We start from the raw sequence: 130,699 nt of genomic DNA, 5'->3' as shown, positions 1-130,699 counted from the left end.
ACACACACACACACACACACACACACGCACGCGCGCGCGCGCACACACCCACGTGCGCACCCATATATGGGCATAAAAACAGGTGACATCACAGTGCTGTCAGACACTCAGAGCAGGGATCTCCATATATGGGCATAAAAGGGATTTTGTGATGTCAGATACTCAGAGCAGGGGTCATCAATATTAAGCCCATATCAAACAGGACTTCAGATGGGAATGCCCTTATATGGAGGCCACATCGGCCACATACCACACTAACAGAATCCATATAAGGCCAAGACAGATGGCCAAGACAGTCCATATCTGTGTGGCTGGTTCTTTATTAACCTAAACCTCTTTTGCTAATTAATTAACCTCTCACAAATTCATGAACCATGGGCAGGCATTTAGACTTGTAATTACCTTAGCAGTCTGACTCTCTGGCTGACAGAGAGGCAACACAGGCCAATATGTTGCTATAATTGAAGTTAGACCAAAGCCCTTGTGTATAAGAAGAAACATGATTATACTGCCCGATGAAGTTGTAAACATCTTCATGGACAACAATGGAAACAAGCTTCAGCTTTTTTGTGACTTGATGTTAGCATTCTTAAGGTGCATTGTTTGCTTTTGTTCATTATTAGATTGATAAAATGCCTGTTGACTGAAAGAGGAGCAGAGAGTCTAATTCATTATGCATACACGCCACATGACAAGCATTATAGAAATGAGGGTCTCTTGATATCATTTATTATATGAACCTTACTATAAAGTGTGATTTTGTGTGTGTTTAGAATAAGCTGCAAAGTAACAACAAATGATTATTTTTTTCATGCATGCATTTATTAACCTATTTCTAGACTTTTTAATATTCATAAAATATTTACAAGAAAGTTCTGACATAGGCCAACAAATATGCCAGCCCCACAATGACATAAAAATACAGATTCATTTTCAGTCACATCTGAAGTGCATCCATTCATCACATACATCTAAACAACAAAAAAGGACGTTGTCTTTCTTTTTTAGATTTTACATAATTTAACATGCTTGATCTTGATCCTGAGAATTCCCTACATTGTCTCTAGTAACATTTTCAAAGCGTATTGTTTAAATGGTGGATTACATTACTGTAGTTTGGATCTGAGTGTTAGCATACACTTTCACTTCTTCCGATATACATTATTATTTGATCCCACAGCAAATGTGTAGCTTCATCTGTTGATCTCTTTCATGTGTGTGAATAACTATGTCCTATTCATTAGAGGTCAGGTATATGTATATATATTTCTCCTTTTTTTCCCAAATTGAAGTTTCTTTCAATCCATGAAGATGATCATCCAAAATCAAGTAGATAGTGTAAAAGGAAAATGTCCATAACATCCATCTTAAGATGTGGTGGACACTTCTGTCTTGCTGGCAGACACTGAGGGATCATCATCAACCATGCCACCCATTCCAATGGTCTGAAGCATGCAACTACGGAACTGGAAAGGAGAGCAAATGGGGCAAGTCAGATGTGAAACGAGGTGGTTTATAGTAGTTTGCTTAAAAACTGATGCATTTAATATTTGCAACAATACAACAACTACAACATTAAGGAGGACTCCTATTAGCTTTAGGTCTGTAAAATAACTGACCTGTTTGTTCATCAGAATGTAGATGATTGGGTTGAACAAGGCATCAGAGCTTTTAGCAAAGAAGGCAGGGATAGCCATGCACACACACACACACACACACACACACACACACACACACACACACACACACACACACACACACACACACACACACACACACACACACACACACACACACACACACCACTATTCTTTTGCGAATCTGCACTGATCTCATACATAGCCCCTAGGGAATCATCAAGACGAAATCCGTCCCCAGTACGGAGAACTTTAACCCCTGCGACCGTCAGGTCGCATACACAAACTTTAGAAGGCAATGGTAGCCAATCAGGAGAGAATATGGGAAATGGGACAGATCCATGTTGATGGCAAAACATTAGAGATACAAGTGTACTGCTTTGCGTGATTTTAGGCCCTAAAATCACTACAGATTTTGCCCTAAAATTTAGGGCAAAATCTGTAGGAGCAGTGTCCAAAAATGTGTTTGGCAAGAATCTGCGCTAGAATTGCTTGCAGTGAATGCAGTAATCTGTTCTGTAAAATGTGTTGCCTGTTTGTTCATCATTACATAGATGACTGGGTTGATCACTGCAGAGCTTTTTGCAGAGAAGGCAGGGATATTCATGGATACAGCAGTGAGAGCATGTTCCCTTAATTGTTCAAGAACATAATATAGCCAACAAAAAAGGTATAGGGAGAGGTACACATTTTTCAAGTTTCAAGTTTTCAAACCTAAAGGTTTTACAGTAGAACAGTACAGTACGGTACTTAAATCAGATCAGATCAGATCGGATGATTGAAAAAGCCAATGGGAAACTTAAAGGGGGGTGGCATTGCTGTTTATATCAACAAGGATTGGTGCATGGAAGGGAACGCTACAGTGAAAAAACAGATCTGTAACTCAGATATTGAACTCCTGGTGCTTGTACTGAGGCCTTTCTAGTACCTCCCACGGGAATTCACATCTGTTGTCCTACTGACTGTGTACTGTCCGCCAAACGGCAGTACAGCGTCGGCACGAGACACTATTGTTTCCACTGTGGCTAACTTCCAGACACATTATCCTAGTGCTCTCATTCTGGTGAACGTTGATTGCGACCGTCAGGGAGCAGTTTACTATGAAAACCTCCACCGGCCGTCCGTCCGTCCGTCCGTCCGTCCGTCCGTCCGTCCGTCCGTCCGTCCGTCACACGTCACACGTCACACCTTTGTTTGTGTACGGTGTGATGTCATATATCTTCAGTATGACATCACACCACATGTGTACACAAACCTTTGTGTACGTTGCTGTGGCAACAGTCTGTTGTTGCTGGTCTGTTAGTGTACGTTAGCAACCACCTTAGCAACCATGGTTTTACCCTAGCAACCAACTGTTTACCCTAGCAACCAACTGTTTACCATAGCAACCATGTTTTTTTACCCTAGCAACCAACTGGGCATAAAAGGGATTCTGTTAGGGATCTCCATATATGGGCATAAAAGGGATTCTGTTAGGGATCTCCATATATGGGCATAAAAGGGATTCTGTTAGGGATCTCCATATATGGGCATAAAAGGTATTCTGTTAGGGATCTCCATATATGGGCATAAAAGGGATTCTGTTAGCTGTTAGTGATCTCCATATATGGGCATAAAAGGGATGCTGTTAGGGATCTCCATATATGGGCATAAAAGGGATTCTGTTAGGGATCTCCATATATGGGCATGAAAGGGATTATGTTAGGGATCTCCATATATGGGCATAAAAGGGATTGTATCCCAGATGATGCCCTGTTAGGAGATCCATATATGAGTGGGCGCGCTTCCAGAGGATCAACAACAACAAAAAGCAGCAAGAACACAAAGCCATTGACAAGGCCCTGCAGAAAATGCATGACACGCTGCTGCGCCACACTCAGCACCCCTAAAAACCAGTACTTGGGATTTGTTGATGTAAATGTTCACATAGAGTGTAATAATTGGTAAAACAAACTTTTGGCCTATTTGTGGAGATAAGCGACCAATGGTCGCTTATCTCCCGATTAGGGAGTCTTACTGGTTTTAACCAGGTGAAAGTCTCCAGTGTTCTCCCTGATTTCTCCTAATATGTCACTTGCAAAACTAGAGGTGAAAACACACTTGATCTACTGTATGCTAATGTCAGGAATGCATACAGCTGTGTATACTAGGGATGTGCAGTGCTGGTCGGAGGAGGTGGAGGAGAGACTCAGATTTGAATTTGAGATGACAGATTGGGACTCATTTTTCAGTGAGCATGGAGAGGATGTTGATAGCCTTTGTCAGGTCATCACTGATTACATCGTTTTTTTTTTGTGAGAATGCATGTGTTCCTAATAAGAAGGTCCGCTGTTTCTCTAACAACAAACCGTGGATGACAAAGGAAATCATTGACCTCCTTAAGAGGAAAAGGGATTTGTTCATGGCTGGTGATCTAGAGGGGGTGAGGGTGGTGGTGGGCGAGCTGAAAGTAGTCACAGCTCAGGCTAAGGTGTGCTACAAAGCTAAGCTGGAGAACTGTCTGCAGGAGAACAACACTAGACAGGTTTGGGGGGGGTTCAGAAAGATCACAGGGTCTCCTCCTCCCTCTCCTCTGACCCTCACCATTGAACAGGTGAGGTGCCTACTCGCCCAGACCAACACCAGGAAAGCTGCGGGACCTGACAAGATCAACTCTCGGGTGCTTAAGGCCTGTGCAGAGCACCCCCTAGGCACATGCTAGGCAACCCCGGTGCCTAGCATCATAAACGGAGAGGTGGTGGAGTTTGTGGACAACTACAAATTCCTTGGAATGAACCTGAACAGCTCTTTGGACTGGTCTGACAACGCCGAGGCGATCCTCAGCAAGGGGAAGAGCAGGCTGTTCCTCCTGAGAAGACTGAGATCGTTTGGCGTGTGCAACAAGATGCTTCAGATGTTCTACCAGTCAGTTATGGCTAGTGTTCTCTTTTTTTTTTTGGAATCCTGAGACCCTGAGATCTTTGGTTACTGGAATATGAGAGGAAACAACCTCTTCCGCTACCCAGGACGGAGGTGCAAAAGACTTGGGAAGTCCTTTGTGCCGGTCGCTCTCAAGCAATACAACGAGTCTCATGATGGTCGCTTGCCAAGGCCTAATAGGATTACCTAGGACTACTGTTACCTTGCACTACTGGAACAAAAGTTGTACTGACTCTGACCAAAAGTTGTACTGACTCTGACCTCTAACATACTTTTACCTGAGAGGGTTGCTGTGGCGTCTTGCTGTGGCTCCCATTATTGCTTAAAAAAGGAAGAAAAAATAAATATAAATATATATATATATATATATATATATATATATATATATATATCCTTGACTTATTTGCATGGCCCTGCACTATTGGGTTGTGTTGGTTGTACTGTGTACTATTGCTGTGTTGATATTGGCGGTGTGATACTTGTGTTGCATGACTGCATTGACTAGCATTGACTGTTATGTGCACTTTTTTCGTTTGGCACTGTTTGTTAAGTTATGCTTTGAGTATAGCTTTTGTGTGTGTGTGACGTGTCACTTATGAGCATTGAATGTTTCGTGGTCACTTTATGTATATATTCTTCTTTTTTGCAATAGCCTTTCGACACTTTTTTTTAATTTTTATTTTGTTTGTGCTTGCTCTTTGGACTGTACACTACAGTACTCTTTTTCTTTCTTCTTTATAACTTGTAACCTTAAACTGCTGTGCTATCTATCTATCTATCTATCTATCTATCTATCTATCTATCTATCTATATCTATCTATCTATCTATCTATCTATCTATCTATCTATCTATCTATCTATCTATCTATCTATCTATCTATCTATCTATCTATCTATCTATCTATCTATCTTAAATAAATGTACTCAGTTTCTTTACACCACTGCTTACATTGTTACAGTATATTTGCGACCGTATGTGAACGGTCACAGATTGACCGTATCTCTGTCACGCCTGACACTGTGGTTCCCCTGACACATCACTGTGACATCACCGGTGACATCACAGTGATGTCAGATACTCAGAGCAGGGATCTCCATATATGGGCATAAAACAGGTGACATCACAGTGCTGTCAGATACTCAGAGCAGGGATCTCCATATATGGGCATAAAAGGGATTTTGTGATGTCAGATGTCACAGACATCATAGGACTTTCACATAATGAATAACTGAGTAAGCAGGTTTGGGCTTTCACAGCATATCTCCATATACTGTACAGTACATGGATCTCCATAAATGGGTACCAGGTGTCTCCTCATATGGGTAACTGGTCCGATATACATCACTGGCAAGAAGGCTTGTCTTTTTTGTTGATTGACTCTCATTCTCTGACACCACGCTCTGTAATCACTGTGATGTCATGGGAACCAAATCCCTTGTATTATGGAGATCCCTGTGATGCCAGGGGAACCAAATCCCCTTTATGCCCATATGATATGGAGATCCCTGTGGTGCTAGGGGAACCAAATCCCTTTTATGCCCATATATGGAGATCCATGATGTCATCAATATTAATCCCATATCTTGAATGCCAATATATAATCACTGTGACGTCAGGGGAACCAAATCCCTTTTATTGCCATATATGGAGATCCCTGTGATGCCAGGGGAAACAAATCCCTTCGGCCAGATGACCAAGACATGGCACGACCTCGCTTTTCGCTCTTAGGCTACCAGTACTTACTGGTACTATGTGGACGAGAAGATTAGATTAGAAAGCCATGGCCTCAAGGTGTTCGGCTGGCGCACTGGGTGAAGTCCCTGCCCACCATCACACAGGTTGTGAGTTTGAATTCACCATGGTGCATCCGACCTTTTTTCGGGCGTCTATGTGAACATAAATGACCCCTGTGATATTTGGGAGGGTGATATTTATCACAGTAAGTATTGCTACAGTCTGGGGCAGCACCTGTCAGCAGGGAGTGTTGGGCGGAAGGAGTAGGACAAGGAAGGCCCTACGTCCTCCCGGCGGGGGCTCCTCACTGGCAGGTGAGTCAGTAGGATACAACAGCGGGGGACAATTGGCTACTCTAAATTAAAGAGAAAAAAAGAAAGACATGGCCCCTGCTGTTTTTTCTTGGTGAAATGCCTATCCATGCCTGCTGTATCTTTTTTTTTTTTTTTTTCAACAACAAAATAACGGTAAGAAGCTAAATGGTGCATTTATATAGCGCCTTTATCCAAGGCTGCTTTACAGGGATTGTGCATTACATTCACCCATTCATACACCGATGGTGGAGGAAACCATGCAAGACACCAACCTGCTCACTGGGAGCAACTAGGGGTTGAGAGTCATCTTGCTCAAGGACTCCTCGCCACTAACTCTGGGGGAGCCAGGGATCGAACTGGAAACACTTGGAGAACCCTCCGTGTTCTAAGACGGCAACTCTACCGCTGAGCCACTGCCACACTGCCGGGTACAAATGTACCCACACTTGGAGAGAAAGTGTCAGATAAGCCATTTATTAAAATCATGACATGGAAAGGAAATGGCCTGGATTGTATAGGACCAGGAAACCATCTGTCACAGTTCTTCACACTGTAAGTGTGTCAATACCTCCTCCTCCGAGAGGGATTTCCACAACAAGTAGCTTGTGTTTATCCGCTTTGCGTCCAAAACTGTCAGTAACAAGCCGTTGACACCGGAGGCGTTTGTCCCTTTCTAATCTTCAATCCTCACAAATTGGATTCACACCGTCTACGCAAACGCAGACGCAGGAGGCATTGAGTATTTAAACTAAAGAGTCAAGACTGTGCTGGAGGTGACACCTGTTTCCCTCAAATACAGTGAAGAGAGTAGTCTCTTTTTGTTTAAATTAAGTTAAAGTATCAATACCTCAATGTAGAAATACTCTGGTACAAATAAAAGTCCACTTTCTCTATGAATTGAGTACAATGTAAACAAGCCATAGCGCTTTCTTGGGTTTAAATCCTATTAGTAGACCTATCTGAACTGTACTGTCCTGTGCTTTTCCTATGCACACTGCTATTAAAGTATTCAATCAATTTAACGTTTACTTGAGTAAACATGCAAAAATTTCCCATTGCACAAGTTTTCAAAATGTTGCTTTGTAATCTTTTGAAAATAGCCAAGTAGGCTGAAGTGGTCAAAATATTATGTAGCTAGCTACAAAGTAGCTAGTAATTAAAGTTTTCAAATAATTGTAAAATAGTGAAAAGGTGTTGAACAGAAATAAACTCAATGAAACTCAAGTAAAGTAGCCTAAAACACCTCAGAATTGTACAAGCACAGCACTTGAATATAAACATGCTTTATTATAGAAAAAGACAGGCTGCCTTTATGTATTATGTTAATAATATGTTCGTGTTAGATGCACAATAATGAAACATAAAGGCCCATTCCCACTGGGCCAGATAACAGATAAAATATTCCATATTCTACCATTAAACATTTAGCTTGAATCATAGCTTTTTTTGTGCCTATACCGTAATTGAGCTGCATTTGTAATCTGCTGTTGTCTTTACAACAAGCCAATACACGCAACTTTGGATAAAGCAGAGATTCTATGGGTCGGTCAGGACCCCAAGAGGGGTCACAGCAAGGTGAGAATGGGCAGGTGGGTCATGTGGGTCGTCAGGGCAACTGCTATTCCCTATAGTGTTCACATTTAACCTTAAATTCAGTTATTTTATGCACTTGTCCCCAACTCTGAGTTGTTTTAACAGATTAATCTGATGCCTGTCCATCTATATGTGACATGTGTTATAATTTAGATAAGCCTTTTTATTGTATAATGAAACCATTAATGTATTAACCACTTTAAACGTGGCATTCCTAGTTTGGGAATGTTCATTATACGCGAACGTTTTCTCTTTTCACCCCCCCAAACAAATAGTGAAAATAGTTGATCTACAAGCTCTCAGAATTGAATTAATAAATGAATGGTTGCATTAAACAATAAAAGGTTTGTCTACATTTTAACACGTATGCACGGCCATCGATTGGGATGACCTACATACCATTGAGTGACCTCTATACCTACTGCACATAAACAGAGCTGCTACCTTTACACACATTTTAAATCGGAGGCTTTTTTGCATAATCGTTTTGAGGGAAAATGCTGCTATTTGTCCAAAAGGCGACTGTAAAAGATTGCTGCTATTTGTTCATTCAAAAAGCTTTAGACCCTGTATACGTATATAACATCTATATAATGACGAAATGTGACGTATAGCTCTGTGACATTGCTGTATCCCCTTCAACTGTATATACAGTAGCCTATGTTCCCCCTTTTCAACCATTTTATTATATTTTGACACTTGCTTTGGCAATGTAAACGTATGTCTTCTCATGCCCATGAAGCTCCTTTGAATTGAATTGAAACTGAAATCCGATTAATCTGCAAAAAAACGTTGGGGAGAGTTGGGGACAATTGTGCATAAATCAAATGAATTCTAGGTTAAATATGAACACTAGGGGGTGACAGTTGCCATCCGCCTGATGACCCAAATGAGGACCCTGACTGTTAGCTGAGCTCCAAATGGGATTGATAGGGCAGATTTGAGGCCTACGTTGTCCAGGGGGAAGGGAAGGATCAGATCAGTAGGATGTGTGACGTGTGCCCGCACTCACACGTCACCCACAGGTTAATAGGGATTAGAAGCCTTGATTTACAGCAACACGAGGGCTTAACGCCGTCCTGTGAAGGTCTACGTGTGGTCGCCGGCGAAACTGTGACAGCCCACAGGAACTGAAGTTAATCTGTTAGTAGGTCAGCAGGAGACACATTAAGACGCGGTTGGGCCAGAACGCGTTGTGCTGCATGTATTATTACATATAGGTCAAGCTCATGAGCTTTATACTGGCCATGATATTATGTTTGCATTATGTGTGAGAACCTTTCCTCTTCTGAATTTATACTATTAGAATTAGGAGGATAAACGGCCCTCTGTAGCACCCAGCTGGCATGCTGTTATTTTATCATAGCTAACTCCCAGTCACAGTGCATGCATTATCCCTTATTTCAGTGTTTCTTAACCCTTTTGGGAGGCGGCAGTGTTTCAGGGGTAGAGTGGCCGGCAGAGCGGCCGAATGGGATACCGCAAGGTTCCCAGTTCGATCCCAGGCTCCCCTTAGTGTCGATGTGTCCTTGAGCAAGACGCTGAACCCCTAATTGCTCCCGATGTGCAGGTTGGTGCCTTGCATGGTTTCCTCCGCCATAAAGTGTGTGTGAATATAATGCACAATGGAAAGCGATTTGGATAAAAATCGCTGTATAAATTGCGCCATATACCATTTTTCATGTCAAGGACACCCAAATTAATATTTATTTTAGAGAGGGAGAGAGGGATCCCCATGTTCTGTTGTTAAAATATTTCAAAAATATTCAATGTTTCTAATATTTTCATTCCTTTTGACGCTACGTTGCCTATTTTGCTATATGGACCCCGGCCTCCAGGAAGCTTAATTAACAGCCTGTGCCCATTGCTATGGTGGAGAAGTATAGTATGAGCAGCTGGAGGCCCTATAGGCCATAACTTTGTCCACTGTCCTTCATACAGCCATTGTTATCAATCTCACTGATGAGTTAACTTGTACTGTAAGTGAGCCCAGTATAGTTACAATTAGATGACTCGTGTAGCTACTCGTGTAGTACAAAATGACGTGCATGTACAAAATGCTGAACAAAAACAATAAAAGTAAGAAAAAGAAAATAATAAGGTTGTTGAAACAGCAACGGTGAGACAAGGTTGACCTTTTACCTTTGCTCTGCTTTCTATGAGTCCTATTTATCCCATCAGGTGTTAATCTCTGTCTCTCTGTCTGCACCCAGTTCATGGTAGACACTCTCGTGCACAAGGGGATTAGGCTCTGACAGGTCTCTCTCTCTCTCTCTCTCTCTCTCTCTCTCTCTCTCTCTCTCTCTCTCTCTCTCTCTCTCTCTCTCACCTCTCGCGAGAAAAGCTTCTGGCAGTGCCTGACTGCCTGTTCAAGCTCAGGACAGACACAATAAAGGCACACATTGATCCTGATCGTGGGCTGGGTTGTCTCTTCTGTTCACAGTCAGAAACCCTTTTTTTCCACTTATTCGCTCTGTGTCCCAGGTAGTTGAGGGTGTTTCACTTTCTGAGGGGCTGGTTCATGGGGTTGGGGGGGGGGGGGGGGGGGGGGTCTTCATTTACAGGCCTAAGTAGGCCTACTCAGTGGCAAAAAAAAGGTGTGCACACATTGATAAATGTCATGTCTGCAAATGCAAAGCTGGCCATCTGACTGAGCTGTAGGAATGGGGCTCAGGAGGGGGGCTGTGTGGACCCTGCTCATAATGACTGGACTGTTAAAGGCACGGCTCAGGGTATAGAGCATTCCTATTATAAAATATTGAGGTTTTCTTTTCTGTGTAAAGTGGGTATTAGGGGGAGTATTGTGTATAGTGGGGATGATGACGGATTGATCTTCTCTTTTTGATTTGGTTTTGAAGGCTGGTTGTGTTTCTGTGTTTTTATTTTTTAATTTTTAATTATAAGTAAGGCATGGTTGAGGTCCTGTTATTGTCTTTATTTTCCAGCAGTGCTTAATAAATTACTTTTAAAATCAAAATATTTTTCTCTGTCTCTGTCTCTGTCTCTGTCTCTGTCTCTGGCTTGGCAGTGGCTCAGGAGGTAGAGCGACCGCTCGGGAGCCAAAAGGTTCCCAGTTCGATCCCGGGCTCCCCAGGCCAGAGTTAGTGTCCAAGTGTCCTTGAGCAAAACGCCGAACCACTGTTTGCTCCCGATGAGCAGGTTGAAACATGGTTTCCTACGCCATCTGTGTGTGTGATTGGGTGAATGTAATGCACAATCGTTGTAAAGCGCCTCGGGTGTATAACAAGCACTATTTGTGGGGAGCGTGTCGCTGTTACTACATGTCATCTTTTCGACACCCGACTGTAACCCTCACCTCACCCTAACCCTAACCTCCGTGGAATGAGTCGCTAACCCTCCGGTCGAAATGATGGTCGTTCGAAAGAGCGCGATTTCCCCCTATTTGTGTGCATGTGTAGGCTATCACACAAACACTATACATCCCCCGAAAAGATGAGTGAACATGTCACTTAATGTCACTTCTTATTAAATGCAGACCAACAGAACATGCAGTAAACAGAGCAGCAGGTCTCACTTTGTACTAAGTAACTCAAGTAAAAAATTATTGTAATGGAGTAATAGTACAATATGATATATTTACATATTTACTTGAGTAAATGCACTTAGTTACTTTATACCACTGATTTATTTATTGTAGTAACTGGTTAGATACATGTGCAAAATACCAAATCCACTGAAGAAAACTCCCCTACTACCATTGATGAATCTGGATGAAAGAACAGGCGCTCTCTTCTATCTGAGATATCTGTATAGCTTACCCTTGCTTGAAGTGCTATGTGTTATCTTGGCCACTAGATGGGAGTGAAAGATTGGATCAGTTATATTGATGGCAGTAGTCTAAAGAGCTGTAATTAACTCTTCTTGGAATGAACAAGCAAAGCTTATTTCTGCTAAACTCTGGCTGAAAAGTACTTGCATTATGCATTGCTAACAAGCATACTTTGTCAGACAGACAGACAGACAGACAGACAGACAGACAGACAGACAGACAGACAGACAGACAGACAGATAGACAATCAGACAGACAGACAGACAGACAGACAGACAGACAGACAGACAGACAGACAGACAGACAGATGTATTTTCATTCAATAACCTCCAAATCAAAGCTAAATAATTGTCTGTTTGCAGCTGCCGTTTTAATCATTTCTTCTACACTATTGAAGTAATAATAAAATATTAATAATAATAATAATGTTTTACTTTCTATTTGTATTGGACCCTCTTAATGCTCTGTGTCTTAATGTCTTAATGCTTCATGTTTTCATTACAAACGAACTTGTCTATCCTTGCCTCTGCCTTGGCCACATGGCAGGTAGGCTACTTTAGGGGGTGTTTGCACTGCCCTCTTGTGTGCAGCCATATTACTACACTTAACCACCAGCACTTAAAACATATCAATGACAAAAACACATTTTAATTTACAGCCTCGAAGCAGTTATGTCAATTTGAGCTGCATTTTAATTTTTATTCTGAGAAACAAGCAGCACTTTATATTACATACTATAGGCTACTTAAGTAGTATAGGCTAAGTATAGTAACAATAATAATGATTATCTAACAAGTAAATTTCAAATACATGACTTTTCCTTGAGAATATTTCTACCTTGTGGGAATGGTACTTTTACTTAAATAAAAATGTGAGTACTTTTTCGACCATTGGACAAATAGCAGCTTACAACAATAATACAGAACCATGTGAATATCTTTCTTTAATTTCAAAATAATGTTACATTGATCGCACATACTTTAAAAAATGGAAAATGTTCAAATAAATTATCACAAAATTATAAAAAAAACTTGTAAACTTGCATAAAAGTCAATTCAACCATTCAAAACATTCAACTCGTTATATTTAAATAACAAAATAAATCCCCTTGGGGGAATTGGGTGAGGAGGTTAGCTTTATATCATAAAAGTGTAGACATGATCATGTAAAGCTTAAAAATGTATTGTAATTCCCAGACACATAAAAAAAAGCACACTTCTAAAAACAACAACATAATAAATAACTTGAATTCAGATGATTATATAAAAATAATGCCACTTTTTTCAGATACATTTCCCATACATGAAAGCACTTCAGCGGTAAGTGCCTTACATCCTGCTTTTCACTGTACTGTCACATTGACATATAATGCATGTCATATACTTTACTTGTGTTGCTATACATTTCAGTATTATTGTGTCGATTTTTGACAGGACATTTTGGTTTAGTTTTAGTCTTTTAAATACAAATGTGTTTATTTTTAGTCACATTTTAGTCATCTGAAAAGTTTTAGTTTAAGTCTATAGTTTTAGTCGACTAAATCTACAACTGATTTTGGCAGGCTTTGATGGCGTTGTGATGCCTGATTTTACTCTAAGTTGCGTGCTGAAAACAGCCGATCTACAATCTCACAATGAGTCGCAGCACAAGGAGTTCTGAGCTTGTAGATCTATTATTTTCAGAGCGCAACACCGGAGCACAACCAAACACAAAATGACTTGTCTTTTAGTTCTACTGGATCTCTTCTCCACTAGTCCCTCCCTAACATTTTAGTCTAGTTTTTATTTGTTGATGAAATTGGCAGTATATTTATTCATAGTTTTAGTCATCATACAGTAGTTTAGTTTTTATTTTCGTTTTCATCTAGTTTTTGTTAGTGAAAAGGGTAGTCAATGAACATTTTTCGCCATAGTTTTAGTCGACGAAATCAACACTGCAGTAATATTAGTTCTGTTTGAACAATTCTACGGGGTAAGCTCATGATAATTTTTTCTCGCTATGCTCATTAATATGAAATTATTTCCATTTGCTTTCATGCTAAATTATCTCTTACAGTTTTCATATGACATACCGTACAACAGATCTAAACGTTCAGCTATGGGGAATGATGCAAATTATTACTTTTCTAAGCAATATAGTCTCAGCGTTATCAGTGGAATCTCCATTTCTGTCAGAACATAAATGGTAAATGGTGCATTTATATAGCGCTTTTATCCAAATAGCTTTACATAGATTGTGCATAACATTCACCCATTCTAGGGGTCATCGACATGCTGGCTTGTGGTGGAAATCTTTTGTGAAATAACATTTTTGCCATGGACAAACAAATTGAGAAGACAATACTATTACCAGAAACACATAAAGAGATAGCCTTGAATGACCATGTTGTAGTACTCAAAGGACTACAATTTGCCGGAAAGATCAAACCGGATTCAGTTTTAACCCAAAATATTCCCCTGCACTCAGGGGTTCAGCGTCTTGCTCAAGGACACTTCGACACTAACTCTGGGGGAGCCCGGGATCGCACTGGGATTGGGAACCTCACGGTTCCCATCCGGCTGCAGATTTAGATAGCATATTGTTTTCAGACAGGTGCTAGGTTTCTTGTAGCACTACACTGCTCTGTTTACCTTGCTTATTGTAAGTCACTCTGTATAAGAATGTCTGCTTTAAATTATTATGATCTTTTTCTTATACCTTAATTTGAGCTTTATACATTTCATTTACACATTCTTTTATACTGTATAATTTCCTTTTGGCAAGCACACACATTTTTCTCCATTAAATACTGTCGGCTATATGTAACTTGTTCTATATACTGTATGTTCACATACAGGCATTCTCCCTGCATTTGTGACTGTAATTCAGTGTCAATTCAAAGTTGTCAATATATATATATTTCTTTTTTTTGCATGACTGAAATTCAGTACCGTCTCAGTTTATAGCATCTCAGTTGTTCGTTGCATTCTGTTTCCTATTGCAGTTTGGGGCATGCGCAGCGTGCACATCTCTGTAAAAGAGTGGAACGCCTCAGGATTGAGTGCCTTGTTTGTAGACGGATCAGGGAGGTCCTTTGCTGGAGTGCACAGAGCTTTTACTCGCTGTCAAAGGAGAGGAAGATATTTTTGCATTAATTATTAAAATAATAATAACTAAACTTTCATTTTCTTTCTTTCAAAATATTTCAGAAATAGTGAAAGTAGCAGATCTACACATGCTTGTGGATCGGCTACAGTCAAAGTAGGCCTATACCGTATAGGGCTTAATTAGTCATTTAAGGACAATTGTAATGCAGTTATATTTTACTTATTGTAGCATATTAGTAGGTGTAACATCCTCATACTATAAAGTAAGTATTCAGTATTCAGGGTGTCAATAGGATCCTTTGATCCTTAAAAGTGTTTTATTTTTATTTTTTCTGGTCAGCACTTGATCTCTACTCTGTGTTGCCATAGTCATTTTCTAGTTTTCTTACTGTTAAAATACAGATCAAACATGTCAACATAATAGTAACAATAATAATAGTACTAACAACCATTTTTATAGTGCTTTTCTAAATACTCAAAGCCACTTTACAAAACAGATACTTTTTTTTCTTTTCTTTTCATGATGACACAGAACAGGGACATCTACAGGCAATGTAGAATGTTATACCGGTATATGCACAAGCTAACAGGCTTTAGGTTCAGCCTCTGTGAATGCCGGCGTTATTTCATATTTATCTGTGGTGTTGTTGGTGTTACTTCCATGATGTTTTCAAATGTTTTCTTAAACAATACACGCATAACAATAATATGACGCTCGAATGACTCTGACTGTGCTAGTGTGCTTCTGTTATGTTTCCAATGGGACTACAGTTCCGTGCAGCAGTGACTACTTCCGTTACTCGCCTTTCGGGAGCTGTAGTACGCAAGACTATATATACTAAACTATACAGTATATCGTCTTTGTCGAGCGGAAACCTTGTATCTCCAAGTTTCAAATTTGTACGTTCTTTCGTAAAGTAAAGCCCTGCTTCATCATACAAGGAGGTCGCACAAAAGTAGTGAAAACAGCAGATCTACAAGCACACAACGCCTCGTGGTGCGAGGCGTTGTGTGCTTGTAGATCGGCTGTCTTCACTCGTTTAAATCATTTTTAAAATGATAAATGCAAAACGAACGGTTTTGGACATACAGGGTCTTCACCCGACAACGACGATATGCATTTATGATTTTATGTGGACTATGTCCGCCTTCGTTATTTCTTATGTTGCTATGGACCATGTTGATTGATTGATTGATTGATTGATTGATTGATTGATTGATTACCTGTCTCAGGGTCCCAGGGGTGACACTCATAGTGTACAGCATCCAGAGAGGAACCATCAGTGTTGAAGAGAGAGTGAAGAAGCCACCGATGGCGTAGCCCCACCAGGGGTACTCATAGACGTTGTTGAATTTCAGAGGGGTGTATTTGACCACGGAAAACAGAAACGTGCACTGGAGAAATAACGAGACAGGGATTCAGACAGTGGTGGATTGCGTTCCCATTGAAATGCTTTGTATTGGCAGAATCCGCTCTCATATTGGTAGAATAAAAGAGTATTGGTATCAACCCCCCCCCCCCCCCCTTCTGTGTTGCCTATCTGGAGGATTGATTGTGGGGTCATGTGATCAGTGACATCATGAAGATGTACTCTGCAAGCCAAAGAGTACATCTTCATGATGTCACTGATCACATGACATGAAGTTCTGTTGAGTATCCAAGCTTAAATAAAATACAATGAGAAAATGCTTACTATGCAGATAGCTGGCGTGAAGTACTTCCAGCAGTACTTCATGTAAGGCCATGGCCGATAGCCAATCATGTCCTTTATGTTGTCATAGTGACGATCCCCACCTTGAGGAGAGAATTAAAGTAAGTTGTCAGTCTCATGCACTCGTTACAATTACCATTCTTTCTCATTTACCTTTACCACAGTGTTATGTAATTGACTTTGGATTTCATATATCATAAAACATCTTGCTTCTCACCATATACCCATCCCACGCAGGCAGACTGTAAAATGGCAAAAACCAGCAGTGTCATCCCACTGCAGGCGTAGTAGTCGAACAGCTGGAACACATAAAGTCCACCCTGTAGAGAGAGAAATGCAGAGACTTCTCAATCAGACAGGATTGGTCATGATTCACTTGACATCACAATATCCTACTAATAAACAAATAGAATGTCTGTTTGTCCGATGTCTGTCTGATATACACGCATGCTGACATCACTGATACTAAACAGTGCCCAAATTTGGAGATGACTGACATCACTGATACGTCTGGGTTCTCCAACATTACTTCTGAGACTCCTACATTCAATCTCTCATATACCGGTACTGTGCACACCCCATAACCCAAACTACACATAATTCGGAGCACATAAGTTCGAACGGGCAAGGAATAATATAAATGGTAAGATGGAATTAATTTCCAAGTGGATTCCTTGCGACTCTCGTCAGTGCAACTGCACCTGCGATTTCCCAGAATTGCACCTTTCTAGTTTATACTATACTATAGAGCAAGGGTCTTCAACAGGGGGTCCGGGACCCCTAGGGGGTCCTCAGAGTTACTACAGGGGGTCCTCCAAATCTTGATAGATCTGTGATAGAAGCTTTTCTTCTCCTTTATTAACCACTTCTTGAACCCTAGCGTCCATATTCTGAGAACTTAAGCCAAAAATAGCAGATCTACAAGCTCACAACGCCTCGCAGCGCGAGGCGTTGTGAGCTTGTAGATCGGCTATTTTCGGCAAAGAGCTTTGGTGTAGAGGAGAAAAAGAGCAGACTAAGTACGAGTGAAAGGTCAAGTTTATTAAGTATTGACGGTTCAAGTGGTTAAATATCTGAAAACACAAATTGACATGAAACCAAAATACACTGATGATTGTGCCGTCAAACGATGAAACTATATGGAATCTATGGGTTGTGGGGGTCCCTGCTTCATCTCTCTCTCAACTAAGGGGTCCTTGGCCTGAAAACGTTGAAGACCCCTGCTATAAATAAAGCTATAATAGAGGAACAATGTTAAATCCCTGCCCATTCATTTCAAGGCCGCTCAACAGCGCCACTTGAAGGCAGGTCACCCAACGGTATTGCAGCTGTTGAGGCTGTACTCATACAGACATATGGACATACAAACATACACACTCGGTCAAATGTTGGAGCGGCTGGCACTGCCAACGCTCACCGTGGTTACCGGGGGAGTATACACCGGCTGAGAGGCGTTGGGAAACACAAGGCGCATTGGGAAACACGTGATTCTTTAGCTCTCACCTCGGTCACCATCAGAAGTCCAATAAGGAAACTCGCTATGCTGATGGCGAGTAGGAGAAGCTTACGCCGATAGCCGGGTTTAAAGAAGGACGGATACATGTCGGAGATGGCTGTGACCAAAGCCTCGTGATACACAAACTGTAAGAATGAAAGTAAGAGGTTATTTTGCTTTACAAATCAATTTCATCTGAACTTGCTCTCGCAGGTTCTCCAAGATAGCGCCGCCCATGGCTGCTGTGGTGACTATGTGTGTTGCGTTCTGTCGGATTTGAATGCAAAAATGTAGTATGCCAAAGCAAATTCCTGTGTGTATTACACAATGGTTAATAAAGTAATCTGAATCTGAATCTGAATCATGACAGTTTCATAACAGATGAACATCATTGTCTGTCCAGTCACATTACTGGAGTGCAGCACAACCTCAAGAGTGATATTGTGTTAACTTATTATACTAGGCTAACAACAGTTCTACTACAGTATTTATCTTGTAATGGGTTGACAACATTTTTATGTTTTTTTATTGTTTTATTTACTGACTAATTTAATTACTCAACCTACTCTCCATCAACATCACTGAGCAACATACAGTATATGTTCAGCTTCAGCACCCGCGAGGTGGTTAAATTACAGGTAATGTAAGCTACACTAGAACAGTGGTTCTCAACCTTTTCAGGATGCGATCCCCCAAAATGACCCCCCAATGTACTATATAGCAAATCAGCCATTTTCAACATTTTTGCATCTTTCTTATATTATTTGACAGTTTTGCCAATGTTTAACCAGTTTTTATAGTGTAGTTTGTTAAACAAACTACACCAGGTCTTGGTCTTAAAAAGGTCTTAAAAGTCCTTAAATTGTCATTTCACTGTAAAAACCCACAGGTTGAGAATCACTGCTCTAGAATACATTACAGTAAACAAATCCTGTGCTGCTTTACTGTATACTCTGGTCAGCACTCATGGAATGACTTTTGTCCAATCAAGAACTGTATAACATTCAATTTCAAACAACTGGATGTCTAGTCTTACCTCACTGTCTAATCCTAGGAAGATGATCATGATGAAAAAGAAGATCGCCCACAGCTGAGGAACTGGCATCATCGCCACGGCACGAGGGTAGGCAATGAATGCCAGGCCAGGTCCTGCAAAAGGGTCATTTTACACACTCAAGAGTTAAAGATCTGTAAGGCTCCATCATTTAGCTGGGGACCACCTGGAATCCCCTCAAGGACCACTGGTGGTCCCCGGACCACTGGTTGAGAACCACTAATATGGTGTCTATAGAGTCAAATCATACCTGATTCAGCAACCATTGAGATATCCAGACCCTGCTCATATGCCATGAAGCCAAGGACAGAGAATATGGCAAACCCAGCGATGAAACTCGTTAAACTGTTTAACAGGCACAAGTAAACGCAGTCTCTGTAATGGATAAGCAAGACAATCAGTAAATCACCACGTCAAGGTCCACCAAGTGGAAGGTAATTACATTGCACTTAAGCAAAGTTTATATGAATTATTTAGACAGTCATTTAATTCATGACAATAACACCAAAAGGGAAATACCTGTAGCAGTTGTTGCTGTACTTGTTGTAGCTACCTAATGCTGTCAAAACCCCTGTGCAAACTCCATAGGAGTAGAAAATCTGGCTGCCAGCATCCATCCACACCTGAAAATATTAGAAGAAGTTAGTTTAGTAACAATGGTATAAGAGATAACTGCACGCACGCACGCACATGCGCGCGCGCACACACACACACACACACACACACACACACACACACACACACACACACACACACACACACCAAATAAAAACAAAATAAAAACTACGCTGCAATGACTAAAAACTAATTCTAAATATTGTCAATTTCATACAAATAAATGAAAGACAAAAATGGAGGGCCTAGTGGAGAAGAGATCAAGTAAAGTCATTTTATGTTTAGTTGCTCACTGGTGTTGCGCTCTGAAAATAGCAGATCTACAAGCTTGCAACGCGTCGCACTGCGATGCATTGTGAGCTTGTAGATTGTAGATCGTTCATTTTCAGTATGCAACCAATTGTAAAATCAGGCATTACGACGCCATCAAGGACCGCCAAAATATATTTTCGTTATCAACTGTAGATTTAGCAGACTATAAATCTTGATGATATTTAGTCGACTAAAACTACACTAAAACTAAAACATTTCACATGACAAAAAATGTACCGAAAGTAAATAACATTTTATTCAAAAGACTATGACTAAAACAAAATCAACACTGGCATGTTTAACTGTATCACCTCTGGATCGGCGAGGCGGGATGGATCAGGGTACAGGTAGTAGATGATCCCTTCTTTGGCTCCTGGCAACGTGAGCCCACGGATCAGCAACACAATCAGCATCAGGTATGGGAAGGTTGCAGTGAAGTAAACCACCTGATCAGAACCACAATCTCATTGAATGTCTGTGTCGCATAATAGAGGTTCATTGTTTTGTATTTTTAGCTCATTGCTTAAATTATTATTATCATTTCATTATATTTTAAAGCAAGAATTCCATTGTTCTGTACATTTGTGTTCCACTTTATGTGAGAATAAACTAAAAGCTTACATTACATGATAAATCTGTTGTAAACAGGCCTGGAATTTCGTCATTTTAGGGGCAAGGACACTTGGCCTTTGGTGCTGTCCATTGTTTGAGGGCACAAAGGCCAAATGCCAGGGCAGGAAGGCCATCAAATAAAACATGATTTTAGTCCATTTGAAATAATTAATTGAATTTAAGGGTTAGGACTTTACATTTAGACTATCTGCTGTGAAATAAATACATTTGTATTAACAATGTGACGACTGCCATGGCCTTCATGCCCTCCCTGAAATTGCGGCCCTGGTTGTAAAACAAAAATCACACCCAGTGTGAAGTGAGCAGTACTATTTATGAGTTAATTTCATTAAGCGTCCCACAAAGCTTGGCCAATGTGTGATGGGGCGGGACTTGCGTACAAACAGGCAAAGCCAGATGTAGGAGCGGTTAGCACCGCTCAAAAATCACCCTCAAGGTGAAGTGAAGGAGGGCTGTTATATACTCAATAATACAAAATAAAACATTAGCCTATATAAACAATGTAAGGATTCTGCCTTACCTTTCCTGTAGACTTCACTCCTTTCCAGACACAAAAGTAACAGATCACCCAGGCTAGCAGCAGACAAAGTGCTAAGTCCCATCGAACACTGCCAATTTCTTCAATCCCACCAGACAAGCCCAATATTCTCCTCCTGCAATAAAAGACTGTTAGGATTTCAACCTAAACAGCTGAAGTGTGCAAGAACCGTCCTCTAAAGTATACAGCATAATATTATTATTATTTTAACTTACTCCCAAAATTCTATGACTGAAGATGTTCTGGCTGAAGACGCTGTACTGCTATCGAGGTGCTCATTAGTTGATTGATTCTTGCCGGTCTCAAAACAGCCGTCTAACATGGAAGAAAGGATAAGATTTGATCAAGTTAAGCTGAATTGGTGATGGACAAAAACAAGCTAGAATGGTGGTTCTCAACCGTTTCACGACGTGATCCACCCAAATGATCACATTTGAACTGATAAGCATGCTTGTAATTTAGAAGTTGAGGCATTACATTTTGTTTGATTCGGTTCCACAGATAAATATTGTGAAAATAGCTGATCTACAAGCTCACAACGCCTCGCCTTGGAGATCTGCTATTTTCAAAAATGTTGCTATTTCCTCATATTTTTGGACCAGTTTGTATAGTATATTTTGGTGATTACTTTACAGTTTACAGTTTAGGCATTTAGCAGATGCTTTTATTCCAAACCGAATTACAATAAGCAGGTAATACATCAATATAATAAGCAAGATAATATGTCAGTACATCAACAACAATACTACAAATGCATAGGAATATCAATCTAGAAGAAAATGCAGCAATTGTCTTGAGGTATTAAAAAGTCTTAAAAGTCCTTAAATTGTCACTTCATGGTGACCCCACGTAATGTGGGACCCTCCTGGGGGTCCAGACCCAGAGTTTGAGAACCACACCGAGCTAGAAAACAAAAAGTTAATCGTTTCTTTTTGTGATTACCTGTGTTCCAACTGTTCTGGCAGTTTGCCCAAGGCAGCTCTGCGCTGAATGAGAAGAATAGGAAGAGGAAGGCCCAGGCCAGGATGATGATGTAATACACTCCTGTGTATAAAACCACCACTTGGCTTCCATATCCCAGGCCTGTTGAGAAGTACAGACACCATATCAACATGTGTATAAAACCACCACTTGGCTTCCATATCCTGTTTGGGAAGCACTGACATCATATCAACATGTGCATAAAACCACCATTTCATGGCTTCCATATCCCAAGCATGTTAACGGTACCGACATCATATCAACATGGGCCAGTGGTTATAGCCTGGCTCCAGTCCCTGAATCCCTGAAGATAACGTAGGCCTAAGTGTAACTAAATGCATTTGAAGTTAAATCAAAATGTTACCTTTTAGGATTCCAATTAAAAAAATAGCAAAGAATTATTCAGGATTCCGATTAAAAAATAGCAGATCTACCAGCTCAAAACAGGTCCCACTGTGACGCGTTTTGAGCTTGTAGATCAGCTATTTTTGTGACTTTTGTGTGACATAGAATGACGGAGTAGGGCATTCATATTTGCGAGAAAAAAGGTATATGCAATGTGGCCCTGCAAGTGAGTGTGGAAATATAGTGGCCCTCCCTGCACTACAATATAGTGTGCCCTCAAGAAGCACCTGTCTCTATTGAGACCAATCTAACCAGTTTCAGCGAGTCCTGAAGTTTATCCCATTTGTGTGGAGCATAATACATGAAGGCAGTCTTTCCTTAATTAGTCTAGAGTAACGCGAACAGTCTATGCAGGCAGATGGGCGGGGATACACAACCCGGCAAATCTCACCGGGAGTCTCCGGCCAATAGCATGTGTTCTCCTCCCCCTACCCCTCTCTGCTCAGCGCAGAGGGCTCAGAGAACGCTGCTGCGTCACAAAGTCAACAAATTCGGTGTGACGCCCCTCATGCACTCTGATTGGTTAGGGAAATTCTACACTTCCTGCATCAGTGATTTTAACGCGATAGCCCAGGCTTTATTTTTCTACCGATCGCCAAATAAAGGCTGGGTTTCTGACCGAGGCTATTCCTTAATTGCTCACTGTTCATACTGTACGTGGACAGGTACATCTAATGTGTGCCTGTGAACGTGTTGAATGTCCACCGACTTTTGGATCTAAAAACGAGGATAGGTAAAAAGGAAGATTGTTTTTTTTTTAGTTTTTAGGGCCCACTGAGCATTTTGAGGTATATTAGTTGCCTAATAGTGGTGTTTTTATCTTCAACACCACGCGTTGAAAATCAGTGTTGTAAAGGTCTAGATTTGATATTTTTTGCTAGTTGTTTAGTCGGCTATATTTACACGGGTTGCTACACTAGACCACTATTAGTCGGTTACAAAAAGTCTACATTTCGCCGTTAGCGGCCGTCGAAAGTAGTGAAAAGAAGGGCGACGGTGGGATTCGATCCAGCGATCTCTGACACACAAGTCGGCGATGCTATCCACTCGGCCATCAATGCTGATATGATAGTAATGACTTTCTGGCCGTATTAAAAGGTGACATTGCCCACCTGTGTTCATTTTAGGGTAGTATGCATTGTTGAGGAAACTACATGTATTGGGCGCCTAATAATTATTTTGTTTAATCAATACGTATTGAATGATTTGGCGGAGGCGGCGCCGCGGCTGTGTTTGACTGTGTGTGTTGCTGTCAGAAATGTAATTCAGAGTAGCACGCTGTCTGGACGTTTCCACTTTACAGTGAGTGACCACACACAATCACGGTAATTAATTAACACTCTACCGGCTTACCGCGCCTTAGTACCAAGGACAACTTTTACATGGTCTAAAGATAGTCGTTGAAAAGCTGTATTTAAAACGACTACACCCAGACCGTCCAGACGTATACCTTATAGTGATGAATGGCTATTAAAATAATTTTACACCAATATTTGGCTATCAGTTCTGCAACGTGAAGTTGTTTTTTTAAAGAATGTTTATTGAAATATGGATTAAATCTAATTGTCTAAATTCGGTGTAAATATAAACGTTGATAAGGCGACTATAATTAGTTGGCTAAATCTCGGCTAGATCTAAACTATACTTAATAATGATCAACGGATATTATAATTATGTTAGTCCAATATTAGGAGATCAGTTAAGCACCTTACTGTTGTTTTTTTTAATAAATTGTTATCGAATCATGGAATAAATTGCAAAGTATATTTTCGGTGTGAATATAACCGGAATCTAGTCGGGTGAAATTAAGGCTAAAAAAAAACTAGTCGTGTAAAAAACGACTATTGCTCAGTGGGGGTTTTTTTACCTTCAAAGAGTGGGCATATCTTCCTCCAACATGTTATCCCACCCTGGCTGGTGTACTGACCCAGTGACGTCTCCAAGAAAAACAGAGGAATGCCACAGGTGAACAGGAACAGAACATATGGTATGAAGAAAACACCTGCGAAACAACATTAAAAAGAAAAGATATATAGTTGAAATGCTGATCGTGTTCAGTACTGTACATCATCTCAACCTTTTCAGCCCGCGACCCCCAAAATAATCATATTTTAACCCTGATGAGCACTAAGAGTTGAGGCATTACATTTTGTATAACACAGTTTTATTGTGAAAATAGCAGATCTACAACACCTCGCAACGTGAGGCGTTGTGAGCGTATGTAGATCGGCTGTTTTGGATCAATTGGAAAGGCTTAAGTGCACATGCTGGGAGGCCAGTGAGGAGAGAGTTACAGTAGTTGAGTTTTGATATGTCTGCATGAGGAGCTGGGCTGACTCCTGGGTGAGGAAGGGTCTGATCCTATGGATGTTATAGAGTGTGAGCCCAGGATCGTGTGACTGATGCAACGTGTGCCTTGAATGAGAGCTGGCTGTCCAGGACCACACCAAGGTGAAATCCTGTGGGGGGCTGGACTTGGGAAGAAGAGAGGCGCCGTCTTGTCTGGGTTCAGTTGAGGTGAAATCAGGGACAAGCGTCCCTGCCCTAAATGGCAAGGTCGTGCCATGTCTATTTGGGAGGTCTATTTGGTGATTTGGTGATTTGGTGATTGACATCACAAAAGTATACTCTTGTGAAATGGGACATTGTGCAATGAGTACTTTCGGTACTTTAAGTAGACTACATTTTTATGCTGATATTTTGGACTTCAGACTTTTACAGTACCGGTACTTGTTAACAGACAGAGTATTTCTTCATTGCAGTATTGATACTTTTACTTAGTAAGTAAAACATGCAAGTGCTTTCCCCTCCACTGGTCATGTCATGTAGGTAAACTACATTTAAAAAATAAAGAAAAAGCTACAGTATTTTAGCCACTATTTTTGCTAAAGAAGTGTAGAGCTTTGTGGTTCAAATGGGGCTCACTGAATTAGGGGCGGCATAGCTGAATGGTTAGGGAGCCCGCCTAGGGGAACCAGAGCCCCTGGTTGTGTCCCATGGTTCGATTCCAGGCCAGGGTAGCAATGTCTGTCCCATGGTTCGATTCCAGGCCAGGGTAGCAATGTCGATGTGTGTCCCTGAGCAAGACTCTTAAACTGCTCACGCGCTCCTTGTGGGCTGGGTTGGGCTGAAAATACTGAATTTCCCCCTCGGACGGAACAGTACAGTAAGTGAGGAGTTTTATGACGCTTATCATCTAGAGCAGTGGGTCATACACGAACACGATGACTCATGATGAGCCAAAAATAGGTTGTGAGAAGTTCTTGAAAGGTTGTGAAACTGAGATAAGTGAACAATCCTGTCTGATCTAAGTACACTGGTTTATCACTTCATATTGGTCCTGACCCCCCGGGCTGGGACAAACCTTTTGAGAATCTCTAGACCGGTGGTTTTCAACCTTTTTCGTGTCAAGGTCCATTATAATTGGCATTTGAGCCACAGATTTGATAGAGATTTAGCCTCTCAGAGCCAACACTTAGAATGTTGTTGTCGTCGGATAGGATGTTTTACCCCAACCTTTTTTTCTCCCCTATTTTCTGCTTTTGTAATTGATGTTATCCTATGCAAAATACTCTGTTCTATCCGTCTGTCTTGCAATGTTATATGAGATACATAAAGTGGTTCCTGTGTAAATAAGCCATAAAGCTTACTAGGATCTCCTTTTAGTTGACCTTGTACCAGTGATTTGTGCTGTTATGAAACTGTACTTTTTCCTATTGCAAACTTCTAATAGATTATTCAATCAATCAATCAATCAATCAATCAATCAATCAATCAATCAATCAAAAAATAACAATCTGATTTATCTTTTGGGTCTTTCTTGAGCTAAAGGCGGTTTGGGAACCATTGATATACAGGACCCTATGCCTGTATAATTCTCCTCAACATGTTGTGACAATCATTTAATGACTTACCTCCTCCATTTTTGTAGCAAAGATATGGAAACCTCCAGACATTTCCCAAACCGACGATGTGTCCAGCTACTGCCAGGAAGAATTCCATTTTGTTGGCCCACTGGTCTCTCTCCTGAGGTTTGGGCTGCGGGTGGCCCACCACTATGCCACTGCCAAGGTTCTTTAGCTTCACGTTCTCCTGAGGGTTGGGCTGTAGAGGATGGCCCACCATGCCACTGCCAAGCTTCATCTGCTTCATGTTCACCTGGGAGCTCTGCTCCATGTTAGCCTATAGGGGAGGATTGAGTTAGGATTTACAAAATGTGCTATTGGTTTGTTTTTGTGTACAGTATGTATTTATTTATTGCAATATTTTTTTCATTTCCAGAGTTCCCCAGATATAGGACAGGACAACAGGGGAAAATATACACTATAGCATACCGGTATATATTCTCTACGTTTGTAATAAAACATGATTAGAACTTGACCTTGTCATCTCGTGGTCCAAGCTCACCACTCAACTCATCATTATCATCGTTATCATCTCGACAAATCTAATCTGGGGTCATCTCTTTGTCCAAGCTCACAACGCAATCACCAGTCAACTCTACCATCACTCTCCACCCTTTGGTTTCATAACCAGCATTCACATGGGTTTTCCTGACCCAGACAGATAGCCCATTATCATCTTGACAAATACTGTATAGTCTGGTGTGATCTTGTTGTCCAAGATCACCAGTCACAACTCAACTCTACCATCACCCAACGTCCTTTAGTTTCACAACCTAGGGTTCACGTCACGTGGGTTTTCCTGACCCAGACAGATAGCTCATTATCATCTCGACAAATCTAAACTGGTGTGATCTTTTTGTCCAAGCTCACCAGTTCACAACTCAACTCAACTCTACCATCACTCACCATCCTTTTCACAACCTAGGGTTCACGTCACATGGGTTTTTCCTGACCTATACCCCATTATCATCTCGACCAATCTAGTCGGTATCTCTTTAGAGCAGTGTTGTGTTACAAAGTGGTACAGTACAGTAATACAATAAAATATGATTATTCCCTGTGTAATTCTTACCAATGTCCTGTCGGCTTTCCAATTTGAATCCACAATGCTGAAATTCTTGGATATTTAGGGCTTGTGTATCCTCAATGTCGTATCTGTGTCTGCAGTTTGAGAGTTGAAGACGAGATTAGTCTTGAAGTAAATTTTCTTCTCAAATGTCTCAAACAAATTATGCTTATATTGTATACATTTGGTGTTTGAGTAATCAGTAGAATAAATATATATATACATCGAATTAGTATTATGTTTTCTGGGGTCAAACTGCCTGTTTGCACTCTGTGTGCACTACTTTAATAGCACTAATAAACAATTTGTTTGCATTCAAAGGGATTTTTTGAAATCCCTCTCCCGTTTTTCCATGTAATAAGTAGCCCACAGTTTGCAGTCATGATGATGACATGTGAAGGTTGTTCTAAAATGTATTGGCAAACTACTTACATCTAACCAACATTAATAACAGTATGACTTAAGGACTATTGTGGTATATTATGAGCTTTATTTTCTCTATGAATGATGAATCTCGAGGCATGTTTTAAAAATGTGTTAATTCTTACTCTGCCCACACGTTGTAGCTATTTTATGACATTCTAACTTTGCATATCCTGAATTTGCAATTTTCATCCCCAGGCTTTTCTCGGTTTATTCGCTCCATTTTCAACATGCATGTGCATGTGCACAGGCCCTGTGCACAAGTTGCAAGCTCCCTGTGCCACAGGGAGCTTGCAACTTCTAATTTAGCATGTAAACTCCTATACTCCAGGGCAGGAATTTCAACTGAGGCCACGGTGGCTTTAATGTCCCAGCTGACAGTACCACTTTCTCCTCTGTCTCTGTCTTGTCAATATGTGGACACCAGTGTCTTTTGTTGAGTCCCCATTTCTCTTTCATTTGTGCAGGGCTGAACATGGATCAGATCGTAAATACCAATTTATTTCACTGCAGATAGTCTACATATTACATTTAAAATCATCCTGGACCAAAATGGACGAGAATTGTGTTTTATTTGATGGCCTTCCTGCCCTGGCATTTGGTATTTGTGTCCGCAACAAAGGCCAAGTGGCCTTGCCCCTAAAATGATGAAATTCCAGGCCAGATAGATTAATATTTCCTCGTCTAACATTGAAAAATAGAAATACTTTGTACATACATTGTAAAAGAAACACTTTACACATGCAAGCAACTTTTTTTTAACTTTATAATTCGCTTAATCATTGCTCAAACGGACATACTGTACATTACTTTACTTTACCTCATGTAACTGGAGTGTGTCCTCTTCAGAAATGGTGTGCAAGATACAGCTACTCCAAGCAGATGAAACTGAGTGCAACTGTGAGTGAGGGCTGGCCGGGTCCTCTCTCTCTCTCTCTCTCTCTCTCTCTCTCTCTCTCTCTCTCTCTCTCTCTCTCTCTCTACTGTGAGGTGTGGCTATTGAGGCCTCCCAGGTCTGTCTTCTCTTGAACCCAAGATTAGGACAAAAGCACACACACACACACACACACACACACACACACACACACACACACACACACACACACACACACACACACACACACACACACACACACACACACACACACTGTCTGTCTCTGTCTGTTTCTCTGTCTGTCTGTGAGCGTGTATCTCTCTCTCTCTCTCTCTCTCTCTCTCTCTCTCTCTCTCTCTCTCTCTCTCTCTCTCTCTCTCTCTCTCTCATGTGCCTCAGTGTATTTTTGTTAGCTGAGATAAAGATAAAGGAGATAACCAGGGGTTAACGGCTTCTATTCTACACAACATGCAGGGCTCTAGTATTGTTAAGGCTAAAAGACAAGTTGCCTGAAACATAATATGGTATTATATCACCCAGTAATGTTATATAGAGTTAGGAATGGGAAGTTTCAATACATAAAACAGATCAGATTGTACACAATTGTTTTGAAGAAATGGTTTGGTTATAGAATAAATGCCAATTATTTAATAATCATTGCTTTGTTGCTTATTCTGTAATTATTTGCAGATCCATGACATACTGTAATTTACAGTACAGTATCTACCACAGTATATGGCTTGGACGTCTTGGTCTAAAGTTATTATCAAAGATATATGGAACCATATTTTAGAGTGGCATTTCTAACATCCTGCTAGTAAGGAGTAGTATAAGTGCTTTTTTAAGTAGAATATCTCTCTATCTATGCGTTTGTTCAAGAACATTATCCCCATCTCTCCAACTCTTTAGTAAACAGAAAATAACATTTCAGGTCGGGTACCAATAATTGTATTCAACCAGGAGAGAGAACTCATGCAGTATACTAGATAAATAAGTGAAATTTAAAGTGATGACACAAGGAAGTGAGCAAACGGAATTGACATTGTAAAACAATAACATTTAAGCTGATAAATGGGGGCAGGGTACCCTCTCCCGATTGACTGAACCCACCAGAACATTTCCTGTGTATTAGAGACAGCAAACCCCCTGTTAATGAACAATCACTCTATCAATGATTACTATCAGAATAGAGCTTTAACCTCTTCAACTAAACATTTGTTTTTGTTTTAACAAAAGTTCTGGGAAAGCTTTCACAGAAAATAGCAGATCAACAAGCTCACAATGTATGTAGATGTAGAACGAAATCAGAATTGATTGATTCATTTGGTTGATTGATTGATTGATTGATTGAGTGTATTCTTTATTAGCAGGACAGTACATGTTCAGATAGAAGGACTACAAATGGGATTTAAACACAAGAAAGCACTATATGCCTTGTTTACATTGGGGTCCTTTTGTACTCATTTCATTGAGACATTAACACACAGAACAGAAAGGGTACTTGCATAGAGCCCTGAGGGACTCCGGGGTGTAAGTGGTTAAAGATGTGGAAGTGGATGCACAACAAACAGGTTTTCCTCTCTAGTTGAAGACGCCCCCATGGCATTACGTTTCATGATGGACAAAAGCACGCAAACACTGGATTAGATTTCACACTGCGTTGTATAGTCGTCTAGAGTAGACCAGTGGTTCTCAATCTGTGGGTTGAGAACCACTGATGGGTTCTCAACTTGTGTCGGGACCCCTGCATGATTAGTTTTTATTTTTGTTTATTTTCTTATTTTTTTTAGGGGGGGGGGGGTCCCATGACAATGAAGTGACAATTTAAGGACTTTTAAGACTATTTTAATACCACACAAAAAGAAAATAAATAAGACCATTACTGCTTAAAAATTAATCAACACACTCGATTTGCAAGCTCACAACGCCTCGCAACGTCATTTTATTTAACAGTAGCTTTGCACCTTCAACTTGCACGTTTTGAATGTTTATTATTATTTTTACTACTACGACGACGACGACTACTACTACTACTACTACTACTACTACTACTACTACTACTACTACAACTACTACTACTACTACTATTGTACTTCTACTAATAGTAATAATAATAATAAAAATAATAAGTGAAACTCTTCCCTTAGAGTTGTTAGACCATGTGATTCTTACTAAAATGCCCCATTGAAACCATCACATGGTATTCTTTTGAAAGGATAGGGTGGGGTGGTACACCTTAAAGGAGGCGGTTCCACCACGCACACGTAAAACTGGTAAAACCATGCAGGGTAAAACACCTACCGAAGAATGGGTACATCATTCCCCCTGAAACTGATATATTGTGAGCTTCATAGCATGATTGCCCATTTTTAAGGGTTTCTGTAAAGAAGAAATACAAAATGTAAACCTACCTAAGTCATCTAGGTCATGGTTCCCAAACCTTTTAGGTCGAGACCAGGGACGTGCTGGGCCCCTGATTCAGCCCGGGAAAAAGAGTTGGAGAGGCCCTCATTGCGCGCTATACAGAGAGATCTCTCTCTATAGCGCTGCTGCTACTCAAAGATTTGTCATTTCAGATCATGACAAGTGACAAGCCAGTGGGCCAATTACATGAGTTATATTTCGTTGTTGTCGGATGGAAACCTTGTATGTCCAAAACCGTTTGTTTTGTATTTATCATTTTAGATCTAGATCTAGATCTGCTGTTTTCACTACTTTTGTGCAACGGCCTTGTATGATGAAGCAGGGCTTTGCTTTGCGAAAAAATCTACAAGTTTGAAACTTGGAGATACAAGGTTTCTGCCCGACAGTGACGATTTACTGTGTTGGCCGCCCAGCCCCCAAAATGGAACGAAGGCAGACATGTTATTTTAATTTTTTTCCAAATGGCCAGCCGGGAATGAACCGGCCGTTCGGGAGTTGTCCCGCGTTTCCCAATGGCCAGCACGTCCCTGGTCGAGACCCAAAAAAGAAATTTGCCCGGAATCCAAACTAGTGAAAACAGCAGATCTACAAGCTCACAATGCGTTGCTTTGCACCCTGTTATGATCTTGAAGTTGCTATTTTCACTACTTCTTAAAATGTTTTTCTTCCTCTAATTAATGGATGTATTTTAGTTGTTGTTTTGTGGAAAACACCTATTGAAGAATAGATACTTCATTTTCCCTGAAACTGATATCGTTAGTAGCCTCATAGAATAATTGCCTACATCATATTTTTCAGGTTTTCAGGAAAGAAGAAATTAAAATCTGTCATTTAGGTGACTTCAATCAATGGCAAAAAACACATTTTGCCCAATGTTTATGTGCCTTTATTATGTACCTAACGCTACTCTCCTAACACTGCTGATTCATCCTGCCTTATTGCCAATGTTCTCAGCCTATCAGAATGCTTGGTACAGTAGATTCAAAAATAATTTCTGCCCAAGTCAAAGAGTTGACATAAAATCATTTCTGCGTAATTCATTTTGGAATGTACAGTAGCTGATTGGCTTAGGACACAGGCAATAAGGCATAATGAAGCAGCAGTGTTAGAGAGTAGAGTTGGCCTGGGCACTTAGGCTCTAATGTAGTCTGAGTCTGAAATCACAGGTTCGAGTCCTGCATCCACATCTCTCTCCCTCTCTCCCTCTCTCCCTGTTTCCTGTCTCCACTGTACACTTTCAATTAAAAGCAGAAAAGCCTAAAAAATAAGTGCAGTCAGGCAAAAATGTCAATTTGCCCAAAATATAATGTATTACATGTATATGAGAAATTATAATGTACTAAGATGATCATCACTAAAATAAGCCACTAATTATGAGGTATTATGATACTTGACCTTATGAATCATTATAAGAGGTTAAATGTGTTATGATTGCATTCTTATGGATCGCTTGAGCTTCTCCTGTATAACTTATAATTACATTAATTATACAGTTTTATTATAAGCAGATCACACTTAAAATTAATTGACCTCATACTGTAAGTTAATTATAGAATGCTTTGTCTCTGCGGAAAATCAAATACATATCAATTTGGAGGTCATTGACATGAAAAAAATAAAGAGTTTGAAACCCACTGGCTTAAGTAGTTAACCTGATAAGTGAAGGTCCAGATAGCAGAGCAGGAATCCATAAAGGGGCTTGTTTTGCTTATGGTCTATACTGTAGCTTCATTCTCTTATCAAGCTGTCCACTGTCTAATGTCAAGTGTCAAGGAGAGCTGTCCTTTTTTTCTCACTTGTAACTGGGAAATTAACCCATGTGCTTCCATGAAGACGTGTCCTCTTTTGTAGTCAATAATTGATGGAGAAAGAACTAGTTCTTTCTCTATCAATCAAAAGTGGATCGATAGCTGAATTATGTTGAAGGATTGATAACCTGTTATCACTGTTATCAGGAGGGAAACACCATGGGGAAAATATGTTTATATTTTTCAGTGGAGAGCTGACCCGAGACAGGCATTCACCCCGGTTCATAAAAATAATGATGATATGCTGAAATTAGACAAGATTTATAAAAATATAATATGTTAGTAACTTCTATATAAACAATAAACATCATGATCATGATCAATTAATAATCATCGTACTTTTTAAAACGTACATTCTTACATTTAGTGACAAAGCTCTCAATATAATAAGACTAGCTATACTATAATGTGTGTAGCACTTTTCAAAACAAAGTTTCACAATGTCTCCCTCAGTCTCAGCTAGGGAGACCGTAGGACAGACTGAGACAGACAGTAGGATAGCTGAGAGACAGACAGTGTAAGACAGACAGACAGTAGGACAGCTTGCCTTTGAGACAGTATAGGAGAGACAGACAGTAGGACAGCTGTCTCCTGGTTTGTGTGCTGAACAACAACATCTATCAAGCAGGGTTATGTCCCCCAGGACTTCAAATTAGCTAAGGTAACCCCCCTGCACAAAAAAGGCAGTAAACTTGACCCTGGCAACTACAGGCCAATCTCAATCCTTAGTTCCATCTCTAAGGTAATGGAAAAAATTGTCTATGAACAGGTGGCTAAATATCTTGAAGAGAATAAACTGATCTACAAGTTCCAGTCTGGCTTCAGAGAGTCCCATTCCACAGATACATGCCTCATCTATTTGAATGATTACATCAAACGTGAAATTCACGATGGCAAATATTGCGGCATGGTCATGCTGGACCTCCAGAAGGCATTTGACACCGTCGATCATTCTATTCTGATTGAAAAACTCAAAGCTATTGGTCTTGATAGCACAGCAGTGAGATGGATGCACTCTTACTTGGTGGGGAGGGAACAGATGGTGGAAGTCAACGGAACCCTGTCCCCCCCCCTCCCAGTAAACTGTGGAGTACCTCAAGGGAGTATACTAGGACCACTGTTGTTCTTAATATACGTAAACGACATGTCATCTGCTTGTGACTGCAATCTGTTTCTGTTCGCGGATGACTCGGCTCTCCTAGTCTCCGGCAGAGACTTATTGCAGGTTGAAAAGGCCCTTAACTGTGAACTTAACAAGATCTGCACCTGGCTCAATGACAACAGACTCTCAATTCACCTAGGCAAAACTGAATGTATCCTCTTTGGATCTAGTCAGAAACTTAGCCTAGTTGAGAACTTCACAATTAAAGTAGGTGACACTGTGATAGAAAGAAAAAAACACATCTGCTACCTGGGTTGCATCCTGGAGGCTAACCTATCCAGTGAAAAAATGACCACCAAGGTAATCAATAAAGTCAACCAACGAATTTGCTTCTTGCAAAGGGTTGCCCCGCTGATCAATACTAAATCCCGAAAGACACTAGGAGGAGCTCTTATTGGGCCCCTCATTGATTACGGAGTCCTTGTCTGGTATCGCGACGCCCCAGCCGCCTTAAAGTTAAAGCTTCAAACAGCCCAAAACAAACTAATTAGGGTTGTGCTTGGTCTCCCTCCTCTGACCCACCTTACCGATCATCACCACGAAAGCGTGGGATGGCTCAAAGTAGCTGACAGAGTACAGCATCTTGCAATGGGCCTGGTGTACAAGATACACTACACCTCCAAGATTCCCATGTACCTGACAAACTACTTCTTAAAGGTCAAGGATGTTCACGACCACAACACCAGAGGCAGCTCCACTAATCATCATCAACGTAGATTTAACACTAAACAAGGCTCTAACTCGTTCTCCTGCTACACCATCAACATGTGGAACGCCCTTCCTCAAGCCCTAAAGGAGAGCAAATCCCTAGCCTCCTTCAAAATTGGTATGAAAAGTCACCTTCAGACAGCTGCTACCCGTGACTTGTAAATAGACTAAGCCCCCATGCCCCCCCCCCCCCTTTTTATTATTATTTTTCTGCCTTTGAATTTGATGTTATGCTTTTGAAACTGATATTATCCTAGATAAAGTACTATGTTCTATCCGTCTGTCTTTCAATGTTAGGTCTATATGAGATACTTAAAGTGTGGTTCCTGTGGAAATAAGCCTCGGCTTTCTAGGATCTCCTTTTAGTTGACCTTGTACCAGTGATTTGTACTGTCATGAAACTGTACTTTTTTCTATTGCAAACTTCTAATAAATTCTTCTTCAATCAATGGAGAAACAGGTACAGATGCTGGTGTTTTTCTGTCCTCTGTCCACACTCTGAAATGGACCAATGTACCTGTGGCTGTCGAACTGGTTACGCTACGCCAATCAGAACACCTGTGTTGGTCCTCAACGTGGCAGGTGTAGGACTACCTTTAAAACCCTTGCAGCACCAACGCCATCTAGTGGTTTTTGTGGGAACATTGTTTCCACATTTGACCTACAACACAAGCTCTGAAGCTCACCACAGATTATGCAACATGTGAGCTTGTAGATCTGCAATATTTTGTTGCTGGACGGAATTTAAGCATATATAAACCCATACTAACAAAACACAAAACAGTAAAAGGATTAAACACACCCATAGAGTTATAATAAGATCTTGATCACATGACCACGAACATTAGTTCTAATCAGACACATTGAAACACCTGTGTTCTGTTGTTGGCCCGGTGTGCATGTCTACACTTTTCTACACCTGCCTGTTTTGTCGAAGTTTTGCAGAACTCCCTACTGCAAGTTGTGTGGTGTTCAAGATACTGTAGGTAAATATACTTATCTCCCTTTTCTGTACAAAATGATCAACAAATTAAGCAGCAAGATTGCATAGAAAGAAGGTAAAGAATACATGGTTAATTGTTACGGATGGTCATTTTTTTTGGATGATTAGGCCTACATTACAGCGTAGTCAAATACTGGAGCAGTGGAAAAGTACCTAAACGTATCAATACTGCAATGTAGAAGTAAAGCTACTGTTAATTATAACGTCCAGAATTAAAAATGTACTGAGTACATTTTTAATTCTGGACTTTTTACTTAACAGTAGGGCCTATTTCTCCATTGCAGTATTGATACGTTTAAATAAAACGTTGGAGTAGCTTTCCACCATTGCTCCAGGCAATGTCTTCTAGTGTAGCCTACAATATTTTAGTTTGTCTTTAGTCACTGGATTTATAGCAATCTTTAGCATTCTCCTTTTTGTTATCAAGATATTCATCCTTAAAGGACCTACACCATGAAATTTCACTTTTTCTATTTTAAAACCTTTTTTTGGGGTCCCACTGGCACCTTCTATCCTCACAAAGTCCTATTTCTGACCATTGTGTCTGTCTCTGTTTTTGGGAAGGCAGAGTTGAAAAGCTTTCCACGGGTTCTCAGAACAGTGCTGTTCTGAGAGTTGATCCGTGTGACGTCACAGCCCATAAACCAGGCTATATTCTTTTCTTCACTGCATACTACGTATCTCTCAAGGTAGAACAATGTTTTTTGGCGATAATGAACCATCTGCGCTGCAGATGAAAACGCTCCAACCAGGAGGAAGAGGAGCGGGTCGAGCGACCAGACCGAGCGTAGTTGCCCGACGTAGGTGCACCGTCTCGGGCTGCGCTCGCGGGCCGCTCGCGGGGCGCCCCGCGATCCCCGGAGCTCGCGTGGCAAGCGAGCCGGGCTCACGGTGCACCTACGTCGGGCAACTACGCTCGGTCTGGTCGCTCGACCCGCTCCTCTTCCTCCTGGTTGGAGCGTTTTCATCTGCAGCGCAGATGGTTCATTATCGCCAAAATAAATAAATAAATGGGCCGTTATATTTCATACATTTTTATACATTATACATAAATACAATGCGGGTGGGGTTGATTGTCTAATGTAGATTAACGTTCTCTAATGTCTGGTCTAGCAACGGTCGCCCTGTGTCATTTGACAGTAGGCTTATATCATACAACATAGGCCTACAGTAGGCTATAATCAGAGCTGCAACATTATCCTATTTTTAATTGGCCCAATATATTTGTTGTCAACGTTGGAGAGGAGAGGAAAAAACCCCACTAGATGCGCCCCTGAGCAAACAAAGGCCGTTTTGGTATTGCAGCTTGAGAGCCTAATTATAGGACAGCTAGTAGAAACAAAAGGAATGGTCAGAGTGTGTGTTTGAGGGTTAAGACCTGTCTAAGACTCAATTTTGAGCATATATTTATACAAAAAATATAGTTTTAAAAGCATGGTGTAGGCCCTTTAAACAGTTTTTTCAGAATCAAGCCAATATTTGCAATGGCTCTTTGAGAAATAGAAACTTATAGTTTAATGAGTTCATACTTGCATAGAATAGACATTAGAATACTGTCAATTTGGTTCACTTTTGCAAGTACCATATTATACATGTACTTTAGATATGGAATGTATACATTTTTATGTTTGAAAATTGAAATGTATGAACATGGCAATTATACCAATAGTTCTGTATGCTGTGTGCTGTTTGCTGTCGTGCGAACACAGGAGGACAACATTTAGTACTTCCTCCAATTTGTTTATTCTCAACTATTTAATATCCCAACCCAAGCCCAAGGGTGTGTACTGTCACATCACGATGACAAAGACAAGAAAGTAATGGCTATAATTATTTTATAATTATTAATTAAACTATTTTTATTCCAAAGACTTTGTTTGCTTGTGCAAAATAATGTCACACGATGCCCCGAGCACAACATTTAGTACTTCCTCCAATTTGTTTATTCTCAACTATTTAATATCCCAACCCAAGCCCAAGGGTGTGTACTGTCACATCACGATGACAAAGACAAGAAAGTAATGGCTATAATTATTTTATAATTATTAATTAAACTATTTGTATTCCAAAGACTTTGTTTGCTTGTGGAAAATAATGTCACACGATGCCCCGAGCCAGGGTGTTGTTAGTTTTATTCATTCAATAGACAGAGCTGTCACAACCATGTCATTTAACATTTTGAATAAAGGACTTTTACTTGCAAAAGAGTATTTATACATTATGGTATTGGTAATCAATTGTTTTGTCTTATATTGCTAAAAGTACCAAACGACAACATTTTTATCCAAGTAATATTTTAGTAAAACCATATCAACGTATACTTACCAAAAGCAAAAGTATTCATTATGCATGGTTTCCTCACTTTCCTGAAGAAAAAAGGCTTGGCCAGGTGGTAGGCTTACAGGGGGACTCAAAATATGTATGTAAGTAAGTAATTAATTTGATAAAATTAATTCCCTTCATTTTGATACATTTTTATTTTTGCCCTCAACATAGGAGAAGTTGCTTAAACAAACAGATGAACGTACTCATGATGACGCAAAACACAACTACATGCTATCACCATCCACATTTATTCAACATCTATCTATAAATGCGAGAAGTCTCTGCGTGTGTGTGTGTCTGTCTGTCTGTCTGTGTGTGTGTCTGTAATCCGCGTATCTCGAGAACCGTTCGTCCCACCGGCTTCAGATTCGGCACGCGCGTTCCCCGCCGCGGCACGGAGTGCAGTGCCGGGTCTCGACTCGACCCGACGCGCGGTTTTCCCGAACCGGCGCGAAACGTTCGGAATCTCCTTATGCGGGGTTGATTGTTGACATCAGGCTGTTCCGGAGGAAATCGGCGCAAGCGCTGACTCATTGTGACATCACTTCATAAAAGGCTCTGACATCACGTACGCCACATGAGTCAACAAAAAAACTCTGAATATCTCCATATATAGCATATATGGGCATAAAATGGACGCAGAATCACAAAGATCAACCATATACGGGCATAAAGGGACACAGACAGACGGATACAGAGATCTCCATAAATGGGCATAAAATGGACGCAAATGGCATATATGGGCATAAAATTTACGCAGAATCACAAAGATCTCCATATACGGGCATAAAGGGACACAGACAGACAGATACAGAGATCTCCATATATGGGCATGAAATGGACGCAAATAGACAGATATCTCCATATATGGGCATATATGGGCATAAAATGGACCCAGAACTATATCTGCAGTGATCTCCATATATGGACATAAAATGGACGCTGACAGACAGACAGATAACAGATATCTCCATATATGGGCATAAATGGACACAGGCAAACAGATGGTCAAAACGGGTCCTATGACAACAGGTATAATGGGGTTTGCATTAAAGGGCGGGGCATTCATTCCCTATTTACATCGTTCCCGAGTTGGCCAGGTCGCCGACTATGTAATCCGCGTATCTCGAGAACCGTTCGTCCCACGGGCACGCGCGTTCTCCATATATGGGCATAAAATGAATGCCCCCATATATGGGCATAAAATGGATTGCAGACAGACAGATACAGATATCTCCATATATGGACATAAATGGACAGAGGCAAACAGATGGTCAAAGATCTCCATATATGGGCATAAAATGGACGCAGACAGACAGATACAGATATCTCCATATATGGGCATAAATGGACACAGGCAAACAGATGTTCAAAACGGGTCCTATGACAACAGGTATAATGAGGTTTGCATTAAAGGGGGAACCGGCACTGTGTCTGCAACACAGTTGGAGGCACAGACAGATACTCCATATATGGGCATAAAATGGACGCAGATAGACAGATATCTCCATATATGGGCATAAAATGGACCCAGAACTATAACTGCAGTGATCTCCATATATGGACATAAAATGGACGCCGACAGACAGACAGACAGATACAAATATCTCCATATATGGGCATAAATGGACACAGGCAGACAGATGGTCAAAACGGGTCCTATGAAAACAGGTATAATGGGGTTTGCATTAAAGGGCGGGGCATTCATTCCCTATTTACATTGTTCCGAGTTGGCCAGGTCGCCGACTAGACAGCTTCTAGTTGAATAAATAGGTTGCGTGCCTGCACGTTTAGGAGGAATTTTGCATAATTTTCACCAGACTCTTGGCCGGGTGCTACAGATTTTGTGCCGCGTGGCCCAACTGGCCAATAAAGCGCTGCTCAGATTCACCGCTCCACTTCGAACCGAGATTTGATTTTTTTTTATATTTGTTTGGCCTTTATTGTACCGTATCATATATGTTCTCATTATGACCACAGCTATGCTCTAAAAGTGTGATTTCATTGAGATTGGCCACATTAGATCACCTTGGTTACCAAGTTGGTTCTTCTTGGTTACTCCATATCATATTCTTGCATAATGGTTATCAGTCGGTCATCTCCATATTTGGGAAATGTTTAAGTCAATGGAGAAATTAATTCACAAATTAATTAAACTATATATATATATATTAGCAAAATGCACCCCTACGTGTCCTGATGAAGCCAGACAATTTAAAGGTGATACACCATGCATTTAAAAAGTATTTATGTCATATTGTTTATGTCCCAAAAACGTTTTTCAAAAGGTTTGAGGCTAAATTACCACTCCTGAATAGAGAGCCTCTCTCATTTTTGAATGGCTCTCAGAGCATTTCAGCTGCAGTACCACTTTTGGCCTGAACTGCGCCACCCCCCCAAAAATATTTTTGGAAAAAAATATTTTTTGAAAAAATAAATATATATATTTTGGATTTTTTCTTTTTTTTATGATGACGTCACAATCGGCAGATGACGTCACAATCGGCAGCAAATCTGGACAGCCTGTTTTGAGAACCCGTGGGATACTTTTAACCTTCGCCTTCTCAAAACCAGAGAAAGACACAACGGTCAGAAATGGGACTTTGTGAGGATAGAAGGTGCTAGTGGGACCCCAAAAAAAGGTTTTAAAATAGGAAAAGTGAAATTTCATGGTGTATCACCTTTATAACATATGGCCCACGTGCGTGCCACCAAAACTGGGAGGAGTAGCCTGGCAAAAAAAGGTTTATCTTGAAGGATGGAAAGGTGGATGATGGATGGAAGGAATAGTCGGTATAAGTTAGGGATGTTAATCGACGCATTATTGGCGAATCGACGCGTCGCGGCCGAAAATCGACGCGTCGATCGACTTTTTTCACTTTTTTTTTTCCGCTAAGCAGCAGCTGAGAGGAGAGCAGCACAACGGCGCATTACTTTAAACAACACAACGTATGCTGCACCCATCAGAACTTGCATCAAAGCCCTAATAATAATGATAATACATAATTGCTCTTCCTTGTTAGCATGGAGTCTGTTCTCTAGAGACTAGAAGCGGAGTGACAATAAGTCCATGGAACGTGCGGGAGCGCTGACCGCTCGCTCTCATATATCCCCGGTGTGTCGCATTAACGTTAACGACGAGTAGTGTGGTTTGTGATCATCGCACACAACGGCGACGCTGCCATTAACAAGCGAGCTTTCGTGTCAAGCGTGCATGCAGAGGCAGGAGGTAAACAAAAGCATCCAGTCCATAGAGTTGATACAGGTCAGGCAAGTCAGCGCGCACTGCTATGACGCGCACATCAGCCCGGTGCCCCGGTCCAGCAGTGTTTCTCAACCAGTAGTCCGCGGACCTGACTAGCGCCGCATGCATGCGAATGCACAACACATGCAGGCATGCCATGCACTCGTCTCCGACACACACACACACACACACACACACACACACACACACACACACACACACACACACACACACACACACACACACACGGTCCTCTCACATATGGAAAACATTAACGCTTATAACGTTTTTGAACGATTAAAACCTTTTTTGGGGGAAAAACTTTTGAAAAATAAAAAAATATATATATTTTTCGACTTTTCGACTCGTACTTTTTGAGTCGCGGTGAGCGTGAGTCGATCGACGCGTCGATTTCCGATTTTTTTTCACATCCCTAGTATAAGTATTATAATGTGATTTGAGAGGTGCGATATGCAAATTCTGTTAAAAAGTTGTTGCAGTCTTGAATGGCATTGTGCATCCTGGTTGAGAGACAGAGGGGTCATGCATGTTACCTCAGCCTTATGGTACCTTAGTGCAGTGGTTCTCAACCTTTTCAGGCCGCAACCCCCAAAATAATAATATTTTAACTGAGGACCCCCCACCCTGATGAGCATTAGAGTTGAGGCATTACATTTTGTAGGCCTATAACATGGTTCTATTGTGAAAATAGCAGATCTACATGCTCACCTGCAGGGGCAGCACGCTAATTAATAATTTAATCTGTTTTTCCACAGCTACAAGATACAATACTGGCCCAGAAAACTTGAACCTGCTGCTGTCAACTGAGTGACACCAAACAAGAACCAGGATTGAAAGTGAAAGTAAACTTCAGGGCTGATTTCCTGTCTTGAGCAGAGTGTTGTTATATTCACTCAGATTAAATGGCTTCAACGTCTTTTTCAGAGGAGGATTTTTCCTGTCCTGTTTGTCATTATACGTTTAAAGATCCTGTTCTCCTGCCATGTAGTCACAGTTTCTGTAGAGCCTGTCTGCAGGAGTGGTGGAGGCAGAGATCAACAAGGCAATGTCCATCTTGTAATAAAAGGTCTTCAATGGATGATCCACCCTGTAACCTGGCTCTGAAGAAACTGTGTGAGACCTTCTTACAGGAGAATCGTCAGGGAGTTTCAACAGGGTCTGAGGTTCTCTGCAGCCTGCATGCTGAGAAATTGAGACTCTTCTGTCTGGAAGATCAACAGCCAGTGTGTGTTGTGTGTGTCATTTCAGACAAACACAAGAACCACAGTTTGAGACCCATCGATAAAGCTGAGGTTCTCTGCAGCCAGCATGCTGAAAAATTGAAAATCTTCTGTCTGGAAGATCAACAGCCAGTGTGTGTTGTCTGTCTTCATTCAGAAAAACACGCCAAACACAGTTTCAGACCCATCGATGAAGTCATCCTGGGACGCAAGGAGGAAGTCGAGAAATCACTGAAGCGCTTACTGGCAAAACTTAAAGTGTTAAATGAAGTTAAAACAAACTGTAACGGAGCAGCAGCTCACATAAAGTTCCAGACCCAGAACACCGAGCTGCAGATTAAGGAACAGTTTAAGAAGCTTCATCAGTTTTGAGGGTCTGAACAGAGACATATCAACTCTTTCAAATACAATCAGTGTCGTGGAGGAGGAGCTGAGAGCCGAACACGTCTTGTTCCTTCAGAACTACAAGACCACAGTGGAAATAGTCAAGTTCACACAGCAGGACCCACAGCTGGACCCAGGAGCACTGATAGATGTGGCCAAACACCTGGGCAACCTGACCTACAGAGTCTGGGACAAGATGAGGGAGATTGTCGACTACACTCCTGTGATTCTGGACCCCAACACCGCCCATCCAGTGTACAGCCTGTCAGATGATCTGACCGGTGTGAGACAGGGACACATTGGACAGAGACGGGAGCTTCCTGACAACCCTGAGAGGTTCGACTGCTTGTACCACGTCCTGGGTTCTGAGGGCTTTAACTCCGGAACTCACAGCTGGGATGTTGCGGTTGGAGAAAATGGATACTGGACATTAGGAGTGTTAGCCGAGTCCTACCAGAGGAAGAAGGCAGACACACAGGGTAAATGCTGGAGAATAATGTTAAGAAATACTGAATACAGAGCACACTGCACACCTGGGTTAACCACCGTTCTCTCAGTGAAGCAGAAACCCTGGAGGATCAGAGTCAAACTGGACTGGAACAGAGGAAAGCTGTCCTTCTCAGATCCTGATACTAACACACACCTCCACACTTTCACACACTCTTTCACTGAGACGCTCTTTCCATTCATTCTTAATCCTAGTCTGCTTGGGTCTATGAAGGTTTTGCCAAGGAAGGTCGGTGTAACTCTGGAAGAGAACAGTTAGACATGATGAAGAGTGTAATTGGCGTACTGCTGCAGTTGTGTATAGAAATGTACTTTTTGTTGTTGACCCGTGCTAGCCAGGGTTATGATCCGGTCGGGAGCGGAAACAACCTACGTCATGTAGTCAAAGGGACTACTCTTTGGTCAGAACTATCAAAACGGAAACAAATGTTTTAAATTGGTATAATTGTTTCGTTTCTTTTGGTATAATCGTTTGGTACAGTATGTTCTTTTATTTCAACTCATGCCGCGACTAGCAAGAATAAACTAATTGATTTGCATCGTTATTACATCAGTCATGGGGTGGCCGGTCCGGTGACACAAGGTTAGACCCGTGCTTTTGGTTGTTAACTATACTATTGTTTTGTCTTCTATTATCATTTCTAATAATGCTTCCACAATGTCACAGAAGCCGAGCAAAAATTATTTGTACTAATATGTACCTGTATGCAGACAATAAAGATCACCTTGAACGGTTTGTATATTGATCATTATTTTAGTAGTTGTGTAGCTAGAGTATATAGACTATAGTATATTTACAGTGGTTTTCTCTTTCATATCAAGGTAAACAAAGTTATTCAGCATTCAAGCCACGGACCAAACTGTAGAATATTTTGTTATTGTTGGATAATATTTTGTAATGCAGATGTTTAATAATAATTTAACTCTTGAGATTGTAAAATGAAACCAAATGGACCTGTAAGACAGAGACAACAAACAAAAAAATAACGAATTCACACAAAACTGATGATGGTGCTGTCAAACAAGTCTGTGAAGCCATCTATGAAATCTATGAAAAGGTTTATTCTGCAATAGAGGGTATGCGCATGCATAAAGTGAATGGCAGATCGAGTGGCAAAGTGAGTGGCAAAGTGAGTTTAACGTCGTTTAATGCAATCAGAAAGGACTTTTCTGTTTTGGTGTATGGACTGTCAAGGCAAAAAAGTATTTTTTTGCCACTCAGTAGGCGTTCCCGCATAACTTTCGGGTATGATGATGATGTCACACGCATACCCTCTATACAATTTTATAAGTAGCATGTGTCTCAGCTAAGGTAGGGGTCCTGACCTTGGCCTGAAGATCCCAGCTTTAGAATTTAGATTAGGATCCTCCTGAAAAGTCAGTGCCCAGTCGGGACAGAATCCCCTGCTGGAATAGGGTGAAATCTTGGAACTTAAATGTATGACGGTATACATATGTGGTGGTCTGTGTAACGAACTGGAACAACCTATGCTTTTTTATATACCTTGTTTTAAAGTATTTCATTGTATTACTGATGATGAACTAAAAATAGAGGACTTGAAAAATGAAGGAACCCCCCTAGGCTATAGCCTACTCTGACCAGGTGTGGTAGGCTACTGCTTTTTTTGTTGTGTTCCTTTACAGTTATTAGATTTTCGTATTATTTGAAGTAAAATAATAAATATCTAACATTTTCAGAATAATTATTTGAATTTCATGAATTTTATCTTGTGGGTGTCAAGCTAAAAGATTTTGGGACCACTGCTAATGTTCTGTCCATCTTAGGAATCACGAGGGAATGAAAGAATTGAAGGATTTGCTGCCACCTTGTGGTGGGTGGTGAAAACCGCCTGGGAACTGCAACAACGATGAAAAGCCCAGCTGCAGAATTTTGCTTGATTTGGATTTGCAGCCTCAGCATGTGAATAAAAGGGACAGTTCCCCGCTCACTGACTTTAATACTGTTGTTTGTAGTGTACCGAATCGATTCCACATGCTGTACAGTAGCAGGAACCAGGATTGATTCAAAACCATACTTTTTCCAATCCTCCATTGTGCCACTGCATGGAGCTAAACGACGATAAAACAGAGAAATGACACAAACAGCGTGAGTAAAAACAACAATGAGGGGGGGGGGGGGGGGGACAATGAACGAAACCGCAGTGTGAGCACCTCAACAACACAGGCAGTGGTTCTCAACATGTGGGTCGGGACACAGACGCCAAATTATTTTGGGGGGTCCCCAGATTAACTTAAGGTGCAATATTGTTTTCTCACTCAACAGTAAATAAATCAACATACAATGTAATTGTATTCTATGGGTGAATGTATGCACATTTCTAAAGTGACAATTTAAGGACTTTTTTAATGCCTCTAAAATGACAACTTAAACATTGGCCAAAATGTCAAATATTAGAGGCAGTAATTGTGCCTCGCAACATGAGGCGTTGTGAGCAGGTAGATCTGCTATTTTCACAATAGAACCATGTTATAGGCCTACAAAATGTAATGCCTCAACTCTAATGCTCATCAGGGTGGGGGGTCCTCAGTTAAAATATGATTATTTTGGGGGTCGCGGCCTGAAAAGGTTGAGAACAATGCTCATCAGGGTGGGGGGTCCTCAGTTAAGATTATTTTGGGGGTCGCGGCCTGAAAAGGTTGAGAACCTTTTTTTTTTTGAATGGCTCAGAAATGATGACATGCATTCCATTGCATTATGATAATCTCGTTTCAGGACAACATACAACATACATATAAAAAGTTAAATGTTATATACAGTGTGGGTTAATAATGAATAAATATTTAATCAGTTACTTCAACTTTATGCAACTACTGTATTAAGATGGTAAAATGTAGGCCCCTATGTAGGCCTATGTAGTCTACATCAATTAATTGAATTGTTTTTCATTCAGCTCAGTAACATTTTGGACGGAGAAGATGGAGATGGATTGCCAGGATCGGGCACACACTGCACAAACCAGTGTCAAACACCACCAGACAGGCTCTGACTTGGAACCCTCTAGGGAAGAGAAACAGAGGCCGTCCCAAAACACCTGGTGGTGGGATCTCCAGGCAGACACCAAGAGACTGGGATAAATGGTAAATGGTGCATTCATATAGTGCCTTTATCCAAGGCGCTTTTCAGAGATTGTGCAGTACATTCACACATTCATACACTGATGGCGGAGGAAACCACGCAAGGCACCAACCTGCTCACCGGGAGCAACTAGGGGTTCAGAGTCTTGCTCAAGGACTCTTCGACACTAACTCTGGGGAGCCTGAGATCGAACTGGGAACCCTTCGGGAACCGTCTGTGTTCTAATGAGCCCGGGTCGCAGATAGGAAAGACACCAACAGACCTGGTCTCACATAGGCATAGAAAAGAACACTAGTGACCATGAACTCTGGAGGCCCCTTGTTGACGGTCTATACCCCAGAAGGGGTGCGGGTAAGGCATAACTTAAAGAGGTGGTGCCATTATTCCCCCCCCCCCCCCCCCCCCCCCCCCCTCTCTAAAACATGATTATCAGGTATTATGATTATACTAGGAGGAAGATTTTTTCCAAAAAATTATACAGAAAGAGTTAAAATTGGGTTTTTATGTGGCCACACCCCCAGTTCATTAAGTATGCATGGATGGCATGGTGGGTGGTGACCCAGCTGATATAGCCACACCCCACAGTGTTGGGTGAATGGCAATTGGGGAGGAGTTGATACTAAGGGTGTCACAGTATCTGTGTTTTTTAACTGACACTTTTGGCCACAAGGTGGCAACCTCCAAGAGAAAACAAACAAATACTAAGAGAATACATCATTTTTCAAAAAAAACACATCAGGGGGTCTAATGAAGTACTTTCAACCTCCTAGACACATGAAAAACAGAAAAAGTACAAAACTATGGCACCACCTCTTTAAGTAAGTCAGACAGACACTCAGTAACATTACTGTCATTAACACATTACTGTTTAATGTTTTTTTACAAGGTTCTGTAAATGCATTGAGAAAACAATACAGTAGTGTATTTATACTAAAAAAATAAAAAGTACTTTTTTTAAGCATGTCCTTTTTAATACTTATATTATGTATTTTAAAAGTAATTGCTCTAGTACTATACCTTGAGTAAAAGTCTGACTACAATACTGGACCGGCTAGGAGTATGTATAGGTAGCCTATACTTGTTAACTTTAAGTCCTCCATAAAGGTTCCTTTTACAGTACCCTTGTTGTGTTTTGGTTTATTACATACCTGTGATGAATAACCCCAAATTTGGCCACGGTTTCAGCCTGAATAAAGCCCCTTTGACTTCCATAAGTTCCATTAATGAAAAATGAAGTTCAATATTTCAAAACGTGAAGGAATATTATAGGTAATTCTGTGAAGTTTATGAATGGCTTAGCCTATACAGAATTTTGCACATTCTGTAAAGGCAAAGCCCAGTATAGCATAGTACATGTTACAAGTGAGTTATTATACATTACTAGACCGGCCTATTCGGGGCCATGCATGTCAGGAACGATGCAAGTCGGGAATACATGTGCAATAGATCTTATCCGTTGTCAACTCATTGAAAATTAAAACAAAATAATAGTTCTCCCCTGTTAGAGTATATCCTAGGCTGTGCTGAATTGAGTACAAAGGGACTCACATTTAAACAAGCCATTTCTTGTGGTATTTATCCTTTTAGTTGATTGATTAAATCAATGAATCAATCAGTCAAAGCTCTTCTACTCCCACCTCCCTTAGCTCATTTAACATGCTCTCCCTTTCCCTTTCCAGTGACCACAGAACTCACTGATCTTCTGATGCGTCCTCTGCAGAATCGGTGCATCCTCCTCTGACTCGCGGTCAGTTACAGGTATTCGTGGTTTTCGATTAGTGGAAATCGTCGTTACTTCTCGTTTAGGACACACATGCAATGCAGGTTTGAGACTACTTGGTCGGACAATTGGGCATTTTCCGAGTTACATTATATACAGATTGCTGGCATGGCAGAGGACAGTGTTATCTTTTTGGAAAGGACAACAAGTTTTACGAACTGAACTTTCTTTTTTTTGCAAGGTATCATCAATCAGCACTCTAACTGGGACAGGATGTACATGTCTTTTAGATGTTTATCAGCTTTCTCTCACAACATGATTTGAAGGAATGCAGTGTCACAACTACAACAGTTTTGATGCTGTTACACTATCATTAGCCTACATTCACTTTTCTCCCTTTTAAAGTAAACAAGACACCCAGAATAGTGCAGCAGTAGTACTTGCTTGAAGTCTAGTTCATAATTGTAACCACAAAAAGATTAGCTTATTGCAGAGCCACGGCATAAAAAAACATTTACAAAAAAAAGCAGGATAACTGATTGACAGACATATAATGATTTGCCTCTAACAGTCTCTGCCTCAACGTGTCTTTCAGCTCACCTGTCAGAAGCTGCAACTGAACTAAAGAGAGGAGCTCTGTAAGATGGAAAAAGTCGAAACAAAATCTGTGAGAAACCCTCCAAGTTCTCCATGTCCAACTTCAGAAGAGGAGCAATGGTAAGACTATTTCATTCACTGCCACATCAAAGCTCGACTTTGACAGATACTTTTGACCTTGTTTCGCTCGCATTAACCATCTATAGCATGATTGTGACCTTTAAGTGTTAAAATACAAGTTACATTCAAATTGTAGTCAGGATATTGACCTGGGTAAAATATATTCACTTGGGCAGACAAACGTTGCCATAAGTGAACAATCATCATTGCTAATTTATTTCCTGCTCTTTAGTAGACTAAATCTAGTTAACTATCCATCCATCTTCAACTGCTTATCCGGAATTGGGTCGTGGGGGTAACAGTTCCAACTGGGATTTCCAGAGTTCCCTATCCTGAGTAAATTCCTCCACTCCTTCCGGGAGTATACCAAGGGTCCGAGGCGTTCCCAGGCCAGTGTGGAGGTATAATCCTTCCATCTGGTCTTTGGTCTGCCACGGGGTCTCCTCCCAGTGGGACGTGCATCGAGGACCTTCCTAGGAAGGCGCTCGGGAGGCATCCGTACTAGATGCCCGAACCACCTAAGCTGGCTCCTTTCATAGTGAAGGAGCAGCGGTTCTACTCCAAGTCTCTCTCGGGTGATTGAACTTCTCACCCTATCTCTAAGGGAGATACCAGCCACCATTCTGAGAAAACTCTTTTTGTACCCGAGACCTTATACTTTCGGTCGGTCATGATGACTCACACTACATGACCATAGGTGAGAGTATAGGACTAAATTGTACTTAAATAAAAGTAGCAATACTAAAAAGTAAAATTGCAAAAGTATTGACATCAAAATATACTTAAAGTACCAAAAGTAAAAGTGTGCAAAATGTCCCCTTACCAAGATGTATAAAAATGTTTAGGCTAATAAAGTGCCAAGCAGCAAGAAGTCATTGGGTTCCGTTTTTGAAGTCTTTGGTATGACCCGGCCCGGGATCGTACCACAACCTCCCAATCTCAGGGCGGACACTCTAACCTCACGGCCACTGAATCAATCCTGCTGCCCCGAAATAAAGCCATGGGTCTAAAAGCCCCTCAAAAGCAGCCCCTAGTCTAGTGTCTGCTGCTCGATAAACCCAACTAGAAAGTGGCCAACGGGTGGTGCTATAAAAGCCATAGGGTCCACCCTGGAATCCTTCTATGAAATGATGGTCCCCCAAATTCCCCCGAGTTCTCTTAAGAGTGCGAGGTTAATATTTGGGCCAGAGGGCGACCATGTGACTCAAATAGTACTTCCACAGAGAAGTTCAGAAAGAGAAGTTTGCTCAGAAATGTTATATGGCTGCCTGCCCTGAAACCAGTGGTCGGATCCTCAAATGCTTTACTTAGGTAAAAGTATCAATACTGCGATGCAGAAATACTCTGTTACAAGTAAAAGTCCCATATTCAAAATGTACTTGATTAAAAGCACAAAAGTATCCGCATCAAAATATATTTAAAGAACCAAGAGTAAAAGTACTCATTGTAAGGAATGTCCCATTTCACAAGTTCAAAATGTATATAAAATCTTTTGAAAATAGCCGATCTACAAGCTCACAATGTGTCGCATTGAGAGCTTGTAGATCTGCTATTTTCAAATGCCTGAAATATGTAGGGCTGAAGTGAGTAATGTGTAACTGTGTAATAATAATCAAAATCTACAAAGTAATTATTAACTAGTAAGTAAAAGTCTTAATATAATTGTAATGAAAATAATAGTTAAATGTTTTACTTAAGTACAGTATTTGAGTAAATGTACTTAGTTACTTTACACCACTGCATGAAACGTTCTGAGATAACTTGTATGCAAATAAAATGTAAGGGTGGCAACAAGAGGAATGGCCACCATGGCATCACTAGCCTTGATACGTCATATCATTATGACCGATGATGGCCGTCTTGCTCCAAGGCTATGGCATTACCAGAAATCAGTGGAGTCTCGAGTGCATGTCTTATGGCAATCTGCCCATTAGACTTTTAGATATTGTGAGTGCATTTGGACATGTTGGCCTATGGGTAGCGCTAGAGGAAAGGCCATTGGGTCACTAAAATCAACAGGTTGCCATATAGACACCAAAGTGGAATAATAATATAAATAAAAACATGGAAACTAAATGCTAGTTACTTAGAGTACTGGTACTTGGCTCCTGATTAAGGGGTCACCAGTGAGGTAAGAAATCTGCTAGCCTATATAGGTAATTAATAATAAAAAAGTAACACCAATGAATAACTGTTTTTACGCTGCTATGTACAGTACATCTTAATGCAGTTGTTAATTAAACATTCATAAAATAGGGTGACAACACTTTGTGGTACAGTAACCAATACTTTGTAGAATTAACAACAATCTAAGTCAAAAGTAAGTATAATTTGAATGAATAACACTTATTAATTTAACATAGCTGACTGAAAACAAGATGGTTCATCTCAAGGGCTTATTCACAACAAAGCATGTCAACACATAACCAATTATGTAACCTATTATGTAGGCTGTTATGGTACTACAGTACCTGTACTAACTTGGTCATGTTAAACACAAGCAGGCAAGTATTATTCCTCTATACCCCCACCCCCTCTGTTCCCATTCCACAAATGCAAGCACGCTGTTCTTTTTAATAACCATTCCTGCAGTTAGTAATATTCACTGAACAAACCCCCTCCTCACTGTCCCCTCACCATGGCACCATTCTGTGTTTAATAAGCTCCGCCTTAAGCCGCTCACTCACAGACACATGCTGCTCTTTCACTCACTCTCTCCCTTTCACTCTCTCTCTTTCACACACACTCTCTCTCTTTTGCACACACACACACACACACACACACACACACACACACACACACACACACACACACACACACACACACACACACACATACACACACACTCTCACTCTCTCTCTCTCTCTAGCTCTCTCTCTCTCTTCCTCTCTCATTCACACGCACACAAGGCTCTCTCAAAATCTCTCCACATGGGCTCACTCGTGGCCAGAGCAGTAGAGGACGTTTGGCTAGTAGTAAGAGGAGATACTTGGGGGTCCAGTATAGGCTTGCTATTCACCCCAAAAAAGGACCAGACAGAGTCTTCCACATAGAGCTCTAAATGGAAAAATAAAGCGACCACACAGACGTCTGACCACCTGCAACTTCCTCCTCCCTCTCAGGTAGACACTTTATCCATCCCAAACTCTCCCTTTTAGTTCAAACATCTCTTAGAATATTGTTTACAGTGTGTGATTGTAGGTGTAGATTACAGAGTGGCTGTAATCTGTGTAACGGCATAAGGGCATCCCCATAGTTACTGTACATGCTTCAGTGCTCACACTGCTGTTTAGCACTTGTGGCTGCTGAATGTGGGACAAAGGTTACTGTCTGAGAGCAGGGCGCTCAAATGGGCGTGGCTGTGTTTCTTCTGGTTCACACACAAACCATGCAAGCGGCTCTGAAGCATGCGTGCCGGTATAGCCACATTACATGGGAGTTATTATAGCTGAATAACGTTTATGAGCATAATAAGCTGTCCCTTTTTTTTGCACTATTATGTTTCAACTAGGGCTGGGACTTTAACTGATTAATTGCGATTAATTAATTACAGAAAATTAACGCGATTAAAAGAATTTACGCATTTTAATCGTACTTAGTTTTTGCACCACAGAACCTTCAGTTTCGGGCATATCGATTATAGCGATGCACCAACCAAGAAGAGACAACAAACACAAAGGGAGAAGTAGGCCGATCAGAGCGCTTTGCTTGGCCCAGTGGATGCGAAATTTAGATTTAAAAAACTCACTTGTTGATTCACTCGTACAACAAAATGTGTTTTACTTGAAAAAAATGCTTCTCAGGTCAAATATCGATGTGCGATTAAAATGCGATTAATTGCGATTAATTAATCACAGAGCCTGTAATTAATTAGATTAAAAATTGTAATCGCATCCCAGCCCTAGTTTGAACTGCACCTACTGTACATAGAATATACTGTGAAGTTGAATACTAGTCAGGTTAGGCAGCTACTGGGAAAAATGCTGTTGGTGTCTTCAATATACCACATTTGATGATGCTCTTTTTATTTTCTCTTTGCTCTTTTTTGCACTCTCTTTGTTTTCTTTAAATATTATTACGTTTGTTATTATCTATGCTGCTGCATTGTCTGAAGGCGGCCAAACCAAAATAAGTTTACTTTTATGCACCTGTACACAAGATCTAACAATAAAGTACAATCTTGAACCTTGAATCTTATACCGAAACATTTTAGACCAGTGATTGATTAAGAGACAAAGATGATTTTAAAAGCTTAAAACTATATATTACACAAGTAATATTCAAAGATTGAAAGGGGGTTATTTGCCATTCATACAAGAACAACCAGCAAAATGTTGGCGTGACTTGCCAACAATATACAACAAGATTATTAATATTACCCGTAATTGCTGGACTAATAAGCCGCACCTGAATATAAGCCGCACAAGCTAAATTTAGAACAAAAAACAAATGTTTACATATATAAGCCGCACCTGACTATAAGCCGCAGGTGTCCTTCCTGCTAGAGCGCCCCTGGTGGCCGTTAGCTGTAAAAATCTATATATATAAATCCTCGTTAAAGACCATTGTAAAACTAACTAACTGGCCGTTAGCTGTAAAAATCTCTATATAAGCCTCACCGTTTTATATGCCGCAGGGTTCAAAACATGGGAAAAAGCCGCAGCTTATACTGTAGTCCGGCAATTACGGTATATAATACACAACATGTGCTTGGGGTTTTGACCTAAAGGAGAATAAAGACTAAAGAGTAAAGTGTAGCCTATGTGACTCTCATGAGTCAAACAATTAAGCCAAATAAACAAAAACTTGAACATCTAATCAAGGCATTTAATTGCCTTGATTCACTCGAGCGCCCTAAAAAAGACCATGAAAATAGTCATATATCATATCAAATATCATTTGAGGTAAACAAGCCTTAGGCATTGTTTCTCTCGTAGCAGTGTACTTTCATTTTCATTTCATAACTCTAAACTTGAGAGAACAGCTTCCTTTAATGCCATTGTTTGTTATCACACATGAATGAAAAGTGTCTGCTCAGGGTACTGTCCGTTGTAGAGGAGGAAAGTTACATTGTGCAGCTTTTACTGATCTAGTAAATTTACGTTGTTTTATTCCATTTTAATCAAGGCCATGGTGTATCATGGTAGGCCATGATCTGCCATTACATACAAACTTATTTTTAAAGTAAATAAAAGTCATGTAGGATGGTGGTGATGTGCTTATAGGCTAATATCTGATAAACATTTTTTAAAGTGGCCAAATGTGATTCCAAATGCATAGGAGTGCAAGATTGGTAGCATAATAGCAGAGTAAGCATGAACTCTAGTCAATAAATGTACACTAGAAAAAAGCACCCAGTCCCTGCTGGCTTCAAACCTGGCCACAGTAGTGAGAGCTCTCTTGAGAGTTTATAATGATTTGCTTGTGACCCTGGATCTTTCATTTGATACTGCAGATCATTACATTTTGATATCACGACAAGAACATCATGTTCTAGTGGTGATGTTGGCATCTCTGGCCCTGGTCTGGTTTCAGTCATACCTTGCGGACAGAGCTTAATAAGTAGACACATACTGTGTAATGACGTTTCGTAGCTGTAGGCAGGGACGTGCAGAGAATCTTGGGCATTTGCATTTCTTTCCACATAGTAAAAACTGCATTCATGGTCTGGAGAGGGCACTTTTTACTGACGTATAAAAGGACAGATGCTCAAGCCCCCTTTGATGTCTATGTGTGCACGCCTGGCTGTAGGCCCGGGTGCCCAAAAGGTAGATCGTGATCTACCAGTAGATCACAAAGGCTGTGCAGGTAGACCATATAACATGCCCCTAATATAAAGGGAAATAATAATAAACAAAAAACACAAAACCCCTCATTTTGGCATCTGTCACTTGAATTAAGGTGACTTGACTTGCCTGTCAGCTCCCTTCACTGCTTCTACACTGCTTCTAAAGTAGGCAAACCCCCCCCCAATGCAATGCTTTGGTTTCAAGTCAGTAGCATTACAAAGAACCCAAAAACCTATCACTTCCATTTCCCATTTCAAGCGTGTATGTATCACTTCCATTTCCCATTTCAAGCGTGTATGTATCACTTCCATTTCCCATTTCAAGTGTGTTTGTCCAAAGCTCAACATTGTCAAAAGCTCAACATACCCACCCCAAAAATGTTTTGGGGGTGGGTAGATCATGTTGAGCTGGTCATTTTAAAAGTAGCTCTCCAGTCAAAAAATCACACTCGTGTGAACTGAGCGGTGGAGGCTGTGTGTGTGTGTGTGTGTGTGTGTGTGTGTGTGTGTGTGTGTGTGTGTGTGTGTGTGTGTGTGTGTGTGTGTGTGTGTGTGTGTGTGTGTGTGTGTGTGTGTGTGTGTGTGTGTGTGTGTGTGTGTGTGTGTGGCGTGCGTGCGTGCGTGCGTGCGTGCGTGCGTGCGGGCACCCCTGCTGTAGGCCAAACAGTTCATGAGATATGCCTGCTCTAAGTTTGCATTTTTTCATTTGAGTGCTATAGCACCACCCTTTGACCAATGATTGTGAGTCTCATTTCTTGTCCATTTGGCATAGACCTCTACCATATTGCAGAGTTTTGTGAAAACCGACTGAAAGCCTGAACTGCAAAAAGAAAAAAAATGAAACAAAAGGGTGGTAATATGTTTTGGCCCATCCACCAATACCCTGGTGGGTTCCCTCAGCTCAAACATCTGCTCCTCCATCAAAAAACATGGCGTGATCTTGACTTTGACGGTTCCTTCACCTATAATAAGCATAATAAGTATAGTTTCTTTCAACTACGACTGTTAGCAAAGGTAAAAGCCTTTCTCCCACTTAAACAGCTGGAGATGGCAATCCATGCCTTTATATCTCCAAGACTGGATTATTGCAACTCCCCCTATTCACCGGTATTGACCAGTCAGGCGCCTGCTGCTGGTGCAAAAGGTGGCTGCTGGCCTCCTTACATGGCACAAAAAAAGCACAAAAAAAGCACATAACTCCAGTTGTAGTTGCACTGCACTGGCTCCCTGTCAATTTTAGAATACATTTTATTGTTTATTATTTGTGTATAAATCTTTGCACAGGCTTGACCCTTTATAGCCTACTTATCTGAACTTGTGGAGCCTTACACCCCAGACAGAGCACTGCCAACAAGTTGCTCCTGGAGGTTCCCAAAACCAGACTAAAGAGTAGTGGTGACGGTACTGCCAGTCCGCCGCTCCTAGGCTTCGGAAAACAAAACGTATAAGTCACTGGTTAAAGTAAAGTACAGTTGATAATTAGCCAAGCTGGAGACACTTTTACATAAATGTTTATTAATGTGCACTGTGTCTCTGTATTCATTTTTGTGGCTTTTATGCCTTTATTGATAGGACAGTAGACTGACAGGAAATGGGGAGAGAGATGGGGAGTGACACGCAGTGAAGGTTGTCAGGATTGGGATTCGAACCTGCAACACGCTGTCAGGCATCAGAGCCTATGTGGTATGCGCCTGGACCGCAAGGCCAGTGGGCGCCCCGTCCCTGTATGTTTAAACTGTATTGATAAATAAAGTAGTGTTGCCCCACTACTGACTTTGTTTGCAGTTTAAACAACAGCAGACCTTAACAAAAATAGATGGCAATAGACATGGATGTTTTGTCACGTTGGTGTAATGCGTGAAATCCTCCAATAGTGACCAGCAGTCATCTACTCTTGCTTTTGTCTATGTAGTTTTGTTGGTCACTGACTGGATCTCTTAAGTTACTGTACCTACACACTTTTAATTTCATGGTACTCCCCATGGTCACTTGCCCTCTTGTGATGTGACAAATATTCATGGTAACAACTTTGTTTTATGTATGTATTTGACTAAGTAATATTAAATTTGTACTTAAAAGGCATTTCTACAGGCAGAGCTACTGCACAACCAACCCTTTAGTATTTGCATGAACTTTAGTGTGAATGTTTAGAAACTATAAAGGTCATGTGATGTTCACTGACATCCATGGTGCTTTTCATGCTAGCCTTCATTTGAAGTACCATTAATAATATCAATCAATCAATCAATCAACCAGTAAGATGCCGTAAAGAGTGAGGCTGCACTGACACATCAGAGCTTCTTAATACGGCACAGTTAAGAAGCAGGAGTTAAACTATTAATCTGGCTGGTCGAGTCATCATTGGGATGTCAGAACAGGTCAGCGATATCTGGAATCCGTGAGGTCAGCCAGCTCCATATGGAGATGTCTTGGCCATATATGGAGCGTAACGCACGTACGGACGGACATGATTTGCAGGTTTTCTTATTAAATCAACAATCAATCAATAAATCAACTTTATTTGTGTAGACTCAACTTAATTTTTTTGGACTCAAATAAAGTTCGTCCATTAAAAACAAACAACATGAAAAAATGGTTACATTTAGGCATTGATAAATTTACGTTTATTTATTGAATATGTTTTCTGCTTCATACCAGACAGTTGGTCTTCTCTTTTCACTCTTTCATATGAATACTTAGTGGCAAACATATTTTCCAGTCTGTTTAACTCCCACGGTAAATACCATGCACCGACACAAAGGCAACATTGATGACCAAATTAGTCCTCTGCCAAACCAGTGCTGAGCAGTGCCCTCCTAGTATATATACCCTAATGCAACAAGGCCTCCGGCATAGTGGAACTGGAGTACTGGAGTATCGTTCTGAAGTGTGGCCTACATCTGGCCTACATCTTTGTACAGAGCGCTCAAGGTTTGTTGTACGCCCACTAAATGCCCGGGCTCTGAAGTGTGGCCTACTGGCCTACATCTTGGCACAAAGCACTCAAAGATTTGTTGTGAGTCCAGGGTCCCATTGGCCAAGCTTCGCAGGATGCTTAATGAAATTAACTCATAAATAGCACCATTCACTTCACACTAAGACTTTTTAACAGTATGCTTTATTTACAGTCAGTCATCAATGTGTGTTCGTACACAGACAAATACTGTATGTCCGTGGCAAAGACTTGTCCACCATTATAATGTTCTTATTTTCATCATAATACCCAATTACTGAATGTCAGTCTCCAGGTTTTCTTCAGAATATGAGTCCACTGGTAACAGTGGTTCTCAAACGTTTTATGTGCAAGGACCCCCATAAGTCTGAGAGTACAAATGGAACCAAATGTACCCATAAGGGTCCATTTGTCTAGTCACAGACCTGTTATGGCTAGCTCTTTATGTGTTTCTGGTAATGTTATTGTCCGGTGAGTTTATATGTCCATGGCAAAAATGTTATTTGGACAAAAATGTCCACCACAAGCCATCATGGCGATGACCCCTGTGTACAGCAGATAGGAGAGTTTAGAGAGACAGAAAACCTAGGACACAGAGAGTGGGAGACATGCTAGACATGACGAGAAAGTGGTATAGAACTTGGGTCCTCGTTCCTTACAAGGACCACATGGTCAGTGCATGCATAGCATAGGGATGGGATTGATACGATTTGATCATTAATGATTCCTTTATCAATTATACTTAGCGATCCGATTCAGGTGTATACAGTACAGTCATACACAGATCAGAAAAGATAGGCCACATATCGGTATCAGCCGACACTTGTCGTTATCGATCAATAGCGGTATCGGGCCCGGCAAATGAAGTTGACATTCACTGATGGCAATATATAGTGGCAGTAGTTGCCGATATTTTTCTGTTGTTGATATGCATCATTTTTTCGCTGGCTATGTTGGTGTATTCATTATCTGCAACCTACCAAGCTGTAGATTCTGAATAGTTATTTCTCATAATGAATATGTATTTGTTTTTTTTTTGGCACAAAAGGGGTAAATAAAATAAATAAATAAACAAATATCGGATATCTGCAAAATTGTTATTCTGAACATTGGTTTTGGTATGGGGCTATCGGACAAGAATTTCCATATTGGTGCGATCCCTTGTAAAAGTACATAGTTTAAAGGGGCAGACCACCCATTTTCAATATTGAACTATGTCATTAATATACCTTAGAGGTGTTGTGTGGAAATACAAAATAGAACTGGAAGATTGGTTTTGGGGGTTTGTATTGTAAATCACACCAGTGTGATGTCATCACGGTGTACTTTGCAATACAAACCCCAAAATCAATCCTCCAGTTCTAAGCAACAGTTATATTAATGGCATTAACCCCCTGACCAAAGTGGTCTTCCCCTTTAAGCACTGTGATAAACAAGCTCCAATAACAAAGCACACAATAATTCTCAGTCCAAGGTTGAATTTACAAGAATTGTGGGCATTTAAGTGGGACGAGGGCTCTGTCTGTCTCTGTGTATTGTAGGCACTGATGGGCATTGCCAAGCTGCTTGATTAACCCCTACACTGCCCTCCCCTTGCAGTATGATGGACAAACACTATGACCCAGCTGTCAAGTACAAGCTGGAAATGGGACTGCTCCATTGTCCACCCACCACTGTGACCAGAGACCAATGGTCAAGCAAGTTGGAGTTCCTCCTTGCCGTTGCAGGACAAATCATAGGCCTTGGAAATGTGTGGAGATTCCCATACCTGTGCTACAAAAATGGAGGAGGTGAGTCAATTCTACTAATAGACAATTTAGAGACTGTATGACGAAATACGTATGAGACTGAGAAAACTAACAATGAAACACACCAAAAACAACTTGTAGTTGAGTTTTTATCCACGTTGGGTATACAATGTTTTGCAACAATATTGTATTGTTCTCATTCATAAAATATCTGAGATGTAATTATTCCATTAAATCTATATCAGTGGTTCTCCAAGTGGGGTCCAGGTACCCTCTGGAGGGGGGTTCAAATGGACCCTTACATGTCTCAGTGTCATGAGGGTCCTTGAATGAAAAGGTTTGAATACCACTCTGCCCTACAGAGCCAAAGTGCAGTAACTATGTTTTTGGGCACACCGACTTATTTGTGTATCCCACAGTTCAAATTAGCCTTCGTGATTTGGGGGTTTAAATAATCACCTCAAGAACAGATACAATTAATGTAATGTCAATATGCTTATATCTCATTTGGCTGACCAGTTGAAACACTTTTAAACCCATTTTTCAGTCAAACATTTGTTCTTAGTTTACTGCACTTTGGCTTTGAAACTACAGTTTACAGTTTACAGTTTAGGCATTTAGCAGACGCTTTTAATCCAAAGCGACTTACAATAAGCAGATACAAAAACATCACAAGATAATATGTCGGTACATCAACAGCAATATAACATGTGCAAATGGATATCTATCTAGAAAAAAAAAACACAATATAATCAAAGTTCTAAAAACCTAAAAACAAATGCTAACTAGCTTCATGTATGGGCATTGATTTTCTGTAGTGCTAAGGGTTTAGGTGGAGTCTGAAGAGGTGAGTCTTCAGTCCACGGCGAAAGCTAGCGGGTGAGTCCGTTGTTCAAAGTGCGACAGGGAGTTTATTCCACAACTTGGGGGCCAGGAGGGCAAACTGTCTCGGACGAGTGGATTTTTGCCCTGGAGTTTTTAGCGAGGGTTCTGTCAGCATCCCTGTGTTGGCTGATCTAAGTGAACGGGTGGGGGTGTAGGGGTTGATCAGGTCTTGGAGGTATGGAGGAGCCATACCTTTGGCTGCTTTGAAGGTCGGCATCAGTGTTTTGTATTCAGTGCGGGCCGCAAACTACAGTACATATGCTTGATTCAATAAGATTCCTGTACTGTCTGTTGAACGTGTTCATGAGAAATAACTTGTGTTGTTTCTAAGGGGTGTTCTTCATCCCTTATGTGGTCTTCCTCTTCACCTGTGGCATCCCCTTGTTTCTGCTGGAGACGTCTATGGGCCAGTACACCTCACAGGGAGGCATCACCTGCTGGCAGAAACTCTGCCCCTTGTTTGCAGGTAAACGTCTACCATTCACTTTCAACTAAACATGCATTACAATGTATCTTAATGTTGGTGTTATCATTCTACAAATTGGTAATTGGTCCAATGAAGTAGTAGAGTTATGCCTGATAAAGACACACACACAGGCACAGGCACACGCAGACGCACACCCACACACACACGCGCACACACACACGTACACGCACACACACACACACACACACACACACACACACACACACACACACACACACACACACACACACACACACAATACAGTATCAACAATATGCCAAGGTTATTATAGTTAACAAAATCGAACGAAATAACGAAAACTAAAATTGAAAAAAACATTTTCATTAACTGAGCTAAATAAAAACTATGATAAAAAACAATAACTAACTGAAAATGTATTGTGCGTTTCCAAACAACTAACTAAAACAAACTGAAATTATAGACAAAATGCCCTTTGTTTCTGTTTTTCTCATTGATTGTCCAACAGTAACTGAATAGGCCTATATACAGTATATATGTATATATATTTAAATGGTATCTTTTGTTGACCTTTTATTAAACAATACTTACTTAATTCTGCACCTGACAAATAATCCAAAGTATGAAAAAAACGAAACTAAAACTAAGTGCAAACCTACTCTAAAAGCAAACCTGCTCTAAAAACAAATTAAATTAAAGAAATTGTCAAAACAAACTAAACTATAATGAAAGATCCCATACTATTATAACCTTTACAATATGCATCAGTACAGTAACCAGTGCGTAGGTGACTAGGTCCCCTTTTTTAGTATTATTTTTTTTTCTTCTTTTTTGCAGTTTTTGAGTAGTTCACCCCAAACTGACTTTTTTTCTAATGATTACTCACACCATAGAGACTTGAGTTCAATAATATTTATACGTTTTTTTTTTGTTGCAAGTCTCCATGGCATGAGTAATCAATGGGGGGAAAGTGTCATTTTGGGTGTGAACTACTCCTTTAACCGTGCAGTCGGTATTCACGAAACTCTGCAATATGGTAGAGGGCTATGCCAAACGGCCAAGAAATGAAAACAGTAGAATGCAGTATCCATGTGAAGGAACGGGTCAGTGATCAGTGCGGTATTGTCCTCTGGAATGGATGGATGTTACTCCAGAGTTAATTAGTCTATGGACCCAGCGGAGCAACCATGTGCGTCATTGCATAACCTTGTGGCTACCAGCACAAAGGACAGATCAAGTCTATCGTTATTCTATTCTGCCAGGACATAATGAATCTTCCCTGAACCCCTGCTTCTAGGTAGTTCAGTCTATTAGTGCTGTGGTTCTCAGCCTTTTCAGGCCGTGACCCCGCGAAATGAGCATATTTGAACTGGGGGACCCCCCAACCCTGACAAGCATTTGGAATTGTAGGAGTTGAGGCAATACATTTTGTCTGAGGATTCCACAGATATAATAAATATTGTGGAAAATAGCCGATCTACAAGCTTGTAGATGGTCTATTTTCAAATTTTTTACCTCTTTCTTATTTCTTCTTCTTCTTATTATTGGGTTATATATAACCCATTATATTATTATTATTTTATAGTAGTTTGTTGTACTTCTCTTTACCTTTACCTTAAAAGTCATTCAATTGTATTAGTGTAGTGCCCTGTCAGTGTCTTGTGCAGACTCTAAGACACTTCCCTCTGCCCGTATCTAGTCTTATTTACTTTACTTTGTTTGGGATGTTTCTGCGCGTCACCCTTGGGGCAGTAGTTGTGCACTATTGGTGTCGTTGAGGCAAGGTAGGAAGGGCCTACGTTGAACGTTTGGGCCCAACATAACATTGAATGTTTGTGGTTTGTTGTGTTTACCACCAAATCCTAGTACTCCCTTTCAGTAAGTAAATGTTCGGTTTTAAAGCAATCATTAAATATGTGTTCTTACATCCTGTGACCTGGCACGCACGTGTTAACATGAGTTACAAAAGTTAATGGTTGTTCTTGTCGGAAGAACCTGTGCTCACGAGATTCCAACTTTCCTAGTATGTGTACAATATTAACCCTCCGTGTACAATGCCTGAAATTAATGTTTCTGAGTAAAAAAAGAAAATGTGTGTGTTTTTATGTCTATCTATTTGTTTATCCATCTGTCTATCAATCTATCTATCCATCTATCTATCTCTCCATCAATCTATATTTCCATCTGTCTCTGTCTGTCTGTCTGTCTGTCTGTCTGTCTGTCAGCCTATCTACATAAGAAAAATATGAAATGTATCTTGTGTTAATGGAAATATGGAAAATGGCAGATGTCATATTGTATTTGTGTGTGTGCGTGTGCGTGCGTGTTTCCCCCCCCCTTCCTGAAGGCCAAAAAGAGGTTATTTTTCCGGGACTTTTGGTCCTACTCAGTTTTCACCATACCATCATGGGCAAGATGGATAGCTTTGATAAAAAAAAAGTTTTTTTTTCTCTCGAATATATGACCTTATTAGGTCATATATTAGGTCATTTTGTGTACATTTTAACACATGATTTATTTATTCATGTATTTCCTTTCAGGAATCGGTTATGGGAGTCAGGTGGTGGTGTTGTACTCCAGTATTTATTACATCATCATACTGGCATGGGCATTCTTCTATCTCTTCTCTTCTTTCAGCTCTGAGCTGCCCTGGGCAAGTTGTAGAAACTTTTGGAACACAGGTACGTACAAAAGGATTAAACAAGTGATAATTCATGCTTTGAATTGATTAACAGATCAATTCACAATTGTGTGTGTGTGTGTGTGTGTGTGTGTGTGTGTGTGTGTGTGTGCCCATAGTACCACCACCTGTCTAATTATAGTAAGGCCATATGTATAAACTTTCACCCAGTTCCCACTTAAGCGTTCAGTTTTATCTTTTGTTTTGTCTTGAGTGATAACAAAGACAAACACAATGTCCACAACATTGCATAGTGACGGGTTATGAGCGTGTAGATCAGCTACTTCAAAAGACATGGATAAACTTTCACCCATTTTTCACTTACTGTAGCATTCTGTTTTATAGTTTTGTTTTGTTTTGAATGATAATGAAAACAAACACACTGCTCACAACATTGAATAGTGACGTGTTATTAGCTTGTAGATCTGCTACTTAAAAAGACAGTGTTGACAAAATATTTCCTCTTATGAGGCCCCCAGGTCCCTGGCACAAAATCCTTTCAAATTGGGGTCTGTGGCCAAATGCATTTTGGTGGTCCTTGACATGAAAATGTTTGAGAACCACTGCTTTAGTTTATGGAGATACACTGTAAGCAGGTCATTCATCTTGTGAAGGTGCAAGCAATTCTGCCTGAATTTCCAGTTGAAAATTTTATGTTTCAATTTTACAATTTATTTTGTATTTTGGACATGTTCTTTAGTTCATTTATGCATTGTTCTTTAGTTTATTTATGCCTTGATACCATATAGATCTACGTCGCTTTGCAACGCGTTGTGAGCTTGTAGATTTGCTATTTTCAAAGGATTTTTAGACATTTTAAAAATTGTGAAATGGGACACTGAGTAATGAGCACTTTTACTTTTGGTACTTTTGGTAAGTAGCCTACATTTAGATAGCAATACTTTTTTACCCAAGTACATTTTTAATCTTGGACTTAACTGAGTACTGAGTACTTCTGCATTGCAGGGTTAGGTTTAGTACTTTTTTCCACCACTGATACTTTTTGTAATGTTCTTAAAACAATACTATGTGTGTTTCATTACAACAGAGACCTGTGTGGAGTTTAATGGAAAGACTGACCTCATCAATTGGACTGTAACAGAAAATGCGACCTCGCCAGTAAGGGAATTCTGGGAGTGAGTAGACAATCTGTAGCCTATCCTGAAAGGGATACATTTGTTTTGTTTTAGTTGTTTCAGGGACCAGGTACAAAATACATTTTTCTGGGGACTTTTTCTGCCTTTATTGATGGTATACAGGAAAATGACAGGAAATGGGGAGAGAGAGATGGGGGTGACACGCAGCAAAGGTAGTCGGGATCGGGTTTCAAACCTGCGACACTCTGTCAGGCTGTATTGGTGCCCGGACCTTAGCCTTGTGGTCCGGGCACCAGGTACAAAATACATTAATCATAATAGAAAATATGCTTTGTACCAGATTTGGCCACTAGCTAGTTTCCATTAATAGGCCCTGGGCAGGTAAATACTCCACTACAAATGGACCAAAAAACTATTGACATCCATTCAGACGAAAACAAATTACAGAGGCTTCATATCCAAAGTTATAAAAAATAGGTCATCAAAATGTCAAATCAATACTGACAAGACTGGTTGCTTAAAATATATATTTTATTTAAAATACGGAAATCAGGTTTTCAGATTGACAGAGAGGTAATTCCATAATTCAATGGACTAGGAAATTGAAATGCTAATATATTAATCTGATAGGATTGGAACATACTATTTGTAACTGAACATTTATTTTTATTTTGCAGGAGAAGAGTTCTACACATAACTGGAAGCATTGATGAATTGGGCAGTGTACGATGGGAGCTGGCATTATGTCTCCTTTTATCCTGGATTGTATGTTACTTTTGTGTCTGGAAAGGAGTGAAGTCTACAGGTAAGGTAAGACACAATCTCTGCTTTTTTTCTTTGTGATATCCACGTGCGATAAATCTGTTAGTCACACTGTGTCATAGGCACCGATCGTGTGGGTGCACTCCCACGGAGAAATCCGAACACCCATATTTATAACAGTTAATAAATACAGCTTCAGACGAGGTGTTTTTCAAAATATCCTCCGGCACAAGTACCTTGCACAGCTTGCAGCATTCCTTTTTCAGTGTTCCTTTCATATAGACCAGGGTTTTTCAACAGGGGGTCCGTGTTATGAGTGTGTAGATCTGCTAGGTGGTGCCATAGTTTTGTACTTTTTCTGTTTTTCATGTGTCTAGGTGATTGAAAGTACTTCATTAGACCCCCTTATGTGTTTTTTTTGAGAAATGATGTATTCTCTTAGTATTTGTTTGTTTTCTCTTGGAGGCTGGTGAAAAGTGTCAGTTAAAAAACACAGATACCAAGTATGTCACAGTATCAACTCCTCCCCTATTTACCATTCACCCAACACTGCTGTGGGGTGTGGCTATATCAGCTGGGTCACCACCCACCATGCCATCCATGCATACTTAATGAACTGGGGGTGTGGCCACATAAAAACCCAATTCTAACTCTTTCTGTATACTTTTTTGGAAAAAAATCTTCCTCCTAGTATAATCATAATACCTGATAATCATGTTTTATAGGGGGGGGGGGGGGGGGATCATGGCACCACCTCTTTAAAAAGAAAATGTTGTCAAATGTCCTCTTATGGGATCCTCCTGGGTCTCTGGCACAAAATCTTCTCAAATTGGGGTCTGTGGCCAAATGCATTTTGGGCGTTCTACATGAAAACTTCAATTCAGTCTAACGACCATACATACTACTTGCAGAGAGAACTGTAGCTTGGTTAGTAATAGTATCATTTCTGCATTGAATCGACTCTGAACTTCTGGGTTCTTTATAGATAATATCTTTATTAGTAAATTCAGTTTTTGAGAACATACTGGATTCAAATGGTAGATTATATTGCCAAGATTCAGGCTGAAGGGTGAAGACAACATTCATAAATTGTCCATCTAGTCATAATGGTATTTCGAAAAGTCTCACTGAAATGTGTGCGCGATCAAAAGTAATACTTGTACCATGTTGGCAACCTTCCATGTAGGGAGACATCTAATAGAGATTGATTGCACACTGGTTCCCTCATAGGTGGTTTACTTCACTGCTACGTTCCCATATGTGATGCTAGTGGTGTTGCTGGTCCGTGGGTGCACGTTACCCGGGGCTATAGATGGAATCAAGTTCTACCTCTACCCAGACCCGTCCCGCCTCGCTGATCCTCAGGTAGGTCTGCAACTCTGCATGACGTGTTGATGACAGTGGTGGAAAAAGTACTCGCATTTCGTCACTGTCGGGTAGAAACCTTGCATCTCCAAGTTTCACATTTATAATTCTTTTCGTAAAGTAATGCTCTGCTTCATCATACAAGACCGTCGCACAGAACTAGTGAAAATAGAAGATCTAGTAGATGGGCTATTTTCACTATTATTATTTTTTGTATATACTTTTTATTGCAATGATTTCAATTCATAATTCACATTGTATGTCCATAGTTGCAATAATTTTCTTTTCTTTTTTTTTTACATCTTTTTTAAACACGTGCAAAAACCCACCACCTACATAACACAATAAAAATACATGAAATAAAATAAAAATAAAATAAAGAGGCTTTTTTTGGAAAATGGACCGCAACAAAAAGAAGAGGGGTTATGTGGGCATGTTATCCTTATGTAAAAGATAAGCGGCCCACCTTTTTTCAAAAACGTTTTCCTTACCATTCATTTTATATGTCACCTCCATAGAGTACATGTCCTCCATTTTGTCCAACCATTTATCCACCCTGGGAGGTTCCAAACTTTTCCAACCCCTTGATATTTGTTTGAGTGCTGTAATTCTCAAAATCCAAAAGAGATATAAATCTCTGCTCTGCAGACTTTGGGGACGTCTTCCCAGAAGTATATTGTGGTTTTTACTGGCTATTTTCACTATTTTAAATAACTTTTAAAATGTTAAATACAAAACAAACGGTTTTGGACAGTTTTGGAGGTTTCCACCCGACAACAACGATGTGTTACTTAAAGGCCCGCTGACACGCCCCGAAATTATGATACAGTAGGTCATGTGGTCTCTCTCCAGTGTGGATCCTGAAACAGTCTGAAACTGTCTCAGTGTAATCTACCCAACAACAGCTGACCAGTACAGTAAGTAGTCATACAGTCAGGCTATACAGACAATTAATTTGATTGGCTTATAATTGTGCATCCCCACAATGACATCATAAAAATATTAACTTGTTTTTTAAGATGATTCTTAAAGTGACAGTAACCCTTTAGGTGACAGGCCCCCTTTAAGTAAAAGTATCAATACTCCAGATAAAATATTATTTTATTACATTAGCATTTCAGTGTGCACCTGTAACATTTGATTCCGTTGTTTGTTGCAAGTTTCATGTCCCAAATTAGCCATTGAGTGCTGGCCCACCATCTAATGTCTTTGAAAACGTTTGGGCCGGGCCGAACTTACTTGCTGACTTACTTGGCCTATATGGACTTACACACCAAGAAAAACAAAAAAACACTTGAATATTTTTATGTTTCCTTGTTGCAGGTGTGGATGGATGCTGGGACACAGATATTCTACTCATATGCCATTTGTATCGGCTGTCTAACTGCACTGGGCAGTTACAACAAGTACAACAACAACTGTTACAAGTAAGTCTGCAATGTACTGTACGTGTATACCGTAGGTGCATGACTGGTGGATTCTTTAATTAACATTCCTAAAAATTACCAGGTAAACAGATGCAGAATAGAATTAAGATTTAGAGGTTTGATCTGATCTTATCCTTATAGAATCAAAAAGTTGATTGATATTAAAGACGACAGGACCACGTTTAGTTTGTGACACGTTATGATGGTAAACCACTACAAAGGTGTGAGTGCATCCAGCAATATGTACTTAATAATGTACATCCTCATTGCACAATTACTGTACTCACCCACTAGCTACTCACATTGAGTGTCACACTAAAGTGAAAATGTCTTCGCCTAACAACCTTATTTTGAGACTTTATTCATTCCAAATACAAACTAAAGACATGCTGAACTCCCCATATGGAATGTTTCTTGGCAAGTACAACTACCTATTGCCATAGGATAGTTAAAGGGAAACTGCTTAACATTGTTATTGATCGTGTTCGATGTACTGTAAGTAGACAACACCAAGCAATTTGTCTCATGAAATCATAGACCGTAAAAATGATGAATTCTATGTTCTATTTGCACATCCAAACTGATACTATTGTAACTAAACGTGTCTTTTTTAGGGACTGTGTGTACCTATGCCTACTGAACAGCGGGACCAGTTTCGTAGCTGGCTTCGCCATCTTCTCTGCACTTGGTTTCATGGCTTATGAGCAGAACATGGACATATCGAAAGTGGCCGAGTCAGGTGAGGAGTGGAACAATAGAGACGTCCACAGGCCCGTAGGTTTTCTATTTTCTATTACACCAGTCCTCCGCGACCTTCACTGGCACAAATAATCCACTTCAAAATACTACTAATAGTGCAATGGCTTAGTGAAATTACCGTTACGGAGCGGATAAAAGCACAGAACTTTTTTTTAGGCTTCTTTAGGACCTAACGATGGATTTTATAAGGGTAAACATCATGGATTTTTGATGTTTACCCATATAATATCCATATCAAGTTGGGCTCCCATAGACTTTCTATACAGGAGGAAAATACCCAGAAAGAAAATCTGCTTTAAGTAGGATGTGAGGGGTCTAACTAGGGGTTTGTCATGATTCTGAATCCATTGCAAGCATTTGTTTTACACAACAAACTTTCATTGGGATAGAAATGGACCCATAAAATGATGGTTTAGTGATGAGTCATCATTTTTCACCGTTTTTTGGGTGTTTTTGGGGGCCATTTCTCGCCCAAGGAAAGATTTATGTGCAAAACAAATGCTTGCAATGGATTCAGAATCATGATAAACCCCTAGTTAGACCCCTCACATCCTACTTAAAGCAGATTTCTTTTCTGGGTATTTTCCGCCTGTATAGAAAGTCTATGGGAGCCCAACTTGATATGGATATTATATGGGTAAACATAAAAAATCCAGGATGTTTACCCTTATAAAATCCATCGTTAGGTCCTAAAGAAGCCTAAAAAAAAGTTCTGCGCTTTTATCCGCTTCGTTTCGGTAATGTCAAAAACCAGCGTTAAGCAACTGAGCTATAAACACCTACAAGGCCCTAAACAATCTTGCTCCCCCCTACCTCTTCAGTCTACTCAACCCTTGTGTCCCCTGACACAGATTGAACACAAAAAATAACTCAGGATTGTGTTGATCTTGTCCCAAACAACAATACAATAAGATCTGGTTGTCCCAGAGGTGAAGTGGACCTTTAAAGGTGATACACCATGAAATTTCACTTTTCCTATTTTAAAACCTTTTTTTGGGGTCCCACACTTGCACCTTCTATCCTCACAAAGTCCCATTTCTGACCGTTGTGTCTTTCTCTGGTTTTGAGAAGGCGAAGGTTAAAAGTATCCCACTGGTTCTCAAAACAGGCTATCCAGATTTGCTTCCGACTGTGACGTCATCTGCCGATTGTGACGTCATCATAAAATAAAATAAACTTTTTAATGCATGGTGTATCACCTTTAAGGGTTTTTTGGCCAGGGCAGGTGCCATTGTTTGCCTTCTTCTCCCCATGCCAGCCTTGGGAGGATTATTTCATTAACAGTCTCTCTTTGTCCAATCTGGCAAGCCATCGTCAAAGAAAGGGGAACGCCTACTCGGCCTGTCTCTCTTCCTTTCAGTGGCTACTAGCTACAGACTCTGTCTCGAGAGAATGCTCTTTGTCATTGCAGGTCCTGGTCTGGCTTTCATCGCTTATCCTCGCGCAGTGGCCATGATGCCTCTGCCCCAGGTCTGGGCTGTCTTCTTCTTCGTTATGGTCATCCTACTTGGCTTGGACAGTCAGGTTGGTTTACTCTCTTTTCCTCAGTGTGCGAAATAAAGACATGCTAACCTCTTAAGCCCTCTTTTGTATACTTTAATGTGAGAAAATAGCAAGAGTAGACTATCCAAAAGCTCACAAATGTGTCATGATGCATGGGAGCTTGTAGATCTTCTTTTTGCTATTTTCATAATGACATGCCTGGATGGACAGCAGGTGGCGGCAGTGTTCAAAAAGTGGTTAACTTCTTTCTGCGGTCAGAAACAATCCAACTGTCCGAATGAAGATATTTAGTGATCATTCATTTCCGGTAGCTTGTGTGATCAAAAATTCTCTCATCTTTCCAAGATTATACATACGTACCTCTGAAGCAACTTCATACTTGTAAATGTGCTATTTTTCCATTTTATACTTTGGAATCTCCAAAGTATAAAATAATGGTTAAAAGTGCTTAAAACCTAAAGTGACACAGATGCTTTCCAGGTATAAATGGGTTAAATTAACGCTGATGATTTTTTACTCTATTATCATATAAACTGAAATGACACCGTTTCAGTTTGTAGGTCTGGAAGCCCTCATGACGGCAATCTCCGACATGTATCCTGCCTTCTTTCAAGTCGGACATCGACGTAAACTCCTTCTGCTTGGCATCAGCGTGTTCTGCTTCTTCATAGGCCTAGTGATGGTTACAGAAGTAAGACCAAAGACCAAAATCTGATGCCATACTTCAGGGTTCCCCAATTAGTTTTCCCCGAGGGCCGAATTATGTCTAGGGTACCAAGCCGACGGCCACAACATTGCAGGGGGCGGCGGCGGCGTTCCTGCTACTCCAGCGACAGTTCAGATATCGTCGTTGTCGGGTGAAAATCTTGTATGTCCAAAACCGTTCGTTTTGAATTTATAATTTTTAAAATTATTTAAACTAGTGAAAACAGCCGATCTACAAGCACACAACGCCTCGCGGTGCGAGGCGTTGTGTGCTTGTAGATCTGCTGTTTTCACTACTTTTGTGCAGCGGCCTTGTGTGATTTGCGAAAGAGCATACAAATTTGGAGATATAAGATTTCCAGGCGACAATGACAATATACTAGTGTTGTTGCTGCTCTTATACCACCATTATTACTGGGGTTGGTGTGGGCCAGACAGTAGCCCCCCACAGGCCGCAAATGGCCCGCAGGCCGCCTATTGGGGAACCCTGCCATACTTACTCATTCATGATCAAAATGTTTCCTCTCCGTCTCTTATACAACTAAAACAACCTTTACTCTCAAACATAGGGGGGCCTGTACATCTTCCAGGTGTTTGACTACTATGCCTGCAGTGGCATGACTCTTCTCCTCTTTGCTATACTGCAGTCTGTGGGTATTGGATGGGTTTATGGTAAGTGATGTAAAAAGGAATGCAGTGGTGTGTAAGTACATTTAAGTACAGTACTTGAGTACATTCTACTTTTACTCCACTACAATTATTTGAAAACTTTAGTTACTTAGTTACTTTGAAGATTGTGATTATTACTACAAAACATACATTAACCACTTCAACCCTATATACATTTCGGCCATTTGAAAATAGCAGATCTACAAGCTCACAATATTATGAGCTTGTGGATTCCACTCTCATAGGTACTTTGGTGTGGCTTCAGCCTAACAGAGTATTTCTATATTGTAGTATTGATACTTTTACTTAAGTAAAAAAAAAAAAAAAAGAATGAATGTAGGTGTAGGTGTCTTTGTTAATGGTATGGTTCCCTGAATGTCGATATCCATCCCACAGGCGCAGACCGCTTCTACGATAACATAGAGGACATGATTGGATATCGTCCGTTTCCCTTGATTAAGTACTGTTTAAAATACATCACTCCAATAATATGCATGGTGAGTAACTTAACTATGAATATTCACCAGTCAATTCACTTGATACCATTTTTTTATAGAAACCTCTCTGTTTATAGTTTCTGCTTTCACTCTTAAGGCCCATTCCCACTGGGCCAGATAACAGATAAAAAAATCTCTTTCTCCAGATATTTTTCCATTCAAAGTGGATGGTAGATACAGATCAAAAAATCACACCCGTGTGAAGTGGAGCTGTGTGTGTGTGTGTGTGTGTGTGTGTGTGTGTGTGTGTGTGTGTGTGTGTGTGTGTGTGTGTGTGTGTGTGTGTGTGTGTGTGTGTGTGTGTGTGTGTGTGTGTGGATCATGTGTACCGATTTTTGTGACATTTGAAGAAAATATGTAGGAAAAGGAGCAAAAAGTGTGTTTTGGAGAAAATTCAAGATGGCGGAAAATCTATCATGGCGCAAATGGGCGTGGCCTATATGGGGAGATGCGTCATGACCCAAGGAATCCAGGGAAAAAATATTTTTAATTTTCCGACCTACGGTTCAAGAGTTACAGGCCAAAACGTAAAGTGGGGTGTTATGGCGCCACCATGCGGCCAAATGACACAATTATTTTTTATTTAATCCTTGAAATCATTATGAACCTCCTCTCCAAGTCTTGAAACTCTAGCCCCTATGGTTTGCGAGAGACAAATAATTGAATGTGAGTTTTTGCGATTCCCATTATAAGTCAATGGGGAAAATTAATTCACTAATAAATTAATATCAATTAAACTATAGAACCTTTCTCTTAGAAAAGTAATAGCCCACGATTCCCGAGTAAGCCGGTCGATTTGACATATGGCGCGAGTGTGTGGTGGCAAAACTGTGGGACTAGTGGCGTGCCGAAGTTTAGGAAGTTCAGGCTACATACACACACAGACACACACACACACAGACAGACACACACACACACACAGACCCACACAGCCACGTATAGGGAGCCTGTGCTTCACACAGCTCCAAAAATATCTACCACAGATAGATTTCTTTTATCTGTGGCAAATATTTTTTTTTTATCTGTATCTACCATCCACTTTGAATGGAAAAATATCTGGAGAAAGAGATTTTTTTATCTGTTATCTGGCCCAGTGGGAATGGGCCTTTACCTTTTCTTATTATTTTTGTATATTTTTCCTTTATTTGTATTATTTCCATAATTGATTTGCCTTTATATTTCTTGTTTGTTTTTTATGTACTTTATGTGAAGAACTTTATAACCCTGTTTTTTTTAAATAACATTATTATATTATTTTCTTGTTCATGGATTAAGACTATAATAACTTCAACTGACCCAATGTCACTGCGTAGCAGTAGCATGGGGTGCTACATACAGTATAATATCATATCATAATTTTATTCATAAAATTAATTGCATTCTCAAAACTGAAACTGTTGTTCTTCTCACAACTGATTTCAGGGAACACTTGTGTTCTCCCTGGTCAAATTCAACCCGCTGAAGTTCAACAACACCATTGAGTATCCATGGTGGGGCTACGCACTGGGCTGGTGGTTAACCCTCTCCTCTACACTGATGGTTCCTCTCTGGATGTTGTACATTGTCATTGTTACTCCTGGTTCTCTGAGACAGGTAGGCTAAAATAATAATAATAATAATCCACCACGTACCACTTTGGTCATCTAAACCAGTGGTTCTCAACCTGTGGGTCGGACTCGGGACCCCCAGGGGGGTCCCCAAATTATTTTGGGGGGGTCCCCAGATGATTAACTTAATGTGCAACATTGTTTTCTCACTCAACAGTAAACAATCCAACATAAAATATAAGTGTATAGAGGGCATATGCACATTTCTAAAGTGGCAATTTAGGACTTTTTAATACCTCTAGAGGCAAGAATTGTGAAAATAGCCGATCTACATGCTCACAATGTCTCGCAACGCGAGGCATTGTGAGCATGTAGATCTGCTATTTTCACAATAGAAGTGTATAGTGTTATACAAAAAAGAATTTTACTGGGGGTCCCCAGTTCAGATATGAGTATTTGGGGGGTCGTGACCAGAAAAGGTTGAGAACCACTGATCTAAACCAATGGTTTTTAACCTTCAAGGACCCTGTGGTCCTTGAAGGGATTCCAGGTGGTCCCCAGCTAAATGACAGAGAGTTGGTAACCAAATGGACCCTTATAGATAGAGTTGAATTATTGTTAAACACCTGCATTAGTTATTTACAAGAAGTCTACACAGTTAGAGAATGTAGTAGAATTGTAATAACGCATAGAATTGTGGACAAAATGTACGATCCAAAATATTTTAGGTTTTGGGTCTGAGAGGCTAAAATCTCATCAAAGGGTGGTCTGCAAATGCCCAAAATATAATGGACCTTGATATGAAAAGGGTTGAAAACCACTGATCTAAACCTTCTCTTCTTGTAGCGAATCTCAACCCTGTGCACTCCGGCCAATGACCTTCCTCTGACCAAAGCTCAGAAGCAAGCTCTTGAACAGCATGAGATGGAAGTATGGAGGAACCACACAGAGACAGGACCCCTGAAATCATAAAGGCCTCAAGAAGTGTGTGGGTTTCTCGCCAAGTTACTGCCAACCCATTGATGAGAAAGTTCATATTGATTTGTTAGGTGTGATATATTTGTACAGTATTACAGTCTTTTGAACACAATGATGATTATGTAAAGATGCCAAATGAATGAACGGGAGGAGGAGGAGGTGAGACCAGGATGTATTTAGTTTTTGTCAATATGTTTTTAGTTTTTGGAGGTTGTGGAAAACCAACCCTGTCTAAAAGGGATTTCTGTTGTCAATGTAAAGTGATAACTGATAAATGTGTCTGAAATCTAAGTGACATGAATTAGAGCTAATAAAGAACAATGTATATATTTTACCATCTTTGCCACAAGGTTTTAAGACAGAAAGCCCGGGACCAAACACCATAGTACCTCAACAATAGTGAAATAATTTTTCACCAGGCTAAATCAACACACATCACCTGTTCATCAGTTGATGATGCTTGACTGACACTGAAGTCTCTGTCTTCAGACCAGATGTACAGAGGGTACATGCAATAACATTATGGACAAATCTCTTTCAGTGCGTTCATTATGTGAGCTTAACAGTCTGTGTAGGATATAAAACTATACCGTTGGCTCTTAAAGCACCTATCTTCACAACTATGCAGTATTTGGTCCATACTAGTGCAGTGGTGCAAATTAACAAAGTATATTTACTTAAGTACTGTACAACTTTACTTGAGTATTTCCAATTTTCAATACTTTTACCACTTCATCTCAGAGACAAATATTGTACTTTTACTCCACTAGAATTATTTGAAAACTTGACTTACTAGTTACTTTGTAGAAATTGAATGATTATTATTATAAAACATACATTTAATACTTCAGCCCTATATATTTTGGCCATTAGAAAATAGCCGATCTACAAGCTCACAATGCATTGTGATGCGACGCATTGTGAATAGATTTTTATACATTTGTACTTTCTACTTTTGGTACTTTTAAGTACATTTATGCCAAAACCTTTGTAGCTACCTTTACTCAAGTACATTTTGAATTCCGGACTTTTACTCATTCCTACATTGCATTATTGATACTTAGTTATATAGTTATTTGACACTTATTTTAACAAAGGCCTGGCCAATGGGACCCTGGGCGTAGGTACACCAAACTTTGAGCCGTTTGTGTCTAGGCCAGATGTAGGCCACGCTTCAGTTTACTTTAGCCCCGGACATTTTTAACACGTTTTTCCCACCAGTTTGGGAACCGGACAAAGCCAGATGTTGGAGCTTAGCTATCGTTCCAGGAGCACCGCTCAAAAATGGGCGAAGAGCTCATTTAGGCCACGGTCACACCACACTTTTATTCTACCTATGAGGGCGGATTCTGCCAATGTATTTCAATGGGAATAAGTAAATGTCTGAAATTCAGAATTCACTTAACCCATTTAGAAGGGGTACACATTATTGTGTATGATTATTTTATGCTTTAACTGTTGAAAAATAGCAGATATACAAGCTCACAGCGCGGCACCGAGTGCCGCGCTGCGAGCTTGTAGATCTGCTATTTTTGAAAAATCATGAAAATTCGAATTTTGACCCGATTCTATAAGTGTCTTTTGAATCCTAAGATTTTTTGAAAAACCTATGTTTCTATGTCAGCAATCTGGCTAGCCATCGTCAAAGAAAAGGTCCTTTTCACGTTTTTCTTTGTGCAGAAATCCGCAAATGGCAGCAAACTGCTACATTCCCATTGAAATGATTTGGCAGACAGGCAGAATCCACCCTCATAGGTAGAATAAAACGTTGGTGTGACCGTGCCCTCAAGGAAAATGTATGCTTTGGTGTAAAAGTAACTTAGTGACATAGTCACTCGATTCTTTTTTTGTCTCAGTATAAAGTAGGCTTTACATAAATAAAGCTATAGGCTTATTACTGGATTCTCCACAGATCAGGATGGAATAATCTTAACACACTTATTATTATTTTTGTCAAGAGATCAAAGTTGTCAGTCTTCAACAGGTGTATATCAACATGTTCACATGTAATTAGTATTTATGTTTTGTGACTGATGTTCAAATAAATAAATTTTTGACTAAATTGAGAGTGAATGTGCTGTTCATACTAATTGTTTCATTAGCATGAATACAATTTCCTGTTTAGAAAAATGTTCAGGTAATTGTTAAGTGATGTAGTTTGCATGTATTTTCTGAACAGTGTTTAACTTAATGTACGCTTGAAAATAAGTATTTCACGCAAATTGTCATACTGTAAAAAATTGTAAAGAATCTTATTTTACAGCAACAACATTTAAAACACTTGCTGATAGTCCCTTCAAAAAAAGAAAGAAAAAAAATACGGGTTTACAATTGCCAACAGAAACTACTGTATATTTAAATTCTTTGACAAATGTTACCATACACACACACACACACACATACACACCCATACACACAAAATCACAATTTGTCTTTGAACGTACAAGCCTTTTTACACAATATGTAAGTCACCAAAGGTGTGAAAACCAACTAAGGGTTTAAGAAAATAAAAAAATGTATAGCCAAGATCTCATCCAGGCAATTGAATTGACGTGGTTTACTTGACAAAACTGTGTTTAAAGACAATAGCGGTGGTTTTACAATCTTAGCCAAAGTGCATCATTGTCCACAATTTAACACACATAAGAAAATAAATTCAGTGGCCGCCCTAAAGAGTCGCCTGTTGCTGGACTAAGGCAAGCAAAACTATACAACAGTAAATTGCTTTTAGTCACATAACCAGATTTTTTCAAAATGTTGAGGAAAATACAAAGATCTTAATTGTTTTGATGGTTCATACTTTAAACCTTCATTGTCTTTTACTGTGATTGACTTCCCTCTTATCAAGAGGGTGGTATTCACAGCATAGTAGGGTAGCATACAGCAGGGGTTCTCAAACCTTTTTAGGCTGTGACCCCCAAAATAAACATATTTGAACTGGGGACCCCCACCCTGACAAGCACTTGGAATTGTAGGAATTACATTTAATGTGATTCGGTTCCACAGATAAATATTGTGAAAATAGCAGATAGGCTATACATCCGTTGTGAGCAAGTTCGCCTTTTTCTTACTTAATATTTGACAGTTTGTCCAGTTTGGTATTAAAACTTGAAAGTCCTTAAAATTTCACTTCATAAATGTGCAGATACCCTGTATACACTTATACTGTGTGTTGGTTTGTTTACCATTGAGTGGGGGAATTACATTAAGCTAATCATCTGGGGACCCCACAACATAATTTGGGGACCCCACTTGGGGTACCGACCCCAAGAATGAGTCTACCATTATATCTGTCCTTTCCTATAGGCCTACGGTACACAAACTGTGAGATGGGGGTGATTTGGTTTTGTGTTATTCTACGGCTTCCTTCAATTGACTTTGCCAATCTCTTAGCTGCTTTGCCATTCATAATACGTTGTGCTCCAATACTTTGCTGCACTTGAAAACTAGGCTTCCTATCAAAGCTGGCTTACCTAAGCCATGTGTTCTTCAGACAAAGCGTAGGTGCAAACTACTGTTAACCATGCTAAGTTCTGTGCTTTACTAGCCCGACATTGCCAACCTGATTACGTGGATTCACTCACACGTTGATTTGTTGACTGAAAAAAAATCTTTTTACTGATGAAAACCAAGTAAAAACTAAATAAAAACTAAGGTACGATGACTAAAACTAACATTAAATATATTGTCAATTTCGTCAACAAATATCCAGTAGAACTAAAGGACAAGTCATTTTATGTTTGTTTGCGCTCTATAAATTATTCTCTGTCAAAATCAATACTGGTTCCGTGGAGGAATGTGTGAGTTAATCCACTTAATCAGGCAATGCCAGGCTAGTGCTTTATAGGTGCACTGGGCTCTGAAATGGGGTGGCGTGTAATCTGGAAAAATATACTTTACATAAACTGAAAGAAAGAAGCATTTACTGACATTCGGAGTATTCTATTTTTATGATTCAAAATGATTTCCTCCATACCAGTTATGGGCAAGTTGTCCTGGCTTATTGACACACATAAATGTATAGATTTCTTATTGGGTTTTCTTCAAAAGAATTAAATAAAAAATAAAAATACCACTGGGGTTCACAAGAGTTATTCCACCTTTTATCCATAGTAGATATTGCACTTTACGAAAATACGTTAAATTTCAAGTATGGATAAAAATACAAAATTAAATTAAAAAAAACGAAATACCCTGTAGCATGCAGGCAGCTGCCTAATGTTACAGCAAAGACAACTCTTGAGGTCTCAGTACCAACATGTGCACTTTTGGAACTGAATACCGACCGTCTGTCCTGGCTTACTGTAGTTCCACTTGAATAGAAGCCTGAATAAAAGCCTAAAAGGACATTGTAAATCCAATTACACTATATATTTTTAACTCATTCATTTAAAATGAAGCAATCTGACATTGTCTTTCCAACAAAAAAAAAAGAAGTGGCCAAAACTGATCACAGACCTATCATACTTTAAACACGCGTCGTCATCACACTGGCAGGGGCGTCACAAGGGGGGGAAAAGTGGGACTGAGTTACTATGGCCCAAGGTGGAGGGGCCCTAATTATTTTATACTTTAGCTATTGAAAAATAGCAGATATACAAGCTCACAGCGCGGCACCGAGTGTCGAGCTGCAAGCTTGTAGATCTGCTATTTTTGAAAAATCGCGAAAATGTGTGCAAATCTTTGAATATATGTATTTTTTAAGCAAACATCTGTAACTCAAATTCTGCTTCTGGGGGGTCCCTGGAACTAAATGTTTTGAGATGGGGGTCCGTGGCCAAATACATATCATTTTGGGGGTCCTTCACATGAAAAGGTTTGAGCACCACTGACATAGAAAAAATAGTTTTTTCAAAAAACCTTAGAAGGATTTGAAATATTCACAGACTTGCACAAATATTCATGATTTTTCAAAAATAGCAGATCTACAAGCTCGCAGTGCGCACTCGTGCTGTGAGCTTGTATTTTAATAGTTAAAGCACAAAATAATGCGTAATAATGCGTTCCCAGTCTAAATGGGTTAAACCCCCTCCCCCTATGAAGAACATTCATGGGGGGCCCGCAGTGAATCCTTGTACCCAGGGCCCAGAGCAGACTGCTGCAGCACTGGCTGCATTTGAAGGTGCGTCGTTTGGCCAACGGTGCACAGTCGATTCCATGTGACAGAAGCGATTGCTTTTTTGGCTCGCAATCGTCCTTGCTCACATGCTGTTTCTTTTCATCAGAAACAGTGCTTGGGGGGACTAATGAGGTTTGGATAAGTGCGCAGGGTTTGTACGACTCCATTCCTGCCTCGAACCCCTGGGGTCTGTTTTTGGAAGCAAAAGGGAGGCCTGCCTTCCTTTTTGTTCCGCCTTTTCAGATTGTCGTCGTCAGGGACAATCCTGACTCCTCCGTCGCCGTTTGATTCCCACTTCACTGTTCATGTTGCTCTTCAAACTCTCGTCCCTTCTCCTCTTCATCTTCCCGACCTGGGCAGCAACAATGAGAAGAAATACGAACTTCAGAACTATAATGTTCGGAAATAATAGACTGCCATTACCTCTCTTTGCTTCATGGAGAACCATCGGTATGGAAATATGTATTAGCGGTATTTCCCTAGATTAAACCATTCAAAATGTATGATTGATGTTTACCAGGCAGTTCCTATATTTTTTTAACAGAGCCATCATTTCATAATTTCACACGCATAATGCAGGTTAAAGGGATACCTAGCCTGGCTCCAGCCCCTGAATATCTAGCCACGCGCATTAAAAATATATTATGTTCAGGCGATTCAGGATAAGGATAATGAATCAGGGTAATGAATAATGGAGTGAAACGAAATGAAAATTGGGGCTGAGTGTCAGGCTAAGGCCGTGAAGGGATACCAGCATGGTGGCCATAAACACAATGGCCACTAGGTGGCAGTATGACATAGCAAGTTAATCTAAAACCCATGAAAGGAGATGGATTTCTGTTATGAATGTACACATAGTTTTAACATAATTATGTGCAAAATAATAATAAGCAAACGATGAACTTATAGGAGCAGTAAAACAACATCACTAAATCTCTGAGTTGAGTGGAATATGAAGTGACACGTTTGGTGGGAAACATGTCATGTTTTTCCACATTCAACAACTTTCAACCTGGCATCCCTATTTTGGGTATATGCCATTATAGACAAAAACTAAATATCCTCACGTTGCGAAAATAGCCGATCTACAAACTCAATGTGAACTCAGGGGTCATCAATAGGGGCCTATGTCTGTCCGTACGTACACAGACAAATGTGTCCGTGCCAAAGACTTGGTCTTGTCCATGGCACATTTTCAAATTTTAGATTTATATTTTATTACATAGAACATTTTCATTATAATGTTCTTATTTTGATCACAAGAGGCAATTACAGAATGTCAAGTCTCCAGGTTTTATTCAGAATATGTATGACACTTATAAACTATGACACTAAGGCATATTAGGAGTACAAACTACTAGTACTAGTGGTTCTCAAATGTTTTATTTGCAAGGACCCCCTTAACTCTGAGTGTACAAAAGTGTCCACCACAAGCCAGCATGGCGATGACCCCTGTGTGAGCTTGTAGATCACCAATTTTCTCTGTGGTGTAAGACTATAGAAGCATAGGGCTTAAGATGTTCATTCAAGCAATATGATTTACAGACCTTTGCGTCATGATCAGCAAACTTCTGGAACATGTTGGCATAAATCCTTTTGTCTCGTTCATGATGCTCCCTCATCTTGAGCTGGCATTTGGAGATCTGAGTGCGAGCCGCTCGGTTCGAGGAGTTGACTTGCAGCACTTGCCTGAAGTCGGCCATGGCGAGGCTGAACTCGTTTCGAAGGAGATGGGCTTCTCCCCGCCGATACAAAGCCTTCTCGTTCTTCCCATCGAGCTCAATCACCTGATGGACACACACATAACGTACAAATGTTGTAACTGGATGCAGATCCACTTAATTCAGACATGGACAAATGTGTCCTTGGCAAAGACTTGGCCTTGTTCGTGGCAAATTTTAGATTTTCTGTTTTACACACCATTATAATTATTACTTATAATAATTATTTTGATCAAAAGACCCAATTACTGAATGTCAAGTCTCCAGATGTTCTTCAGAATATGTACGACACTGATTTACTATGATACTATGGCACATCAGGAGTCCACTAGTACTAGTGTCATACCACTAGTACTATAGTGGTTCTCAAATGTTTTATTTTCAATGCATGTCCGTGGGGGGAAAAAAAGTTTTGACAGTGTGTAGCAGAGTGAGTTACTGCCTCAGCCTGATGGCCCCAAAAGTCTAGTATCTCCCTCATTCCATGGGGATATGCCTTTGGATCTTTTGATTGATTGATTGAAGACTTTATTAGAAGTTTGCATAGGAAAAGGTACAGTTTCATGACGGTACAGTTCACTGGTACAAGGTCTACTAAAAGGAGATCCATGAAAAGACTAAGCTTATTTCCACAGGAAACCATTTAAGTATCTCATATCCTATCTCAACCTTTTCACGCAGGAGACCCGGGTTTGAATCCCGGGTGTTACAAGTGCAGTAACCAGTTTGAGTTTAAACACATTGGCAAAGTTACACTTACACAGTAGGGCATTCACCAAATATTTGAATATTCGAATATCAAAGTCACCATTCGACATTGTTCATTTGTTAATGCTCTATACCAGGGCTTCTCAAACCTTTTTAGCCTGTGACCCCCAAAATAAACATATTTGAACAGGGGACCCACACCCTGACAAGCACTTGGAAATGTAGGTATTACATTTAATGTGACTCGGTTCCACAGATAAATATTGTGAAAATAGCAGATCTACATGCTCACAACGCCTCGCCTCGCAACGCGAGGCGTTGTGAGCATGTAGATCTGCTATTTTCACAATGTTCGAATCTTGCTTACTTAATATTTGACAGTTTGGTCAGTCCTGTCGAATATTCGACTATTCGAATAATTTGAGGTCGAATAAATCGAATACTAAAAATCACTATTCGTGAATGCCCTAGTACCCAGTACACATGCTCATGTCAGCGACTCACCTTGTTGCAGTTCTCCACTACGTGTGAGAATTCCTTTAGTCGCAGGAAGCACAGAGCCAGGTTGAGCTGGGACATCAGAAGTAACTCTTGGATCCGTTTCAGCTGCTCCATCCCAGCACCGCACTCCATCTCCAGCCAGGAAACAATGCGCTGGTACTGAATGACTGCCTGAAAGAACTGTCCTGCCTAGCAGGAAACAACAGGAAACAAGCGTGTTTTAATTAACAGCTATGTGTTTTAACAGCTACTTGCTTTAGGACGCTAATGGCAAAGGGTCAAATCGAATGTACCTTGAAGTATTGATTCCCTTTGTGCTTGACTCTAGCAGCCAAATCCAGTTTTTCATTCAATTCCATTTCCCACGATTCTTTGGCCTTAAGGAACAAAATTCAACTTAGTGTCATAACATTTGAGCTCATGTTTCTTTATTTGCTGATAGGCTGACAAATGGAAAATCAAAAACATTTGCCTATGTTGCAGCTGGGATGTTTGTTTATTTTAGTCAAAACTGACAGTAAAACTCACCTTCTGAAAATCTTTAAGGGTGACTTCATATGCAAGTTCTGTGTTTGGTCCAATCTTGTACTCTGGTTTACCCTCTTTTCCAAAGCCGTACCTTCAAATACACAGAAAGTGTGAGCATGTGAGCATTTTCAAACAGATATCAAGAACCACAAAAGTTATGTTTCATGTGTTTAGTTTCTTCTGAGGATGGATGTGTGTCAGTTATGGTCCCTTGGTCAGTCCCGCCAATACTTTGGTCTCATACAAGACATTAGACATCTCAAATGTTGGGTTTTTTGCTTTCATTTTTAGCCCCACTAATGAGCAGTGTTACTTTTGACAGCACATTTTATTATTTTTATATACCACATATTTTAGTCATCCGAAATGTTTTCGTTTTAGTCGATGAAATAAGTAGATCTGCTATTTTCAGAGCGCAATATCCGAGCACAACCAAACATAAAATGCCTACTGGATCTCTTCTCCACTATAGTCCCTCCCTAACATTTTAGTCTAGTTTTTATTTGTAGACAAAATTGACAATATATTTAGTCTTCGCTTTAGTCATCATAGCTGTTTTTTATTTTATTTAGTTTTTGTTTAGTTTTCGCCAGTGAAAAAGGATAGTTGACAAACACTTTTCGTCTTAGTTTTAGTCTAAGAAATCAACACTGCCAGTGAGAGCTCAGAGCGCTAAGGATGTCAATGTCAGTCAGTTCAGCTCAAACCTCTTTCATCCAGTTGAGCAGCATGGTCTTTTAGGGGCTTTTTGACTCGTTTTTATTGCTGCACTCCATGTAGTCCTCATTCAACAAACTGTTGCCAAATTGGCCCATGCACAGTCAAAATCCTGAGTGTTAATTTAACTCCCAAGAATGTACGAATGGAAACAAATGGACCCTTATCAGTGCCAATTGGTTCATTCCCCCCATCTTCAGAGCTGAATTAACACTCATGTTTTGACTTGTGTTGGTAGTCACCAATGTGTTGTTTGCCAACTGCCCACAGCCTTCTGTTTGACAATTATGAAGTCCCATCTGGGTTACTGTCTACACACCATGGATGTGGATATACAGTATCTGGCATTAGGAGAATTATTCATAAAATCCTTTTACAGTACAGTAATTACTAGGTAATTACCAGGTAATATGTTCCTGAAAACTACCAGGTAGTTTTGAGTATTTACCAAGTAATTATAAGTATTTTATTATGTAATTACCACATAATTACATGGTAACTACCAGGCAATATACCTAGTAATTACTATATGAAGTCCCGTCCGGGTTACTGTCAACACACCATGGATGTGGATATACAGTATCTGGCATTACTAGAATTATTCATAGAATGTTATTAATTCATTATATTATTCAAATTAATTGTTCATAAGAGTTCACATTAGCAGATGTTCATATTTAAATACCTAAGACCCAGCTAGACAACATTTATGGAAATTCAAGGTCTGGGAACAAACAGCTATAGATCTTATTAAAACACTTGTCAACAAAACAAAATAACACATTTAAGTGGGACTCCGGGCACTCCAACAACCGGGCAGGCAGCCCAGTTGGAGAAGGGTGTCAGGGTCTGGTCAGTGTATGGTATGGTGCAATAGTGAGGCTTTTACACCAGTGTGCTATCAATGCCCCTAGCCTAGACAGACTAGAGCCAAGGAGTCACGTGACAAAAGATCTACAAGATTTTCGTCATGTGACGTCCTGTATCAGGCCCGCACTCATGCAGGTCGTGCAGTGCATCATTTTGCCGATGTTACATACTGTATTTCACACAATGTTATTAAAGACAAAACAATGTCAGGCCTGATTTCAAAATATTTCCAAGAATTTAATGACATGGGAAGAACCCTGCCTAGTGCCTCCCTGTCAGGTGAAAAGAAGCAGCTGGTAACTTCATGTTTATGGGAGGAGACAGGTGCTTGTCTACTCCCATCATGGACAGGGACTACACGCGTGGGGGGGGGGGGGGAATTGGATATTGGCATAACGAAGGATTGGCAAAAAACACTTACTTGGGTTTTAAGTAAATGATGCAGCTCTCTCCTTTCTGCATCTTCTCCATGGCCCGATCGACTCCCAGGGGAATGCCCTTATCCTCTCCCTCGCCCACGATGAAACGGACGTCCCTGCAGTCAAACAGACGATCCCCACAGCGGCCTTCCAGGTGCACTGCAGTACGCATGGCACAGTGTGAGCTAAATCATACACTATACTTCAGAACTGAACTTAATTTAACCAAAGTCAAATATTGTATATAAAATATTTGACATTTGACAAACATGCAAGGGTTGACAAACAAAAGATAAAACAGAATGCTAAGTGGGAAATTAATCAAAGTTTATACATGGCCAATTGGCCATACTATAATTGAACAGAAGGTGGTAATATGAGCATTGACATTAACAAGATACGCTTTTAGCTACATCATATTAACTTGCTACATCTTGAATAAAGGCATATTACACACATATCATTTCACTTATTTCACACAATAACTGATATGGCAGACAATAATAAACCACAAAACCACAAGGAAAGGAGGAATTTTACCGTCAACAGTTGCTCCATCGTTGGGGTTGGAATAACCATCCCCTCTGACCTTGATTCTTCTCAGGATGCCGCCGTCATCTGTAAGCAGCTCTCCTTCGAAATTGAGCAGCTCCACCTGAAGAGAAGGATGCATGACATGCTCACATTTAGCGCACGCCCCTTGGTACAGAATCGTTTGGACTTGAGCACCCACCGGCAAAACCACAAATCGGCGCCCCTGCTCTTAGCCATAATAAAATAAGACACCCCTCAGTCAAATAAAAAAGTACCAATCATAAAAAAGACACCCCTCAGTCTCTACCAGTGTTATTTCCTTGACTAAAACATGAAAAAACTCCGCCAACTATCTTTTTTCACTGACAAAAACGAAATAAAAACTACGCTATGATGACTAAAACTAAGACTAAATATATACCGGTAGTCAATTTATTCAACAAATAAAAACTAGACAAAAATGTTAGGGAAGGACGATTGGAGAAGAGAACTAAAAGACAAGTCATTTTATGTTTGGTTGCGCTCAGGTGTTGCACTCTGAAAATAGCTATATTCAGCATGCAACCAACAACGCTGGGACTTCTATGGAAAACAAGCGCTCCCCTTGCCTCATTCAGCTATACAGATACACTGGATCACTGTAGAAACAAATAACGCACCTGTCATTGATGATCTAAGGAGTAGATTATAGTGTCTTTTATCACGTCTACTAAACGGAAACCACCAGTCATGTCGTGTCATGCTCACCCCAAACACAGCAGCACTCATGGTATACCCACCTCAAACAGTAGTGATGAGTTAGGGGGGACTTTGGGGGGGTTCCCAGCAGAGCCATAGGCATATTCAGGCTTACAGAGGAGCGTGCACACCTCTCCCCTCTGCATAGACAACACACTCATATCCCAGGCCTTGATGACTTGTCCTGTGGAAACATGAAAGTCACTCCCACCTGAGAGAGTCGAAAGTCGAAGTTGAAAAATAAAATTAAATAATACTTTCTATTGTGAAAATAGCAGATCTACATGCTCACAACGCCTCGCGATGCGAGGCGTTGTGAGCATGTAGATCGGCTATTTTCACAATTTCTGCCTCTATATATTTGACAATTTGGACAAAGTTTAATTTGCCATTTTAGAGGTATTAAAAAGTCCTTAAATTGGCACTTTAGAAATGTGAAGATACCCTCTATACACTTAAATTTATGTTGGTTTGTTTACAGTTGAGTGAGAAAACACTGTTTCACATTAACTAAGTTAATCATCTGGGGACCCCCAAAATAATTGGGAGGTTGTGTGTGATGTGATGACGTCATCAAACGTCGACTTCAACTCAACTTTTTACTGAGTCTAGTCGACTTGCAAAAATCACAAGTCGTTAATGCCCTAGTTGATAAGTGGGGATTATTGACCATAGATAGATAGATAGATATACGTCTTCAGTGACATTGTGCTTCAAAGAACAATGGAAAACCTCTTTTGCAACTCTTCGGTGTAATGTGCCACATTAAAGTTCCAGGTAATAAAAAGAGATAAAGGTGAATGAGAATAAATGTATTTGCTCTTATGCTATACTCAGGAGAGCAGGGAACAAAGTGTTGTGCAAACCTGGTCGGCTCAGAGACGGTTACGCAGGGCAGGGATCAATGTATAATAAAATAAAATGACCAGCAGTCTGAACTTGCACAATAAGAACACTTTTGTTAGTGTGGTTACACTATAGTACACAACTTTATTTATTACATCTTTCCAGATATTTTGCAACGCTACCCCTCCCACAGTTTTGGTGGCACGCACTTGGGCCATATGTCAAATCGACCTGCTTCATCGGGAATCGTGTGCTCGCATTTTGCTCTGAGATACGTTATAGCATGCGTTATATTGATTTATTTGTGAATTAATTTTCTCCATTGACTTGAATGGGAAAATGCAAAAAATTCGGAGATGACTGACATCATAGATGTCTGCGTATTCTTCAATAGCTGAAGAATAAAATAATTTAGACCCCTCCACCTTGGGCCCTAGAAACTCAGTCCCACTTTTACCCCCCTTGTGACGCCCCTGGTGGCACAGGAGGACGAGCTGTAGAGAAACAGACCACCCACCTTTTCCCAAGTTGAAGCAAAAAGGCTCTTTGCGATCTAGACTAGAGTCAAACTTCTTCCCGCTGAGGAGCCTGCCAGTGTAGTGGACAGTCACCCTGTCCCCGATCATAGGCCTGTCTCCGTCCAATCCCTGACGTTTCACAACCTGCGGAGACAAAGAGGAGGACCTCCTATGTCAGTGGTTCTCAACCGGTGTGATTTGGGGAGTGGGCACCCAGATGACAGTAAAGTGGCAATTTAATGAGTACCATTAAATGCTATTGGCTGCCAACGGTCACGTGCAACCGCAGGGATACTTTGGTAAATGTGTTGAGCTTGCCGAAAATAAAGCACACAAATCATCACAAGCCTATGATCACAAACCCCTCCTTCAGCATACCCTGCTTTGCTTTAAAATCAATTATAACATAAATTGGACCATATTTTCACAAAATGCATATCATTGTGATTGAAACGAGGCTTTAAACTAGCGACAGGAACCATAACGTATTAATGACAATGTTTATTAAGGTAAGAAAATCAAATGTAAAAGTTCGGGGGAAATGAAAGGAATCCTATGGAGAACATGTTGCTTCTGGTACCAGAACAGCACAACTAGCGGCCAATCATAGGAACTTTTAGTCCTGTGTTTGCTTCATTTTAAATCCCCCTGATCTTTATTCCCTTCGCAGAACTTGCTTTTTGATAACTGAACAAATACATACCTTTAATACGCCTCTGTCTTTATTGGGTGTTATGTCCACGCCTTTTGCAGAGAATACAGCCGCATGGCCGTCCATTGACACGTCTTTATCAGTGGTCATGTCTGCATCTGGGCATCACACGCTACGGCTGTACAATCTGCAAACACAGAAACATACCCAAGTTGGCTTTTAACAAGTCATGTAAGACCTGGCTATGTAAGACAAAGCATTTAAAAAAATACTTAGATAAACTATGAATGAATGACAATTCCATGATTAGAAAGAACCAAAAAGGCGCAATTCTGGGAAATTGCAAGTGTGGTTGCACTGACGCGAGCCGCGAGCAATCCAGCGGGGAAAGAAATGTGTATTGTTCCCGATGAATTCCGTATTACCTTTTATATTATATATTGTGATGTCACGTGAAGCTTGACCAATCCTGTCTGATTGGACATTATATCAGAAAAGGGACAGAAAAAGTCCACAGAAAAATGGACATGAACAGTCTGGTTAGTGGTTACAACCACACTAACTCAAGGTTCAAGGTTGTACTTTATTGTTAGGTCTTTTGTAAAGGTACATAAGAGTAAAACCTGTTTTTGTTTGGCATCCTTCAGACAATGCAGTGGTCTATATAATAAGTTTATAACAGCAAACAATATAATAACAGCAAACAACAAAACAAAAATCTCTAAAAGGATAATAATAATAAAGACTATGAATGAATGATATTCCAGGATGAGAAAGAAAAATACCTGGGTACTCCAGGAGAGACTACACTGGAGCACTCGACGGCTCTCCGCACATATTTATTATTATTTCGCAGGGGGTGACTGACGTTTCGACACTACGTCAAACCTGTTCGCCACTGAGGAAGACGCATGAAGTCGAAATACGCAGACCAGTCGAGTGCTGCAGTATTTTATTTGGGTAGTCTCTCTCTTTCCTGAAGTGCCCAGATATTATTCTTTCTTATTCAAGTTGCACTGATCCCTTCTACCTTTAATGGAGTAGAGGAGTACTTTTCTTACGATAATATGATGTTATTCCATCCATTAACCAGTGGTAGAGAAAAGAAAATCTATTTCTAGCGAGTTAGCTTTGACCGGCAGGTTGTGGGATTTAGTGCCTCTAAATTTGCCTTTTTTACGGCAGTCCATTATTGACAACACTCTGTGGACAGACTGGACATAGCGTTTAGTGTAAAATCCCACCACTCTTGTTTGGAGCTGCTGAGAACTCGAGATAAAAAAATAATAAAAATGTATCGATTCTTCTGGGATATCATAACATCAGATTAACGTGGTAAAACGGCTAGCCAAGAATTCTCCCTGAAGAGCTTTGGATTTCTCTTTGTACCCGATATTCCAGGATATTTGGACAAATGCAGAGTGCAGACAATCTCAGTTTGAAACTGGAGTGGACATACTGTATATTTCACACCTGCAAACACACTCAAATAAATACCTACCGGTATCTGTGCTGCTAGTAATTAAGATCGTTTGACCTAAGTTATCAAGCAACATACAAAATGAATATAATGTCCTTTGCACTGGCATTTACACAAGTTTTGGAAGAATACACCTGGTTTGGAAATGTGAGAACCATCCTAAGACCGCACAATTGTAAGCTCTGTATATCTCCTTTCAATTTCAATCATTATATTACAACACACATGCGCGCGTGCGCGTGCGCGCGCCCACACACACACACACACACACACACACACACACACACACACACACACACACACACACACACACACACACACACCTATCCTGGGGGAACATTCGCCAACAAATAGCAGATCAACAAGCTCATGTTGTTGTGAGCTTTCTCTCCATTTTCACTGTTATTTTTGTCATCTTTTCTTTGTTTTGTAAAAGGAAGCTATGGCTTCAGCCAATACCTTTTTGGTCAGACACGTGGTTACATTTTTCTTTTTTTCTGTATTATTACCTATGAAATTGTAACTGTTACAAAATTGACTGAAATAAACTAAACTAAGCTTGTGGGTCAGCTACTGTATTTGGTGTAGAGGGGGGAAAAGAGCCAACTCAGGTTACATTTACTGCAGGCTTGACACTAAGGTTTGCCCACCTGCCCCTGGCAGGTAAATATAACTTTCAGGCAGGTGGAGTTAGCTTTTGGTTGCCCGAACGGGCAACTAAGTGCTCGTTTGAGTGGGGACAAATTAACGGTCTATAAACACAACACAAGATATCTGTCTAACACCTGAAGATGGCCATAGTGCTCTGTCTTATGGTCTGTGGAATGTAAAAGAAGAGCACTATTTTAATTGTTGCTTCACTTAAAAATCTAAAACAAGCGTAGTAATATTCATAGGTATGTAGGTATTTGGCATAAGAATTTAGGTATGACACTTTTTATCGCACAGCCCCAGATAGTATAACATTTAACAGTAATTCAAAATGTACCCATTATTATATAATGGACATTTCGGGCAAGTGGTCATGACCTTTGGGCAAGTAGAACATGACCTGTAAAGTGCCTCTGAGACCTTAATGTCAACCACTGCAGACTGTGTGTGTGTGTGTGTGTGTGTGTGTGTGTGTGTGTGTGTGTGTGTGTGTGTGTGTGTGTGTGTGTGTGTGTGTGTGTGTCTGTGTGTGTGTGTGTGTGTGTGTGTGTGTGTGTGTGTGTGTGTGTGTGTGTGTGTGTGTGTGTGTGTGTGTGTATGTATGTATGTTTGTCTATATGGTACTAGACAACTAGAGGGTTAAAGTACATGTTTCAGACAGTGTTTATTAAGTGTAATGCTTAATGCTGTTAAATGCTTACCAACAGCGTACAGGGCACTTTATGTTCGATGTCATGTCTTGTTGTCTCTGATATGCCTAAACTATGTTAACAGATGTCATCATGTCTAAGAGGACTATGTACATATTTGTTGGTTGTGGAAGTGTATTACACTTGTTCTAACACTCTCAGTGTGTCATCATGTTATTGCTCGTGTGTTATTGTTTTGCACTGTCTTGTGAGCCCATTCAGGCAGGGCACATTTTGGTGCATGCAACTTTGAAAAAGAAAATGTACATTACATTTCATTATACTATACATATTATATACAGACAAGTGAGAAATGAAATGAAAACCCTGAATACATGAGTGGATACATGCGCTTCCATACAGGTAGTCTAAGTATAGGCAATTACACAAACATCAATCAAGACTGCTAAACTGCCTAGTGTTGTTTCTATAGGAACATTGACTAAAGACAAGTGTCATCTGTATCTCGATCTGCGGTAAAGACGTCAGTAGTTAGGCGTTGGCAATCGTGGTCAGAAGTACAGTAGTGTGTTAGTGTGATATGCAAGAGCAACTCTTCCTTGGGTGACTGAGAATGTCAACGCAGAATGTGACCAGACTGTGTCAGCAAGAACAAGGCTGTTGACAACGACATAGAGAGGGGATGTTATAGTAGAAGAAATCCCTGATTACAAAGAAAAATGCACACTTGAAAGTTCAGAGGTGCAAAAACTGTATAGGCACTGATCTACAGAGGTGTGGGGGAAAAGTGATATGAGTCATCCTTCACCATATTTTCTAGAAGTGGGCGAGTGCATTTGTGTGCGGAACTGGCCTGAATGCTGGACCCCTACAGGGACAATGTTAGTCTGTTGGTCCACTTGTAGACTCCTTCCCCTCTGAGCCGTAGAGGGAAGGGTCACCGCAAATCAAAACAAAGTTATTCTGGGTGATTTCCTTTATCCTACGATGAAACACTTTTGTCCCAGTGGGAATGGTCTCTTACAGGATGACAATACCCTCTTCCACAGGGCACACTGGGTCACCGAATGCTTCAATTTAATGAGTATGCAATCTCAGAGTCAGTACAATTGAAGACAGATGGGAGATTTTGGACCGGCATGTTAGACAACGCTCCAGTCCCCAGCCCACCACCACCATTTAGCAAATCTGAATTCAATTAATAGGAACATGATTAAGATATAGACTTTATAGGGGATAGAGGAGGTAAGAGGTAATTTTCTGGGGACTTTTCTTTGCAGAGGAAAAAGCATGGCAGCCTTCTCTTGCACTGTAGAACATTTTACAGACAGACTTAACAAGAAAAACAAGCATGTACCACCATTCCAAAACACATACACCATGCCACTAGCATCTTCAAGAAGGGAAATTGGGGAACAATTGGGAAGCCTAGAATAATTTGATGCCTCCTTGCTACAAACTGTCTAATCTGGTATATTAAAAAGCACAAAAAAGCACACACACACACACACACACACACACACACACACACACACACACACACACACACACACACACACACACACACACACACACACACACACACACACACACACACACACACACATATAGGCCTACCGGTATACCGGTATATATATATATTGGGTATATATATATATATTGTACAGTCCCTCCTCAAATATGTGGTATGTTGACTTCCTAAAGCAATAGGTGCCACAAATTATGCTCATGTGTGCACATAAAGGCTCTGTCAAGTAATGCCATGATAGCAATCTCCATTGTGTGGTTGCTATAGTTGCAATTAAATACTCTGGTAGATATGCATCTATCAGACGCTGTTATACAGGGCGCCTTACAACAAAGTGCAGGATTGTTGAGCAGCATGAACTCTAGTCAACCAAGCGTGGTGCTGGGGGTGAGGCAGAGTTTGAGTTTTAAGACTGCAACAGCAGAAGATGGGGAGTGAGTATACTGACTGTGTGTGTGAAGGGGGGCACAGCTTGGGAGCCAGGATAGAAGAGGTAGCTTGAAGCATTGGCGTAGAACACTGGTTTTCATTTATTTATTCAGCATTTGAGCCAAGGACCACCATTTGATGAGATTCAGCCCCTCAGGCTTAGAAGATTTTGTTGTCGTTGGATAAGATTTTGTCCATAATTCCATGCTGTATTGATGTTGGTACCATTGGAGAGAGACAGGCAAACGTTGACCAAAATAACAATTCTTCTACATTCTCTAATTGTGTAGACTTCTTGTAAATTAAGTAATGCAGATGTTTAACAATAATTTTACTCTTGAGAGCGTAAAATTAAACCAAATTTGGTTTCATTTTATGCTCTCAAGAGTTAAAGATCTATAAGGGTCCATTTGGTTACCAACTCTCCATCATTTAGCTGGGGACCACCTGGAACCCCCCCAGGGACCACTGGTTGAAAACCACTAGCGTAGAAGAACACACAACCAGTTCATTTTACAAAACTGCTCTGTGGTGAACGTTTGACGCACATGTTGTTGTGGATGACTCAGTGCCCGGTAAGCATAATGTTTGACATTTAGAGCTGTAAAATGGTGTCATACTGTAATTTCATCTTAAAGCCCTCCAAGTCCCTCTCCTCCTCCTTACAGATTCATTAGTCATTGAAGCATGGTTAGAAAAATCCACTTGCCCAATAGCAAATCACCTCACGAGGGGCATTGCAAAAAGAAGAACGCATGGTCAGTAGTAGCACACGGACGGAAGGCATGATTATATTGGATGTGTGTCTGTGTGTCTAAGAAACTTAGAGATTCCATAAAGTGAGAAAGGATATGCTTGCTATACATGGGAGAATAGTATGTCTACCTCAAAGTTGGAACAAAGTCTGGTAACACTGTATGTGGTCACTCATGTCTTGTATTTTAAAATGGAAAAAAGCTAATAAAATAAATAATATATTGATATATTATATATATTAATTTATATATTTAAAATAAAGTCCACTATTTACTTGGTATCACTTGCTATAGATCCCATGTTTATAAGGCATTAAACATACTTATAATATGCCTTATAACACTGACTTCAACACTGACTTCAATTCATAAATAAACATAATTCTTAACACATTATAAGGCATTTTATAATGACTTATAAGTTCAAGTATTAGAATATGTCATTGACACTCACAGACATTGCTTTTGCAAGGATCATAGTGTATTACAATTTCCATTGTTGTAATGCATTATAATAATTGTATACGTTATTATAATCACTGTTATGTATTGTAACGTGATTATATGTCTTCGCTGTTTGTCGTACAACAAAGCATTATAGGGCTTAAGAAGGCATATCTGTGTGTACATGTCCACGCACATGCGCGCACACACACACACGCGCGCGCACACACACACACACACACACACACACACACACACACACACACACACACACACACACACACACACACACACACACACACACACACACACAGTCAGCCTGAACAGTGGCAAACGTGGTAAACAAAACCGCATTGTATGATTTCACTGCAGATGAGTGGTGTGGTGCAGTTGTACAATATCTGTTATGCATGTGATATTTGTTGATGTCAGGGTTTCAAATCTGGCTCTTCACTAATCACATGATATAACCCAACTCTCCAATATTTTTCTTGGGATTGGGCCTTGCGTCATGTTAAACGATAAACTATAACATGTTATGTTACAGTCTGCATTGCATACAACATTTCAGACTGATCTTAATCCAATAGAGGCAACACTAGACTGATGGGCACACTAACGCATCCTGGTCGGTGGTGGAATTCACATTTCCATGCGTCTTCATGGAAATGTGAATTCCGCGACAGGGATGGTTTACCAGGATATGGGTCCACAGCACTAAATTCTCCATAACACCTCTGCCAACAGGAAAATCCTGTGTTGAATTAACTCTGAGAGTGTACAAATGTGACCAAATGGACAGGTCCATTTGGTTACATTTACAGCATACACTCAAAAAACAACAAAACTTTTCATTTTCAAATAAGAATAATTTTTGAGCGGTGGTAAACCGCTCCATAGAGTGGCTGTGAGTGTGTCTGTAGCCTTTTTCCTCAGCGTTTTGCCATAGTAAAACGTGTGTGTGTAGCATAGCCTGTACATCCTAGACTCAAATCCTAGTCTGAAGACGTTATGCAAGCCCGACCACCGCTCACTTCACATTGGGTGTGGTTTTTAAATCACAAATACAGTTAATGGATAATGATGAACGCACAATGGATTTTGTAGGTTCAAAGAATATCTGAGCCTTTTCATCTAAATTAGAATGTGTCTACTACTACTAAGCAGGTATGAATCTATGAGTGTGTGTGTGTGTGTGTGTGTGTGTGTGTGTGTGTGTGTGTGTGTGTGTGTGTGTGTGTGTGTGTGTGTGTGTGTGTGTGTGTGTGTGTGACAAAAACACCCCAAGGCATGGGGACTATTCTATTCTATTCTATTCTATTCTATTCTGTCACTAAGACACCCAGACAGACACTGAGAACGGTAACAGGTCAGGTGGGGAGTAGGGACATCGGGGCAGGCACCTCGATGTAAAAAGAAAGTATACATGATCATGTTTACATGCTTAAACATTCGACAAGTAAGGTCTAATATTTCTACAATATTGCAGCAAGACCTGTAGATCCAGTCATTTTGGGGCATAAACAAGAAGTTGAAGGATGAAATTTAGTCTGATACCATGCATGTTCACAATCACATCATGTACACTTTACATTACAAATATTACATTAATTTCTTTTGACAAAATAGAGATTTTACACCGAGGTTCCCAGATGTCCCCATTGTGCCCACCTGACCTGTATCCCTGACAACTAAGAAAATAAAATGAAACCGCAGCAATTTCTTATTATTAATGAATATTGTGTGTAGTACATAATGTGCATATTAGCAAAACAGATGCCTAAAATGATGTACAATCACATATCTTCTACAGAGTATAGGAGCTTATTTGATTTACCAAATTGAGTGAAGAAAATAGTGTGTAATAGTGTGGTGAGACAGCAACATGGGTGAGGGTTTCACGCGGCACACACACAGACACTACACACACACACACACACACACACACACACACACACACACACACACACACACACACACACACTGTACTAAATATAATCTCCAGGATCCATCCGTCCCTGCTAGAATCTGATTTAGCAAAAACGTCTTGTGTTTGCTATATCTGTTTTTCACCTCAATAAATGGAACTTCCGATTAGATAGGGCCCATGTTAATTCTTAGCATTTCATTTGTGTGTGTGTGTGTGTGTGTGTGTGTGTGTGTGTGTGTGTGTGTGTGTGTGTGTGCTGAGTGAGTGTGCGTGCGTGCGTGCCATGAATGTGTGGTGTGCCATGAATGTGTGTGTGTGTGCCATGAATGTGTGTGTTAGTACTGTATGTGTGTGTGTGTGTGTGTGTGTGTGTGTGTGTGTGGTGTGTGTGTGTGTGTGTGTGTGTGTGTGTGTGCGTGACTGTGTGCGTGCGTGAAAATATGTATGCGCCTGCGTGCGTGTGTGCGCACATGTGTGCGTGTGCCTGCGTGCAAGTGTGTGTGGTGTCACTGGTGTAAGTGTGTGTGAACACTGTGTTCCCTCTGTTGGCCGTTCCCTGGCACAGCCCTATGGTGTTCTCTATTCTAAAACCCACTTGGTTACGACACAGCATCTCTGGATGGAAATAAATAAGCACATATAAATCATCCCCCACAAACTCTTCTCTTTCACGTAAATCATTAATAACTCTATGAAAGTTCACGCTGTTTTCTTTCTATACATATTATTCATGTTTTGGGAAGGTATTTTTGTGATGATGAATAAGAAAAATGTTGTTCAAGAATATGACCTATAAAAACTGCCTTAAAATATGAACCTATAAAGGCCTTTTTACACTGGGGGAAAAAACATAAAAATTATACATACCTAAGATACACACACAAGACACCATGCGCGCGCGCACACACACACACACACACATACAAGATGAATTAAAAGACCCTACCCTGACATAATAGACCCTGAAATGCATGGGACATGACTTAAACAAAACAACAGGTTACGCCACAAATTACAGTCCGTTCTTCCACGGCCTCTCAATTACCATGCAGTCAATGCTCTATAGCAGGGTTTTTCAAAGTGGGTGACGGGGCACCCTGGGGTGCCGTTACGGCAGTTCAGGGGTGCCACGAGATTATTTGATAATATTTTGAATTTATTTGGACACTTATTTTCAGTTAGTTCTAACCAAAATGGCTATTATCTCAAAGTTTTCCTCGCAACATAATCACTAAAATATCATTACTGTCAGGCAGAAACCTTGTATGTCCAAGTTTCAAATGTGTACGTCTTTTGGTAAAGCAAAGCCCTGCTTCATCATACAAGACTGTCGCACAAAACTAGTGAAAACAGCCGATCTACAAGCACACAACGCCTCGCGATGTTGTGTGCTTGTAGATCTGCTGTTTTCACTAGTTTAGTACATTTTATAGATGATAAATACAAAAAGAAACGTTTTGGACATACAAGGTTTCCACCCGACAACAACGATATGCTATAAATATAAGGTGCTGGGAGTGAAAATTATAATGTAGGGGTGCCTCGGATTAAAACAAATATTTATGGGGTGCCCTGAGACAAAATAGTTTGGGAACCCCTGCTCTATAGTGATGATCCACACTACACGTGAGCAGCGTTCAGACACACTGCGTGCGTGTGTTTGAGTGTGTGTGTGTGTGTGTGTGTGTGTGTGTGTGTGTGTGTGTGTGTGTGTGTGTGTGTGTGTGTGTGTGTGTGTGTGTAGCCTATATACCGGTAAGTAATATACGTAACAGACTGAGCAACAAGCCGGCATGGTATAGGGAATGAGTCAATGACACATTGTAAACTATTGGCTTGTATATCCTCCTGACTATGCCTGTTCAGGACAAAATTGGGTTGTAGCCTAGAAATAGGAGTGTGAAGATAAACAAACATGGGCGTAACTATGAAGCCGCAAAAGCCTTATAACGGATAACGCTACATATTTAAACAGTCAAGTCCTCCATGAAACTGAACGTTGTAGCAGTTTTCACACGTTTTTACCTTGAGGAGGTGCATTATTATGCTATGGATATGAAACAATGATAAACGTTTAAATTAAATTCTGTCTCTTAATGAATTTTTAGGGCATTTTAAGGGATATCAAAAGGTGTAAAGATTTGCCTTTCTCCAGGCAGAGGTTATATAATGGATAAAATTGTGTACCTTAATATTTCTAATCCAGATTGCTTCAGACCACTTCAAGTCCCTCTTAAAATAATGTCCATCAACCTGAGTAGCCTAAACCTAGTGTTATGGCCCACGACTTCAGAGGCTGAACTATAAAAGCAGCGAAAGAAAAATTATAGCCTATTACTGGAAAACGTTAAAGTCTTAAACAAGTAAAATAAATGTCCACAACAACAACCCCAGGATTAACTGTTAATGGCCAACAGTTTAAAGGAGTAGTTCACCCCCAAAAATGACGTTTGTTCTATTGATTACTCATGCCATGGAGACTTGAGTTTAATAATATTTTTTTAGTTTTTTGTGGCATTCCTAAGACAAGGATTAAAAGAATAAAAATGTAAAAAAGATACCCTGACGGTTTCCTCGTCCACTGCCATTCATTTGGGTCTCCAACCAGTGCCATGCATTCGGGTCCCCATCCGGAATCAATGGGGGTCAATTTAATATAATCACATTTTTGTCTTAGGAATGCAACAAATACAAAAAAAAAAATATTATTGAACTCAATTCTCCAAGGCATGGGTAATCAATAGAAAATGACATTTTGGGGGTAAACTCCTTTAACCTTCTAACCATAACCCTCATAACACAAGTTTTGGGCCATAACTTGTTTTATGGGGGTCATAACTTGTTTAATGGGGGCCATGACCCCCCCCCCCCCCCTGTGTGTGTGTGTGTGTGTGTGTGTGTGTGTGTGTGTGTGTGTGTGTGTGTGTGTGTGTGTGTGTGTGTGTGTGTGTGTGTGCGCGCGCGCGCGCGCTGCCAGAGAGAGAGAGAGAGAACTTGTAACCTTAACTGAACCCACAATTATTTGGTAGACTCAGACTTGTTGTCTGTCTGTTATTAGTGTGTGTGTTAGTGAGTATGTTCTTTCGTTCAACAGGACATGTCTGTCATCATTCATTCAATACATTTCCACTTCATTCATCACCATAACAGTTCAACCGTAACGGTATTATATAGATAGGGCCAATACAAACTAGTAAATTAAACGATCACACTTACTATTCTCGTCCCGTTCCTTTATATTCCTCTGTCTCTGTCAAACGACTGCTGAGCACATTCAAGCACTAAGCAAGCAGCGATCTGGCTGAAATTCGTGCCGGTATCGAGGATTTTTAGCCGCGTCGATTCCACTTTAATTCAAGCCCAGCCCCCCTCTCTCTCTCTCTCTCTCTCTCTCTCTCTCTCTCTCTCTCTCTCTCTCTTCTCCTCTCATCATATTCACGGTACTAAATGTTCTGCCCATTCGCCTCCTCCTCCTCCTCCCCTGCTTTTTTCTTTTTTTTTCTCTTCCTCTTGGTACATTCGACTCTGGTGGTGGTGGCGCTGCTGATGACGATCAACATGCTAGAGTAACTATAGCACATGGTAGAGAAATATAAAAGAATTGAAATGACATCGGGAGGGAGGGGGGGAGGCGTGGACATAGTGGAAGTGGGAGGGCGTTTAGTCTAGTCTAGTGTAGGAAAAGAAAAAAGAGAAAAAATAAGGGCAGGTCTTGGAAAGTGGCCACAAAGTAACACAATGTTCCGGCTGTACTGTAGCTGTGCTGCTGATGAGAACACTGTGTTCCAATAGACACCCTGACCCTGTAACCCGTTCTGTGCCGTTCAGCGCTGCGTGAGCGTGTGTGTGCGCGTGTGTGTGTGTGCGCTGACTGACTCAACTGCCGGGAACAGCCTGTACTGCAGTTAGTGTGTGTCTAGCAAGCGTTGCCAGGTTTTGAGTGTGAGTAAATAGTAAAGTAATAAGGTAGGCTACACATCGGCGATTTTCAAATAGCCAATGAATCTACAGCAACGCGTTGTTGTGAGCTTTTTCCTTTTCATAAGTATGCCTACATCGTACACCCAGACAAAGCCAGATGTAGGAGCGGTGTAGTTAGCACTGCTCAATAACCCAAAAAATCAAACCCAGTTTGAAGTGAGCAGTGGATGTGAGCAGTTCATTTCGTTAAGCTTAAACACGACCATGATGTTTTTCGGACAGAAGCTGTTTGCAACTGTGTCTGTCTAAGAGCATTCTCGCACGCTCCTCGGCTGTGTGTGTGTGTGTGTGTGTGTGTGTGTGTGTGTGTGTGTGTGTGTGTGTGTGTGTGTGTGTGTGTGTGTGTGTGTGTGCGCGCCTGGGCTGCTCAACAGTGCCACTTGGTCGCGTCCATGTTTTTCCCAATGACCCTAAGCGCACCGTTACCGAGTTATGTGCCGTTATGGACAAAATGGTAAATCTTCGGCCCCACGACTTTCGGTCCAAGTGAACACAGCGAAGCGCTCCCTACCACCTTGCACACTACTGGCCCCCACCGTTGTGCATAGGTTCCTTGGGAAACACCAGGTCGCCACTTAATTGGTCACCCAGGCCTGCCACTGGTGGTCACCCAGCGGTAATGCAGCTCATACAAACAAACATACATAGCTGGATACAGTACCTATACACACGCAGTCAAGCATTGGAGACGGTGTGACCACCGCTCAAAAAAAGGAAGCAAGCCTAAATGAGCAGCTACACTTTAGAAACAAGCCCTCTAAAAGTCCGCAACCCACAATATTTACAAGTAACTGTGATAATAATAATAATAATAGCAACAACAACAATAATAATAGCTGAGATTTATATAATACTGCCAAATCCTTTTACATGATGTTTGTTTTGCATAGTATTGTTGTATATTTGTCTGTCATTTAATGTTTCAATGATATGAGTACACAAAAAAGGACCCCAAATGTAAACAATGCCATAGTGCTTTCTTGGGTTTAAATCTTGTATCATTCTGAACTGTACTATCTTGTGCTTTTCTTATGCAAACTGCTAATAAAGTAGGCTATCAATCAATCGATCGCTTTTCTTAAGTTAAGTATGGTCCTACCCAAAGTCGGTTTTACACTTTACAGAAATTAACGAGCCCAAAGTCACTTATAATAAGCGGACATGGCAACCAAGGGGTAGTGCGTAGTGAGCGTGCTGTTCTGTTCTATGGGCGCATCGTACAGACAGAGCTCCCAGAGACAGGAACAGTACAAGTACACTATAGTATACACAGGAACATTGCTGCATACACGGAGGGCATTAAGGCGTGATGTGCTATCAATCAATCGATCGCTTTTCTTAAGTTAAGTATATGGTCCTACCCAGGGGCGGCCTTAGTAATCTGGAGGCCCGTTTCAAGAGCTATTGATGAGGCCCCCCCGCACCGCCGCCAGCACACCGAGGCCACAGTAGCCATGCAACAATCGCACACAGAAGTTGACCTATAGCCAATGACTGTCTGCTATTTATATATTATTATTATATCACTACATAATGTTATAGCATTGACCTAAATGGCGTTATATTAACAAGGATATATGATTATTAAAAAGTGTTATAAGTGTGTTGCAAGTTGATCAAGGCTTGCTGGCTAGCTCTTGGAGGCCCCCTGGTGGCTGAGGCCCGTTTCAATTGAAACTGGTGAAACATAGCTAAGGCCTCCCCTGGTCCTACCCAAAGTCGGTTTTACACTTTACAGAAATTAACGAGCCCAAAGTCACTTATAATAAGCGGACATGGCAACCAAGGGGTAGTGCGTAGTGAGCGTGCTGTTCTGTTCTATGGGCGCATCGTACAGACAGAGCTCCCAGAGACAGGAACAGTACAAGTACACTATACACAGGAACATTGCTGCATACACGGAGGGCATTAAGGCGTGATGTGATGCTAATAAGTGCGCCATCTGGAGTAGGGTTTCACTCGCATGTATGTACACATCCTCACGTGTTAAGCAGCAGCTGCAATCCGAAATATTATTCTTGTGACTGTGAGTGTGACTGTGACTGACTGCTAGATGTTTTGCGTAGGCCTGTGTATATTTGTCTGTCATTAATGTCTCAATGAAATGAGTAGGCCTACAAAAGGACCCCAATGTAAACAAGCCATATAGTATTTTCTTGTGGTTTAAAGTCTTGTGCTTTTCCTATGCAAACTGCTAATAAAGTATTCAATCCATTTTAATGCAAGATTTCCATTCAATTTATAATAACATTAGAGTATACAAAGACATATAAAGATATTTACTGTTGCACGGTAGCAGCACATAATAGGCCTTTTGGTTGTTCCTGTTGGAGGTGGCTATATAGTCTACTCTTCCATTGAGAAATGTAGACCGGGTCTACATTCTACATTTCTCCCTGTATTGTGCAGCCTCAGGTATACAGTGGTTCTCAAAGTGGGGTCCGGGGACCCCGCAGCGGTCCTCCTTACACACTTGCAAATATATCTGTATCTGTCAGTCCTTGTCCCTATTTGAGCATTATGCCCATTTATGGAGATCCCTCATGTCATCAATATTAAGCCCATATCTTGGAATGCCCATATATGGACATATTGTGTCAGTCTCATGTGGTCTATTCATTCAGTCAATTTATTCATGCATGTAGTCGTTGGTTTTGTTTGACTCGTTTTTAGTGTTTATTGTGTTTTCTCTTTCTGGGTAGATTTGTACATTTCCACCTTCAGTCGATGCTTCATATCCATATGAGTAAAATCACCAGGGGGATTCGTTTATTTTTTCAACACAAAAAAAATAACAACGGGGACCAGGGTGATATCGCCCTCTAATGGCATTGACGTGGTCTATTAGTCTGAGTGGTACCCTGTTCAAATGGGTATGGGACAAGACATGTACAGAATGGAGCTTTAACTCTTGAAGGGCTCTATTTTGATTGTCTTAAGTACCAGCTCTTATGCCTTAACTTAAAGGCCTTAAAGTCATAACTCTCCGACGAAAAGCTCTGTGGTCGGAGACAGTATGGACAGCCCTTAAGTTAAGGCATAAGAGCTGGTAGGCCTAGGCTAAGACAATCAAAATACAGCCCTAATAGAGTGTATACACATGAATAAACATTGAGGATTGTACTCACCTACTTTAGTGAAAGCAAAGCTTTCATAACTTTTTATATAAAGCATACTGTATGTCACTAATATGTCAACAATAACAGGTTCAGCGGAAATATATAACAGAATAAGCCATGTTATAATGGTAGCCTACGGAGCTGCTACTCCATACTAAGTTCTACTTGTTTTACAATAATGTATTACTACACATTAATAACCACATAAACCATACACTTTGTTCAACAGAATCCCTCAGGGCTCTATAGTAGTAACTCTTCTGTTTTTGCTTTAGGCTACATCAAATATCGTGATGAAAATAGCTGATATACAAGCTCATAGCGCATTGTAGATCAGCTACGACATGCCAGGAGGCGAAAGAATATGTATTCTGTTCTGTGTGTGTGTGTGTGTGCGTGTGTGTGTGTGTGTGTGTGTGTGCGTGTGTGTGTGTGGGTGTGTGTGTGTGTGCGTGTGTGTGTGTGTGTGTGTGTGTGTGTTTGTTTGTGTGTGTGTGTGTGTGTGTGTGTGTGTGTGTGTGTGTGTGTGTGTGTGTGTGTGTGTGTGTGTGTGTGTGTGTGTGTGCGTGTGCGTGCGTGCGTGCGTGCTTGCGTACCAGTGTGCGTTCGTGTGTGCCCAGTCTGAACCCAAGATGTTCATTTTCACTGAGGCCAATTTTTAAATGAGAACCGAGCTGAAAAACAAGTTGGAATCACAGTTTAGAGGAACACCTAGTTCCAAAAACACTTGTCTTCTGCCCATGGGTGGGTCACAAATGCACAAAAGATGAATGTTGTTAGAAATGCTATATCCTCCCCACAGCTTCAGTTCAGTTTATTATTAGCGCCACAAATCACGTTCAACCCAGAGTCAACTCAAAGAAAGGGTCAAACTCGTTCTTCTGCTATACCACAAAAATGTGGAATGCCTTACCGAAGGTTTTAAAGGAGTGTGGATCACTAGCATCCTTTAAAATCGCCCTGAAAAACCACTTACAGGCAGCAGCCGTAAGTGGTTTGGTAAAAACAAACCTAGCCCAGCCCAGACCTACCTCCCCTGCCCCTTCTTTGTACATACTTTCTGTTTGTATAAACTTACTGTTTTTTTTTGTTCTTTATTTATTTATTTTTAATGACTATATCTACTGCATAGTACTGTGTTCTATTCGTCTGCCATTCAATGTTATATGAGATACTTTAATGGTTTCCTGTGGAAATAAGCTTAGTCTTTTCTAGGATCCCCTTTTAGTAGATCTTGTACCAGTGAACTGTACCATCATGAAACTGTACCTTTTTCTATACAAACTTCTAATAAAGTCTTCAATCAAATCTTCAAATTTCTTTTGGACAACAAAATACATATACAATGTGCATCAGTGCAACTAGAGCAAGGCACAATCACAAAAGGTTGTTGCCTTGCATGGTTTACTCCCCTTTTCATAGGTGTGTGTGTGAATGTGTGAATGTAATGCACAATCAATCATTGTAAAGTGCATGCCTTGGATAAAGGCGCTATATAAATGCACAATTTATATCATCCTTGGACAAACAATAATAATAATACATTGGCAGGGAAACCAAGGCACATAGTCCAAACACTATAATGAACATGAACAGCCAGATGTCCTGTAACAATATTGGTGTACAAGTACAATTTGTGCGGCATTGTCATGGGTATACAGACAATTGTCCCATCCAACAGAAATTGCTAAAAACATAATTCCCCCTCACTGGAGAGAGGGGGAAAAGAGGCTTCATTGATGATTCATACATAAACCAGAGCAGCAGCATAGGCCTACATAAGTGTTGTGTAATAGCAGTAATCGTGTATCAAGGATTTAACCAGTACGATTCAGTTCAAACTGATCATATTTAAATTTGGATCTGCAGGTGTTTAACAATAATGTACTGTAACTCTTGAGAGCATAACATGAAACCAAACCAAATGGACCCACAAGAGTTAAAGATCTATGGTTTCTGCTGTAGACAATCCCACACCCAGGGGAGGCGATAAATCACTAAAGACTGGCTGTTAGCCATGCAGCATTCTAGAATGGAACATGATGTACCTGTTAATTACAGCATAACGGTGATAACACATGTGGAAATGACTCTGCGTGTGAAACCCACAGGGATGTCATCAGCTCATAAGTCTTTCAAGGCGTCAATTAGACAGCAAGAGTCTTTGGCATGAGCCTATATTGCTATATTTATACCTGTCTCTTTATTAATATTCAAACCAACGTTCGCTGTATTTTTCCTGTGATCTAAGTGCACAATCGTTATTATGAACACGAACATCTCTCCCAAAGCTAAGAACCAAAGAACAACACTATATAGAAACCCCTCACATACATTTTCAACAGAGGCTTTCGGTTTGCTTTGTTTCTAGCTGTGACGAAGAAGTTGTTTAAGTTCAGAAATCCATAACTGAACTTATGTGAACTTCATTTTGGGGTCAGTTTTCTTTCTTTTACATTAGAAACACAAACAGTAGCCATTTAAAGTATTGGGTTACACGCTGCTATCTTATTACACGTCCCCTGTGTCAGCAATAAAGATCTTTCCCACATCGTTGAGACATGCTTCGTGAACTATTAAACCTTTGTTTGTGTGTGTTTGTGTGCCTTGTTTCTCTTCTGATCAAATTACCAACCTGGTAGAAAGCATAACATAACATTTTGCTTTTGCATGAACAGCAATCCCACTGAAAAATAGATTAATTTAACCCTATTATAATTGTAATCAAATAGGGCCTTGTACTATTACTCTCAGAGTTACAAATGGATATATGAACACTGAGCATGGTTATTGCGTAGTTCTATTCTGACACATATAGCTTAGTGAGTTGTAATTTTTAGATTGAGAAGGAGAAAAAAAATACTATTTTCACTTTTTTTTCTCTTTTGAATTATTATTATTATTACACTTATTACCCTTATTGTTTTAATTGTAGACAGATTTTTGTTGTGACCCATAAAAATGTGTGCCGCGACCCAACCCATTGTTTGAGAAACAGAATTGTGTAGTGCAACCAAAAGCGCGAGGGGAGTTTGAGTTCATTCAAGGACACGGTCTATATTACACAGTCATCAGGAAGTGAAATAGAACAGAATGTGCTGTACTAATCTGATTGAAAAACACACTGCCCTGAGTGGATGCATAAAAAAAAAGAGGATGTTTGGTTTTAGCAGCTAAAAGGGGAATCTTCAGACAGTGCGGGGGAGACTTAAGAAAACAAGCTGAAATGTGTTTTATTTTCATACGGGCTCTGGATGTTGACGAGCAGTTGCTTTCACCAAAAACATGCACACTGTGACTGAAATAAAGCTGTGCAACATAACGCTCACTGCTCTTTGTTTGTGTTCAAGCCAGCTATGCTATGTACTGTACAGCCCTGTAATCTCCTACCTCATCCCTTTTTATCCCTGAACTTTTGCCCTGTAGAGCAAGAAGGTTCTGAACTCTTGCTAATGCCAAGCACAGCCCTAGTGCTTCAAAATAGAAACACTTAGGGTAAATGTTTTTTTATGATTGCTATGATCACTATGTGATTATTATGATTTATGATCTGGGCTTTATGGAGTGAAATCAGTCTGGCTATCTCTGTGTTGTGTCTGTTTTGTATCTCTGTTTTTTATATAGAGCTATTGTGTCTGAAATAAAGTGTATTTAGTGTTGTTGTTGTTAATAGTTGATGAGGATGTAATTGTTGTTATTTCATCACGTTAATTTGATGCAGAATAAACCTGCTTGAACTCGTGTTTGAGAAGTGTTTCAACAGACATGCCATTAACCCTGAACTTGTTGCTAAATGTCGACAGGTCAAGTTCTGAAAGATCAATGACAGAATGACTGGTATGAGGATAGAGTTTGACAAGATCACAACAATACATTGATTTGAATAATAATTCATAAAATATTTTTAAAAGCTAAGTGGGATCACTATGAAAACACATTTTAAGGGTTTCAAGAAGAAAACAAGCTAGGGTAACCTGATGAAACAACGTGAAACTACTCTGACAGAAGGTAAACTGCTGTACCTATTATGACCTAGTATGAGAGAGTACACACTGTACGTCTATGCAGAGGAGTAAAGTAACTAAGTATATTTACTCAAGTACTGTCCTTAAGTACAATTCTGAGGTATTTTTAGTATTTCCATTATACCTTTACTTCTACTCCACTACATATCAGAGGCAAATATTGTACTTTTACTCCACTACAATTAGGCTATTTGAAAACTTTAGTAACTAGTTACTTTGTAGATTTGTATTATTATTACAACACATTCATTAACCACTTCAGCCTTACTGTATATTCATTTCGGCCATTTGAAAATAGCTTCGCAACGCATTGTGAGCTTGTAAATCTGCTTTTTTAAAAGGATTTGTATACATTTCATACATTTGAAAACTTGTGATATGGGACATTCCGCATAATGAGAAGGCTACTTTCTACGTTTGGCAGTTTAAGTGCATTTTGATGCCAATAGATACATTTGCACTTTTACTTTTACAGTTTTGAATTCCGCACGTTTACTTACAATACTTACCATTGTAGTATTGATACTTTAAAAAAAAGAAAAAAGTAAAAAATAAATATATAAACGTGTACTTCTTACACCACTGCTTCCATGTGAGTGAGAGACAAATAAACCCCTCTTGATTCTTGTGTGCTTTTTTTTTTTTAGGTTAGGTTGTATTTCCTTCCTACTTACGCAATAACAAAAGCATCACACAATAACAAAAGCATCATGTTTTCAATTGTCGATGTGTGGGAGAATAGTACTGGGGGTTGAGTTCAGGATACTCAGATAGAGAAGTGGAAAGACCACTATGTCCTCATAACATTGATACTTTACCACTTCTGTCTGTGGTTCAGAGAGGTTCCTTTAGCGGTCTGCAGTGAGGGAACAAGTACTCTGATTCCTTTTTTTACTCAAGTAAACGTAGCAATAACATAATGTAGAAATACTCTGTTATAAATAAAAGGCCTACATTCAAAATATTACTTGAGTAAAAGCACAAAAGTATTGGTATTACAATATAGCCCACTTAAAAGTACCAAAGTAAAACCCACATTTTCCAAAATGTGTCTTTTTTTATTTATTTATTTTTAAATAGTGTGCATAGGAAAAGCACAGCACATGACAGTAGTCCTACAGTTCAGATACAAGGTCTACTAATAGGATTTAAACCCAAGTAAGCACAATAGCTTGTTTACATTGGGGTCTTTTTGTACTCAATGCATATAGAGACATTAAATGACAGACAAATATGCTATGAAAAAATACATATATACATCATGTAACAGTCAAAAGTCATAAATAAAAACAAATATGTACAGTAAACAGGTCAGGGGGAGGTCAAACCATTTTTTAGAAAATAAAATAGAAGATCTACAAACTCAACACACTGTGATGTGATGTAGTTGTTGTGAGCTTGTAGATCTGCTATTTGATTTTCACTTTTGCCCTGCCGTTTTGGTGCCCCCTCAAGGTTGGTGCCCAGTGCTGCAGTACCTAGCAGTCATAAGTAATTCAATGAATGCTGGTCATTTCAATGCAAGAGAGCCTGCAAGTTCGTTCAGGGACCACAGCAGGGAGGGATATAATAACGGGATAATAATAACACCTACCCATGATCCCAGCTATAGGAGGGTCAGTAGAGGATTTCAACCATAGGGGTTCCAGACCCAGAACCTGGAACTTCCAGGTGGTCCCCAGCTAAATGATGTTGGTAACCAGGTGGACACTATTAGATCTTTAACTCTTGAGAGTGTAAATTGTAAAATGTCTCTGAATTGGACCCATATTTTACACTCTCAAGAATTAAATTATTGTCTATAAAAGTCTACACAGTTAGTTATTTTTTTGATCAATCTTTGTTGCCTGTTATCTCTCCTATGTTACCAATTATCATCAATACAGCATGGAATTTGGGGACAAAATCTTATATACAACATACCATAATAGTTTTGGGTCTGAGAGGCTAAAATCTCATCAAATAGTGGTCCGTGGTTGTTCAGATGCCGAATAAATAATTAATACTACCCTACATAGGTAAGGTAAATATTATACTTTTACTTCACTACAATTATTTGAAAACTTTAGTTAGTTAGTTAGTTAGTTAGTATTAAAAACATAGCCTACATTACCCACGTCAGCCCTATATACATTTGAAAATAGACGATCTACAAGCTTTGTGAGCTTGTAGATCTGTTATTTTCAAAGTATTGTAATACATATTGAACTTGTGAAATAGGACATTCTGCATAACAAGCAACTTTTATTTTTGTACTTTAAGTGTATTTTGATACTAATAATACTTTTGTACTTTTACTCAAGTACATTTTTAATTACGGATTTCTACATTGCAGTATTGATATTTTTAATTACTCTACTTTTTTTTTTTTTTTGTATAAAATGTGAGTAGCCTACTTTTGTACCACCGTTGACATGAAAAAGGTTGAAAATCACTGACCTAAAGCAGTGGTTCTCAAAGTGGATTCCAGGGGGTTCCTTTATGGGGGTCTAAATTGACCCATACAAGTCAGGGTTCATTTGGTTCCATTTGTACACTACCAGAGTAGGAGAGACAAACTTGATATGAAAGTTTGAGAAACACTATAGTATTGGAACCATAGAGGTGTAATACATAGATTTGAACACTGGGTGTCGCCGTGCGCTTCAACGTCGGTGTGTAACTCACCGGAACAAGAAGAGTGCGGATGATAATGGAACAGAGGATTCTTCTCCCTCCCTCGCACACAACACACGCTAGTACAGAGAGACGGTCGGCAGTCAATTACAAGGTAATGTACTATTTATACATTTGTGTAAATAAAATGTAGGACTATTAGGTTGCATATCTTAAACAGTTTGGTTTGGTTTAGTAGTACAGACTACTTCTCTGAACGGAGGATAAGTTAGCTAGTAGCTAAACTGACGTGATATTACAGGATTAAGAGTAGGCCTTGAAGCTAAGCTAACAAGCACACCGTGTTAGCCTCGTCAGCTAACTTGGTTAGCTTAACTTAGCTAACATACCCTAGCAACAAGTTAACAACGTATTGCAGTTATTTACTTTGTTTTAACGTCTTGGCCATTAAAGCTTATTAACTCTAGACGCAGTTAGCGTTAGGTGTATTAATACAATGAACATTAGCCTACCAATGTTGACAACATCACATTACATTTAGCAGCTACGGCTAAGCTAACACGGCTGATGGCGACTAGCTTGATGGCTAACATACAGGTAGATGTTACTGTTAGAAGTGTGACTGCCGCTTATATAACTTGATGGATAAATTACACGTAACTGCAGAATAGTAGCGTTAAGTTGGATGGTTTTAGGGCGGTCTGTGGACGCAAACAACTCTTCTTCTTTTGTTGTTGTTGGGTCAGGCCTGTTTGGCTGAAACCAAACCAACCAGAGCCTCGCGGTGGGGGATGGGACGATGGGGCCATCCCTATTCAGCCTTTGGTTTCGGTTCTTAATCTTGAGACCAATAACGATTCTACTTGTTTAAAAGCTCCGTCATTGACGATCTGGTCATTTCCCTTCTACATCTCTTCTGATATTGATGCATGTTATCTTGGTCGTTCTTATGTGACCCTTTTCCATTGTCTGTCTTGCTGGCGCCGACCTAATTGTCCTCATTTCCCTCTAATTCACAGTAAAACTCCAAGCTATACCCAGGTCAGCTGAAATGGGAGGTATGTTGATATTTATGATTATTTGACATGGACATCACAATTGCATTGGACGAACCAGATGCGTTGATTATAGTGACTATTGAACGGGTGCTAGTTTTCATCAGATGTCCACAGGAGGCTTTTCTAAAATACTATAATACTAGTCTAAAACCCAATCAAGTACAACAAAGGCATATGTATATACTGCTATTGATTAACTAATATCACCAGTATCTGACCCAATGCATTAGCTTGTTGTTAAACAAAATTAGCTTGTTGTTAAACAAAAAACAAAAGTAGACATATCAGGCTATCATTCAAATAACCAGTCGGGAACAGAAACTATCATGTGAGCACAGTTGATTTGATTTCAACCAAACATAGCAAGCCATTTTTACATTTATTTATTTTTTATTTATATGTATACTTGTTTATATTGTTTCAATCCAATTTCGTCCAGTGCCAGCCCCCCCTTATACATTTCGCATTTAGAAACATTTTATTTTGCTATTCACACACGTAAATTATATTACATTTCTGTGTTTTCCTTTTTGTCTCTGCTAGATCCTGGCCTCAGTAGAGATTGTCCCCTCGACTGCAAAGTGTACGTTGGGAATTTAGGAAACAATGGGAATAAGACGGAGCTGGAGAGGTCGTTCGGCTACTATGGTCCGCTACGCAGCGTCTGGGTCGCCCGGAATCCCCCAGGCTTCGCCTTTGTAGAGTTCGAGGATCCTAGAGATGCTACTGATGCTGTGAGAGAACTGGATGGAAGGTAAAACTTAGAAACGTTTTCCAGTTGTTCCTTTTACTATTATAGATGGTTGTCCCATTGGTTTTTGCACTGACTGTAAAGCGTACTTGAATGTTTAAACTCGAAAGTATCAATACTTCAATGTAGAAATACTCGTATTACAAGTAAAGTTGGTAATTCAAACTGTACCCGAGTAAAAGTACAAAGTCATGATATCAATTAAATATACCTAAGTAGCAAAACTAAAAATGTCTTTTCAAATGTGTACAAAACTTTTGAAAATGGCCAAAGTAGGACTGAAGAAGTGGTTAATTATGTTTTGTAATTATCTAAATCTACAAAGTAAAGTTTCTGATAATTGTAGTGGAGTGAAGTACAACATTTGACTGAGATGTTGTAGAGTAGCAGTATAGAAAATTGGAAATACTCCAGTAAACTACAAGTACTAACAATCTTTATTTATAAGTACAGTACTTGAGTAAATGCACTTAGTTACTACTTTACACAATTGGATGTTTGCAGACTGCAACCCATGATGTTTTCCCTGTTTCTATTTAGAACCATGTGTGGCTCCAGAGTGCGTGTTGAGTTGTCCACCGGTGAAAAACGCTCCAGAAGCCGCGGACCTCCTCCGTTTGGGGGTAGCAGACGTGAAGGGCGCGGAGGCCGCGACAGCCGCGATGACCGGCGAGACCGCCGTGGCAGTCCTCCCGCCAGACGCAGGTATGCTTTAAAATGTCAAATTGGGCTAATAACGAGGATATCAAATTCCCCCTCACACTTTGTTCATTTTGATCGATTGACTACTTTTAACGAGTTTGAAGTATAATAATGCTAAACAAAATCCCAGAGGGCATTGGATGTTCACACCTCTGTTCGGAATGAATTTTAGGTATAGATTGTTTATTATCAATCAGCCTGCAAGAATGGGCAAAAAGGTCACAAATCCAACAGGTTAGAACACTTCCTACAATTGTTTTCATGGGTGAAAAAAAGTCTCTTAATTTAACTATAATATTTAATCTTTTAGCCTGCATACCCATATGAGTTCATGCACAGTCAACCATCAAAGCTGGGACGCTTTTATTTTGTAAGCCTAGTCATAAATGGAAAATGAAAATATTATATTAAAATGTTATTTTTAACTCAAAGTAAATGCCCCACCCTTATCAAGTAAATGCCCCCCTCTTTTTAAGACATGATGTGTGACCTCCAAATGTAATCTTATTTCACAGGTTGACTGTAAATGACCAAAATTGTGTCATGTGTATTAAAAATGAAAATTCCTACTTGAAATTGCTTTAAGGGAGCATCTATGGCAGTTAGAAAGTCATCATTCATCAAAACTTTATTGGTAATTTGAGTTTGTACGGCTGTGAAGGATTTATTTTTTTATTGCTCAGTTCAGTTGGCTATCTATAATTCTTTAATATTAATAAAACTGAACCCCGTTGCAGAGTCACCACCACGCTTCTCACCGCCCCCAGTCAACTAGTCCTCTTTCAGCATCATGTGACTGCTGACCAGCGCCGTGCCCCAATCAGCTTGGCTGGTGCTGTCACATGACCCAGGCAGGCGCACCGCCAGTCGTCTGGTTCCACTCAACCTATTGGTTCCTGCGCATGCAGTTCCCAGCATCCTCCTCTCCTACTCCTCCTCCAACCTTAACGCAATCGACAGCTGCCCACCACCCCCATTATCGACCAATCAGCATCTTAAACATTTTCTGTTATGACAACACAACTATCTACGTACGGGAACGGCCCTTGGCTTACCTCCCACCAAAAAAGGCATGGAAAATCTACAACTACCTTTTCCAGCCAGCCAAGCAAGGCAACTCCATAACTCAACATTTGCATCATGGGGCAAATCCTCTCTGCAATTCGACCTCCCTCACCACATCAGTCCGGCTTCCTTGCGTCATTTCTATCTTGTCCAATTCCCCCCAAAATAGTAAGTTGCTTTTATCCTGCTCTTTGTAGTTTGTGCTTAATCTAGTTTTCAGAGCTTCGTGATCATTTCCCTTCAGCAGTAGTGTAACTTGCACTACTGAAGGAATTTTGGAGGCCCTTCGCATAGATGAGTTACAAAACCTAAATCCTTGAGATCACAACTTGTGGTCAAGGAACTGCTGGCTGCCAATTTTTAAATGCATATGGGGGAAAATTACAAACATCTTTCAAACATGCACCCTACGCAGATTACATTTTCATGGCTCGACATTAAGCAAACAGTTTGAGCACTTGCTGAGTTGCGCTATTATACTTCTCCCAGAGAAAGTCCTGTAGGAATTTTAGTTCACAAATGGGAAATCAAAGTTATAAGGTTGTGATTGTTTTTCGGCTCCCAACTGTGCACGTATCGACTGGTATCACAATGGCAGTCCTTAAAGCGTTAGTTTCATGTGGCCGGACAATTTGAGATCAATCTGGTGATGAGACTATTTCATAGACTTGACAGCACTATCAGTGTTATGTTAGTGTATTTTCAGACATTTAACCACTTAAATCTTATATACTTGGCAAACTTGACCGCTCTGTACTTGGTATGCTCTTTTTCCCCCCTTTTCTTTACACCAAATCTCTTGCAGGGAAAAACTAAAAGTACAAACTTGCAAGCATTAAGACTTTAGGGGAGCCCTTAATATTGGGACGTTAGATTTGTTTTCAAAGCAGTGGGCGTAGGTTTGTTGGCCTCTGTTCTCGCCCCATATTGATTGATTTTAGGTTTGCCCAGGTATTGTTAGGCAGAGATCTGTCAATGCTCTGTTTGTCGGGCTACATGAGACTATTAAACTGCATCAACACCCACCAGTGGTGGAATTTCAGACTATTATAAGAAAGATGTTGATGAACAGTTTAATAAAACTATCCTTGCTTTGTATGTTATCCGTTTGAGACCAGTCAGTGTCCAAGCAAACTAAACGTATTGTCCTAAAGTGTCAAGCAGGGCAACACAGGCTGTTCTGGTATACTGGACAACATGTAGCCCTGTACTTGGAGTTGGACACTTTCGGCAGTAGTTATTTTCCAGGCATATCTAAGAATCATCTCTTCATTAGATGGACATAAAATATGGGAACAAGGTTGCATTACATTTATAACTGGACATAATGTATATTGCACCAAATTTCACAGCAAGCTGGCAGCAGAACGAGAATTTCACAGGTTTTTCTTTTTCCATGCAATGTTTCTCAACCTTAATGTCGAGCACTGATTCTGTATTATTCGGCAGTTTAAAAGGGTTGTTGTCTTGTTTCTCTAAACAAACTGTCATGGATGCAGATGACTCTGCTGTTAACAGAAGGGTCATGGCTGTATGGCCATGTTTGCTTAACCCATAAGACCGGGAACGCATCCCTGTCACACTCTAGGTTTTAAACATTATTTTATGCTTGAACTATTCAAAAATAGCAGATATACAAGCTCACAGTGTGGCACTTGGAAGCTTGTAGATTTGGCATTTTTGAAAAATCAAATGTGTGCAAGTCTTTGAATATATTTAGCCGATTCTATAAATCTAAATCCTTCGAAGGTTTTTTAAAAACGAATGTTTCTATCATCAGTGGTTCTTAAACAGTTTCATGTCAAGGACCCCTAGAATTATATGTATTTGACCGCTGACCCATCTCAAAATATGTATCAAGCAAATGTTTGAGTTACAAATGTTCGCTTTAAAATATATATATTCAAAGATTTGCTAAAGATTTCAAGATTTTCTAAAATGGCAGATCTACAAGCTCGCGCTGCGAGCACTCGTTGCTGTACTGCAAGCTTGCATATCTGCTATTTTTCAATAGCTAAAGCATAAAATAATGGTTAAAGCGGTTCAAGTCTTAACGCGAAACACAGATGTGTTCCATATCTTTATGGTTCAAGAATGGATCAAGAATCCCAGTGGGTTCATTTGTGTAGCAGGGTTGTGGTGATGTTTGCTGCAGTCATCTGATGTCCTGTTCTCTTTTGTTTTTTTACCTCATCTAATACCTTAGATCACCAAGGAGGAGGAGCTTCAGCCGTAGTCGCAGCAGGTGAGCCTATACTTTTCCCACTTTGCCTCAACATTGACTAGTAACATTGACTTGTTATCTTGTAGTGTGTGTGTGTGTGTGTACACGCACTAGTCCTTACCAGTTAGAACATGTGCTCCAGCTCACATCTTCTAGACCACCCATACCTACCCGTGTGGTTGCCTATTTAGTCTGGATAGCCAAAATGTCATGTGAAACTTGACCAATACTCAAGCTTGCATATCGGACAGACATTCATTTAATCTGCATTTGTTTTCAGGTCTGTTTCACCAGTAAGAGACAGGCGGAGAGATCGTTCTCTTTCCAGAGAAAGGAACCATAAACCCTCAAGATCTTTCTCGCGCTCCAAGAGGTGAGTTGTGTCAGCAGAATCTTTTGAATTTGTATTGTTACTGCCTTTGGCGTTTTTAAAAATTGCCACTTTCAGGTGCCAAATTCTCCATATACTGCCATGTAATCCCTAGTGCATGGATCATGGCATCTATTAATTTCTTTCTTTTTACTTTCCAGTCGCTCCAGGTCTAATGATCGAAAGTGAATCCATCAGACGTTCCAGGCGCAGGATCATGTTTCGGTCGTGAAGGTTTTTATACAGTCCTGTTTTTGTTTTTCCTTCAGCTTTTGAAGAAGCCACATGTCATCCACTTTGGACAAGATATACTGTAATGGCCATTGATCTGTGGTCATATTTTCTTGTCGAGTCTCATTGCAAGATTTGGTTATTTTTTTAAAGTTTTCCCTCGAGTCTCAACTTTTTTTTTCTCCTTCAAAATGTCAGCTAACTGAAAGTGAAGCGATTACTGTCTTGCCTTGCATGTTTTGAAGTGAAATACTGGGATTCAACTTTTGTCAGTTAGATTAAGTTTTATTTTTGTTTTTTAGTTCCTGTTTGAATTAAAAATTTAACTTGCCATTTTTATTTTATTTGTTTCTGGTTTTATGTGAGTCATTGTTGTCTCTTGAAACCCCCCGAGATGTTTAATATTCATGTTTGAAGGTCAATCAGTATTTGTATGATGGTATAACACATGAACAGACATCAACAAAGCATACATTCACATCTTGTGTATGTTCTTAAGTTATCCCATATTCAGACAGTTCTAGTCACCAAATGCAGTGATGCTGTTGCTTGCAGGACCTTCATTTGAGATTTTCCTATTGACTTTGTTTGCCTAAAGGGTGCTACTGCTTTCATTTTATTGGTTTGCTGAATATTGTCACGATGCTTGTTCAATAAATTTTGTTCTATAGGAAACACTGCCTTTCATATTCCTTCAGTGTTTTCACCTCTGGGGAGCTAACTGGAAAAACAATTTAATTTAGAAAATGTTGTTAAATTAGGCAATTTAGCAATGAGCTGTAATGCAAACAAGTGAAGGCCAGAGTGAGATTGGTGTAATTGAACGCAAGGTTATGAAGTATATTGCAAATAAACCATACAGATTAAAGAGCTCCTTTGGAGTTGCATCATGGCACAGTAACTAATCGATTTCAAATGAGCTTTATTGGCATGAGGAAACGGGTTCACATTGCCAAAGCTAGTGTCAAAAATAACATTTGAAAATGAGGAACTTGGATTGGAGGGAGTACAGCATTGTGTGAAAAAATAACATTTGAAAATGAGGAACTTGTATTGGAGGGAGTACAGCATAGTGTGAACAGCCGTGTCACATTGCGTCATTACTCATACAGTAGGCTACAAAGCTTTTAGCAACGAATGGCAGTAAACCTTTGCAGTCACTTGGGGTCAAATGACATTTCTCAAAACGATTTACATGTGTTTAAACATAGCTGCTCTGTTTATATGTGCAGTAGATCAAGAGGTCTTCTCAGTACTGATGGTGCGTGACACTCAAATGTTTGTAGTGGTTGTATTCCATTGCAACAGTTATCTCTACGCAACCCAAACCTACGGTGCCCTTCAGTGGTACAAAATTACTCAATCTGTTTACTTAAGTAAAGGTATGCAATGTAGAAATACTCTGTTACAAGTCGAAGAACAGGAATTCAAAATGTACTTGAGTAAAAGTACAAAAGTATTAACATCAAAATGTACTTTTGTAACAAAAGTAAAAGTACACATTTAAAGTTTTCAAATGTTTACAGTTTACAACTCTTTTGAAAATAGATCTACAAGCTTAATGCATCGCGATGCGACACTGTGAACTTGTAGATGGGTTATTTTCAAATGGCAGAAATGTACAGATCCATCTAAAAAAAATATATATTGTGTAAAAGTTAATTTTCTTCTGTACTGTAGTAGCCTGATTTCAGACTCAGCTGACACTCTGAGGGGCCTTTTCCACCGGCAAAGAACCGGTTCCAGAACCTGTGCCGGTTCAACTTTCTTGGAACCTTGGTTTGTTCTTGCGAACCGGCTTGCGTTTCCACCAGATTGAACCAGAGGAACCAAGGATTTTGTGGTTCCCGTTCGGAACCAACTTTTACGGTTCTCGGTGGAAAAGCTCACCTCTGGTTCATCCCATAGGTGGGAGAAAGAACCAGAACCGGTTCTTTGCCGGTGGAAAAGGCCCCTGAGAGTGGACAGGGTCTATGGGCTGGAACCAGGCTAGTAATATAGAGCTTATTAAGGCCTCTATCAAAGCAAACCTGGGCTTCCATAACAACGCAGCAGTACTACAGGCTGATCACCTTCATACCACGCACCATCAATGAAGACATTTGTTTAAAAGTATGACATTTCTGTATTATAATTCCTCTTTTGAGTTGAATATTTTGAGGTATGGATTTTTGATTTTCATGAGCTGTACCTGTATGCCATAAAACAAAAAAGCTTTTGAATATTAATTTCACTGCATGCACAATGAATCTGAATATATTAACGTTTAAAAAAAAATCTATTACAGGTGAAAATGAACTTTTACACAATATTCTTTTTGTTTTAGATGGATTTGTATATAGGGCTGATGTGGTTAATGTATGTTTTGTAATAATCAAAATCTACAAAGTAACTAGTAACTAAAGTTTTCAAATAATTGTAATGGAGTAAAAGTACAATATTTGCCTCTCAGATAATGGAGAAGTAAAAGTATTGAAAATTGGTATTGGATATACTTTAGTAAAGTAAAAGTACCTCAAAATTGTACTTATTCTTATACAGTACTTAAGAAAATGCACTTAGTTACTTTTCACCACTGCAGCCCTTTAACCCCAAACTGCTCCCCTGCTCACACTGACTGCTCCTGACTCCTGTTAGGATTGGCAGGACAAATTTCATGTAAATGATGTTAGGGACACCATATACAGACAGTATATAGACTTATATCTTTGTACATTCAGTATGGTATGAAAACAACTGCAAATTCTGGAAGTTTGAGTCTGGAAAAGGGAAAGACATTTTTAATGTAAAATGTGTAGGAACCCATTTACCGGTAAGTAAGTAAGCCATGCCAAGCCATGAGGCCCATAGGGCAGGAGCCTATCCTGTTGCTGTAGCGTGAGACAGCTTGATGTTCAAATAAACACCTTGGACATGACGCTGGTATGTCGCAGGGATTTACCCCCAATCCTTGATGCTGAGTGCCAAGCATAGGTGCCAAGCAGGGAGGCACTGGGTCCCATTTTTCAGAGTCGTTGCATGACCCGGCCAGGGATCGAACCCCGACCACCCAGTCTCAGGGCGGACACTGTAACCACAAGGCCACTGAGCCGTTCCTACTGCCTGTGACAAATAAAACATTCGGGCAAGGGGAGTTTGCTTTCGCCCGACAGGCAAGTGCATTTGAGATTCATAAATGCTACCCTTTTACAAGTAGCAGTTGCGCTCATTCTGTTGTTTAGGGACTGTTGCCACCCTGCAGTTATCGATAGGATTTAATATGTTCTACAACCTTTGATGAGAGTTTCAAGCAAGTAAAAAAAGTGTTAAAATTAACGGTAATTTAAAGTTTTACCTATCATTTAATAATGGATGCTTTACTTTTCTGTAAAGTGGACATGAACAATGGCAAGTAGAACATGGCCTGCAGGCAAGTGCCTCTGAGACCTTAGTGTCAACCCCTGGAACCTTGTGACTGGATTCCCACAGGCTCTATTAAATGTTATTGAAAATGTCAACAATTTAGGCATTTAGCAGACACTCTTAATCCAGAGAGATTTACAATAGGCAAGGTACTACACATCAAATGCATAAAATAGTAATCTAAGAAAAAGAATGTAGGTAGACCAAGCTCCTATTCACATTCAGTAAAAACTTTATATAAAAACCTAAAAAATGCTATAACTTACATGCATGGTCATTGAGGGTAGGCGAGTGCTACGCCTACGGTAAGTGCTATGGTCTAAGGTTGGAGTCTGAAGAGGTGAGTCTTCAGACGGCAACAAGCTTATGGGAGATCCAAATGTAGAAAGGGTTGAAGTTGTTAAACATAAATGCTGACATGTTATTTTATAGCAGTCCCTTTTTATAAAGCAATTTGACTTATTCTAGAGTGTGTTTTTATTATAGGCTGTATAGGCACAGGTTCGACCAAGTAAATTGTAGCTGCAATCTAACTATTGCTAAAATGGCTTCACACTTCATTGAGTAATTTCAGGAAGTGTGGTGAAATGTAAAGAGTTGCGACAGGAAGACATTCGTCATGGTCTCTGCATAAGGAACTTCCCCTTGTGCAAAATGTGTCTTGCTATTCAGAAGCTGCTCATATGGGATTGACAACCTGCATGTATCATCACCAGGAGACAACTGATTCTAGAGGTAAGCCTGACTGCTTTGTAACATTTGTTCCTTTTTTATTGTAGTGTTAATTAAATGTGTATGATTTCATTTTATTGAAGTGTAAGGGAGAACTGTGTACAAATGAATGAGTCACCCAATATTTCAAGGAATCCAAAAACTAGTTACAGAAGCCTATGCAGTACTACCAACTATAGGTTGGTATTTTTTCGTTGAAATGATGGAGTAAGCCTAAGCAACTGGGTTTGGGATAGCCTAGTACTAATGTATTGTATATTAACCCATTAAGACCTGAAAACGATTCTAAAAATGTCTTCTAAATCCCAACAATCTTCTGAAAAACCTATGTTTCTATATCTGTGGTGCTCAAACATTTTCATGTCAAGGACCCCCATCTGAAAATATGTTGTTCCGCGGACTCCACAGAAGCAAAGATATGAGTTAAAATTGTTCGCTTTAAAAGATATTCAAAGATTTACACAAATTTGAATGTCTTTTCAAAAATAGAAGATCGACAAGCTCAGTGCGGCACTTGCCGTGCTATGAGCTTGTATATCTGCTATTTTTGAATAGTCAAAGTAATGGTTAAAGTGGTAACCTGGGCACTTCAGAGACTACCCAAGAATGCTAGAGCACTTGACTGGGTCTGCACGTTTTATTATTATTTTGCAGAGGTGACTGACATGCGTCTCCCTCAGTGGTGGAAAGTAACTAAGTAATTTACTTAAGTGCAATTCTGAGGTTGTTGTTGTTTTTTACTTTACTGGAGCATATTTCCAAGTTTCAGTACTTTTACTAACTATTCCACTACATCTCAAATATTGTACTTTTTACTCCACTACAATTATTTGAAAACTTTAGTTACTAATTATTTTTAGATTTAGATTGTTATTACAAAACATATATTAACCACTTATATACATCTACAAGCTCTCAATGCAATTATGAGCTTGTAGATCTGCTATTTTCATTTTATACATTTGAAAACTTGTGAAATGGGACATTCTGCATAATGAGTAGGCTAGATACCCAGACTTTTGTACTTTTTTGAATTCCGAATTCTGGACATTTACTTGTAACTAAATGTCCAGAATATTGTCTATATTGCATAATTGATACTTTTACTTAAATAAAACAATTGAGTACTTTTTCCACCATTGGTCTCCCTCAGAGTAGTCAAAAAATGTTTCCTTTCCCCTTAACTATGATGTCCTGTTGCGCGCCACCTATAGCTATTCTACATTTAACTGGCTGAAGAGTGTTGGACCTCTCTTTGTGAAGAAACAAAACAAATATATTCTTATGATTTCAGACCACAAGGCTTTCTTATATATCTTATATTATAATAAAGGCTGTATGTAGTTTATTTGGACAATTCTATAAACATCAACTTACCCCACAATTGGAGGTAAACTTGTGCCAAAGGAACCTTTTTTTTCAGAGATGAATGCAAGTTTTATTGTTTCTAGGTGTGCACAAGAAATGAATATTTATCGGTTCATCGCCTTCAACTATACATGAATAGTTTTAAAAGAGGTCCCGTAACCATAATAGACATTTTATTAATGCTTAATTAATGCTGAACATACATGTATCATGAAATCATTAATTCCTGTTCATTAATAATGAAGTCATTATGACTTAACAATATTTAATACATCTTTTGTTTAGGGCCATGTGGTGGGTTATAGATAAGCTTTTCCCCCCCGGTAGCTTCTATCATGCCCATGTGCTCATTGCTCAATGCTCATAAGTGGGAGTAGTGAGGTAAGGAGAGTTAGGGTGGTGGCTGTGTTACAGGCCAGTCCACACAAATGCAACGCCTTGCAACATGCAACTACTTGCAACCGTTATCCCAAATGGCAGTTGCAAGGAGTTGCATTGGTGTTGACTGGCGTGGCGATAAAATAATTTTGTTGCAAGGAGTTGTGCCAGTCTGTCTGGCCTTAGGCTGGCAGCAGCCTCCAAAGTTGGAGTGGCTCACTGGATACTAGGCAGGTTGTTGCGACCGAAGGTTGCAGTATACCAGTATACTGCAATGCAGTATATTCCGTGATGTCATTGATATATATCACTGGCCAGATGGCAAAGTATGGCTTCATGTCCCTTTTATGCATATATTTTATGCCCATATATAGTCGACAATGTGATATCAGAACATGCCCATATACCGGTATGGGCATTCCCAGATCACACTTGCAAATTAATTACGTCCTTGTCCATTCTATGCCCATATATGGAGATCCCTGTACCGATGTCATCAATATTAAGGGCATACATCACTGGACTGTCGCACTGAGGCGTCTTACTAGTATGTATGTATAGTGTGTGTGTGTGTGTGTGTGTGTGTGTGTGTGTGTGTGTGTGTGTGTGTGTGTGTGTGTGTGTGTGTGGAGAGAGAAAGGTGTGTGTGTGTGTGTGTGTGTGTGTGTGTGTGTGTGTGTGTGTGTGTGTGTGTGTGTGTGCGTGTGTGTGTGTGCGCGTGTGTATGTGGTGTATACATCACGATATACATCACTTGCCAGACGGCCAAGACATGCTTGTTGCCCTGAGGCGTCTTACTAGTACTTATTCTTTATTCTGGCAATTTTGTTTGGCATCCTACTACTTCCACATTCTTTGTGCTAGAAATTTCGTTCAAACTTCAACTTGTTCAGCTTTACACAGTTATTATTGCTTGTACTTTTCTCTTTACGAAATGTTTATGAAATGTTTAACTGCAAAGTCTTCGCCATTCAGCCTAGCAGAGACAATAAAAAATAATTCACACCCAGTGTGAAGTGAGCGGTGCTATTTATGAGTTAACTACTTTGTGCATGTTTTCACCGAGCCCATGCAGTCTCTGCAGAAACTGCTTTTCTAGTTAATAATAATTAATTGAGGCAAAAGTAACATTGATTAACTGATGAAAACCATGACCTCCCCCGATCCTGTCCAGCGAGCCAGTCCAATTTGAGAGACTGCTGTCAGCCTAACACATTTCAACGCACCAAACGGACGTTTTGGAAATAGGCCTACCACCACCACTCTTCTCGCTACTCCTATACCCACCTATGAGCACTCACCCTAGGCATAGAAGTCACAGAAAAAATCTGATCTACAGTACAAACCCACCATGTGTGCCCCTTAACTAATGATGTATTAAAGGCCCAGTTCACCTCTGGGACAACCAGATCTTATTTTATTGTTGTTTGGGACACGATCAATGCATTTTGCATCATATGATGCATCATGCTGCACCATATGATGCAAAATGCATCATCATTCATGCTGAAATACTAAAATATCTCAAAACACAGATTGAACACAAAAAAAAAACCTCACGATTGTGTTGATCTTGTCCCAAACAACAATAAAATAAATCTGGTTGTCCCAGAGGTGAACAGGGCCTTTAACTTTGGTTAAGTCATAGTGACTTCATCATCAATTAACAGGAATGAATGAGTTAATCATGAATTAAGCGTTAATTACGTGTATGAATGAACCCCTTATTAGCAATTGTTACTGACATGGTAAACACTGCCTTAACATTGCTGCTATTCTGCTTTTTGTTATGGTTCATCTTTAGGAGAGGATTACAGGAATCATGTCTGGCCAGAGATCAAGGAAAGTGAGAATGGGCTCATCACGGCGCAAGATATCAGACCAAAAAGAGAAATCGGATCCTGATGATGGGACTCTCAAAACTGTAAGTCTTTCCACTGCAGAACATTCTGTGGCAGAAGGAAGTAGTGAATTAGTAGCTGACTTAGTAGCTGAACCTCATTATCCTCAGTCTGAAAGCCAAACAGTAGCAGAAGTCACAAGAAGCAGAAGAAAGCTTGGGTCTAGTAGAAAGATTAATGATAGGAAAGATGTCAAGGACGACTCCGTTGGGAAATCACATACATCTCAATACAGTGAGATGAGAGAGGAAGTCGATGACAATACCCCAAGCAAGGAAGAACTGTTTCACAAAAGCAGCAACTCAGCCTCCTACCAAGAACATGACTCTGTACAGCGGCCAGATATCCATAATAAACAACTCAACCGTTTGGAGAATTTAAGAGAGGAAACAGGCCCTGAAAACGAAGATAATGAACAAAGCAGTGCGTTGAGCAGCAACAAAGCGGTGGACACGGTGACTCTGCCTCCAGAGCAGCAGCCAGCCGTTACAATAGCTGACACAAGGCAGGATGAAATGAGTCAAGCGAGTGGGCATGACAGTTCTGTGTCCTCAACCAATGCTCCTGAAGATTCTTTTGAGTTTGGCACCCCCGCGACAACAAGCCGCACTGATGCGGTCCCCGAATGTCTAATCCCCAAAAGTGAAGACGCAATGGATGTCGATGGAAACCACGATGACAACAAACCGAAAGGAGTGGACCCATCATTGGTACAGTTTCAGAGTGAGGATGAGGAAGTCTGTGATCATGTAGAAACATATAGTTCTGCTGATGTGGTCGCCCAGTTACAACAACCAGATGATGCAAATGACATGCATGATCAGGTTACAACAACACAAATAAAAGAAATAGAACAATACAAATTGGCACAATTGGTGAAAAGTGATGATGGGAATGAAACAGCTATTTCAGTTACTTTGGATCTATCTCAAAATGCTTCCATTAACACATCTGAACATGTATCTGATTCCGAACATAGTTGGGCACCTGAGTCTGATGCATCTGGTGCACATGGGGGCCAACAGGGCATAATGGATCAACGTGATATGAACCATGGTGAAAATACGCAAACAAAATCCACAGGGAAGAGGAGAAAGATGGGTTCCACTCGAAGGCCTCAACCTAAAAAAGCAATCAGCAACCACGGTGCAACAATGGAGTTTGACACAACAGATATTAACGTAAGAAATCAAGAATCCTTTGAAGGGGAGTTGAATATGATATCTGAGCCGATACATAATACCAGTGATACTACTGGTAACATGGACTTGACTTTAATAGAAAGTGACAGCCAGTCACATGATAATAATACATCTCACAATGACACAATGGAAACCCCTGTAGAGGTGGGGCCACTTGACTACACAAATGATATTGAGGAGTCATTGATAAGCGGATTAAGAGATAGTGAAGGAACAAAAGATGACAAATCCAAAACTGATCCTTTAAATATGAACCTATTGGGTGAAAAACATGAAGATGGGACAGAGACCACCCACGAAGAATCATTTGCCAGCCAATACCATACCATAATAGAAAGTGATAGCCAATCATTTGCCAGCCAATACCATACCATAATAGAAAGTGACAGCCAGTCACATGATATTAATACATCTCACAATGAACCAATGGACACCCCTGAAGAAATGGAGCCACTTGACAACACAAATGATGTTGAAAAGTCATCAATATACATAGATGCCTCTGACCAGTTTAATATACATTTACAGGACAGTACAGAGTCAATCAATGTTCTTACTAGTGCAGTGGGGGGTGCCTTCCCTAGTGAGGATATGGGACATAATGCATTGCTTGATCAATATTCAACTGTAATGACATCCACCCCCAAAAATGTCAGCGAACAACCAGAAGAAGAAAATCCACAAATCAAATCCACAGGCAAAAGGAGAAAGATGGGTTCCACTCGAAGGCCTCAACCTAAAAAGGAAATCAGCGACCAAGGTGCAAACATGGAGTTTGACACTACAGATGTTAATATAAGAAATGAGAAATCCTTTGGGGGGGAGTTGAACGTGATATCTGAGCCAATACAAAATACCAGTAACAATACTGATAACATGGACTTGACTTTAATAGAAAGTGACAGCCAGTCACATGATATTAATACATCTCACAATGAACTGATGGACACCCCTGTAGAGGTGGAGCCACTTGACAACACAAATGATGATGTTGAGAAGTCGTCGATAAACACAGTGAGAGATAGTGAAGAAACAAAAGATGAAAAATCCAAAACTAATGATATAAATATGGACTCAACTCTCAGAAAGATACTGGGTGAACAAGATGAAGATGTAACAGAGGCCACACTCGGAGTAAAGGGGGAAGTGGAAGAGAGATTAGAGGTTATCGAGGAGGCCAATGCATTGCAATCGGAAAAGACACCTATGACTTTGTCATCAAAGTCCCATGAAGAAGACTATGATGAAGATTCCCCTGACACAGCTGGACATGTGTCTGAGCAAAGTTTGGAATCTAAGTCAGATGCATCTGATGTACACAGAGGCCATGAAGGGATACTGGACCAACAAGATAAAAACCAAAATGATGAAAATCCACAAATAAAACCCACTGGCAAAAGGAGAAAAATGGGTTCCACTCGTAAGCATCAACCTAAAAAAGCAATCAACGACCAAGGTGCAACACTGGAGTTTGACAATACAGATGTTAACATAAGAAATCAAGAATCCTTTGAAGCCGAGTTGAACGCGACACCTGAGCCGATACATAATACCAGTAACAATACGGATAACATGGGAGTGAATTTAATAGAAAGTGACAGCCAGTCACATGATATTAATACTTCTCACGATGAACCAATGGACACCCCTGTAGAGGTGGAGCCACTTGACAACACAAATGATGATGTTGAGAAGTCGTCGATAGACACAGTAAGAGATAGTGAAGAAACAAAAGATGACGAATCCGAAACTGATGATATAAATATGGACTCAACTCCCAGAAATGTACTGGGTGAACGAGATGAAGATGGGACAGAGACCACACTCAGAGAATCATTTGCCAGCGAATACCATCAGGACATAGATGCTGCTAAGCAGTTTGATTTACAGGACAATACAGAGTCAATGAACAGCATTACTGCCGCGGTGGGGGATGCCTCCCATAGTGACGATGTTGGAAATAATGCATTGCTTGATCAAGATTCAACTGTAGTGGAATCCACTGCCACAAATGTCAGAGAACAACCAGTAGAAGAAAACACAGAAAAAAAAGTTAGAGATAGTGAAGAAACAAAAGATGACAATTCTGAAACTGATAATTTAAATATGGACTCAACTCTCAGAAACCTACTGGGTGAACAAGATGAAGATGTGACAGAGGCCACAATCGGAGTAAAGGGGGAAGTGGAAGAGAGATTAGAGGTTATCGAGGGGGTCAATGCATTACAATCAGAAAAGACAACTATGACTTTGTCATCAAAGTCCCATGAAGAAGACTGTTATAAAGATTCCCCTGACACAGCTGAACATGTATCTGAGCAAAGTCTGGAATCTAAGTCAGATACATCTGATGCACACAGAGGCCATGAAGGGATACTGGACCAACAAGATAAAAAACAAAATGAAGAAAGTCCACAAATAAAATCCACAGGAAAAAGGAGAAAAATGGGTTCCACTCGTAAGCATCAACCTAAAAAAGCAATCAACGACCAAGGTGCAACAATGGAGTTTGAGACTACAGATGTTAACATAAGAAATCAAGAATCCTTTGAAGCGGCGTTGAACGTGACATCTGAGCCAATACAAAATACCAGTAACAATACTGATAACATGGGAGTGAATTTAATAGGGAGTGACAGCCAGTCACATTATATTAATACATCTCACAATGAATCAATGGACACACCTGTAGACGTGGAGCCACTTGACAACACAAATGATGATGTTGAAATGTCGTCGATAGACACAGTAAGAGATAGTGAAGAAACAAAAGATGATAAATCCGAAACTGATGATATAAATATGGACACAACACCCAGAAACCTACTGGGTGAACAAGATGAAGATGGGACAGAGACCACACTCAAAGAATCATTTGCCAGCGAATACCATCAGGACATAGATGCCGCTGAGCAGTTTGATATACAGGACAATGCCGAGTCAATGAACACCCTTACTGCCGCGGTGGGGGATGCCTCCCATAGTGACAATGTTAGAAATAACGCATTGCTTGATCAAGATTCAACTGTGGTGGAATCCACTTCCACAAATGTCGGAGAGCGACCAGTAGAAGAAAACACGGGAGACACAGTAAGAGATAGTGAAGAAACAAAAGATGACAAATCTAAAACTGATAATTTAAATATGGACTCAACTCCCAGAACCCTACTGGGTGAACAAGATGAAGATGTGACTGAGGCCACACTCGGAGTAAAGGGGGAAGTGGAAGAGAGATTAGAGGTTATCGAGGAGGTCAATGCATTGCAATCAGAAAAGACAACTATGACTTTGTCATCAAAGTCCCATGAAGAAGACTATGATGAAGATTCCCCTGACACAGCTGAACATGTATCTGAGCAAAGTTTGGAATCTAAGTCAGATGCATCTGATGCACACAGAGGCCATGAAGGGATACTGGACCAACAAGATAAAAAACAAAATGAAGAAAATCCACAAATAAAATCCACAGGGAAAAGGAGAAAGATGGGTTCCACTCGTAAGCATCAACCTAAAAAAGCAATCAACGACCAAGGTGCAACAATGGAGTTTGACACTACAGATGTTAACATAAGAAATCAAGAATCCTTTGAAGGGGAGTTAAATGCGACATCTGAGCCGATACATAATACCAGTAACAATACTGATAACATGGGAGTGACTTTAAAAGAAAGTGACAGCCAGTCACATGATATTAATACATCTCACAATGAACCAATGGACACCCCTGTAGAGGTGGAGCCACTTGACAACACAAATGATGATGTTGAAAAGTCATCGATAAACACAGTACGAGATAGTAAAGAAACACAAGATGACAAATCCGAAACTGATGATGTAAATATGGACTCAACTCCCAGAAACTTACTGGGTGTACAAGATGAAGATGGGACAGAGACCACACTCAAAGAATCATTTGCCAGCGAATACCATCAGGACATAGATGCCACTGACAACTTTGATATACAGGACAATACAGAGTCAATGAACACCATTACTGCCGCGGTGGGGGATGCATACCATAGCGAGGATGTTGGAAATAATGCATTTCTTGATCAAGATTCAACTGTAGTGGATTCCACTTCCACAAATGTCAGAGAGCGACCAGAGGAAGAAAACACAGAAGACACAGTAAGAGATAGTGAAGAAACAAAAGATGACAGTTCCGAAACCGATCATTTAAATATGGGCTCAACTCTCAGAAACCTACCTACTGTGATAGAGGCCACACTCGGAGTAAAGGGGGAAGTGGAAGAGAGATTCGAGGTTATCGAGGAGGTCATTGCATTACAATCAGAAAAGACAACTATGACTTTGTCATCAAAGTCCCATGAAGAAGACTGTTATAAAGATTCCCCTGACACAGCTGAACATGTATCTGAGCAAAGTCTGGAATCTAAGTCAGATACATCTGATGCACACAGAGGCCATGAAGGGATACTGGACCAACAAGATAAAAAACAAAATGAAGAAAGTCCACAAATAAAATCCACAGGAAAAAGGAGAAAAATGGGTTCCACTCGTAAGCATCAACCTAAAAAAGCAATCAACGACCAAGGTGCAACAATGGAGTTTGAGACTACAGATGTTAACATAAGAAATCA

At 40.2% G+C, this 130,699-nt stretch overlaps 5 protein-coding genes across 6 annotated transcripts; 3 read left to right on the top strand and 2 right to left on the bottom strand.

The window, feature by feature from the left end:
• Positions 1–14,927: 14,927 nt before the first annotated feature.
• Positions 14,928–26,995, bottom strand: slc6a22.2 (solute carrier family 6 member 22, tandem duplicate 2; the record flags this gene model as incomplete). Its single annotated transcript, XM_080728136.1, has 14 exons — positions 14,928–15,089; positions 16,299–16,469; positions 16,769–16,869; positions 17,004–17,106; positions 18,290–18,427; positions 19,318–19,430; positions 19,586–19,710; positions 19,855–19,958; positions 20,574–20,708; positions 21,416–21,548; positions 21,649–21,748; positions 22,376–22,516; positions 24,687–24,821; positions 26,734–26,995. 14 exons carry the CDS (start codon positions 26,993–26,995, stop codon positions 14,928–14,930), a joined length of 1,923 nt encoding a protein of 640 aa, XP_080584262.1.
• A 15,860-nt stretch (positions 26,996–42,855) lies between these two features.
• LOC308287014 (nuclear factor 7, ovary-like) lies at positions 42,856–44,152 on the top strand (the record flags this gene model as incomplete). The annotated part of the gene is made up of 2 exons (XM_080728135.1): positions 42,856–43,367; positions 43,417–44,152. The coding sequence occupies 2 exons, from the start codon at positions 42,856–42,858 to the stop codon at positions 44,150–44,152; spliced, it is 1,248 nt and encodes a 415-aa protein (XP_080584261.1).
• Positions 44,153–58,700: 14,548 nt separating this feature from the next.
• On the top strand, positions 58,701–75,229 carry slc6a22.1 (solute carrier family 6 member 22, tandem duplicate 1; the record flags this gene model as incomplete). Its single annotated transcript, XM_080728134.1, has 15 exons — positions 58,701–58,717; positions 59,768–59,958; positions 61,133–61,267; positions 63,787–63,927; positions 64,975–65,062; positions 65,701–65,833; positions 67,016–67,150; positions 68,474–68,577; positions 69,192–69,316; positions 70,748–70,860; positions 71,393–71,530; positions 72,114–72,216; positions 72,610–72,710; positions 74,133–74,303; positions 75,104–75,229. The coding sequence occupies 15 exons, from the start codon at positions 58,701–58,703 to the stop codon at positions 75,227–75,229; spliced, it is 1,821 nt and encodes a 606-aa protein (XP_080584260.1).
• Positions 75,230–80,446: 5,217 nt separating this feature from the next.
• Positions 80,447–100,269, bottom strand: fkbp5 (FKBP prolyl isomerase 5). The gene is made up of 11 exons (XM_080728669.1): positions 100,190–100,269; positions 89,158–89,293; positions 88,454–88,598; positions 87,132–87,274; positions 86,359–86,473; positions 85,821–85,977; positions 83,813–83,903; positions 83,578–83,661; positions 83,288–83,473; positions 81,902–82,141; positions 80,447–80,706 (listed from the first exon to the last, which is right to left on the bottom strand). The coding sequence occupies exons 2-11, from the start codon at positions 89,254–89,256 to the stop codon at positions 80,608–80,610; spliced, it is 1,359 nt and encodes a 452-aa protein (XP_080584795.1). The 5' UTR covers positions 89,257–89,293; positions 100,190–100,269; the 3' UTR covers positions 80,447–80,607.
• A 10,539-nt stretch (positions 100,270–110,808) lies between these two features.
• srsf3a (serine and arginine rich splicing factor 3a) lies at positions 110,809–117,454 on the top strand. 2 transcript variants are annotated; one of them, XR_013962137.1, is made up of 7 exons: positions 110,809–110,868; positions 111,734–111,772; positions 112,316–112,526; positions 113,064–113,228; positions 113,963–114,458; positions 116,497–116,535; positions 116,795–116,879. XR_013962137.1 is itself a non-coding variant. In XM_080728675.1 (7 exons), exons 2-7 carry the CDS (start codon positions 111,766–111,768, stop codon positions 117,071–117,073), a joined length of 543 nt encoding a protein of 180 aa, XP_080584801.1. In that variant the 5' UTR covers positions 110,809–110,868; positions 111,734–111,765; the 3' UTR covers positions 117,074–117,454. The 2 variants fall into 2 exon arrangements, 1 of the variants encoding a protein (XP_080584801.1); XM_080728675.1 differs by lacking the exon at positions 113,963–114,458 and adding an exon at positions 117,046–117,454 and having other exon boundaries at positions 116,795–116,887.
• Positions 117,455–130,699: the final 13,245 nt, after the last annotated feature.

This window comes from Nannobrachium achirus, assembly GCF_963921795.1.
Source record: "Nannobrachium achirus genome assembly, chromosome: 6".
Taxonomy (NCBI): Eukaryota; Metazoa; Chordata; class Actinopteri; order Myctophiformes; family Myctophidae; genus Nannobrachium; species Nannobrachium achirus.
The sequence above is the reverse complement of the archived record's forward strand: the minus strand, read 5'-3'. Positions and strand labels throughout refer to the sequence as shown.

What these genes read in the sequence shown, in the direction of transcription:
- srsf3a (XM_080728675.1), top strand. An exon ending in GTGAGAGAACTGGATGGAAG is followed by an intron (nt 112,527 to 113,063) that starts GTAAAACTTAGA and finishes GTTTCTATTTAG; the next exon opens with AACCATGTGTGGCTCCAGAG. An exon ending in AGTCCTCCCGCCAGACGCAG is followed by an intron (nt 113,229 to 116,496) that starts GTATGCTTTAAA and finishes CTAATACCTTAG; the next exon opens with ATCACCAAGGAGGAGGAGCT.
- fkbp5 (XM_080728669.1), bottom strand. Translation starts at nt 89,256, where the DNA reads ATGACCACTGATAAAGACGTGTCAATGGACGGCCATGCGGCTGTATTC. An exon ending in CGATGGAGCAACTGTTGACG is followed by an intron (nt 85,978 to 86,358) that starts GTAAAATTCCTC and finishes TGCGTACTGCAG; the next exon opens with TGCACCTGGAAGGCCGCTGT. An exon ending in CCCTTAAAGATTTTCAGAAG is followed by an intron (nt 83,662 to 83,812) that starts GTGAGTTTTACT and finishes TTGTTCCTTAAG; the next exon opens with GCCAAAGAATCGTGGGAAAT.